This window comes from Phodopus roborovskii, unplaced genomic scaffold (genome assembly GCF_943737965.1).
Source record: "Phodopus roborovskii unplaced genomic scaffold, PHOROB, whole genome shotgun sequence".
Lineage (NCBI taxonomy): Eukaryota > Metazoa > Chordata > Mammalia > Rodentia > Cricetidae > Phodopus > Phodopus roborovskii.
Window position 1 is genome coordinate 10,287,358 of NW_026126424.1, and position 144,179 is coordinate 10,431,536.

At 41.8% G+C, this 144,179-nt stretch overlaps 2 protein-coding genes and 1 pseudogene across 4 annotated transcripts; 1 reads left to right on the top strand and 2 right to left on the bottom strand.

Annotated features, from left to right (window-relative positions):
• Positions 1-8,936: 8,936 nt before the first annotated feature.
• On the top strand, positions 8,937-64,715 carry Abcd3 (ATP binding cassette subfamily D member 3). 3 transcript variants are annotated; one of them, XM_051185579.1, is made up of 23 exons: positions 8,937-9,144; positions 24,892-24,928; positions 32,971-33,069; positions 33,935-34,023; positions 37,065-37,134; positions 40,011-40,108; positions 40,456-40,579; positions 42,161-42,217; positions 44,024-44,166; positions 47,374-47,443; positions 48,685-48,754; positions 48,839-48,936; positions 49,033-49,124; positions 50,502-50,593; positions 50,677-50,749; positions 52,278-52,341; positions 55,406-55,483; positions 55,581-55,646; positions 55,747-55,836; positions 56,263-56,382; positions 60,074-60,178; positions 63,050-63,106; positions 64,034-64,715. In XM_051185579.1, the coding sequence occupies exons 1-23, from the start codon at positions 9,035-9,037 to the stop codon at positions 64,109-64,111; spliced, it is 1,980 nt and encodes a 659-aa protein (XP_051041536.1). In that variant the 5' UTR covers positions 8,937-9,034; the 3' UTR covers positions 64,112-64,715. The 3 variants fall into 3 exon arrangements, with proteins under 3 accessions (XP_051041536.1, XP_051041535.1, XP_051041537.1); XM_051185578.1 differs by lacking the exon at positions 37,065-37,134 and adding an exon at positions 38,530-38,599 and having other exon boundaries at positions 8,940-9,144; XM_051185580.1 differs by lacking the exons at positions 8,937-9,144; positions 37,065-37,134 and adding exons at positions 9,353-9,375; positions 38,530-38,599.
• A 9,440-nt stretch (positions 64,716-74,155) lies between these two features.
• On the bottom strand, positions 74,156-75,151 carry LOC127222999 (heterogeneous nuclear ribonucleoprotein A3-like; annotated as a pseudogene).
• A 2,641-nt stretch (positions 75,152-77,792) lies between these two features.
• F3 (coagulation factor III, tissue factor) lies at positions 77,793-89,236 on the bottom strand. The gene is made up of 6 exons (XM_051185586.1): positions 89,016-89,236; positions 87,822-87,927; positions 83,205-83,392; positions 81,335-81,513; positions 80,311-80,470; positions 77,793-78,689 (listed from the first exon to the last, which is right to left on the bottom strand). The coding sequence occupies exons 1-6, from the start codon at positions 89,101-89,103 to the stop codon at positions 78,553-78,555; spliced, it is 858 nt and encodes a 285-aa protein (XP_051041543.1). The 5' UTR covers positions 89,104-89,236; the 3' UTR covers positions 77,793-78,552.
• Between the last annotated feature and the right edge of the window lie 54,943 nt (positions 89,237-144,179).

Sequence of the window (144,179 nt, forward strand, 5' to 3'; positions counted from 1 at the left end):
GGGTTGGCCTGGAACCAGCTCTAGAGATCAGGCTGGCCTTAAACTTGTGGAGTTCTTCTTGTCTCCTGAGTGCTAAGATTACAGGCACATGCTATCATGGCTGGCTTGAGTTTTTAGCCAAGGTTTGAAAGTATTTTCTGGCATCTGGGTCATAGAGTAATTCACTCATGTATTCTTGCAGATCTCATATAGTTTTATTTTTACTTTTAAATTTTAGGTTTGTATGGAGTTTATCACGTGGGTAGTAAATAATTGATTTTTTTCTTTTTCTTTTCAAATGGTTACCCAGCTGCCTCAACACAATAAACAGACAACAAATGAGCAATTATCTTTGCTACCATTATAAGATATACATACTCTCTTTATATACACGAAATTTTTATATGAATTTTACTTGACTTCTAGTCTTTCTATTCTAGTCCATTGGGCTGTGTATTCTATACCAGGTACAAGGCTTTTCACTGTGTTTTGTTCTGTGATAGAACTAGATCCTTCCTTTGTGAGTATTCTGGAATGCTCTTTTCCTATATGGACTTTAAGATTGACTTTTTTTTTTAACCTATATAAAAAAGGCTCGTTGAAGTGTGTGTGTGTGTGTGTGTGTGTGTGTGTGTGTGTGTGTGTGTGTGTGCGCACACAGGGGTTGGGTATGGATGAGTCAGGGTCTCAGGTAGCCCAGTCTGGTCTCAGACTCACTAGAGAGTGAAGGGATAACTTTGAACTTATGACCTTCCTGCTTGGAAATTATCAAAATCTAAGATTCTGGGTATGTGCCACCATATCCAGCAGCTCACTGGAGTTCTTCTAAAAATGCTTTAGCTTTGTAAATCAACCGTGGGAGAGCTGAGATGTGGGTGATAATGAAGCATCCTAGCTAGGGACAAGAACGGCCTTCTGTTTGTTGAGTCTCCTTTTGTGTTTCTCAGGCATGTCCTCGGGTTTCTATTGCTGTGACCATATGACCATAGCAACTCTTATAAAGGAAAACACGTTTCAGAGGTTTAGGCTATTATCAACATGGTGCCACATGGTGGCATAGGCAGACATGGTGCTGGACCGGTAGCTGAGAGGTCTACATCTGGATCTGTAGGCAGCAGAAAGAGACTTCCACACTGGGCCTGGCTTAAGCATCGAAAACCTCAAAGCCTACCCCCTAGTAACATACATCCTCCAACAAGGCCACGCCTACCCTGACAAGGCCACACCCAATAGTGCCACTCCCTATGGGCCTATGGGGCCATTTTCTTTCAAATCACCACACGGAATATTTTATAATTTTCTTCAGCTAGATTTTGAACATTTGTTGTCAATTTAAAAAAAAAACGGGGCTTTATCATCTGTTATAGTTTTACTTGTTATTTGTATATATATAAATATAGCTTTTTTGCACATTAATTTTGTATCCTACTACTTTTCACAGACCTTTTATTATTTTAGATAATTTTGTCTAGAAAATTGCTTTTCTAGAGCAGAGGTTAGCAAATGTTTTATATAAAGGATTTATATTAGTCAGTAATCCCCAGACAAACAAAAATCAAGAAAGTATATATATATATAAATCTATATCTATCTATCTGTAAATGTACATATATTTTATTTTACCTCATTTTCAAATTACCAAAATTAGGGAACATTTACCATGTGTTAAGCTCTCTTTTAAACACTTTACAGATATTCTAACCGATTCCATCCTTAAAACACGAGCAGATATAATGCATTTGAACAAGTAGGAGGCTAATGCAAACCAATAAGGATAGCCATCGAGGGTTGCCTGGCTTGGACCAGAAAAGCTCTTGTAGCCATGGCAAGGAGTTGGACTTGTCTAGTAGCATGGAAAACCATAAAAAGTTTTAAGTAGAAAATATGTGATCTGATTTGTGCTTTGAGAATCTCACCCTTATCCAATAGTAAGATTTAGACAGTAGAGGCCTGAGAGTTGTGAGTATGGCCTTTTCAGAGCACTGTTAGGAAGTCTGTTAGGAACAGAGAGTATCCACTGAGATGCAGTGGTAAGAAGTCTGGTCAGGTGACATCACTGGGCTGGAAAAGACAGGAAATCCAGGATAACATTGGCAAACAATGTTAGGAAAAGGAAGAAACTGGTATTTTAAGAACTAATATAAAATCAGGTTGCCATAAAGATTATTTTCCCTGACTCTAAATGTATTCTTATTTGACTACTTATTTTTAGGCGTATGAATGAGTATTCTACTCATGTTTGTATGTGCACCACATGTGTGCAATACTGACCAAGGCCAGAAGAGGGCACCGGATCTCCCTAGCATTGGTGTTACAGTTGATTCTGGGAACTGAATCTTGGCCCTTTGTAAGAACAGCAAGTGCTTTTAACCACTAAGCCTCTTCTTCAACCATGTCATATTTTATGCCTTATAGTGTGTGTGTGTTCTTTTAAGCAATTGCTTATTGGACAATTCCTCTCAATACTTTCTAATACATTATGTAGAAATACATTGAGTGTCTATCCTGGGGCAAAATATTATCAAAGCATTAGCAACAATTGCTATTATTTATAGGTTTTGCTATGTGCTAATCACTGCTCAACTGTCATACAAACTAAAGCACTTAATCCTAATAACTCTTTGATGTAGGTAATGTTTTACTGATGAGGAAACAATACAAAGGTATATCTTGCCCAAAATTATACAGTTCATAAAAGTAACAGGTAGCTCGGGTGGAAACAAAAGACATCTAGGTCAATACTTGTTCCTGACAGCAAATTACTGCTGTTCAGCCAAATCTGGCCCCAGCTCCTGCCAGCTAAGACTCACTTTAGAGTTCTCCCTTACTCCTCCCTCTTTCCTCCTCCCTCCTTCCCCTGTCTCCTCTTTGTGAAAAATGGTCCCATATCCCGGGTTGAACTAGCTATATATGTAGCTGAGGATGGCTTTGAACTTGTTAGTGTTATATAGCTGAGGATGGTCTTGAACTCTTGATCCTCCTGAGTACTGTACCACATCTAACTTTTACATTTTGCATTTTCCAATCAACTTAAAAGAGCAGCGGCTGAAAAACCGTATTTTATCATACATGATAACCACATTGAATTCAAGTGTTTGTTGTAATCAAATTTTATTGTAACACAGCCTGTTCATGGCCACAACTGTATTTCTTCTTCCTTTTTAAAACCTTTATGTGTGTCCATGTGTGTGAGCATTTGCTTGTCATGGCATGTACACAGAGGACAAACTTGGGCCTTCTGGATATTCTCCTGTCTCTGCCTCCTAACCTGTAGTAGCAGATTACAGGCATGCTACTGTGTCCTGCTTTACATGGGTCTGGGGATTCAAACTCAGGCTCTCATACTTGTTCAGCAAGCACTTTACCCACTTTTCAGGCCCATGTTTTATTCCTAACTTGATGGAAAGTAGCTGAAGGATTTTAGATGCCAGCCTGACATGTTCAGGTTCTGTGTATGACAGAAAAGTACCAGGTGCAAGGAACTTAAGCCTAGGACAAATTGAGATGGATGGAAGACTTTCTTCCTGACTCAAAAGGTAACAAGACCCTGAGCTTCCACCATACTCATCCCAGATGCTCCTTGTCCTCTTCAGCTGCTGTGCAGTTCTGTTTTTTCCCCCTTGAGCCATTAGCCACTAATAGGTCTTCACCACATTTTATAACCTAGATAAAGCAGATTGTTCAGTATGAGCTAATGTATAATATACATAATGAAATATGTATATACATATTTCATTGTAAGACACTTTATATGTTTCTTATCTATAACATGTAATTTTATTGGGGAAACTATGGTTTTATATTTTTAACAAATTATAAAAGTGAAAATAATAAAGAGTCCGTTGGACTTTGTATAGACTTTACTTTAAAACTACCTTGTATTATTATTTATTTTGTCTAGGCTGGGGATGGAGCTCAGCGCTTACCTAACATTCAGAAAGCCCCCATCTGATCCTCAGCATTACATACATTGAACATGGTGGTACAAGCCTGTAATCCCAGGATCAGAGGTTCAAGGCTATCCCCAGTTACAGTGAGTTAAAGCCAGCCTAGACTATATGAGACTCTGTGTTCAGTTATGCAGTTTTCCATTCTGGGAGTAGTGGTAGAGATTGTGGGAATCAGATAGTGGGAGCCTGTGCTTTGTGAAGACAGTAGAGCAGGATTTCAGCCTGAGGAGGGTTCTGTTCCTAGAAAGGAGACCTGCCATAGTTCAGGGAAGAATCCAATCACAGGAGAGTTCACGGTAGCAATTTGGGCCCTCAAAGGAGGATGGTGATATTGAACTGAACAGCCAGTCAAGCTGAGCATTGTCTACCTATGAGGAGTGTTTGTTTGGATCACACAGATGGATGGCTGGGCATTGAGCTGCTGGACAGAACATGAAGACTACAATTTGCTCTGTACCTGACGGAGTTCACAAACGAAAGGAACAGAACAAGCAAGTGCAAGCATGGGGATGTGGAATGAACATGATTGCAGGAAATGTCTGGCAACATGAACTTGTTTCCTTACAAGGCCCCTAGCCTGCATTAGTCTCTCCTTCCTGCAGATTCCCATGTAATTTTGATTATATACCCAGCACAGCTTTTATTACATTTCCCTTTTGATTATCATCTAGTTCGAATTGTTAATCACAAGAGGGCAAGGCTGCTTTATTTACTCTTAGGTGTGTTCTTGATGCATGACTCACAAGATAATGTCTTGAGATTATCAACTGAACACTTTCTTCTTCCCTTTCTCCTATTTGGAGAACAGGCCCAATCTAGGCATGACTGCCTTCACTGCTGGAGGACTTCATGACATTTTGTCAAAACTTTAAGTTTGAGATGACTCAAAGGGTCCTCCCAGAGGGCTGGAAAAGAGAGCTTCATCTTAAGATGAGCTGAGTTGGAAACAGGGCTATCAGGGTAGAAAGTATCTGGTATCTAAGGAGGAAAGAAGAGTATGTTCCCGGGAGGAAGTGACTGGAGTGTCCATGTACTTCCTGCTGGGGTGGGAGATCTGGAAAGGTAGGCAGACCTTCTCTTGCTACTGGCTTCCTGTGGGTGTTGAGGATCCTGGAGTTTATCCTGGTGATGAGACAGTAAGGGGTTTGCTCATTTGCATCTCATTGTCCTTCATGACAAGTGTGCTCTGATTCTGTGCGTTTGACACGGAACATTATCCTCTCAACCAGAGATATCACAGTCAGTTAAAACGCTTTCTTCCTACTTACAATATCACCCACTCCATATCCGAATTAAAGCCACGGAATCCGTCTCTTTCTATTTGCACAATGCTGCCTCGACTCAGTTCTCATTTCCCTTTACCTAGATATTTTACACAAGTGTGTAAACTTGTCTCTCAGCTTGGCATTTCCTCCTTCAGTATACCCTTCATGCTCCACAAGCATGTTCTCTACCCTGACCCAAAGCCAAAGAACTCCCTCTCTCCCCCTTCACTTCCACATGATGTTCATAATATTTATCCTTGCATGCATAATAAATCACACCTTGTTAACTTGGCATTATGCCTTCTACAACTTTATACTAAACATCTCAACCTTTTCATTTCACAACCCTCCTTCAACCTCTGCCTTCGCTGTCTTCCCCAATCTGCTTTATTTTTGTTTCTGTGACTTTGATCCCATTATTTATTCTAAATGTCCCAGTTTTTTTTTTTTTAAGGTTGACCCAAATCAATTGGTTGTAAAAAGATCACTCTCCAAATTTAGTGTCTTAACACAGGAAACATGTATCATATTCCACAGCTTCTGTGAATCAGGAGTTTAGGGACATCTTAGTTGATTTGCATGATGTGATCATTCATGAGATTGTAGTTTTCTGGAGGTTTGACTGCAGAGAAAAGTCTGTGTCTCAAGTGACTGTAAGGCTGGTGCTGGCTTCTCTGGGGCTTCCAGAAAGTTCTCCATGGTAGTTGGCTCCCTCTGTAACAGTGGTTTCAACTGTCCTAATGTTGTAACCCTTTAATCCACAGTTCCTCATGTTGTGTCGACCCCCAACCATAGAATTATTTCATTGTTACTTCATAACTGTAATTTTGTTACTGGCGATCAAGGCAGAAGTCATGACACTTGCTGGGATCTCAGACAAGAGTCATATACCATCAGGTTAGTCTGAAGTAAAGGAAAGACACAAAGGCAAGGATACCACGAGGCGCAGCCCAGGAGAACAAGCATGAGAGTTGGCTGCCACATATTTTTCAGGACACTTTCTTGATTTTCCAGCTCCATATGTTCCCCCCTCCCACTTCTCGGTAGCTCAAATTCTGCAAAGGCTAGGTCTCTGGAGATTGCTTAATGTAATCCCATCTTCTCTTTTGTATAATTATTTGGTATGATAAAATGTGAATCTGAAAAAAATCGTAAATAAATAATATGGTGCTAAAGAATTTTTCTCCCTCTAAAATCCTATTGTATCACTAAGAGGGGGAAAGCGCTAAGAGCTACCTGAGACTGACTTAGAGAAAAAGCCTTGTGCTGGATAGTCTTAGGTCAGTTTGATACAAGCTAAAGTCATCTGAGAGGCTGGAACCTTAATTATCAAAACACCTCCATAAGAAACAAAGGGGCAGTCCTGTAAAGCATTTTCTTAATTAGTGGTTGATTCGGGATGGCCCAGCCCATTGTGAGTGCACCAAGCCCTGTCTGGTGACCTGGGTTCTATAAGAAAGCAGCCTGAACAAGCCACGAAGAACAAGCCAGTAAGCAGCACCCCTCCAGGTTACTGCTGTTAGACTTCCAGTCCTGACTTTCTTCCGTGAAGGACTAGTGCAGATGGACGATGGATGGATAATCAAATAAGCCCTTTCCTCCTCAACTTGCTTTTTGGTCAAGTGTTTCATCAAAGCTACTGAAACCCAAACTAAGGCAGGGCAAATTTCAGAGACAAGGAGTTTATAGACGATACTCTGCACTGATTTAAACTTTGTATTTTCCAAAGGAATAGAACCTGAAGTCTACTTTGCAGCTCAGGTTAATACTGGAAGTAGATCTGATTTGCTTTGAGTCTCCCAAGCACTACTTCATTTAGATTTTATACTTCTCTGAGTGTAGAAATTTCCTCATCCTTTTTGGGATCAGGACCACAAATCCATCCTTCTGCTGTGTGGTATCCCTTTCTGCATCAGCTTGGTAAAGCTAACTTTGTTGGACTAACCCTGAGTGGTTTTTATCAGATGGGCATATCAACAACTAGAAAACAATGCAGCTTTATAATTCCCCTCCCTCCCTCCTTCCTTCCCTCCCTCCCTCCCTTCTTCTGCCCCTTAGAATCTTTTATGCTTTTTGGCAAGGGTATTTTGCAGAATATCTTGTCTGTGGATTATTCTTACCATTTCCCCCCGAATATCTGAAATCTATTTCTTCATTTCAGTTTCAGAAACACTTCTTTTATTATTACAAACTCATTTTCTCCTCAGGTTCCCAACACTTTTACACTATACTGCGATTCAATAAGACCCCCTCCCATTTGCAAGTAGACTCCTTTGACCTTAGGGTATAGTTTTGAAATCATATTTGTCAAGACTTAACTAGAAGCTTTAGAAATATTCTGAACTTTCTTATTGATATTCTCATAGCACCTAATTCATTTCTCTAACACGACACAACTCATCCATATTTTTCTTCCTGTTTTTCTTCTGTACCAGTCTCTGGAGAATAAGGGATTGATTGTCCATACTTGAATTCTCTGTGCCAGGCATACCTAATTACCTAAATGACTCCCAGGGTAATGGGAAACACACGAATGGCATATGGAGAATTTGATGGAGGTTCTACTTTTTCGTAATTTAGACTTTTGACTGATTGAGCACCTGTGCACGGCACACGCTGCTGTGTTTGGTCTTTGCCATTCTCATAACCTTTTAAACAACCACCCATTCACAGAGAAAACACCTAGGGCACCACTCTGTTTTCATTGGTTACTTTAACGCGTAGGCAACTTGTATATAAGTATTGTGAGAGGTTTTATTCGCTTCCTTTCCGAGGGACACTTGCTTGTCTACAGTTGCCTCGACTGAAACAGCCATTCATTAAGTTATTGTGCATGGGCTAGACTAAATGCTCGGGATAACAATTCCTTCATGACAGGGGAGGGACAGGAGAAGAATGCTGTAATCTGTAAAGCCCTTTTGCTTCTGGGAGTAAGGCCAGCATCAAGACAACACACGATTGTTATTCCTGAATGTCCCTTTGCAAAGAACAGTGTCTCTCAAACTTTCTTTGACCAAACCTAACATAAAGAAATACATCGTTTTTTTAAATCGCCATTCCTGACACATATCTACTGTGTGTGTGTGTGTGTTTGTGTATTCATTCCCCGTAAGACTACTTTTTGCCATGCACTCTGAGCTTTTTCCTACTACAGATTCTTATTTAAAAACTGACTGATGGGCCGGTTCTCCTAAACCGATATTTACAGAACTCCAGAGATAAGAATCCACGACGACTTGGAATAAGGTATCTGGTCGGTAGTCTTTCTTCCCAAGTCTGCCTTCATTCTTTAAGATGCAGACGATGCCCGTGCCTCCAGCCTGGCTAGGGCTCGGTGATGGGGCCGTTTCCTCCTTCCCCGGCTTCTTTAAGAGGGTGGCACCGACTCATCCAGGGGATGGCGGAGGGGCCGGGCTCACTGAGTCCGCGGCGCAGGCCTGGCTCGCTCTTCCAGGTCTTGTGAAAGCCAGGGTGTGTGCACGCGGAGCTCACAAGGCCGAAGCGGGGGCAGCGCGGGACCTGAGCCGAGCACCCGGTGCGGCTGCCGGCAGTTTCCGGCGAGTCCGCGGGGGTCCGCGCGTGCGCACAGCGTCCCCGCGGTGTGCGTGTGTGTGCGCGCCGGGGGAACCTTCCCGCCCGCGCGCGCGCCCGCCTGCCCGAGCAGCCGAAGTCCGCGGGGGGCTCGGCGCGGCGGCGCGCGCCAGGGGGCGTTCCCGCGCGGCCGGCCCCGCCCTCGCTCGGCGCCGAGCTCGCCTCCCAGTTTGCCCCGCGCTTCCTGCACCGAGGCAGTCGCCGGCGCGTCCCCTACCCCGCGGCTGGCTCGCTCGCCCTGCCGGTGCCATGGCGGCCTTCAGCAAGTACTTGACGGCGCGGAACTCCTCGCTGGCGGGGGCCGCGTTCCTGCTGCTCTGCCTGCTCCACAAGCGGCGCCGCGCCCTCGGCCTGCACGGGTGAGGCTCGCGGCCGCGCCGCCTTCCCGGCCCCGAGCGGGTGCGCCGGGCGCGCGCCTTGCCCTTTCCTCCCGGGGCCCGAGCTGCGCGGGTGCCCGCGGAGCGAGGCCGGCGGTGGCCGAGCTCCGAGGTCCCCGGCCGGGTGGCGCCCGCGCTGTCCCCGGCCCGTGGGAGGGAGGAGGGTGCGCCGCGTCCCCTCTCCACCTCCCTGCTGTGTGCCAACTTTTCTGGGTGCGTTCTGCTTTTGCCATCTCATCTCCACCGAGAGCCCCTCGGGATGCGTTCGGGCTCAGGGTGGGCATTTTTCTCGCCAGGCTGGACGCTCTTGGCTAAGTCCCTGGGACCAGCTGGGGCTGGACTCCGGGGTAGTGGCGGCGCACAGTCGCCAGGGCGTCCCCGGGGTGGGGTGGGTGGGTGGGTGTTCTGGGTCCACTTGGCACGACTTTCTTCCAAAGTGGTGCCTTCCTCTCCGGAGCTGGTCAGCGAACGTCCTGACATTTCGTTTGGAAAGGCTGAATTGGCTCCGCGGTGTGGAGGACAAAGTTTCCTCCCCGGCCGGGCTTTATAGGTGAAAGGTGAAAGTGTGTTTTAGGTGAGGATCACTTGTCACTTGTCCCTCCTGCCTGGAGAGAACGTTAACGTTGACTTTGAACTTTTGGGACATGAGAAAAGGGAGTTGGGTTCTGGTAGTAGGGTTACAGGTACAATTTTATTTCTTGTCGTGTGCATTTATTTGATTTCAGCGAGTGAATGAGAAAAGGTTACTTCTTAAGCGTTCTTGCTCGTCTTTGAATATTTAATATTCCGTCTTAGAACAATGCTTCCATACATTTTATTTCATCAACCCTCTGGGCAGGTACCGTTGTCTCCTGCTTTTGATTTGCCTGAACTGTTTAGAATTTGGCCCGAAATACTAGCACGGGGTTCCTATTACTCGGTTCCTATTACCCTTCCCATAAAGTATTTTCTGTCTTTCTGTCTGCTTTGACTTGCCTGTTGCCTGCAACATTATACTTTTTCTTCCTAAATCAGCTTTGCAAAATAATGTTCTGCATCACTGTCATACACTAAGGGTTCGCCTATGAAAAAAATTTCTTTTGGAAGGGGGAGGAAAAGATTAAATTAAAGTATTTTTTTTCTGTTTGATTGTGTTCTTTTTGAACTCCCCTTTTGTAACTAGCAGTTATCAGTTATTTGAGAATCTGCCGATAGAAAATATTACATGCTTTATCTTGAATTATTTTGTTCTTTTCGGTTTTTTCCTTTTTTTTTTTTTTTTTTTTTTTTTTTGCAGAGAAGCATTTCAGTGCATAAAACAGGCATTTTAATGGGGGGGGGAGAAGGTTAGGGGGGAACTTGACTGTTAACAGCTCTGACAATTTAAAAACAGTTCTCTTTACTAGGACATTACATTCATACAGAAAACAACATACGCATAAATGCCGGGCTTGTAAGACCTTGAAAAGCAGAACACACCTGTGTAATCAGTGCCCAGGTCAAGAAGCAGCATATTCAGCACCCTAGAAATCTCTTCATGTCCCTGTCCAGTTACGGTTCAAGCCAACAGCTCTACTCATTATTTATGATACTGTAGATTATTGAGTACAAGGAGTTTTAGACATAATTGAATGGGAAATAGTAGCAATAGAGGTGACATAATATAATTCACCTTCTTCAATAATTGAAACTGTTCATCTACCATTCCAAAAGTCCTGTTGAGAAACTTTGTGAACTTCCTGGAGATAGAATTATGCAACAGGTAATTTAGTGAACAAAATAGTTGCTAATCGTTCATGTTGGAATAAGTAGCAAAATCTTTGTTTTAGCATTAAATATTTTGAGGGCTGAGAATGCAGATTATGCACAGATAATTGTGAGACATGAATTCCTGTGATAAAATGATTGAACTTACAAAAATCACTAAGAATGATATATACATCTACCATTCCAAAAGTCCTATTGAGAAACTTTGTGAACTTCCTGGAGAGAGAATTATGCAACAGGTAATTTAGTGAACAAAATAGTTGCTAATCTTTCATGTTGGAATAAGTAGCAAAATCTTTGTTTTAGCATTAAATATTTTGAGGGCTGAGAATGCAGATTATGCACAGATAATTGTGAGACATGAATTCCTGTGATAAAATGATTGAACTTACAAAAATCACTAAGAATGATATATACATATGAGTGGCACATATGTATCATTCTTAGTGATATATGTATCTAATACTTAGATTAGATACTGTGTGCTTCCATGATGTTATGTTTATCTTTCAGTCCTCACCTTTGGTTTCACAGTTTGGAGGTTAGAAATTTCTGACCTTCTATTTTACTGGCTTTTGGAAGTTGTTTGGTAACAGAACTAATTATTTTAAGGTCTTGTGCTGAACTAAGGGATAAGTGGTTGCTAGTCCTTATTTTGTCCATCTTGTGAATAGTAGGTTTTTCTTAGAATATATATTCTTTTGGAATTGGATAGGTAACAGCACTAGTAAAACCACTTCAGGAGTTATATTGCAGCATTAATCTAAATATTAGAGTGGATAACATTCTGTTACTTTAAAATTCTGTTCATGTTGTTTTTATCACCCTATTAAATCACACACACACATACTCCTTTACTATGGAAAGTTTTACATATATGCATTTAACATAAAGCTAATCTCTCATTAAATTTACCCATATTGTTTTGTCTATATTTATTTGTTCCCTTCTTCTTTTGTTTAAATTATAGATTTTTAGTTAAAACTTATATTCATCGAAATGTGTAATTCTTAGTTACCCTTTTTTCAAACAAGTAGACACATTTGTATTGCATTCCTATCTTACAAATATCCATCTTCATCTCTCCAGAAAGTTCCTTTGTATTTCCTTTTAATCGTTTTCTACCACTGTTTTGCTAACTTTTCCCACTTCATTCTTCCTTAAACAGTTGACTCTTTTTTTAACTTACAGGCAAGAGTCACTTAATCACTAAGAAGGAATTGTGTAGTATGTTGTATTTCTGTGCCACATGCTGTGGGAGACTGTATGTGTAACATTTAACAATATGTAAGCTGTCTTAAGGAGCTTATATTCTTGTTGGGGAAAGGAGATTGGAATGTGCAGTGTTAAAAGTATAAGATGATACAGTGGTGTGTACCTTACTGTCCTAGCTTCTCCGGGTTAGATTTGGTCTTTGCTTTCTTTTTGTATTTATCCAGCCATGTGCGATTAACTTGTAGTTGATTGTAATAGGCTTTGTTTGGGAGTCTAATTGTGATCTGTGCAGTCTCAACCACTTCTCTGTGTTATTTTCCTTCAAAATTTAGCTCAGGAAAAAGCTTTCTGCTAGGGGTTTTCTGTTCTTCCTTCCACTGACTGCTGTATGTGTCCTTTGTTTTTGTGACACTGTAAGATTCCTCTTCTCTAGCACTTAGTTTTGTACTGGTCCCTTTTCTTGGCTTCTGCTTATACCTTACTGAATTTCTTGAGACTTTGGACTGAGTCATGCTTATTTTTCCAATTTACTTAACTTTTATTTTTTTGCTGTGCTGGGGATCATACCTAGGCCTTGTGCATGCTAGGCAAGTGAGCTAGGGAGACTTTTGAGTCATATTTAAATCCCTCATTTGGATATGTCCCAGGATAGACTCTCAATAAGTGTTACAGAAGGAATAAGCGATGCAGAGCTGTAGAACTTTTAAGAACAGTTGGCAGGTGTTGGAGAAACAAATAGAGGTCTTATCTTCATAGAAGTCGTGTAATTGAGAGTCTGTAATATGATCTGAATAGTGGGAAGTCAGTAGGCTAGTCCTAATGCAGGGAAAGGGACCAGTCTATATTGCCACAATATTTTACTATGCTAAATAAATAAACCACCAAAACAGAAGAAAGCAGTTTCCCTTCCCACCAGTGCTTGTGAAATAAAGTTCAGATTTCTTATCCTAGGTTTCAGAACTTTCCTCCATTTAGTCTCATCTTACCTGACTAATCTTACTGTGGTCTTGCCTGCCAGTTGGTACTCTGTGTTCCAGATAGGCCAGTTGCCACACTTCTCGAGCAGGCTACCCTTCTTTCTGGCTTTGGCCCTTTTTCTATGTGACCAGTCTTGCTGTAATTTCTCTGTGTCCTTTGTTCTCCACTTTTTTAACATACTTACAGGGTTAGAGAAGGGTCACTCTGACCTGAAGTATTAGCTGTTTTTGATGATGTCAGTGATGATCACCCTGCTTTTAACCTCTCATTCAAGTACCTTGCCTGTTGTGTTCTGCTGATCTAGCTGGGTGTGTCAAGTGCACCTTCACCTTTTGTCCCTTTAAAGTCAGTGTGTAAGTGGTGGGACACGACTTCCTCCCCTGATAGTTCCACAGTTGCAGGTGTAATGGGTCCCTCTTACTTTTCCTTTGCTTCTGCTCTGTTTTAGATCCCACTCACTTGTTTTTTGAGTCTGTCTCTTCTATACTCTACATGCTTTCTCTAAGTATGCTTCCCAAAGCAGCTATTTATAGAAGAGTTCTGTTAGAAAATTGGAATTAGTAGCAAAGGTTGTACCTCAGCTTAGCTAACATCTTAAGATTCTTTTATTTTAGATATTTGCGCATTCCCACTACTGGAAATTTCTTTGCCATTTCCCCAATTCGAGAGTCTTGTCTCTACTTTAGCATAGGATGTGCTCCTGTCTTCTTGCATTCCTTTCTCTAACCTCTGGTGACGTTCCTGAAAACTTAATTCGTCTTTTCCTTATACCTGTCTGTTGTTTTCCAATCAAGCTAGGGATGGCTTCGTGCTTCTTAGTTTTATAAGTTCACTGAAGGTTTTGTATAAGCATGAACCACGGGAGGGGCTGGCCCCTTTGGGTTTCTAGACTAAAAGGAACTGCTTAAGGAAACACATTAAATAAAAGGGTATTTCATCAAAAGCAGCTGTGTGCTGAACCCAGTTGGGGCAGTTAAGGCCGGAGCACAGTTGTGAGAAGTGGGTCTGTGGTCTGTGGAGCCACTAGGTCAGGGCTGTCCAGTTCATTACAGTTCTCAGGTTTGGTGCGTCATCCACCTTGGCAGCCTCTGTGTCAGGGCTCTTGCCCTTGGTCTTCCCCCTGCCTGAAATGTTGTTTCACCAATGTCACATCGTTTATTTCTTCCCCTCTTTTAGTCATTGATCAGGTAGATCACATTTAGACCTGTTGCTGTACGATCCAAATAACATCCTTTGTGTACATGTTCTGTGTCCCTTCCTAGCTATACTTTTCTCCTTAGCACTTGCTGTTCTTAGATGCCGTTTACTGTACCCTGCATATGTCTGTGCTGCTGGGATGGAATTAAGCTCCACAAAGGAAGAACTTTTTGTCTGTTTTGTTCATTGGGATAGCCCTAGTGTGTAGAACTGTACCTGGCATGGTGTACTCAGAAAATACTGTTCAGTGATTTTACCCGTGATTAGGGCACAGCTACTGCTAATTTAAGTAACAGTTTTCTTGTTATAAATGTGCATTTTATTTTAAGCATTTTATCTCTTTAGGAACTAGACCTATTATGACTTCTATTTGTAGGTTCAGAAACTTAACATAAATGATAGCATTAATTTACAGTTTTTTAACACCAACTTTTGACAGTTAAGGAGTGGAAATATTAAAAATAATTGAACTAAAATTACTCATATCACCATAAATATCAAAAACATTTTATTTTTGCTTACTCTGTATGTATATGCCTTTTACAGTTATAACTACATGTTTTACAGTTTCCATTTAAGGCATAAATCCTGTTTTTCCTTAAAGCCTTTATGACTATAGTTTGCATGACTTTACTCTGCTTTATTTTACCCTTACATGTTGTGTATTTTGACTGTCTGTGAAAGATTTTGTTTTTTCTTGTAGTGCTGGAAATGGAATCTAGAGCCTTGCTTGTACTAACAGGGGTTCTAACACTGATCCATGCCTATGAATTTTTATGGGTAGTATATGGATTTTTGTCAGTAAATATGTATATTTCTGGTGGATAATTTCTTTGGACTAAATTGTAGAAATAGGATTAATAAATGGAAGTCTATGGATGTCTTTATCGTGATGGAAGGGCTGTGAACATTCTGAACTATGCAAATTGACATGCCTTTTTTAAATGAGTCATGCAAATATGTAATGCTATGAATGAGTGTTGGTATAATTTACCATTATTGAGGGATTTTTTTTTCTCTTTTAGGGACTCAAAACAGTATTGAAAAGTTAGTTTATATGTGTTTTATAGATTGGCAAGAATGAGTATTACTTGTTTTCATTCGGTAGCAGCATGTTGGTCATGAGGTAGTTTGGTATAGTTAAAGGACACGGTCTTTGAGGTCAGGTAAGGGTTCAGAGGTTTAGCTAGCCGTGCTTTAGATCTATGGCTTCTCATCAGTTTCCTCACCCTCTCTGAGCCTCAGAAGAATAAGGATAATAGTATTTATTTAAGCCATCAGTTATGTGAAGATTGAATAGGAAAACATCTTAATCCAGTGCTCAACTCAGAAGCCATCATTATGCCTGCCAAAAGAAAACTAAAAAGACAAAAGTACCTCAGAAATTATTGAGGCTCCTGAAAATGCTGTCAAACGTGTCAATGAAAATGTTGTTAAATAGCTTTTTAGTTGGTAAAATCCATTTACTTTTAGAGTATTTCATTGGTTTCAGAGACATAGTTTCAGGTCTTACATGTTTCCAGCTGCCATCTCCTAAAAAAGGATACTCTGTATTTCTCCACCTGATAAAGAGGTGGTCTAAACTTATCTTATTCAAAGGTGATTTTATAAGTGCCGAACAGAACTATTGATGGGAGATGCAATTATGTATATATGTTTCTCATACTGGTTAATAATAAAGCACTGTTGGCCAATAGGAAAGGAAGATAGGAGGGACTAGCAGACAAGGAGGAAATAGGAAGTAGTGGGGAGGAGTCAAGATGGAGAGTCTGAAGAAAGCAGTCTGGGTGGCAGCGCAGACCAAGGCGGTGAGCACAGCTTTCCGTGCTGGCGGGTCAAAGTACCTGCCACCATCTTTGGTAAACCGTGGCTGACACAGCTATGACTTTCATTTTAGCAATGTTGTTGTTTACCGGATAAAAGACTTGTGGCCAGACGAAGATAAAGATTTACAGTAAAGACAGATTCATATTAAGAAGAACCTCTAAAGGTTTACAGTGTGTTTTAAAATATACGTAGACATAAAAAAAATGGTTTTAAAGAGACAAAGAGGAACTGGGTGTTGTAGCACACGCCTTTAATCCCAGCACTCAGGAGACAGAGGCAAGCAGATCTCTGTGATTTCAAAGTAAACCTGGTATGCAGAGTGAATTCCAGGACAGATAAGAGTTACACAGAGAAACCCTGTCTCAAAAAATAAAAAGTAAAAAAAAAAACAGAGTAATAATAAAGCCACATAAAGATAAAAAGATCAGAGAGAATCTGGTTACTGTATGCTATTGTGTTGTCTTTACATTCTTTGACTGCTGAAAAAATAACAACAATTGATAAAGGAAATGTTGCTGGATTAAGTCAATTTATATATTTTAAAAATGCTTTAACTCCAACATTTAAGTTCAAGGACAAGTTACTGGGAAAAAGAATTTCTATTTTTGTTTCCACAAAAAATGAAAAGCTGTGGATTCCTGCCAGACTAATGTGGTTTGATCAAGCCAGGCCCCCTAAAACAGTCATTGGTGATCCAACATTCAAAACAGCTTGGACAAAACAGCCTTGCAGACTACAACCAGGATTTCTAAATCTTCTTAGGATTCCCCCATGACAGCACCCCCTATCAACAAAAAGTAGTTTAAAAAAAAAACGACGCCCAAATTCCCAAATATTGTTTATAAATGTTTGTTTTCATTTAAATGGACTTGGTTATAAATGGTTAATGATCACAACCAATATCTTTTTAAAGGTAAAAAGGGAATTATGGTATAGATATGAATACTTTGTTTTGGAATGGATTTTCATTTATTGATACAATTTAAGGTCAATTTTGTGATATATATATATATATTTCTCCTCTTGTTTAAGTATTGTTTAGAAATGTAATGTATAATTCAATACAGATTATAGATAGTATCTATGATAGTCAGATATAGTTAAGTTAGTTAAGTTTTCTAGATATACAGAGATGTATTTGAGATGAATAGTCATTCTTCAAACATTTCAAAGACCTACAGAATATGGCATTTAAAATGGTTTAGGGTTTTCGTGACAATGAGACATAATTGCTCTTGGCAATACCACCTGCACCAGAAAAGAAGATGGTCATTGAAGAAACTCGTTTTGGAGTTTGCTTCCAATATGTCAAGACTAGCCATTTGGACAAAATACTGCTCTTGTCTGGACTGTTTGACTTTGTGCTATATAAACTGGACATGCAGGGCCCACAGAAAAGTGACTTCTGATTCAAGATGGACATTGCTACAGAGATCCTGCTTCATGGAAGAGTCTTCGAGACAGTATGCAGGACACGGAGAAAAGTGACTGACAAACTGCCAATACAAAAGGACAGTTTAAAGTTTCCTGCTTTACTGGAGAGTCTGTCAGACACACTATGGCCTATGGCTGAAGATGGAAGATTACAGAAGAACTTCGGGTGACTAAAAAGACAAGATGACTCTGTCATTTATAGAGTTTATATATTATCCTTCTGTGGTCTTTAAGACAGATAGTTATGGTTATAGTTTTCATTAGTTAGGATTAATGATAAGTTACTTAGACTTTAGTCACACAAAGATAAAATAGATGATGGAATATTTTCTTAAATCTTACTAAATGTTAATGGACTAAATATTGTTAACTGTGATTCTTATTTGATAACTGATGTTTTATATATTTTGCTATGTTAAGGTTAAAACACTTCTTTTTATTTAAACAGAAAAGAGGAGATGATGGGAGATGCAATTATGTATATATGTTTCTCATACTGGTTAATAATAAAGCACTGTTGGCCAATAGGAAAGGAAGATAGGAGGGACTAGCAGACAAGGAGGAAATAGGAAGTAGTGGGGAGGAGTCAAGATGGAGAGTCTGAAGAAAGCAGTATACGACAGCCAGCTCCCGGTAAGAACACGTGGACATACATAGATTAACACAAATGGGTTAATAACTAAGGCAGAGCTAGCCGATAAGAAACTAGTACCTGGCCAATAGTATAATATCTAATACAGAGTCTCTGTGCATTATTTGGGGCTGGTGTGGCAACGGGACAAGACCGGGAGGCGGCAGGCGGAAAAACCGTACTCGTTACAAACTATGACCTATTTTTGTAGACTATAAGCTTTTGTTGAAATAGCATGAAGTTGCATGTGTTTTTTAATGACAACCACATATTCTTTGATGACTTTCTCTCTTCAAATTGTTCTTTTGTTGTTATTTTTGAACCTTGGGTATTGGTTGGTGCAGGTCCTTGTGTATCTCTAAAACTGTTGATTATTTTTTATTCTTAGTATTCTTTCTGTATATCTTCCTAGTAAATCCAAAGAATCGGATTAGAGTAATTATAGGTAAGAGAATCTTTTTGATAATAGATACCCTTTGAGAGTAGTTTTTGTTTTTATCTGTCTAGCTAAATTCTAGAGTTTACTATACACTTCTAAGTTCTCAGGCCATACTGTACCTTTAAAGAAGTATGTCATACTTTCTCTGGGTTCACTTGTCTAGGACCTGGTGATTTTCCTCCACTTCTGATCTATCTTTTGGAATAGAATACACACTGGGATCGTAGGGAAGAAAAGATTGTATTTCCTTTGAAGTTTTATATGGCAAATTATATTCAAATTTATTCAAAATGTTACCTATCTATTCCATCTATCTGCCTATGTATTTGTTTATGGCTTTCTGAGGCAGGGTTTCTCTTTGTAGCTTTGGAGCCTGTCTTGGAGCTCACTCTGTAGGCCTTGAACTCACAGAAATCCACCTACTGATCCTGTTGGCATTAACAAATAGATGCACTATGTGGAATGGAGTAGTCTCTTAGGTATATAATAGCTTAGATAGTGTATTGTGCTTATATGCCGCCCACTGTATGTTCTCATTTTAAAAATATTTATGAAACTTGTATCTCTGAAGGAAGTGATTCTTTATTTTAATGTAGTGAATAGCACTAGACCCAAGAAATAGTTTAAAAATTATTCTTTATTTCAAATGTTAAACACTTTTGAATAACAAAAATATTTAATACACCTTAATTTGAATATTAAACAAGAAAAGGAGAATGTGCTTATTATCATTTGGCACTGTTACATTGTATTTCATTGATTCTAAAATCTACTTTTTTCACATTATAGCATCCATTTTCACATTTTAACTTCTGAAATTAAGTTGCAAAAGATAACTGATGTATCTTAGTTTTGACTAGAACAGTATTTAGGTTGTTGCATTTCCTCTTTCTTATGCATGTTTTTATCTTGTTTGTAAAAATACTGTATATCAGCTTATGTGGAGGACTCTAAATTCAGTTACTACTGTTCTTCAGTATATTGTAAGCTTAGGAAAACAAGAAATTGTAATAGAATCATGTATTTTCCTCATTCTAGACCAAGAGTTAGAAGAAGCAGGCTGACCTGAGATCATCAGTGGGTAGATACAAAGCCAATTTCTCAAAGGATGCTGAGGTTTTAGCCTGTTAGTAGATGATTAAAGGTTCCTCTTCTTGAGATTAAGGGGTTTGGGCCAACTCTGAACCTTAATATATGAGAATGTAGTTATCAAGGAAGACACTGGCATTGATCTCTGGCCCCCCACATGCACCAGCATATTCACTGCACCTACACACTAAAACATGCATGTGTATTACACACAAGTACACATGCAGAAAGAAAATAGACCATTAAAAGAGAACCGTGCAATATAACATTTCAGGACTACTTTTCTAATTCAGTCTCTACTAAATCCTCCAGTAAAGTTATATTTAGAATACCATTCTCTGTTTACCTGTGAATACGATTTTATTGCTTTAAGAAATAGATTTAAGGTATTTTCAACTTTAGGGTTCCTTTGACTTTTTCTATTAGTAATACCCACGTATGGTGTTTTCTCAGAGGCAGTGTGTCCCTGAGAAGAGTGGAGGGCAGCGATTCCTTAACCACAATAAAGAATCACAGTGAGCATTATTAAGCATTCTATAAAAATGCTTCTTCACAATGAGATAAAAACAGCTTAATTCCTAGGGAGAATGCTAGGTGGTGGGAGGAAGTGAGTATGGCAATTACTGTAGATGGCTGAGCTTCATTTTGAAGTGGTGCTTTTAAAAAGCAGTCCTGTCCTGTGTATCTCATGAAGAGCCAGTGTCCTAGTCCATGCAGATGTCTTGGTGAGGGACGCTTCTTACTCATTCACTTGTTCCTGCTGAGTTGCTGCCCTACTGTGTTTCCTGGAGTTTTCCCAGAGTTAGCCATTTATGTATCTGGTCACTTAGATTTTTATTCTTTTCTTCTTAGACAGATTCCAGAAGTCTTGGTCTGAAATTAAATTTAAAGGAGAAAACAAAATATAAGTTTCAAAGTATCTACCATATGTCAGGCATAGTGTTAGGCTTCAGTGATATGGAGATGAGCAAGACATGGCCCTGAGCTTGTGCTGGAGGGCGGCAAATGCACTGTAAGATTATGGATGAGTTTAGCCGATACCTGATACTGTCTGCATGAGAGGAAAAAACGGACAGAGAAGACTTCCAAGACAGAGTTGGTAGACCATTTGTTATCCTGACTGGCACCATTTAAAACTGAAGGGAGGTAAATCAATCACTTTGTTAGCACAGTAGGTGTGAGAAAGGACCAGTCTGACCTTCATTCCAATAAGTCAAATTACGGATGGTTGTGAGTGTCCTTGTGGGTGCCAGTCCTCCCTGAGAGCAGCAAGTTCTCTTAACAGCTGAGCTTTCTCTCTGGCCCTGATTGTCTTTTGAAAAAGATTCTCATTATGTAATCCAGGTTGGCCTAGAAGTCCTCATCATCCTGCCTCAGCCTGGGATTATAGGTGCCTAAGAGGACTCAGGGGAATTTAACACTGTTTGAGATGGAGATGGTCAAATCCTTGTAATTTCAGTTTACCCTGACTAATGTTAGAGTACCTTGAGTGTGTAGAGTTTATGCTTAGTGGCAAATCAGCCTGACTGGGCGGGGACAAGCCCTGAGCTGCTTTAGTACTGTGCCATAGGGTTTGGACTTTGTTCTGAAAACTCTGTTTATTTTAAAGTTTAATTGCAAATTATACATTCTCATGGTGTGAAAAACAAACAAACAAACAAAAACACCCAGAACTACTGATAGGAGTGGAACAATCCGTTTTTGTTAGTTTTAGTAGTGATGACTTACATGAAGCAAGCACCACTTCAAATGTTTCATGCTCAGTAGCTTCAAATTTATCTGTTCTTTTCAACATTCTTAGTCATCAGGGAGATGCAGCTCAGAATGACTCTGAGATACCATCTTATACCTGTCAGAGTGGCCAAAATAAAAAATACTGATGACAGCTTATGCTGGAGAGGATGTGGAGAGAGGGGAACACTCCTTCACTGCTGGTGGAAATCAGTATGGTGGTTCCTTAGAAAATTGGGAGTCAATCTGCCTCAAGACCCAACAATACCACTTTTGGTATACCCAAAAGTATATTCACATCACAAGGGCATTTGCTCAACTGTGTTCATTGCAGCATTATTCCTAGGAGCCAGAACCTGTATGCAACCTAGATGCTCATTAGCCATTTGTACAAGTTTTGATTAATGACTAATGGGTTATATCTGTTGATAATTTTTTAATTGTTTTCTTTGTTTTTTTTCTTTTTTCTGTTTTTCTTTTCTTTCTTTCTTTTTTTTTTTTTTTTTTTTTTTCATGTTTATTTTTTGAGACAGAGTTTCTGGCTGTCCTGGAACTCGCTCTGTAACCCAGGCTGGCCTCAAACTCATAGAGATCCACATGCCTCTGCCTCCCAGGTGCTGGGATTAAAAGTGTGCACCACTACTGCCCTGCATTTTTTTGCTTTTTATAAAAGTTCTTTATGTTTTGAATGCTAACGTCTTACTACATTAATGTTTGCAGATATTTTTATCTCATTTTTATGCTGCCATTTATCCGTTATTACCTCTGCTGTGCTGAAAGGCACTTTGAGACAACTCTATAATTTGTAGTGTTTTAAACAGTTCTATAATATACTAAATTAAGAACAATAATAACCTTAGGCGCTATTTTTTAAAGAAATTATGTATTTTTGTTTTATCTGTATAAATGTTTTGCTTCCATGTATAGTAAGTGCACTGCATGTGTGCCTTGTGCCCATGGAGGTCAGAAGAGGGCACCAGAGCCCCTGGAATTGGAGTTACAGTTTTGAGCCACCACGTGGGAATTGGGAACCAAACCTGGGTCTTCTGCAAGAGTAGCCAGTGCTCTTAACTGCTGATCTATCTCTCCAGTTCCAATTCAAGCTGGAAACATCCTTTTACTTGTTGTTAGGTTTGTCTTTCTAGCTTTGCTAGTCTTGTGTATCTTAATGCTGAAAATGAAGTCTATAGATTGGATGAGCTCATGAGGCATTGACAGTAGAAGGTTGAGTGTACATACATGGCCCTGTAAAAGACTTGGAGATGTGCAACAAAGATTCCCCTTTAAAGAATGATTTACAGCCTACCTCTGAGGAGTGTGTAAGCCAGGCAGCCCCTCTGCCCTTGCTTTAGAGTCAGTCTACTCCAGGCACATAGAGTCTCAGGTTATGACTTAAGAGCAGCATGCATTTGGACAAGTCTAAGCAAAGCAGAGGTATGAAGACATTTCAGTTTATGACAGAGCGTTCATGACAATACTTACTGAGAACATGTCTTATTTTGTTCTCTATTTCTGTGTTAAAAACCAAGAGAACGTATAGAAGAGCTTACTTAGGCTTATGATTCTAGAGGGGAGCATGACAGCAAGTGGCAGGCATGATAGTACAGGAGGAGGGAGCTGAGTGCTCACAGAGAGTGCATGGTTAACAAGGTGAGGCCTTCAGTTCTCAAAGCCTGCCCCCAGTAACATACTTCCTCCAGCAAGCTTGCCTTTTCCAGTAGTGCCACAACTGGGGACTAAGTGTTCAAATGCCTGAAAATACAGGGGACGTTTCTCAATCAAAGCCTTTTAGACCATCTATCTGACCTGCTGAAATTTTGCTGGGTCTGTTTGAGTTATGCCTAAACTTGCTTCCCCCCTTTTATCCACTGGTACAGATTTCTTATTCCAAATATGCTTTACCCTTAACTTGAGAGAAACCAAACCAATCTGCATTAACTTCTCATCTCTTCTGACTACTTGCCTAGGAGGAAGCGAGCACACAGAAACAGGGTTTAAAACATGGTTCATGTTTCATTGAAGAAGCTCAAGGATAGTGTGTTATAACAGGTTGTAAACCAGGCTATGATGCTGTACGACATGGACAAGTAATCAGATGGTGAACCCGAGCTACTGTTTCCAGGCCACTCTCCTCACTTGTAATATGAACATGACAGATTCTGTTCCTTGAGACATCTAGTTTAGATTAGGTTACTCATGTGATTGAGGGGTACAGATTCTGAGCAGTGTACAGGAGGACCCAAAGTTGAAAGGTTTTGTAGTGTGATGGCTAATCTCAATTGTCAGTGTGACTGGGAAAGAAACCTCATAGAATCCAGTATCCAGAACTATCTATGATGAGGGCATTTCTGGAGGAGATTCTCTAAGTGGGTGGACCTGTCCTGAATGTAAAAGGCACTATCCAGCAGACTGGGAACTTAGATGGGGTGACACTCACTGTAACAGGCCCTCTCTTAGCTTCATGTGTGTGCTGCTCTGCTGTCAGGCCTCTCAGGTGATGGGAGATGTCATTCTGTATATATGTTTCTCATACTGGTTAATGAATAAAGCACTGTTGGCCAATAGGAAAGCAAGATAGGCGGGACGAGGAGACTAGGAGGAGAGAGGAAGTAGTAGGGAGGAGATTCAAGATGGAGGACGGAGAAGAATGCCAGCCCCTCTCTCCTGTAAGATGAGACCATGTAGAAATACTTAGATTAATAGAAATGGGTTAATATTTAAGACAGAGCTAGCCAATAAGAAACAAGTAACTGGCCAACAGCTTTATATCTAATACAGTGTCTCTGTGTGTTAATTGGGGCTGTGGGCCCAGACTGGCAGAGAAAAAACTACTCCTAACACCCAGGCTCTGAAATCTTCCCTTGTGCTTTTAAGTCTCAGTGCATGCTCAGCGCATGTCCCTTTGTGTCAACTTGTTAAAGTCCCATTGGTTATAACAGTTAAGGTGGCCAAGCTTTTATTCAAGAATGGAGAGGTAAATTGTCATCTTTCTGTGGGAAGATTTATAAGAAGTATACATAGTATGTGGGAGTTTATACACACACACACACAATTTGTTTATAATATTAGTAAGCTAATATTTATTGATTACTTTATCTAGACAATACTTAGTACAGATTAAACATGTCTGCCCTGAAATTATCTGAAACAATAAAACTTCAAGCACCCTTGGTTTTTGCATCTAGTGAATATATGAAACAGATACTCCAAATTTTGAAACACTATGAAACCTGGGACACTTCTGGGCCCAAGCATTTCATGCAGCAGATACCTGTAAAGAGGCAACTGAGCTATTATTAATAAACAAATTTTGACTCTCGAGGTTATAAATAAAAGAAAACAACCATTTGTAGAATTTGATATATGTTTGATATCTTAGAAAAATTTTAATTATGGAAGCATATAGCAAATAAAGTAAAGCTCTTTTATTTTTCCTTTGCAGTAAGAAAAGTGGAAAACCACCATTACAGAACAATGAGGTAAAAGTTTTAAATCTACTTTCGGGGATGATTAGCATTATTTAGTTAATTTTGTTGGGTAATTTTGAATTAGGAAGAAGTCAGAATTTTAGAATGCAGGTTTTTTGTTTGTTTGTTTGTTTGTTTGTTTTAAGGAATTCTCTTTTAAGAGTCCCACCTGGTGTCTTCTAGTATTACTCCATTCTGTTCATGGCAAGCAGTTTGCCGAGAGGAAGCAGTCAGAACTGTTAGATATGATGAGATTTACTGCCCATGTAGCTCTGATTTTCTTTTTATTGAGACAAATATCTCACTATATGCATAGTCTTGGATGGCTTTAAACCCTTTGTCCTCCTGCCTCAGCGTCCTTAGTGCAGGATTTAACATATGTATAACATTTTGTTAAACTATTTCTTTAAATATTTATCATATCATTTTTATCTTTTTAAGATTCATGCTTCTGGACTTATACTAGAATTTTCTTAGACATTGTGCTTAAAATAGTAGTTACCCAAAGGAGGTTTAACTAGCATGAAATACACCAACACTGTTAAATTACTTGATGTGAACACCATATTGCTAATATTTAGCCTTACATTGATATTATTTATACATTTAAAACTTTTCACCTTAAGTTATTGGTAAATTATAATCTCTAGGTATCTTTTGGCGATCTCTCTGATAATAGATCTTCTATTTCTGTACTCACACTAATCGATTTTTTAAATAGCTTTATACTCCTTATTTTAACAGTCATAATTTAAGTGTGCAAGTCAGTTCTTAGAATATTCATCACAGAGCTGAATGATTGTTACCACTCTCTTAAAATTATTGGTGGTTCCAAGTGGGCCCTGAGGTTATGTCTTACCCAGATGGGTCTCTATAGTCCCCATTGCCCTTCTGAGTGGTCTTGCCACACCTTCCTGCTGTTCCCACCATGTGTCTCAGCTCCAACTCAGCTGTGCCAGTTGAGTGGATTGCAGCTGCTACATTTACTGTGGGGACAGCCATACTTGGTTACCTGGCCTATAAAAAGTTCATGTTAAACATCATCACACTGACGCTATGGTGAACCCCAGTTGTACTTGCCTTTGACATGGAGAATCTGGGAATTAAGGCCAGATACTGTTGCTGCTGGAGATCCAAAAAGTTCCTTTCCTGTCATGGGGCTCACATAAAACACAGAGAAGAAACTGGAGACAATGTGGGACCTCTGATCATCAAGAACAAAAACTTAATGGAGCCTTGATGCTGCATCCCACTGTGTTGTGATGTCACCTGGCCATTTAATTAGAATGGCACCCACTCTATCTGATTGGCTTCCCCAGTTCTAGATGTAGAACCTTGCAAATGGCAGCTTTCATATTCATGGCATCAGCCTTGCTACTGAAACATCATGTTGAACATTTTTTGAAAGAAGAGGGGGAAGGAAGGAAGGAAGGAAGGAAGGAAGGAAGGAAGGAAGGAAGGAAGGAAGGAAGTTAGTTAAACCAACCTCAAGGTATATGAGGTATTTTGGTCCTGTAAGGATTCATTCCTTTAAAATAATGGCCTTAGAATTTAGTTGTATATTGTACTTAACATAGTAGATTATTTTCAAAGTCATGTACCATGTCCATTGACTTGTAAATTTAAAGAAAAATAAATATTCATATTAGTTAACCTGCAAAAGTAAAGAGTGTGATGAAGTTGCAGTGGCTTATTATAGCTTAGGAGAAACATGCTGTTACCTTGACTGCCCTTGAGGCTGAGGTGATGACATGAATTTGGCTTGAGTGTTTTAATGTTTTCAATCAGAATTAATTGAATGTTATTCTTTTTAAAGCCAGCCAGATCAGATCAACAGTGAAGGAGCAACAACTTAAAAAGAATTCTTTTTGTTAACTTCCACCCCTAAATCTCATGCTTAGTACCACTCACTCCTTATTATCATCCCCTCCCAGCCCTTAGCAACTTACTGATCTACTGTTTGTCTATTGGTCTACCTGCTTTGTGGCGTTTCATATTAATAGACTCATGCAGTGTGTGTGGTCCTTTAGGCCTTTCATTTAGCATGAGGTTTCTTCATGTTGTTGCTGTATCCATATTCTATTCCTTTAATGCTGAGTAGTATTCTGTTGTATAGGTTATAGCACTAGGTGAGGGACTTTTACATTGTTATTACATTGTTAACATAAGCATAAGTGTTGATGAGTAATGCAACTGTGGACATTCATGTACCAGTTTTGAGGTGGATACATGTTTTTATTTCTCTTGGATGGTCTCTAACAGACCGTAATATATCCCTGTGTCAGTTTATTGGCTTTAACTGTCTGTACTATTAGTATTGTTTTGTATGTAATTCTTATACCTACTATGTTAATACAGGCTATTATGTACAAGTTTAATTTGCCTTTTTTTCCTTAAAATATTGATAGAATTGATTAAGTACTAAATCCCTCCCCACCCTTTGTCTCTCTCAGTTTGTCTTTCTTGCCACTGTGATTGAATTTAACTGTAGCAAAGCTTGTATTTCTCCATTAAGGTCACTCTTTGTCACCACCTTTTTTCTTTTGAAACAAGGTCTCACTTTGTAGCCTTGGCTGGCCTGGAACTTTCTGTGTAGACCAGGTTGGCCTTGAACTCATATAGATCTGTCTGCCTCTACCACCTGGGTGTTGGAATTAGAGCTAGGTTCCACTATGCCTGACCTTTAAGTGTTTTAAGAGAAGGATGGAGTTAGGAGGACAACTTGAGGGAGATGGTTCTCTTTTTCTACTATATGGGACATGTGGGTTGAATCTTTACCTATTGAACTGTCTTGCTTCCCTTCTTTTACTTTTTTGTTGTTTGTTTTTGAGATATAGTCTCATTATATGCCTAAGTCTGGTTTTCTGATACTCTGGCCCCATAATCTCTCACATCTAAATTATCTATCTGAAATGTATCTTAAGATCTAGGACAGCTAATTTGATTTCACTTATTTTGTATCCACCCATCCCAACCCTTTATTATTTATTTATTTATTTATTTATTTTTTTACAATTTTGTGTTAACATACATAAAATAAATTGTAGGTTGTATCGTGTAATCAAGGTAGATTTAAGTTAGGTAAGTGATTGGTAATGGAAATACTTACACTTGTATCAGTTACTTTTTATTTTCTTTGCAGTGATAAAAAGCCATGACCAAGATAATTTTAGAAGGAAAAGTTTATTTAGGCTTACAGTTCCAGAGGGAGTTTATAATGGCCAAAAGGCATAGCAGCAGGCTATGATAATGTTTTTGTCAAATAGGAAGCCAAGAGAGAGCAAATTGGAAGTGGGTTGAGGGCATAAACTTTCAAAGCCTGCTTCCAATGACTACTTCCTCCAACAATACTCCACCTTCTGCAGACTTAATAGCTTTCCCCAAACAGCACTACCAGCTAGTTACCAATATTCAGATGCCTTAGTTTATGGGAGACAGTTTTCAAACCATCACAACACTGCATTGAGATTGTTAGGAAGTGCACAGATACGCTAAAATGAAATGTGATAGGAAACACCCCAAATATTAACAGTTGAGAACTACAGATGGTAGGTACAGATTTCTAACTTTGCTGATCAGAATTTAAATTTTTTCCTACAGTGACTGTTACTTAGGAGAGAAAACAACTCAGAATATATATATATATATATATATATATATATTCATATCCTACCCTTAAGATGAGGATAACTAAGACAGTTTTTATAAGATGAAATTTAAGGTGTGAAACTGTTAATTAGGGAGTTAGACTTCAAACAATGTACATAAAATTATTTTACATATTTAGGAGTTTTATGAATTTACTTTTAAAGTGAAAAACACATCATTCTAGAGCCACCCATGCTGAAAACTGTAGAGCCACCCATGCTGAAAACTGTAGAACCTAGTTAATTTTTTGTTCAGTTTTTGAGTAAAGTCTTTTTCTGAGGCCCAGGCTGTTCTGAAACTTAGTGTGTTGCTGAGGCTGGCCCTGAATTTGTGGTAGTCCTCCTCGGTTCTCAGAGTATCGGGATCACAGGTGTGCATCATCATGAGCAATGTAGGATCTCCTTTAACTGTCAGGTAGTTCTCTGTTCTGTGAATGTCACTGCCCTGTAACTTCGTGTTCTGTTGTAAGAATGTGAGCTGCTTCCCCTTCTTATAGTAAAGTCACCACAACTTATGTAGTAATGATGTACATCTAGTTTTTAATTTTATAATATAAACCATGCTGTTTTCCTCATTAATGTTGCTGAATATATGTATAGGGGTATCTGGAAGTTAAATCTCTAGGAATCTGTCCCACCAGCCAGCTCCCAAATAATCACACAGAGACTTATTAATTATGAAAGCTTGTCCGGTATCTCAGGCTTGTTTCTAAATAGCTCTTAAACTTAAATTAACCCATATTTTTGTTAATCTATATTCTACCACTCTGAGTGACAACTCTTCACAGTGTACAAAATGATTATTCCATAGCATAAATTCCTAAAAATAAATTTGCTGGATTATTTTATATTTTGATAAATGATGCATAATTGTTACATTTACATGTTTACAACAATGTGCAGGAATACTTTAGTCATTACCAATGCCTCTTAGCTCAGTGTTTCAAACACCCTTTGCAGTTTTATAGTTCACTTTTCTATGTTGTTCTATGGCTGTGAGTAGGACTTCTCATTGCTCCCTGACTTTGTTGCCATCTGAATGTTACTTTTATTTTCCTAGTTGTATGAAATGTATTACTTCAACTTCTTAAATAATCTTTATCCAATATTTTGTTTTCTTTTTTATGATCCTCATGCTAAATATATTACCAAAGTGTTTAATTTTTTTAAAAAAAATGAAAAATAGGCTAAGGTATATATTATAGTTATAGAATACTGAGGCTTCACAGTGAGACTCAATTAGCCACTACTTTTAGTTTTTTATTTATTTAGTACTGCCGGCAAACTTCCTGAGTGCTGGGAGCAGGCACCACCACACCTGGCATAATCTCGAGTCTGCCTGGCTTTGTCTTTCCCTCTCTTGGTTTTGCAAAGTAATTAGTTTAGCTACCAATACTCATCAAGTGCTTTGTTACTACTCTTATCATATATATATACATATACATATACGTGTGTATATGTATATATTTACATATATATATATATTTATTTATTTAGCTCCTTCATTGTACAGATTATTTCTTGGGGACAGCTAGAAATAGGTATTCCTAAGTTTCTCTAGGTAGATGGTTATTTTAACTGGAAGTTCTGCTGAAAGTTCAAGGTAGAATTGAAGAGGGTTATTGAGAGCTCTGTAAGCACACATTGGCTATAGGTGAGGAGCAGAAGCGTGTCTGGAAAGTAGTCATTTCACTTACTGTGGCTGTGGAATGCTTACTCTGTTCTATTCCTGTTTCTTCTTAGTTTGGGGAAATAAAGAGATTTAGGTTGAAGTTACAAAGTTTGGCTGCAAGAGAATGCCCTAGCTCAACTCGTAGACTGAGTAGGGTTTTGTTTGTCCTTTTTACTAATAGGTCATCATCGTTTGGATTAGTGCCTGAAGAAAATGTTGAGGGGATGAATGCAGCTGTGTGTGAATGAAGTAGACTGGGCCTGTAATTCACTGGGAGGTGGTTTGAGATTGAATTAGTTACTTTCCTTGCTATGGCAAAATATCCAACAAAGCAACTTAAGTACAGGTTTAGTTTGGCTCACAGTCTGAGGGTAAGTCAGTCTATCTAGAAAGAGAAAGGGGGGTTGTGTGGCATGACTTTGAGGCACTGGTCACACTGCACTTGCTCAGGAACAGACAAGTGGGTGCTAGCCCTCAGCTCACTTTCTCCTTTTTCTTCAATTGAGGGACTCAGTCCATGTAATGGTGCCACCCACAGTTAACCTGATCTGGAGACTCCTTCACAGATGTACCCAGAGGCTTGTCTCCTTACTGATTCTAGACCTTAGCATGTTGACAGTATTAAGGATAACCACAACTTCCTCTGAAAGACAAAAAAATCTGAATCTGAATCTGAATTCCCTGGTCCAGACATCCTTTTTAGAATAACTATTGGTGTATATCTGTGTGTCTGTGTCTGTAGATGCCATGACAGCTTCAGAGTTGATTGATTTTTTTTTTTTTTCCCCACCTTTATGTGGGTTTGGGAGCTTAAATTCAGGTTGCTAACTTGGACAGTAAGTGCCTTTACCCTTTGCTGGCCTGAGATTCCCTTTCCTGTTCTACCATTCTGAACTGTACTAGCTGCCTAATAGGGGTGTGTGTGCATGTGCAAGCATAGGAGTGTGTATGTAAGTGTGCTCAGCACAGTATGCATGCCTCCTGGGAAGGTAGTTTATGGTTTTTTAAAACTAATTTTAATTTATTATTTACTTATTTTATGTGTATGAGTGTTTAGCCTTCATGTATGTGTTTGTATCACATACATGAGCTACGGTGTGGGTTCTAGGAACCAAACCCAGGTCCTCTGCAAGTACAATGAGTGCTTTTTATTTAATTCATTGTTAAAGCTATTCATTTAACAGTCATTTAGGTATTAGTTTCATTTAAACATTTACATAGATGCTCTATCATGGGCATTTGTTTGTTGAGAACATAGTAGTTGAACAAGTGAATTGTGGATGCGCATCTGGAAAGGGCTGGGTGGAATGTGTTCTGGAGTAGCTTGTAGTTTTCAGGGTCTCACCAATTCTCCTAGTCTAAGGGTAGTAAAGTAGATAATCCCTACCAAAAGCTGTAGATCCATTTTCTCCTTAGCTTTATAAATGATTTGCATTTATGTTTTCTTGCACTGTTGGAAACAAATCTCTAAGAGAAAAGCCATTATCTTATCTTAAATCTCTATACTGACAACACATTCTCATCCTTTAGGCTCTGTTCTTTGTAGGCACTCCTATCTTCTTCTGTCATTCCTGTTTTCTTTATTCCAGCATCTTGCTGCTAAGTGTGCCCACCTTTGTCCTCCCCAGCACCGTGTGTGTGAGCACACTCAAGCCTGCTGCTCCTTGCTCTTTAATACCTTCTTTGTCCACATTATCTATTTAAATGTTGATACCTATCTGTCTCCCTGCCCAAATTATTCTTTTTCTCTTGACTCTGGCTAGTTGATCTGTAATTACCTACTTCTTAATTTACTTTTGTCTGTATCCCTTTTATAGACATGAATTGCATGTGGTAAGGAGCTTAGGAATTTATGAGTAAGAATTGGCAGATTTCATTTTGGAAATGTTGTGATAAATCTAGTAATCCAGACATATTCTCTCTCTCTCTCTCCCCCTCCTTCCATCCCTCCCTGACCCCACTCTGTTCTTTTTGTTTGTTTGTTTGAATTGGTTATTGTTTGTCTTGTTTTTCTAAACAGGGTTTCTCTGTATAGTCCTGGTTGTCCTGGAACTTGTATGTAGATCAGGCTGGCCTCAAACTCAAAGATCTAGCCCTGAAGTGCTGGGATTAAAGCTGTGCACCATCACTGCCCAGCAGATGTTTCTTTAAATTAGGGAAAACCATGTTCAGGATTTTTAAAAAAATTTTATTTATCAAGAAGTGGAGGCTAGGTTATAAGACCATGGTGGGAGGTATGTGCTTACCATGAAGTCCTTGTCTCAGTACCTATTGCTACAAAAAATAAGTCAGTAAATACTTGACTGCATACTTTGCACTTCTCAAAGCTTCATCCCCACTGACCACTTTGTTGTCCCTGGAGTACTTGACATGCTTGTTTCCACTTGCTTTTTATTCAGTTACGCTCTTCTCTCGGAGAGCACACCTCATTTCTCTTTTCACCTTTTAGGTAATTCTGTTTTCTTGGAATTTGTTTGACTATGGAGAGCTGCTCAAGTGTGCACTCTGAATTCTTCTGACTGCATATGTTGCCGCTTTCTTAAAAGTGCTTCTATAATCACTGCATTTCTTGTAGCTAAGTGTGGCTCTGTAATTGTTTGCACTTGTTGCAGCTATCTGAATGTGCCTCTGTAACCACTGTGCATTTGTTGCAGCTGTCTTAAATGTGGCTCTGCAATCATTGTATATATGTTGCAGCTATCATCCTAAAGTGGTCTTTTTCATCTTTAATGTAGAAAGAAGGAAAGAAAGAGCGAGCTGTGGTGGACAAAGTGTTTTTGTCAAGGCTCTCACGGATCCTGAAAATCATGGTCCCTAGAACGTTTTGTAAAGAGGTAAATATTCTGAAATTATAATACCATCTGTTCAACTTTTCATATTCATAAGTATTTAGAACAATAAGTCATGGCAATTCAGGTAAGATATTTTCTGTGTAAGTAAAGAAGACTATTAAATTTGTCTCTAAATTAGCACCTGTGTTGCTGATGTAACTATTCCCTGATCATCACTTTTTAACGCCATTTACCTAGTAGAAGTTTATGGTAATTTATAATATTTGGATGCTAGATCAGCACACCTTCATGCTCTATGTGGTTTTAATTTTTTTTCCTGCCCTTGCCTTCATCCTCTCCTGTTTCCTGTGGTATGTTTAATGTATATCTCATGCCACAGATACTTTTGATAGTCTAGGCTTTCCCATCCTCTCACTTCCACAAAGTTATACAACTCTGACTAATTTTGTTGCTTTTTATGTAGAGCTCTTGCCTTAAACACTCAAGTTGAAAGCCCTAAGAAAACCTGGACCGTGTTAGAGACTTTTTGTTTTACAAGTTGAATTTCTTTTAGTCAACTTATACAAAATTTTAAGCTTTAGTACTTGTTAGTTTTTTAGTTAACACAGTAACCATTACCAGTATTCTTTATTAAAGCAATATATTAAAAATAAATAAGAAAATCACAAATTATAAAGCCAGATAATTGTGTTACCAGTCTAGTTTTCTGCCATTGATTTTTTTGTGGGGTATAATTTTAAGTTCCTTTTAAACTTTATTTAAAATTTATTATAGATAAAATACACACGAAATATAAATGAATGTTGTTAGACTAAAACTCGGAAATTTGAAACCAAAACTTCGCCGAGTTTTTGTTTCTTTTCACATTTTGAAATGCATTTAGTTTATTCTACATGGCTTATTTTAGACAGGCTACTTGATACTTATTGCTGTTATGCTGGTATCTCGAACATACTGTGATGTCTGGATGATTCAAAATGGAACACTCATTGAAAGGTACTTGTTCATTCATGTTTTTCTTGTGTGTGTGAAATAGTTTGCCTTGAACTTAAGCATTGCCTTTATAAGCAAAATAAAAAAAATAGGACAAAATATACTGACGTCTAGTTGTATGTTTGCTCATTTACTATGAACAGTTTTTGGGGTGCTTCCTGTGCATCAGGCACTATGGTACATGATGGCAGGGGTGTGTACCAGCGAATAGGAGAATTCTATATCAAGCCTTTCTGAGCTGACAATGTGTAAAGGAGCAATACAAATAAGCCAGAGATTAAAATGCAGCATAGCAGGTGCTGTTTGGAAGCTTAAAAGAGCAAGCAAGTATTGAGTGTCTAAAATTAGTAAGATAGAGTGGAAGTGTCAAATTGCTGAATCATGGAGAATACCTTTTTCTTTTCAATGGGAAAAATCCAGACTTTTCTGATTTTAAACCTATTGTTTTTCATGGTTTTTATTATATTTCTGACAATCACTGCAATTGAAAATTTTGGATTTAATATTGAACATGGCAGTTGGGATCTCTCAAGCTGTTGCAGCATTCATTTGTCTATTAAAGAATTTACTACTATAATATGAATGACAATGTGAAATTTTTTATTGGAATTCTTTTTAGTATTATGCAGTATGTATTAGACATGTATTAAAATACATATTCTAGGTAGCTTTTTGGATAATGTACCCAAAGTTTTGAAATCTTTTAAAATAATGGTTTTCGTTTATACCCTTGATCTGTAGGAAGCATGCTTTATGCCCATGTTTTCCTACTCATTATGAAGGAAAGTGAAGAAATGATTGCTTAGGATAAAATCCCATTTTTGTAAATATGTATGACTAGATTATTTAGGCTTTCAAATTCACCAGGGATCTCCCTGAATGTGTATGCAGTTGTTTTTGTAGACAGTGTGCATTTAGAGTATTTGTTCCCATTGAAAGGAGAGAAGTCACTTTCAATTATCTCCTTGCTTATCTCCTTGGTGTCATTATCTGGTGTTTGGTTGTCTGGATTTATTGGTTACATGATACTGTGTATTGCTGGGAGCTAAGCTGCAGGCTGTGCTTTGGTATTGCTCTTTCTGTAAAGCATCTTGTTACAGGTTTTTGTTTGACTCAGTACAATGGCTGTCACAGTACTGTAAAATCTCTACAGTACACATACATATTGGCCAGCACACTAGGCAATCTAGTTTTACATCAGTTTTCACCCTCACCCCATGCCTCTATACTTTTCTGTGTGCCTGAATCTTTTATTGCTATTTTCCCTCTTTTCTTTCTCACTTTGGTAGACACGGTCTCTTTCTGAGAAAGGGCCAAGGAAAGTAAAATTTTGAGACCTTGCGGTTCTGAAAATGTCTTCTATGCTCACCCTAAGTCAATGGTTGAGTTGTATTTATGCATTCCAATTTGAAAATTATTTGTCATCAGACTTTGAAAAGTGTCACTCTGTGGCTTCTAGTACTCAGCTTGGCTGCAGATGTAGAATCATCAGTACCATCTTGAGTTGTTAGGCCTCACTCAAGTTTAATTAGCTGTCATTGTTTGATACAGCCCAGGTGGTTGTAATTTGCATAGGTTTAAAAATTACCTATCATATCTGACACTTTAATTCTATTAGCTAGAAACTTCTCCACACTTATTTTCCAGAGAGTCTTTGATATAATTTTATTTCCGAGAACCATCTTCTGTAGTGATTTTTATAGTAGTCATACTTTTTATTTCTGAAGTTACCACTTTTTTTCCTTAGTTGTCTTGTTTGCTTTGTCATTTAGTTCCCAGTATTGCTTCTGTGTCCTTAATAGTCCCTGTTTATGTTAGAGGATTTTCTCAAGCAGCTTTTGACTCTTGACTGAATTCACAATTAAGAATGAAAGCTTTAAAAAATAGGGCTTATTGGTCATGTGGTTCCCATTGAAGGGTGTTTGTAGGAGTCTTGAGTGTATGCATATGTGTGCACAAGCAATAATACTTTTGGTCATACTCTCTTTATAAGCTATAAGCCCAAGTAGTTTGAGGCCTTAGTATGATAAATACACAGAAGACATTTCTAACCTTCCATATGATTTGTAAAATTTCATATTTTTCTCTGATAATTTTATCTGTAATTTTAAGTTTCTCCAATTATTAACAGTTTTCACAAATGATATTGAATTGATTTTCTTACATACTTAGTAACATGGAAAATGCATTTCTGAGAGTAGGTAGTAATTGATGATGATGGATGTGAGCCACTTTATAAGTCTATTAGTTAGCCCGTGGGTAGTAAGTTTTACATTTTAATTGTGAAACTAAAAAGAATGCTTTTCTACAAGTTTTCTTGAGTTTTATTTTATTGAAAACAATTCTTTATGAGTTCAGGGTAGTGGGATACACTTGTAATCCCAGTTCTAAGTTGACTGAGGCAGGTGGACTGCAAATTGGGGCCAATTTGCATTCTATTACAAGACCCCATCTAAAATAAAATGAACATTTTAATAACTTTTCACTGAGAGTGGGCTTTGAGGTTTCAGTAGCCTTCACTATGCTTGCACTGTCTCTCTGGTCATGACATCTCCTCACAGGAGGAAGTAACTAAGACAACTTCCTCTGCAGTACACTTCTTAATATATGGGACTTTGACACTTGGTTAAATACAAATATTTATTAGTTGTTTAGTTTAAAATAGTTTAAATATTGCAGGACCGTGTTCTTTGAAAAATTAACACTCTTGTCTTTTCCATTTTGGCTCTTCTAATGGTTTAGAGTTTCCAGGAGCTTTGTTAGTATTTCTAATGTGCTACATTTTATCCTCTTTCATATTTAAGACTTATTTGTTAGTAATGGCAAAAAGTGTGTAGAATGGGCAGATTGTAATAGACCAAACATTTGTAAGGTGTAAACTAGAAGATCTTTCTTAACTGCTTTATCCTGCCATAAAGATGTATTTTATTTTCATTTATTTGGTTGTAAGCATTATTTTAAAAGTACCAAGTAATTTTTCATAAATGTCCTTAAATCTCTGGAAGTGACTAGATTACTCATTGTTAATTATTTTTCTTTTTCAGTGGAATAATAAGCAGAAGTGTGGCTTTATTCAAGGATCCATTTTTTAAATTTATAGCAGCTACTCCATTGGTAAACAGTGCTCAATGACGGATGGCATGCCCTGTACCAAAATGTTAGATATGGTTTCACGCACTTTGCAGCTTGGGCAGCACTAAAAAGCACTTTGGTTTTCTGTAGTTTGATTCAATTTTAACTGGAACTTAGAAGCTTTTTGCATTGTCCTAATTGCTTCATATTTCAAGTAGATTTATTGCTATAAACTGTATCTTGGTACTGTTCCATTTTTTTCTTCTAGTTCATCTTTTTATTAAAAAGACCAATATTTCTTTCTCTTCAAGAACTATAGAAAAATTGCATGCTTTATTTTTTCCGTTAGTATAAAGTAACATTTCCTAAAAGTTTTGTCAAGAAATAAAGCCCCTTTAGATTTTTATGTATTAAAATATTTGAGAAGATCTTTTATAAAGATATTTCATAGCTTTGTTTAATCCAAATTTCCCTAGATTTATTTACCTACTCCTTCATAAAAAATAAATTATTTTGTTATCATATACCAGTCAGGTATTTGGGAGAGCTAGGCAAATTATTTGCTGTCATGTTTTTCCAAAAAATGAAGAATACACACACACACACACACACACATCTGCCCGCCTCTGCCTCCCCAGTGCTAGGATTAAAGTTGTCGCCACCAATGCCCAACCTTATTTTAGATTCTTAATATGCATTTTAAAAGCAGATAAATACATAAATCAGACCATTAAGTAGGTAAAAGAGGAGCTGACTTTGTTAACTGTGTTACTGTCTTAAGGGACCTGAAACTTTTACAGACTGATTCTGATGCTTCTCTTAAGTGTCAGCCAGTCCCAGGATTGGCCAAAAAGAGACAGGGTAAAACTCACAAGAAAGAGATCTGCCTGTTTCTGTGTGTGGGATTAAAGGTGTGAGCCACACACTCAGCCTCAGTCTTAGGTTACTTATACTCCATTAGTGGAAGCATTGAGCAACAAGAACTTGGACCGACAAAGCCTACACTGCTTACCTCTACCCTTTCAAGCTAGCTGAGGTAGACCTTCTTAGGCTTTGTACTGTCATTAGTTCATTCCATTGAGAATCAAGGGTGCTAAAATACCTAAAACAAGCAAATACTACTTTGGTTTATCTAATATCCCAGAATTCTGGGGTGCTGTAGCCTAGAACCTTGTACATGCACAGGTTCTACAGTTCTTCCCTTGAGTACATCTGTAGCCCTTTACCATTCTACTTCATTTTATCATCTGAGAAGTCAAGTTCAAGCAGGCTGTTAAAATGTTTCAAAACTTGCAAACAAGTTTCTAAGATTTCTTTTTTTTTTCTTATAGCTTAATGATTCAGTAGAAATTCCCAAGAAGATTTTAGAGCTCTAGATTTTCTAGTGTTATAGTTGGCTTCTTTTTCAACTAATACATTGCATGTGGTGGTTTGCAGTGGCATCATTGGTCGTAGCAGTAAAGATTTCAAGAGATACTTATTCAACTTCATCGCTGCCATGCCTCTTGTAAGTGCACTTCTTCAGAATTCTTATTTGGGAGAATGCTACACCTCATTAAATCTTGGATTTGTACTTACTAACTCAAAAGATTTGTGATACTACATTCTAATTTTGTGTTAAATTTTGTAGTTTATGGCCTAGTTTTTTCAGTGTAAGTCTTTACACTTAAATTTTTATTTGGTTTGATTTTATTTATATTAGTGTGTGTGTAACACACACACACACACACACATATATATATATATATATATACATATACATGTATATATACATCTATGTTGTTTTTCTTTCTCTGTTTTCTGGTCTCTCTCTCTCTCTTTCTCTCTTTCCCTCTCTCTCTTTCTCTCTGACTTTCTCCCACTTGAGACAACTGAAAACATTTCCAGGTTGTGAAATTGGGAGTAAGATGGGCAAACCACCCAGGAACTATTGATTGAAAACAAACAGTTGCTACTTCAAACCGCTGTTAAACTGGAGTCTATTATCTGAATTTACTTAGGAATTAGTTTAGCCTTTTCCAAATGATTTTCTTACCTTGATTTTTAGTTTTATTTTCTTGTCCCTGTAAGACTTTTAATGTCCAGATTTGGGAGGAGAAAGAGAAGTTTGCTTTTGAAATCTAATTCAATTCTAGTTTAGTACTCGAGGAAGGCATGCATAATTTTTAGACTTTTTCAACTAAAAAAGTTAGGGTAGATAACAGGTATCAAAGGTTGGAAGCACTAAATGGGACCATTTTTAATAAGGTAAGTTTAAACAGCTGTGGAAGGATTGATTTAATGGTGGGATACATTAGTGAAGTGGTTCTAGAATAATCTGGAAAGTAGCATATAAAACTCACACTTTAGCTGGGTAGTGGTGGCTCATGCCTTTAGTCCCAGCACTTGGGAGGCAGAGGCAGTTGGACCTTAGTGAGTTCAAGGGCAGCCTAGTCTACAAAGTGAGTTCTAGGATAGTCAGAATGGTTACACAGAGAAACCCTGTCTTTAAAAACCAAAGCAAACCAAACAAAAAAAACTCACACTTTAAAAAACAAAGTCATGGAGTGTGACTAAAATCTACTGACTAGGTTATAGTGTTGCTCGTGGGGCAGAGTGTAGAAACACAAGTTTAAACTTGTAACATTTTTATCAGGTAGAAATTGGGAAGATTTACATGCTTTATTATCCAGGAAAGATCTCATAATAATATTTTAAAATTAAGCTCCCAATAAGAGTCCACATAGGGTAATTAAGTATATGCATGTGGCTTAGCTTGTTATTTTTGCATTTTATAAAACCTAAACAAAACAGAACTGAATTATAGTATGGTCTGTGAAAATCAGAACTTGTAGATACAGAAATTGATAGAGAAGTAAATTGCAATTTAGTAAGTAGATGTTGAAGCAAAACCACTAATGCTTGCTTGCTTGTTTTAGATCTCTCTGGTTAATAACTTCTTGAAGTATGGGTTGAATGAGCTCAAACTGTGCTTCCGAGTAAGGCTCACTAGATACCTCTATGAGGAGTATCTCCAGTAAGTAAAACACAAAGTATTTTTAAATATTTAAATTGGACAGTAATGTTTATGATAGCAGATGTTTTTCTTGTTTATCAGATTGTTTTTCAAGAAAATATTACTTAGACTAGGAGCCCATTGGGAGGAGTGACTGGTCAGTGATGGGGTTCTAGTACTAGTTCTCCTGTTAGTCACTGAATCACCCTTCTCTGGACTTGCTTCTCCGTGGCTGATGTAAATTAGGGCAATTTTTAGGGTGTGTAGACTGGTCTGTTTGTGTGTTTATGCAGTGGGTGTTATTATGATATAAATGTGTAGTTTCTGCAATCACTTGTTTTGAAATCACTTTTTAATTGCTATTTCAGAGCTTTCACCTATTATAAAATGGGCAACCTGGATAATAGAATAGCAAATCCAGACCAGCTGCTGACACAAGATGTAGAAAAATTTTGTAACAGTGTAGTTGATCTTTATTCAAATCTTAGTAAGGTAAGTTTACCTACTTAAAACAATTTGTTAGATATGTTGAATTTTGAATCTGGGCAAATTTATATAGAATTGATTGTGTGGATGGGAGCATATAAATAAGTCTTTTAAAAGAAAATTAGGATAACTGTAATTGTTTTAATTATATAATTTAAGAATCATATTTCTGTGACATATTGACTTAGAATTAAAATTACTGTCTTACAAAAGTTTTATAAGAATTTTGTGGATTGATTTCCACCAAGGGCTCTCCTTGTCTATTTCCATTACCTGTTACAGATTGAGTTTTCAGTTTATATTTCAAATTACACATCCATAAAATGAGATGAGACTTCCCGCTTCTCTTTTTCAATATCATCCTATGTGAAGAAAGCGTGTGTGTGTGTGTGTGTGTGTGTGTGTGTGTAATGTGTTCCATGTGTGTGCAGGTGCTATGACATGCACATGCAGAGTCAAAGGACAACTTTGGGTGTCAGTTCTTGCCTTCCACCTGTGTTGGAAATAGTGTCTCTCTTGCTGTTCACTGTTGTGTTTAGGCTAGCTAGTCCACAAGCTTCTGGTGAGTCTCCTGTTTCAGTTTCTCATCTCCAGAGAGAGCATCCTGGAATTATAGATGCTTGTGCTATGGTGTCCTGGAGATCAGGACTTAGATGTCAGGTTTTCATAGCCAACAATTTATCCAGTCATTTCCCTAGCGACTCTCTTCAGGGTTATAAATAGATCTGTGAGACTGATTTTGTGGAGAACTATTACATATTCTTTCCTCTTGGCACTTGAGCAAATCTGCAGCTCATAGTGTCATACTTGCAATAGAGAAATGTTCTGAAACTAATTATACTGTTTCTATGCACTATAGTGCATTCTCTGTTTTAAACATCAATTTAATTCCTGACTTAAATTATGAATATTTATTTTTTTGGTCAGTAACCTTTACATATGTTTGAGTTGATTTTTTAAAATATTTTAAGTTTCTTGGGCTGTAGGGATAGCTCAGCCATTAAAGGATAGGCTGACAAGCAAAATATTTTAAGTTTCTTAATGATGCATAAGAGAAAGGGAAAGGCACATCTTTGTATGAGCTAATTCACAATGCAGGCCATTTGTATTAGTACTCATGTATTAGATTTCAAATAAATGTAGACAATTTGGGTTCCTTGGAAAAGGTTAAAGTGTATACTACTGTCAGAACACTAGTTTAATTGGTTCTCAGGGAGTAGTAGTACTTTAACATATAGAAACTGGAGCATTGTGTCATCAAATAAGCTCCATAGACTCTCTTGATTATTTCACTTACATAATTGTTGTAATAAAATAATAGACTCAAACAGTATGACAGAAGAAAGACCCTCTCGTTTTACAGATGAAATTGTACCAAAGCCAAAAAAAGGCATAACAGATTTGGAATTATAACTCAAGTAATTTTGTTTAAAGTCTTTATATTACTGTTACTAATAGGTAATTTTCCTAATAGAGCTATCTTAGTGATGAAAATAAGCTCTCCCACTTGATGGTCAGTAGCCATTATTTTGAGATATCTCCATTTCAAGAGATCTAATTCTGTATATTCTAATGTTTATTTTACAGCCATTTTTAGATATAGTTTTGTATATTTTCAAGTTAACAAGTGCAATTGGAGCTCAGGTAAGTCTGCTTTTATTCTTCTTTCATTTGTATTCATGTACACACACACACACACACACACACACACACACACACACACACGTCACAGGACAACTTGTAGGAGTTTTATTCTCTTTCTACCATGTAGGGTTCCAGGGATTGAACTCAGACTTGGCAGAAAGTGTCTTTGCCCACTGAGCTATCTTGCTACCCTGTTCTACATTTAAAATCTACAGTAATGTGTTGTAGTCATCATGAAGGTCCAAGAAAAAAATTCAGCTTGGGAACATCTTCACATTATACATAATATGAACTAGTTGTAAAGTAATACTATAGTGGAGGCTTTAAAGTATCATAATTTGGCTTTTTAACATTTTTAAAATTAGTTACTTAATTTTTTTCTGGCAATAACAGCTAGAAATATTTAACACACATTACGTATGTTGATTTCACGTGTACTTATTGTTCCAAAGTAATGTCTAAAAAGAGATTTGGCAAGTCATTTTGATAAAATGTTAGAATAAGATCAGTAATATATTCAGAATGAAATGCTCACTTCAGAAGTGTTTTATAATGACAAATTGCTGACTAATCCATGAGCCTTATCCTCTTGTCTCTGATATTTGTGGTGACAAGAATTTTTCTGAGTTTCATTGATGTCTAACTTGAATAATTATTTTAATATTTGTTACGAATTTGTAGCAAACCATGTAACTGTGTTAGTTTATGGATCAATGAATATATGTCTTTTTATTCATTTTTGTGGCTGATTAATAATTTTCCTGGTTGTTTTTATTGCTTTCCTGTTGTTTGATAGACTGACTGCCCCATAAGAGTGATCAGACCTAATGTGTCTAGTCTCTATACTGTAATTTATATTTTCTTGTACTTTTTCATATTGATATGTACAAGTCTGCATCAGCACTCATTTGCTGTGTTTATTGAAGTGTGTTGAATCAGGTACAGTTTTGAAAAATCTTGGTACATACATTCGTATACATTGTACTAGCCATAAAAGGTGAGTTACTTCCTGCAGAAGGGAAATTGCAGTGTTTAAAGAAGTAGTTATTCAGGCAATTATAATGAAGTGAGAAATATCCACTACTGGAAGTTTCAGGGAAGTGTTTAGTTTCTGGAAGAATTGGAGGTGATGTTTAACTGTTTTGATATCCATTAGATATGTTAAACTTAGAAGGAAAAACAGCCCCACTGAATGATATGTTCAGGAAAACAGTTTTTATTGGCACAAATCTGACTTGAATATGAGAGATATGTAGAAATATAGAGTGGTCTGGGAACTGGTTGAATCTTCCTAAGATGGACAGTGGGCTTGAGGTCATCTACAGAGTTGTAAAGTGTATGAGACAAAAGATTAGTGTATGAAGCAGGGGAAGGCAGATGTCTTGTTTAAGGAGTTGTCTTGAGGCACCTGTACACTGTTGGGGTGAGGATATATGGCACATACTTGGCAATAATATCTTGTGCCCTAAAATGATGGACTAGAGGTATGAACTTAGGATGAGATTGGAGCTAAGGAAGGAGCCTAGGGAAATATTAACATTCAGATAGGATGCAATACAGAGCTCTGAGAATTCTGTTGGCTTGGGAGAACATTAAGATGGTTCCAGTGGAATAGTGTTAGTTAACAGAGAAGGTACATCCCATGAGAGGTTTTAAGTGAACAGGTGTTGGAGAGGGGAGCTACAGGAGAAAGAAAAATAAGCAAAGTCTCAGCTTCTCTCAGGGTCTGTTACTCACAGACCTTCCATAGTGGATTTTATTACCATGCCATTGAGCTTTATGCTTCGTTTTCTTTCATTAACCCAGGGCCCAGCAAGCATGATGGCCTACTTGCTTGTTTCTGGGCTGTTCCTAACTCGACTAAGAAGACCCATCGGCAAGATGACAATAACAGAGCAGAAGTATGAAGGAGAATATAGATATGTTAATTCTCGACTTATCACAAATAGGTAATGAGAAACATTCTAGAACTATAATGAAAATTTTGTGGGCTGGGGGCATTGATGTCATTTATACTGACTTGAAAGCCTAACAGTATAGTTACTGAACTAGTGTAGTATTTACTTGTTTTGAAAATAAGCATTATGAAGAATCTTAGTTTTATAAAGAAGAAATCCTGTATGTTTCAAGCACTCTTTCTCTTAGCCTGTAGTTTCCTTGATTTACCTCTTCATGTCTTCTATTGACTGATTTTCTATGATTTTCATTTTAAAATTTAATCATGATATACTTCAAATTTGTATTTATTCAAAGAAACTTTTGCCTTAACTTATCCATAAAGTTGCAACTGTTTTGCAGTGCTCAGCAGTTCTGTTTTCCAGATGTTTTTTTTTTTTTGGGGGGGGGGGAAGGGGTGCTGGGAATTGGGCTTCAGGGTGTCTTGAATGCAGGCAGCTGTTCTTCCACTGACGCGATGCCTTAGACCTCTGGACAGTTTGTAGATCTAAAACAGGAAGAAACAAATGTAGGCATTGAAGCCATCCATCATAGAGTCAGAATCTTCCCTTTCAACAAATCAATTCTGTTATTACATGATTTTAGCAAGTAGTCATAGCTTCACTCTTTTGTAGATACATAATGGAGTTGTTATGAGGACATACATGCTTCTGACTCTGGTTTTGATCAGGAGCTAGAATGCTCTGTAAATTTTCTTGTGTCATCTGCCAACTTGAAGTCAATTTTGAGGGTCCTAGTATTTATATAACACTATGTAGGGTACTCTATAGAAAGTTACAGAATTACTTGGGAGATTGTGCTCTCAAATGTTTCCTCTTCCAGCCAGTGGTGTTGTCATACACCTTTAATTCCAGTACTCGGGAGGCAGAGGCAGGTGAATCTCTATGAGTTTGAGACCAGCCTGGTCTAGAGCAAGTTCCAAGACAGCCAGAGCAGTTACACAGAGAAATCCTGTCTTGGAAAATAATAATAATAATAATAATAATAATAATAATAATAATAATAATAATAAATAAAATAAAAGAAAGAAAACAAAAAATAGTGTCTTCTTTCCTTGCTAAAATCATACTAGTTTTATATGTGGCATTTCACACTCTAGGAAGGCAGGGGAATGGTGGGCTTAATTAGTGAAAAGCTGTTTATGGGATGCTTTTACTAGAAAACAAGCGTGCTCCCATAGTAGAGACACATAAGAATCCGTAGGGCAGAGCAGTTGAGGGCACAGCAGGATTGGAGTTGAGGCTCTTGCTGGCTCTTCCCTCCACTCTGTCCTGCCTTGTATACCACCCTGTCTTAGGTAGGGTTTCTGTTGCTGTGGAGAGACACCATGACCACGACAGCTCTTTTAAAGGAAAACATTTCATTGGGACTGGCTTATAATTCAGAAGTTTTCTCATGGCAGAAAGCAAAGCATCATACAGGCAGACATGGTGCTGGAATGTTAACTGAGAAGCCTGCATTTGGAACCGTGGGCAGCAGGAAGTAACTAACAGTCATAGGCCTGGTTTGAGCCTCTGAGACCTCAAAGCCCACCGCTAGTGTCATACTTTCTCCAACAAACCCACACCTACTCCAATAAGGCCACGCCTCCTAATAGTGCCACTCTCTATGGACCTAAGGCAGCCATTTTCATTCAGATCACCACACATCCCTTTCCAGTGGTTAACTCGTGACCACAGGATGGCAAAAGCAGCTCCAGGCTTCACTGCCAGAAATGGAAAGGAGAAACTGCTTCCTATTTCTTTCGGAGATTCTTCCCTCTCCCTTCCCCTCCTCTTCCCTCTTCTCCGTTTCCCTCATTTTACTCTTTCTTTGGCCTTATTTTTCTTTCTTTGTCTTACAGGCTGCCTTTGAACTCCCAGTTCTCCTGCCTAAGTGTTCTGAGTACTGAGGCTTTGAGTGTGCACTGTGATTAAATCATGTGTGCAGGCTCCGAGAGCCCACGTGGAGGCCTCCATTCTCTCCTGCCACCTTGAGTTCAGAAGTGGCATCCAAGTGCTGCCTGGCCATCTCACCAGCCCCACGCACAGTCCCAGTGTGTCTAAGCTGTGGTATCTGGATTTCCATGTAGTTAGTTACTTTCTGCTGCCGTAAGAAGTACTTTGTGGGGCTGGAGAGATGGCTCTGCAGTTAAGAGCACTTGTTACTTTTGCAGAGAGGACTTAGGTTTGATTCCCAGTACCCACATGGTGGCTCCCAGCCATCTGTAACTCCAGAAGTGCTTTGCTTGGGTAGTTTACATCATACTTACAAGATAGAAAGACTGTAAGCTTGGAAGCTTTAGTGTCGACAAGAATGTCAGCTGCTGGTTACATGACTGTAAAGAGTGAACCTTTCTTCATCTGTAAGGTACTGGCTTCTAAAGAATGTATCTAGGTACCGAGCCTCTCTCATCTGTACGGAACTGGGTTTTCCTGCTGAAGAGCTTTGTGACCCTTGTGGACCCCTTCAGTCTCAGGAAGTTGTTATGAGGAATAAAGTGGTGAAAGAGTAAGAACAGCTGTGGTGCAGCTAGCCTTGAGGGCACCGCAGCGCTGTCAGTAAGGACTTGGCTCTTCTCGGTTTTCCAAAGGCTGTATATGAAAACTTCACTACTTTTAGTTTTCTATTTTTGTCCTCTCTCTCGTTTAGGTCTGCAACTCAACTTGTGGTCTATAATGTCTGTCCCAGCTTAATCTTTCTTTATGTCAAAGTGTCTTCCTTTTCTGTCTCATTTACAATTGGTGAGTGTTTGCTCACTGCATCTTTAACAGCCGGTTGCATACAGGTGGCTTACAGTCCAGTCTGGTCAGTCAGGTGTGTGCTCATGTACTCCTAACACTTTGCTAGGAACTGGATCTCAAGTACAGTCCCTGATTTGGCTTGTGCCAAATATTTGCTTAGGGACAAGTGTCAATTTATCTTTATTTTTATTTATTTTATTATTACTATTATTATTGAGGAGGGGGCCTGCTGCTGAATGCTCTTGGAGGTCAGAGGACAGTTTTGTGGAGTTTGTTCTCTCCTTCTACCTATGTTTAGGTTTAGGGGATGAAACTCAGGTTGACATGCTTGCACAGCAAGCATTTTACCCCTGAGCCATCACACTGGACCAGGATATCCATGCAAATATAAATACTAACCCATTGAACACTGCATTTCAGTTACATTTTAGAGTGAGATAATATTGACATTAATTGCTGAATTATTTTCTTTAATAGTGAAGAAATTGCCTTTTACAATGGAAATAAACGAGAAAAGCAGACAATCCACTCAGTCTTCCGAAAACTGGTAAGATAAACACTTGCGGGTCATCAGGTGGTGGTGGCTCACCCCTTTAATCCAGTACTTGGGAGGCAGTGGTAGGGGAGTCTCTGAGTTCAAGGTCAGCCTGGTCTACAGAGTGAGTTCCAGGACAGCCAGGACTGCAGAGAAACTGAAAAACCAAACCAAACAAAACACTTGAGGGTCACATGTGTTTTTTTCTGTGCATTTATATATGTATAAATACATAGTTAAAGATGTATTTTATCAAGTCTTTATACTGTGTTTTAAACTAAATATGAGTTTAAAAACTATTATATCAACAATCGGATTAATTCACTAAAATACTCTTGTATGCTTTTGCAGTAGTTGTTAAAGAAGTCTCATTGGATGATTAAGTTCATGGCTCTCACAGACTAGTGGAGAATATCTTTTAGACAAGATAGTATGCACATTTTAGGTTTCCTGCCCATATAGTCTATGTTGGAACCTAATGTATGTTTGGGTGGCTGTGGCTATGCTAATAAAACTTCATTACAGCACAAGTGACCTTTGATTTAGAATATAAAGGTTTTTTTTTTTTTTTTTTTTTTTTAAAAAAAAAAACAGTTTTTCTGTATTTGCTGCTTGGAAATTTGAATTCAAATAGCTTTACTTGCAGATGTTAAGTACCAGGTAGAGTGCTTGGTAGGTGCCATCATTAGATGCAGATGGCAGTTAGGTAGTGAGCGTGACAGATGAAAACTTGCCTCCAGGGAGCTAATGTTTTAGTGGAAGTTGTCGTAGGCTGTATCAAATCTTGGACTTTTGCCATTTACCATATTTGATGGTTTAGAGGGCTCACTGACAAGAAGGTCTAAAGCTCTTTCCACTCACTAGCTTTTCACATTGCTTCTCTCAGCCTGGGAGTTTCAGCCTAGATGCTAACAACTAATTACAGCTTTACCTTCTCTGACAAGCCTATTTGAAGGCTTCTCATCCTTCCTTTTAGCTCTGGTGACTTACGAGTTTGGGGATGTGCGTGTCTAGCAGTTTTGTGAACAGCATTGTGCTGTTATGTGTAATATGTTGTTGAGTAATGGTTTGATGGTGTGTGTGTGTTGGGAGCCCTGCTTTCTTAGTGTTGTGCTCATTGTATGATGTATAAACAGAGTCAGGAGTCACAGCTGCTCAGTGCCTATCTATGAATTAACTGTGCCTTATCCTTAGCAAAAATTAGTTTTTACATTTGCAAAGAAAAAATATATTTGTCTTTTGTTTTCTGTCAGGTGGAACACCTACATAATTTCATTTTCTTTCGGTTTTCTATGGGTTTCATTGACAGCATCATTGCCAAATGTAAGTATGTTTAAAGGGATGGTGTGACATGACTTGTGGAAGAAGTGAAGTAATGATACTAAAATCGTAACTGTTTTGTTGCAGATGTTGCCACTGTAGTCGGGTACCTGGTTGTCAGTCGGCCTTTCCTAGATTTGTCACATCCTCGACATCTTCATAGTACACATTCAGAGCTCCTAGAGGTAAAACAGTAATACTAATGAAGTGAAAATTCAAAATTAAGGCTTTGTATTTATTTTAGAACTGTGAGCAAAATCTAATACTTTTTTCGCTTTAAGGACTACTACCAAAGTGGAAGAATGCTTTTGAGGATGTCTCAGGCTCTGGGTCGTATAGTTTTGGCTGGGCGTGAAATGACTAGATTGGCTGGGTAAGATTTGTAATAATGCGTGCGTAATTGCATAGAACAGTTTTAAGCATATATTCTTATAATGCTGGCATCCAATTGAGATTAAGATGAGGGAGTCACTGACTCTTCCTACTCTAGGAAGCTGGTTTGGGTAGAAAATTAAGGAAGACTTCTTAGCGAACTTTTCGTGCTTCCTGAAGACAACTATTTTGAGTCTTAACTAGAGAAGTGTGATGTTTGCTGTGTTTCACAGACATTGGCCTTGGATAGGTTGGAAAATGATCATTTTTGGCAGCCCATTCTTATAGAAACTTAAGTTAGTGAGTAGAAGGTTTACATTTGAGCATTTTTGTTCTCAGCAATAGATTTTTCCCTCTTAAGGGTTTGTCCTGACAACTTAGGTAAATAAATGAGTCAAACTTGATTTTAATGGACTAAACCAATTACTTTCTGGCATCTATAGATAGTTGTAGATATATTACCCAGTAGCAAAGTTGTCTTGGGTCACAGGATGATTAAATACCTCCGAAGCTGAACCAGAAGGCAGAAACCTCAAACAATACCAGGGTGTGAAAAGTGCCACAGACTTTGGATTGCCTAAAGGAATTTGCTGCCCTCCTTCTGGTCTTTCATAGGCCTGTTCCAGTGTTCTCTCTGCTGTCATAGCTGATAGGCTCTTCATAACAAGATAGCATCAACACTGTGAGGACTTGTCCTTGAGAAGCTGCTGTGTGCTGTACTTATTAGTAACTTCCTCAGACTTGTCTAAGTTTATGCAGGCCGGCTTTCCTTCCCCAGCAAAATATATATATATATTTGTATATATATATATATATATATATATATATATATATATATATATATTAAGGAGTTATTGGTATACTAAAAACATCATATTTAATGCACACAAAATTCATGAATATAGGGACTACTTCCCAACTGCTTGTCACTGGATTGATTTCTATTGTCCCATTGTTTCCATCATATATTAAGAATTCTTCATCTTTTCTCTTCTTCAGAATATGAGAGCAGAAATATCCTTCTCTCTGATAGAAAGTATTAATTGTGACAGCAGGTTCACTCCAGCAGCTCAGGACCCAACCTCCTTGTGTCTGCAGAGTGTATTAACAAGAATACTTGACAAAGTGAAACACCATTGTCTTGCCTCTTAATGGGGTGTTGTTGAGATGAGGATCCTGTGAAACCTCTTCCCTTATTTTCTTGTTCTTTCTCTTTTACTGTAGCAAAATAGGACACATGTGTTATCATTAATATTTTATGCTGATGAGACTTCTTTTATGTCCCTTAAGCTGTTATAATTTTAGACACTTCAGTTAAGGTTATATAAAAGATGTAACAGTAGCCTGATTTTTGATTATGGTTTCTGTTAAATTTTAGTTTTACGGCTCGGATTACAGAATTAATGCAAGTACTAAAGGATTTAAATCATGGCAAATATGAACGCACAATGGTGTCACAGCAGGAAAAGGGTAAGTATAAACATCATAGTTTGCAATCACAGTTTTAAGGTTTTCCTAATATATGATGTTTTAATAATTGTTTTCCACTTAAGGTACTGAAGGAGCACAAGTTGGTCCCTTGATACCTGGTGCTGGAGAAATCATCAATGTAGACAACATTATAAAGTATGTACAGAAAAGGTTGTGTCGTACTGTATGCATTTGTTACACTTCATGGCAGCCTTTCTTACATGTGTAACTTAAAATGGACTTTTAAAAAATTTTAAATAGCTTTGGCATATCATTGACATAAAAGTTATATATATTTAAAGTATATGATTTGATATTTTGATATTATATAGACACTGAAAATAATGTCTATATTCTAAGAAATTATTTTATCTGTCTCTTCATCTGAATGTGTGTATGAATGCACATGCCATTTTATGTGTGTAGAACATATTTTTAACTATTGTCCCTGTGGTTAGACCTCTAGAACTTATTCATCTTCCTTCATGATCAAAGCCTTTACATGTTTTGATGGCACCGATTCCATTTTCCCTTCCCCTTAGCCCCTACAACTGCTACCAGCCTCTCTTGTATGAATTAAGCTATTTAGCTTTTGTATGTAAGTTATATAAGAATGATGTTTCTTTTTCTGTCTCAGTTTGCTTATTGTGATGCTCTCTACCATCAAAAATGACTGATTCAGTCCTTTTAAAAATATGTTTGTGGTTTTCTGGAGTTTAGAAAGGATTTTTACTTTTGTGCTTGTGGGCATTCCTACATGTCCATCTGTCTGAGTACCATGTTTGTGTAGGTGTATGTGGAAGTGGAGCAAGGCATTGAGTCCCCTGGAACTGGAGTCGCAAAAAGGTTGTGAGCCACCTGATATGATTGCTGAGAACCAGACTTGACCCTTTGAAAGAGCAGCAAGTGTTCTTACCCATGGAGCCTTCTCTTCATTTATAGTTTATGTGCATTGGTGTTTTGCCATTGATGTCGGGTCCCCTGCAACTGTAATAACAGTTGTGAGCTGCCATGTGGGTGCTGGGGCTTGAACCCTGGTTCTCTGGAGGAGCAGTCAATGCTCTTTACCACTGAGCCATCTCTCCAGCCCCAGGTTTTGTTGTTGTTTGTTTTTTTCTTTTAAAGGTTGAATAATGCTCCTTTGTATATGCTTATACATATGATATATTCTTTATCCTTTTAACACTTGAAAGACATTAAGGGAATTCCCCATTTGGTTTGTTGAATAAATAGTGCAGTGAGTATTTGAGTGCAGATAATACTCTGTGAAGTATTTTGTTTCCTTTGAATATCCCTCTGGAATAGGGTTGTCTCTTTTAAGTAGAAATTATATCAGTAAAATCTTTGGTTTTTTGAGGGACCCTCATACTGTTTCCTCTCATTGCTGTTTACATTCTTACCAAGTAGTTAAGGATTCCCTTTCCTTTGAATCTCAACAGCACTTTGTCTTTTGTGATAATTATGTCTTTAACGGGTGATGCGCATTGCAGTTTTTACTTGCATTTCTCTGGTTGTTAGAGATCTTGAGAACCTTTTCAGTTGTATTTTGTCTTCTTAATCTGTTCTTTTATGAAGTATTTGGTCTTTCACTCTGTTTGGCTTATTTCTATTTAGAGTATTGAGTTATTTGAATTCCTTGTTTTCAATTTTTAAATTTCTCTCTTTTTTATTAATGCCCTTTTAGGTTTGATCATGTACCTTTAGCAACACCAAATGGAGATATCTTGATCAGAGATCTTAGTTTTGAAGTAAGTTTTAAAATGTGAATATAAGAGTTTCAATTATCTTCAAAATATGAACTAAAAAAATGAATATGTAAGGTTTGAATTGTCTCTATCTAAACCCATACTGTTACATTTGAAACTATTTGACCATATAAAACCTCGTTTTTCTTAAAATTGACTGGGCTTTAAAAATCTCAGAGATTACTGATGCATCAAATTTGTTCTGTTGGAGAGATGGCTCAGCAGTTAGAATTTATGCTCTTAAAGAGGATCCAGCTTTTGTTCTCAGCACCCAGATGGCAGTTGACAACTGTCTGTATCTCCAGTTCTAAGGGATCTGGCATCCTCCTCTGGTCTCTGCAGGCTTCTGCACACACATAGTGTGCATAAACTTATGCACATACACAAATGAAAAGATAATCTTTAATTTTTTTTTTTTGCAAATAAAGTCCATGACAAGAAGGTGCATCTAATTAGAATTTCCAAGTATAATGAAAATTTAAACATGCAAATACAACTTTAATGTTCTTAAATAAAAACTCTTAATCAAAATCTCTCTCTTTGATTTTTGGTTGTTCAGGAAGATTTATATCCACACAAACAATACAAAGTCATTTTCTCTTTCTCTTTACATATTATTTACATATGTTGTGTGTTGGGGGTGGAACACATGTCATATTGAATATGTTGAGATCAGAACACAATTTGAGTGAATGGGGTTTCTTCATCTGCTATATGAGTTCCAGGGGTTGAATTCAGGTCATCAGGCTTGGCAGGAAGTGTCTTTATCTACTGATCCGTCTTGGTAGCCCCTGCAAACCTAGCAGCACAGTTGCATCTCATGTAGCTAGTAGGATGTCAGTCAGTGATTTTGATTCAGTATGATTTCCCAATTAAACTGGTGATACGATGGGCCAAGGTAAAATGAAAAGGCAGTCCATGACTGTTTTTGTGTATCTGGAATTTTGTGAATTACTGTTTTAGTCTATTTGTTGAGTTTTTCTGAGCTAGAAGTTAAAAATTAGTAACACCTTTTTATCCTACAAATGGTCTCTTAAGTTCCGGGTGCCATCCTATAACAGCACTGTCTGGGAGAGCTCTGCTGCTCTGTGGCCAGTGGTGTTGAGCACTGAAAGTGTAGCAGGAGCAGGGATGACTCAGCTGTAGAGTGCATTCAGTTTACTTAGCTTGATTTAAATAGCCATGCATGACAGTATTGGACAGTCTTGCTCTGTGTGTGCCCATTGTGCTTGTGTATTTTATGTAAAGATTGTTTTTTAGCTGCTTTCACTGAAATGCTTTCCAGTAGTTTATAAGAAATGTTAGATTTGTTTTTAAACTCTTACAGTCTTAATTCTTTAGTTTTCTCCTCTTACTAATTTGTAGTTACTAAATGTATATACTGTCTTAAGTAACTAAGAGAACTAGGAAATATTAGTTATGCAAAGTGAGTATTATATCATCATACTTCTTTTAAAGCCAGGGACTATAACAGGAAGTAGAAACTGTACTGTGGTTGGCAAATATTGACAGGCCTAGGCAGCTGCTCCTCCTTACCAGCCACTCCTCCTTACCAGCCGCTCTGGCCAGCCCAGAGCTCCACTCAGTCTATGCTCACCCTGCTTCTTTTGTTTAGTTTCATTGGCCAAGTCTTTCTGAGCCCCGAGTTTTCCCAGATTTGTCATGGCTTCCTTTTTCCCCTCTTAGCTGTGTTCCTGACTTGCCTGGTATCTACCTTTGGTCCCTGCTTCTCTTTCATTGGAAACTGTATAACTTCCTGTCCTCTTGGTCTGCTTGTTCTGCTTGTTAAGAACCCTTTTCTGCCTCTTTCTGAGTTACCTCTAGGTTAGATCTGGCTTTTCTTGTTTCTCTTCCCAAAATTTTCCTTAACTAGAGTTTCTTTCTGGAACAAACATCCTTCATTTCTTTATCATTTCATTAGTTGTGTCCACCTGGATCACTTTTGAAAATCAGGATTCCTTTCTTTTGGAAAGTCGTTGTAAGGCAGACTTGGCCATCAAAGAGCACACGCTTCCTATGTGCTTGCATGTTGTGCTACATTATAGCTAAATAAGCGGCTTCCTGCAGGCAGAGACTGTAACCCTTATCCTTTATGAGCTCTCAGTACAGGCATAATTCATTCCTTTTTCAGCTGAATAGTAGTCATTGTGTACATATACTACATTCTGTTTACCCTTTCAGCTGCTTGGGCTGTTTCTACCTTTTGGCTACTTTGAATAATGCTGGCACTATTTTATCCAAGTAGGAGCCTTTAGTTGGCTTGTGCTACGTTTTAGAATTTGCGGACTACTATCTGCAATTCCTACTTCTCACCTCTCTGAGCCTAGCCTACTGTTCTCTTTGCTGTCTGTCTGTCTGTCTATGAGGTGAGGCTCATTCCTGTCCTCATGCCTGCTTGCTGTGGGTGAACAGGAGTGGTTTTCTTATGATAAGCTTCTAAGACGTCTTTGGAAGTTTTCTGAACTGTTACTTGCAGTGAGGTGTACTTTGACCTCTGTGGCTTTTCTCCAGAATTCTTAGTCTGTAGTATATAATTTAATTTACTTACTATACATATTCTTTCTGACACAGAAATTCCCTAAAAGAGCAAAAGAAAAGATGACCTGCATATCTAATCATTGAGGAATTTGTAGGTGAATTATGGTACACTCAGTATGTATTACAGGCATTAAAAGAGTGGGCAAAAGGGACATAATTACAGTGACCTGGAAGGATACTTGTGATATACTGTTAAGTAAATATAGGTCTCTAAATAAAAGAATCTACTCTATACTTCAATTAAAAATAATGTTAATAAACAAATATAAAGCTTTCAAATTTTGCATTCTGACTAAGATTACATTGAACAGTCTAGGTCAATAATGGTTTTAAAGGAAAAAAGGAAACAATAAAAATTGAACGTAAGAAGTAAGACATTTTTCCCTACATTACTCCATAATTGTACCTGACACCACATTTACAGATAAAATTAGACACTAATAATTAGCAAAGACCCCTTGACTCTAAAGAAATATACATGGTTAATTTAGTTAGTTGGTTAATTCAAAGGCTTATTATTGTTTTTCAGGTTCGGTCTGGGGCCAATGTTCTCATTTGTGGTCCAAATGGCTGTGGAAAGAGTTCCCTCTTCCGTGTTCTTGGTGAAGTATGTACATACTGGTCTCCAGAGCTTGCCATCTTATTTTGTAATCTGTTAAGTTATGAATCTCACAGTCACTTCTGTCTTCTCTTTGTGTTTATAGTTATGGCCTCTTTTTGGAGGACGACTTACTAAACCTGAGAGAGGAAAGTTATTTTATGTTCCCCAGGTAAGACTTTGTTTGAACTATTTTGTAACCTTTAAGATCTTTGGTTTAAGGTTTTAAAATGTACTTTTAGTGACTCATGCTCTATCATTATGACTGCCAGCGACCCTATATGACCTTGGGAACACTGAGAGACCAAGTGATCTATCCAGACGGAAAAGAGGATCAGAAGAAGAAGGGGATATCTGACCAAGTAAGGGATGATTACATCCTACATTCACCGAGCATGCCCCACTTCAGATTCTTTGTCATTTTAAATGTCAGACGGTGTGGCCTAATGTAAGCCTTCCAAACCATTGTAAACAACTTTGCAGGCAGTGGTAAGAAGGTGGCTGCTTTGTTTACGTATTACTCATGGGGTGTTTTAACCATGGTGACAGTGGTATACCCTCACTGCCCTCACCCTTTGGTTTATGACACTGTTACTGTCTTTATGCTACCAGACATTTTCTCAAGGGTAGTATGGCTAGAGACTGGCGGGCAGGTCAGCTTTGTGCATTTTTCTGAAGAGCACCTGTCCAAGAGGTTGGCCATGAAGTTACTGAACTAGTCTAAAAAATAAGGTAAGACAGGACGTTAGCTTCTAAACCACTGTTTTGTCTTTCATCTTTACATAAAGGTGCTGAAAGACTACTTGGATAACGTGCAGTTGGGTCATATCCTTGAACGGGAAGGAGGCTGGGACAGTGTTCAGGACTGGATGGATGTACTCAGCGGAGGAGAGAAACAAAGGATGGCGGTCAGTATCCTCAGAAGACTGGTTCCAAACACTTGCCTAGAGTATTAGTTAGTTTAAATTGTAATAAAAGAGCTAGGAAATGTTTAACTTCATATAAATTTGGAATTCTGAAAAAGGTATTAGTAATTCTTGTGAAAGGGAAAGTTGTAGGTCTGTTGTACCCTCCAGTTCATTATTTCAGAAGTTAGGGAGGACCTTTCTAGCCACTGGCCCTGTAAGTAAGGATGATGATCTGGGCTACAACATCATTCAGTGGCTTTTCCCCATAGATAGCACTTCATCTCTCCAGGTTGCTCTCCCTGAACACTTGGAAGCAGTAGAAACATTAGTTCTTCATTCTGCCCCTTGGCCTTCTTCTTCCCTTCACTGTTACATGTAACTTTGTTTCCCCACTCACTACCCCTTAATGTTACTTAGAACTTTAAAGCTCTCCTGGTATAAACAGAATTGGAAAGACAGTTTGATTTTTTTTTTTATATAATAACCAAGTTATCTTGAAAAAACAGATTTTCCCCCTGCTTCCAGCACTTACTCTTCCGGTACACTGTCCCCTCGTTACTTATTTTTGTTCAAGCTCCCTCAGAACAACCCATTAAGTGCTGAGTAACAAATGGGTTACTGCAAGTTCCCAATGCTTCCACTACCCTTCCAAAAAACAGGATGGTCAGGCCCTTTGTATCAAAACCCCACTGTGTGGTACCAGCTTCTGCTCCAATATGCTTTTGGTTGTTGTGATAAACAGGACCAAAACTAATATGGATAATTGGCTTATTTTAGTTTACATGTTACAGATCATCAGATTCAGGGCAGGAACTCAAGGTGGGAGCTTGAAGCAGAAACCACAAAGGAGTGCTGACTGTCTCTCTTCCAGGCTCACATTGAGCTACTGTTTTTATTCGGCACAGGCCTGCTTGCCCAAGAATGGTACTGCCTCAGTGGGCTAGAGGGACAGCTTAGTAGTTAAGAGCACTGCTTGCTCTTCTAGAGGCTGCAGGTACGATGCCTACTACTTACATGGCAGCTCACAAGTAGCAGTGACCCCAGAGGTCTACATCAGATGTCTTGTGCTTTTACTTTTGTAGGTAACGGCCTGTCATTGAATCGGGAATTCATCAGTTGTCTAGGCTGGCTGGCCAGTAAGGCCACAGGATCAGTTTTTTTTTTTGCTTTCTAGCACTGGATTACGGGTGGATGCCACCATGCCCATTCCTCCCCCCTCCCCCCTTTTTACACAGGTGCTGGGGACTTGCTCAGGTCCTCATGCTTATCCAACTAGCACTTTACCCACAGAGCCATCTTCCAAACCCCAGTCTTCAGTTTTCTAACATACTACTTCACCTCTGGGTAGAAAAACTCATTTTATACTTGAGAAAAAGAAGCTATTACTCAGATCAATGACAGCTAATTTTTTAGTGCTTAGTAGATGTTAGCCAATGTAGCAAACAGATTACAAAGGCTGACACATTGCATCTTTAAAACGGTCCTTGGTGACCATCCTGCTCACCAAGGAAACTGCTTGCTTGGGTTAGGGCTTGCCAAGCCGACAGTTGGTGTTAGAACTGGTGAAAGGTGGCTTATCAAGCTTAGCTCAGGCAGTACATTGGTTTGAATGCTTGCTTTACAACTTTCTTGTTTTGTGGAGACAAGTAGCTGACAGCAGCAAGGAGGGAGACACCCCTACACACACTCAGTGAGAAAAAGAGGACTTGTGAAATGCCCTCAGTGTGTGTTTATGTGAGAGTGTGTGTTTGCGGCTTCCTCTTCCTCACCTCATGCACGTAGGAGTAAACCCCAAGAAAGCAGCTTGTTTTAGTTATCCACTTGGCACATATTTGAATGGCACACAGTGTAAGCTTTGAGTATATTATAGTGCTTTAACCGTGGAGTCTATTTTAGTGAATCTTACAGTGTAGGCAAGCACACAAAGAAAGATGAAACTCAAGTGTGCCGTGTACAGACAGTTGCAATTCCATAGAGGGTCCACTTGGACTGAGAGAGTGACATTGAGAAGACACTTGAAAGATGTCTGGACCAGAGTCAGGCATTGGGACCTAAGGAAAAAAAGCTTGATGTGACAGCACAGGGATGGTTCCAGCATTCCGGAGGTAGAGGCAGGAGGATTGCCATGAGTTTAGGCCAGCCTTGGCTACATAGTGAGTTCTGGCCCACCAGAGGCACAGAATGAGAGCCTCTGTTAACAGAAAGAAGAAGACACAACAGCAAAAGCAGAAGGAAGAAAGGAAAGAGTGACTTGCTGGTCTAAAGCGGAGGACGCCTTCCTCCAGAAGGGAAGAGTGACATATGGATGCTTTTTCCTAGTAGTTGAGCGATTGGGAAGAGAATGCTGGCTGGGATGTGGAGATCAGAGCAGGCAGGAGGAAGACTCTACAGAACCTTGGAGATGAGACAGGGGAAGTTGTGGGGAAGGTTTAAGTCGAGTGGAGTTCTTTGATTTACATATGTGATAGATTCTCCCTGGTTACACTGAGAATGGAGAAAAGCTGAGTGGGAGCTGGAGGCTGTGTAACCCAGGCAGAAAGTGAGTGTTCCTGGGATAAGTCACAGCAGAGGTGAGGGGCAGTGAGTGGACTTTAAACTCCCAATTAGGAGTGGCTGAGAGGGGGCATTAGGACAGGGCTAGGCCAGGACGATTCAGCTTCAAGCTGATGGAAAAGGAAGAGGATCTGAGATTTAGTTCTGAGGAGCCCACGTACACACACTATGGCCGAGTGGGAAAGCACTAAAGGGAATGAGAAGCAACAGAGGGGGAGGACTCCAGGGGCTTCCTGTTACTTCCAGGAGGGAGTGGTTCCAGTAGAATGTTTCCCAGAAGGAAAGTTGATTGGGCTTAGGAACATGTCTGTTGGTTTTGCAACATGACCATCTCTGTTGGGGGCAAGTGACAAATTAGAATAACTGTCCAAGACAAGGACAGACCATTTCTAGAAAACAGAATACACTTGGAATGTAAGTAAGGGAAAATCTTACACATTCCTGCTAATGAAAGAAATGTAAGGGTTAGCGCTCCCAAGTCCTTTTTACAAGATCAGCAGAAGCTTTCAAAAGGTGTGCACACCCAGGACCACCAGCAGGTGCACTGGGAGATACTTGGTGGGAACTCTAACAGGTGCCATTATTTAAGCACTATCCGAGGCATCTATAATCTGAATTTAAGGTCTAGTTAAAACACAAAACCAAGCTGGGCGTTGGTGGCGCATGACTATAGTCCCAGCACTCAAGAGGCAGAGGCAGGTCTACAAGAGCTAGTTCTAGAACAGCCTCCAAAGCCACAGAGAAACCCTGTCTCAAAAAACAAAAACAAAAAACAAAACAAAACAAAAACCAACTAAACAAAACCATACCAAACAAAAACACCCCACAAAACTTGTTTGCATAGTGAACTTTCATTATTTTAAAACTCAATCCCATTTCAAACCAGTTTTTGTTTTTCTCTTGGCAATAAATGTTTCCCACACACTATATTTCTCCCTTTAAGATGAAAGTAAAACAGTTTGTTTTATTCACATTATTTTTATCTCTTAGAATGATGCTTTTAGTTAGAATAATTTTCATAGTTGAGCTTTATAAGACTCCAGAAAGCATATTTAACTGAAGTAGAATTATCTTTCCTTGTTAGTTACATATTTAGGCCTGCCTCCATTTACACAGACTGTGTCCTTTTGTGCTTTAGATGGCAAGATTGTTTTATCATAAACCCCAGTTTGCCATTCTGGATGAATGCACGAGTGCAGTCAGTGTCGATGTGGAAGACTACATTTATAGCCACTGTCGGAAGGTAAGTGCCCGCCGCAGGGGCTCTGGGGACTTCTGCGTGCCGTGTCCAACCACAGACCCGTACCAGAAGGAAATCACAAGCAGTGACGGGGCTGCCAAAAGATAATGCCCTGTGTTGTCTTTAACTGATAGGTGTGAACAGTACAACAAATTATCAGTGCATTCTAAATATGGTACAGATACGAAGAGAATACAAGGAATTATCCATGTTTTAAATATAACTCTTTAGCAGTTTCTTAGACATGGCACAGTGTTTAAATATTCACCTTTTATCTTATTACTTACACTCAGACTTAGCAAAAAAAAATTATCATTCCTTTGACCCATTAACTTTACTTATATATCACTTTTTAATCAAGAAAAATCAATAGTAACCATTTGGCAATCTAAATTTTTTTCGATCTGTGTGTATATGTGTTGGTGGCATATGTACCTGTGTTTCTGTGTATTTTCATGTGTGGTGTGCATGCATAGGGTGCATGTGGATGAAACAGGTTGATTTTTGGTACCCTTAATAGTACTTTGATTCATTTACTGAGGCAAGTTTCTTGTTGCACCTGGGGTTGTTGATTCAGTTTAGCCCTGTTTCTGCATCAGGAACACTGGGATTCCAGTGCAGCATTAGCAGTCCCTGGGAGTTTGACAGGAATACAGAGTCTCTAACTTTGCCAAGTAGAACAGCATAGTCACAGCATTCCCACGTGACCCAAATGCATATGAAAGGTTGAAAAGGATGGTGTGATAATAAAAGCGTCTTCAGTAGTCTTTTCCATAGGAAGCTTTAAACATTGTCTCTGGGTTTTGTTTGTTTGCTTTTTCCATTTTTTGAATCCCCTTTAGTAATTTGTATGTGGTTTCCATTTGTACAGGTATTAGAGATGCTTGTGATGTTTTCATGCATAAGGCTGTTTTTGACTTAAAGGCTTTCCCCTGTCAATTCTATGTTGTTGCCTGTTTTGTTTTTAAGATTGTCTAAATCTATAAAACACATTGCAATTTAGGGAAGAAAAGTCACTTGAGTTTTCGATTTCAATGTTAACAACATTGCCATTTTAGCACTGAATACAAAGAAGCAGAGAGTGAGGGAATGAGTCCTGAAGTTTAGATCCTTTTGGAACCTTTATTGTAGATTTAGTATATGTGTTTGCTGTGCTGCTCCTGGTGTAGGTCAGAGGGCAGTTGTGGGGATCAGTTCTCTTCCACCATGGCAGTCCAGGAATTAAACTGTACCTTGGTGGCAAGTGTCTTTACCCACTAAGGGGTCTTGCCAGCCAGAGAACTTTTTTTCTGACTGCAAAACAGTATAAATTTACAAATGAAATAAAGCAACACTTCAGCTCAATTCAGAATGTTTAACAGTAAAGAGAACAGTGATGCTTCTTGGCCAAAACTAAGCCACAAGCATGAAATTTAATTATGGAAAGGTAGCATCTGGTGTTCAGATCTCAGAATTCAAACTTTGCTTTTGTGTTTTGGCTTAAGTGATTGTAATATACCATATGCCTACTCTGATTAAGGTCTAATCTAATTATAAAATCAGGAACAGAAAAATATGTGTCATTGGGCTTTTGATGCAGTATGAATGTATGTTTAACAAAGCTGATAATGTGCACATCTTCTTGTGCAGGTCCTCACTAATTTACACATGGCAACCAAGCTCATGAAACAGTCTCAGTGACACCACTTGGTGCCAGCAGAATAATTTACTCATAACATTTCATGGTAGAAATTACCCAGAAATTACTTAGGTTAATCTTTTAAAATTAATATGAAATAAAAATAAAATTAGGGTCTGGAGAGATGACTCTGTGGTTAAGAACACTTGCTGCTCTGCAAGAGGACCTGTGCTCAGTTCCCAGCAATCACATGGTGTCTCACAACACCTATAACTCCAGTTCCGAAGAATATGACACCCTCTTCTGGCCTCTGAGGGCACTTTGTGCAGTGGTAGATTTACATACATGTAGTCCAAACACTCATACACATCAAAATAAATAAGTCCTTTTAAAAAATAAAATGAATTTGAAAAATCATGGTGGAAATTTGCAGAATCTCCCAAGCATGAGAGGCATGTGTTGAGGATCTGACTTAAGGTCGTGTTTCTCACCCTTACATGTATGGGCTGGATAACTGCTAGGCAGCTGTACAGGAGCAGTCCTGGGCATTACACTGGGTTTAGCAGCAATTCTGGTGACTACTCATTAGATGGCAGCATTGTTCTCAGTATACCAAAAAAAAAAAAAAAAAAAAAAAAAAAAAAAGTAGTTCAGATATAACCAAGATGTCCACCAGAGAGAACCCACCCCTCAGTGGAGAACCATTAATCTCACTGATCCAGAGGGACTGCAGCTCTTGTCTGTTGATCCTTCTCTGAGAATCCTGAAGTGCAGTCCATCCTGAAAGCTGGATCAAGAGAGAACATTTTATAATTTTATAGCAAGTTTATTGGGTAGCACTACCCTATCCAAACTTAAAAGGTATTTAAACTGTTTTGTCTCAGGGTCAGTATTTGTATATGTTACTGCAGACACATGCAGAATTCTGCCTTAGGACCTTCTAGAAGAGATGGAATAATCACACTTCAGAATGTGTCTGAATTCCAAGATGCATTCCAAAATAAGACTCTACAATAGGGAATTATAACCCTGTATTTGAAAGCAAATTGACTGTAGACCATGTAAAGCATTTTGTCCTGATTTTAGCCCTTTGCTATTTTTATCTTACTGATTTTCATAATAAGTCAAATGTAAGGGTGTGTATTTTGACATTAATTCTTAACTGTAGCCACTGGACGTGATAGCTAACAACTTAAATATGTATAATTTGTAGCTTGCTGTTACTAATGTAAATGTAAACCTTCTCTTTGCATTAGGTTGGCATCACCCTCTTTACTGTTTCGCACAGAAAATCTCTTTGGAAGCACCATGAGGTTTGTATTTCTTTCCTTGTGTGGGGTGATGAATGTTTATCTTACATAAAAATGTGAGTTTTGGTGGCTGATTTTGGATTTCATGGTGATTTTGAGTTTTATCGCATACAGTAGGACTTTGTTCAGTATTGTTGTCATCAGTTTTGAAAGCTATAATGTACATAAACTCTAGCTCTGCTGAGATTAGAGAGCAGTTCTCTAGAGTTGTAAGGTAATGAGCTGTGTCCTTATCACTCAGGTTTGACAGAAGAGAAAATCTGAAGTTAGATGGCAAAATTTTAGGAGCATTTTCAGCAGAGGTCAGGACTATAATGCCAGCTGTGTTTGGAATGTAGTAAAATAGGATCTGTTTTATAGTCATGGTAATTTACAAAGCTACTGTGCTGAGGTTTGATAGCATGGAAGTGCTATCTATATATTCTGGGTGTATCCATAAGGTTGGTTGTGAACAGAGTTCTCCCATTCCCTCCACTTCTCTCATCCTGCCCTTCTCCTCTATTTTCCCTTCTTCCTCTCTTTCTCCCTCCTTCCCTGTGCTGGGATCTTGTGTTTGTGAAGGAGGGGAACACAAAGGACAGCTAAGAAATAGTAATACAAAAACTAAAGAGAAAAAACACTTTATATATAAAAGTTCACTAATAAAACCAGGAGGCTTTGTTCTGTGTCTTCAGAAGGCACATGAATAGCTCCTTTTCCTCCCTGCTGAATCTAAACAAGAGACTTTAGAAATCGGTATCTGGTCAGTGAAGCAGTCAGTGCTGCCTTGGTGAGCCGTCCAGGCCCTGGCACAGGGCATCCTGGTAGCTCGGAGCTACAGTCAGAACTGTGGGGGCATCCTCATTTATGGGATGCCTGTGCATTGGGTATGAAGAGTGCAATGTACCTACCTACCTGTTCTTAGGTATGACTTTCCCTTCTCTCCCATAGTACTACCTGCATATGGATGGCAGAGGCAATTATGAATTCAAAAAGATCACAGAAGATACAGTTGAGTTCGGATCATAGAGACCATCTCAAGAACTTCACCTGCTTTGATGAAACAAGAATGCATTAGTTAATGCAAAGTGCATTGTAAAATAAAGTTAAGCTTGTTTTTTTAAAAAAACAAAGCAACAAATTGACTAGATACAAGATAATTGAAACATGTTAAAACACTTAATATTGTATAGGATATTGCTAATTGTGTATATGTTGGTTTAATTATTAATTATGTACTAAGAATGTCCTTATTCTTGTGGTTAAAAAACCTGCCTGAATTAAATTGGGCTTAAATCAGTGTAACCTGATTCATCCTGGGATGTAAACCATTTGAAGTCAGCTAATTTGACTTTTATGGCTCTATCTTTCCTTTTAACGAAGAACCCTATTTAAAACTGGGGTCATTAGCTGTTCTAGTCTAACAAAGTAGTCTTGAGTTTCATTCTACGCGCCCATGGTAATGGGAACCAGCCAATCACAATGTATTATTAAAATGTGTACCATCGATACAGGATAGCATTTATTACACAGTGGCAGATTTCTTTAGCTGCTACATTTATACTCATTCCTCATATATGCCTTGAGGTACATTTGACTCCAAGAGAGTCATTTGGATTTTCTTTAGCTGAATTGCTTTGAAGGTTCTTTGTGGTAGTGTACGGCAGTGTGCAGTTGTGCTTACAGCTGTGGTTTCTACACACTACGCTCAGCAGGGTTTGGGATGTCTAGGCATGATCCTCTTGTGTCGATCTCAAGGTCGTACAAGAAATTTAGACTTTTGTGATGAGACTTGGACAGGTTCATCAGAAATGTGCTTGTGTAATGGTAAATGCTGTATGACTGTAGAGGCACGACATGAAGTAATACACTGAGCACACAATGTTATAGTGTCCTTGACTGTGGTTTTATGTTTTTAAAAATGCTAAACATTATCATGCACTTGGGCGAACGACATTTCCTCGGAACCATCTCTGACTCCTGTACAACTGCATTTGTGTCTGGGTTACCATGTTGAGAAATCATCTCTGGCGGCCAAGCACTATTAATGGCTACGTGTAGGGTTTGCACAAGGGAGAGCCAAGACTGAACGTGATCGATAAGAGGTTGTGAAATTAGTTTTGCCAAACGGGTTCAGAAAGGGGCATTTGATAGTCTTGTTTCTGCATAACTCAGAATCACTGGCTACCCGAATAATCTTGATGTATTGATTCCATAAATACATCATATTCAGTTTTACCATGTCTCCTTAACAAATTTGTATACTTATTTTCTGTTCAGATTAAAAAAAAAAAATGGATAACCTACACAACCTTTGCCTGATTTTCTTGTCTCTTGTGGCTAAATGTTGACATTCAGAAAGTGCTTTTAGCACCCAGGTGGTCTTTTTACAAAGCCTTATTAAATGAACTTTAAATTTTTTTGTTTTCTAGTTTTAGACAGGGTCTGGCTCTGGCTGGCCTGGGACTCACTATGTTAAGCAGGCTGGTCTTGAACTCAGAGATCATTTGTCTTTGTTTCCTGAGTGCTGGGATTAAAGGCATGCTCCTCCCCGCCCAACTAATTATACTTTTTAATATGTATTTTTTAGAAAAGAAAATCCTTACCAAATGTTTATACCTCACAAATGCTACCAGTTGCTAGGAGACCTTAAATGGTGGTCTATCCTGGGAAAGGCTTTAAGGCATAGGAAAGTTACAAGTTTTCAGATTTCTAGGCTACCACAAGGCTGCCTGCAGAAGTATTCGTCTTGTGGTCTGCCTCCAGAGTCCTTCCTTATTTTAGTCTAATAACAGCAGAGAGGAAAGTCTTCCAGGAGAATCCCAGTGTATTCTAATATAATGATGATTTCCTTAAGGCTGACTATAGCAGTGTTTCCAAAACATGCAGTCATTCTCTGCGTAATTATCACACACTACACTGAAAAATGCTAGTTTAACCTGAACAGTAAATCAGAAAGTGAATAGAAGAACTTTATGGATTGTGTTCTGCAAATCAAGTATGTTGTTTGTGTCTGGAAGCTTTTTATCTGATAAGAACGTGTGTAAACAGTGTTGCTAAGCATCACTGGTGTGAAGTGTGTGTCTCCAGGTGAGTGACAGTTGCCTTATAACTATGGGGTCAACACTGTGGATCCATTTTCTTAACATGATTTTAAGCCTTTAAGCTTGGTTATTAAAACCTTGACCTGTGCCTAGTAACTGGGTTCTGTGGCAGATTTTGACATTATGAATTTTAAGAAGCTGTTCACAGTGTTTTAAACATGTATCATTCATTATTCATTTATTAAGGATCAAAATGTTTTTACCTTCTCTATAAATATTCTATATATGCCACATTGGAAAGAATGGTAGTACCAGAAAACTGAAACACACCAACACCAACCCAGCCAATTCACTCTGCCCCATGGGGACCATTTTTCTCCCTTATTTTTTAAACAGTGTGTTTGGTTGGTTGGCTGCTTGGCTGGCTGGCTGGCTGGCTGGCTGGCTGGTTGGTTGGTTTTTGAGACATGGCCCTACTGCATAGCCCTGGTGGATCTCAAACTTGTAGCCATCCTCCTGTCTCTGCCTCCCAAGTACTGGGATTACAGGTGTATCATATAGGCTTTGGATAGTCCCTGCCACTCATCTCCCTGCTACATCCTCCTTCCCATATAGTTAACTTACTTTTAAAACCTTATAAACACTTTTACAGCAAATGTATAATAAAGTCTTTAAATTGAAGCACGGTGACTTTTTTCATGTCCACAATTACAGTCACTTGAAATCAGGAAATAGAAACTTAACCATAGTTCAAAAGCCTCATTTACATCTTTCCCCAATTATTAGCCCTCTACTTGTATCCTATAGTCCAACTTTACTCATTCTAAAACCTTTTTACATACAGGGTACCTTTTGTGCATGACTCTGAGATTGATGGGAGGTGTGGCAGCATTTCTTGCTCTTATGGCTATATGTAAATATCTGAATGTGCTTTTATATTTAGCCATTACTGTGTTGGGTTGTCGTCTGTTTGAATCCACCATGAATAAATGTTATAGGTATTTCTGCTTGTCTTTTGGTGCATTTTTGGAGTGGGGCTTAGGCTCTGCTCAAATTATCTATAGTATGCTTCCATGGTAGAATCACATTCCCCAGTCCTTGAGAGTGGTCAGTTTTTTGTTGTTTTGTTTTCTCACTTGTGTGTCTTTAGCCATGGACAGAAAGTCGTCATTGTCTTCATTTCACATTTCCACGGTCACCAGTAAAGTTGAACTCTTCATGGTTACTTGTAGCAAGAAAAGTAAATGACCCAGAGACTGATATTGTGGCTAAAGCTTCCAGCTGAAGATCAGAAAAGCAAAGCAGCTTGCCACTAGCTCTTACTGATACCTCAGGCAGAATGCGCTGACCCTGTCTCCATGAGCTCTCACCAAACTTCAGACTGCTGCCTCTCCTCAGTGTGCCTGAGAATCAATGCCTTCCTACCTTCAAATGTGGCTGGAGAATGAATGCCAGCTCTGAAACCCTGTTCCTGTGTTAAATACCTCTCATGAGTTCTGGAATTAAAGCCATGAGTTCTGTTACTCTTTTAGACTGATTTAATCTCATGTAGCCCTGGGTAGCCTTGAACTCAGAGAGATCCATCTACCTCTGTCTCCTGAGTCCTGGGATTAAAGCTGTATGCCACCACTGTTCTCTATAGCTTGAGGTTGACTTTGCTTTCTGAATCCTCAGGCAAGCTTTAATAAATCATAAATAATATATCACCACAGTTACTGGCTGTGTCTATGTCCTCAAGGGGAGAGTTCACTTAGTCTTCAAGCCTCTTCAAGAAGTAACGTCCTGTTGATCTTTCAGAGCTTCTGTGGGCCATCCCCGACCCACTCATTCACTTCTATGTAGACTGCAGTAGAAGTTGTATTTGAGTGGTTAAACCCCTTTCCAGCCTTTGAGGGGACATGCAGAGCCAAATAGAGCACACTTTCTTGCTGACCTCCTTCTAGAGTCTGATCCACCATTGTGTTAGCCTTGTCCTACCAGCTGTCATTGCAGCAGGTACTAATTCTTTTTTTTAGTATGATAGCTACATTTATGTCAACTTGACACAAGCTAGAGTCATTCTGGGTTCTACATGAAAGCAGGCTGAGCAAGCCATGGAGAGTAAACCAAAAAGCAGCACTCCTCCATGCCCCCTCATCAACTCCTGCCTCCAGGTTCCTGCACTGTTTAAGATCCTGTCCTTTCTTTCTTCAATGATGGACTACGATGTGGAACTATGCACTAAATAAGCCTTTCCCTCCCTTGCATTTGGTCCTGGTCATCACAATAATGGTAACCCTAACTGAGACAATTTCTAACGCATCTGTGGCCCTCTAGAGATGTACTTTTAGGCTGCCCATCCATACTCCAAGGCTGGTAGTGCTGTAGGCCAATCCCATAAAGTTACACACTTATCTTTTTTTTTTTTTTTTTTTTTTTTTTGGTTTTTCTCCCTCACTTAGCAAAACACGTCCTAACTATAGTGGCTTCTTGGAAGGAGAGCAGGGACAGTAAAAGTTTTATATATCTAAAAATAATCTGTTCCATCATACGTGTGCAAAGCTCAGCTGGGATAAATTTAGTAAGGCTTTACTTTAAGCTGGGCAGTGGTGGTGCACACCTTTGATCTCAGCACTCAGGAGGCAGAGGCAGGCTGGTCTCTGTTAATTCAAAACCAGCCTGGTCTACAGAGTGAGTTCCAGGACAGCGAAAGCTACATAGAAATTCCATCTTGAAAAACAAAAGTGCATGTGCTTGCACACAAGTGAGAGAGAGAGAGAGTGTGTGTGCTTGAGTGTGCACTGTCAACCTTGGATATCATTCGTCACAAGCTATGCACCTTATTTTTTATTTGTAATGCATTTATGTGTCTACACTTATGAGCAGATACTTGTGTATTGTAAGCTAGAAGACAGCAATGGTGTCATCCTCAAATACCTCCTTTGAGACAGGATCTCTTGTTGGCTTGCAGACCATTAATTAAGCTGAATTGGCTGGCTAGCAAACTACAGAGATCCTGTCTCTGCCTCCCTCCCCAGTGTGAGATTACATGTGTGCACTGTCCTCACAGTTATTTTCATGTGAATTTAGGGACGCAAGTCCTTGTTCTTGCAAGGCAATCACTTTACTGACTAAGCCATACACCCATCCCCAAACCTGTTTTTTTTTTTTTTTTTTTTTTTTTTTTGTGGTGATTTTAGCTGTTTTTGTGGTGTTTTTGTTGTTGTTGTTTGTTTGGTTGGTTTGGTTTGGTTTTTTGTTGTTTTGTTTTGAGAACCTGGAGCTCATCAATTAGGCTAGCCTGGCTGGCCATGATTCCCTAGGTATCCTTCCATCTCAGCTCCACCCCTTCCGCCACACCCCATGCTGGATTAACATTCGAATGCCACCACTCCCAGCTGCTTACTTTTATGTTGAATATCAAACTGAGGTCCTCATGCTTAACCCGTGGAGCCTTCTTCCCTTAATACATTTTTGTGTGGGTATGCATATGTACCACCTTTGGGCAGGGGCCGGTGGAGGCCAGTCAGAAGGGTTCTGGGTGCCTCGGGCTGAAGTTAACAGGTGGTTGTGAGCCACCTGAAGTGGAGGGATGCTCTTAACTGCTGAGCCAGCTCTCCAGCCTGTCCTTTACATTGTTGTGGCCATTGCTGTCTTGAGTGTGCTGTTGAGAGGAGCTGATGTTTTGATTTCTTCATGTGGCAGTGACTACCACTTTTTCTCATCTTGTAACCCCACTTCTGTGTCCCCATCCCCCTAACTCCTTGCTCCAAGAGTGTTCTCTGCTCCATCTGGCAAGTCTTGGTGTCTCAGCCGCTTGTAGGCTCTGTGGTGGCAAATTTTTCTCCCGTCTTCCATGTATGCTATGGACAGGCAGGCCTTTTCCCTCTGTTTCCCCTGCAGATTCAAGCCTTTTTAATACTGCCCAGTGTCCTTTTTGTAGGGTTTTGGAAGAAAAGGAAAGCACAAATGTCAGTTTTAGCTGGAAGTACTTGGCAGTCCCTATATTCCTATTTTTCATAAATTGGTGCTTATATAGCATAAGAGCTTCATATATTTAAGAAAACTCAAAATATGGAGCCATGACACTGGACTGTCCTTAAGAGCATCATAGATTTGGGATGCTCATGTAGCTTCTTAGACTGGAACAGCCTGCTCTGTGGTCTCATGTCATTATGATCCTCTTTCTAAAAAATCAACAGTCGTCCTAAATTTTAAACATTATCAACACTTAAATTTTTTTCCTAATTTTGTTGTTTGTTTCCCATTTTTGACATATTAGTTGGACCCACTTGGTTTTTTTAGCCAGAGGCGCTTAGGACTAGGAATTCTGACTGGGAATGTGCCAAGTAACACAGAAGCCCAGATCTGACGAGACATGTTTACATGTGTGTTATCTGTGCCCAAGGTGCCATTTGGGTGCTTCAGGTCCCCTTCCTGGAACACTGGTACCCTCTTCCCTTTCTCCTGGTGAACTCTGTCTTCAAACTGAGATATTAAAACACCCTTACAAGTTCGAGCTGAATGCCTCATGCAAGCTCCGTTACTCTGCCCTAACATTCACACACTATTATGATGGCTTGTTTGACATTTTACCCTACACTTATGCAAGCTCTGTAAGAACGGAGATGACACCTGTCATGGTTCAATAAAATCCGGCACATAGAGGTTAGTCTGAGAATAATGAATGAGCGAGTGAATCTGAGCATGTAAGCATGGCTCTTGCCAAGGGGATTAGGGTCTATAAAGGGGTTGCAACAGCTGGCCAGCTATCTTCACAACAGTGAGAGCTGTGTGAGCACAGTGAGGCTGCAGGGACACGGGAATAGGGACACAGCAGAGGAAAGCACTCAGATTAAACAAGCAGGCAGAGGCAGGGCACGCACGCTGGGACTGAAGCAGGGAAGCCTGCCTTTTACACAGCTGTGGGTTAGGGCAGAGGTCTTCAGTGTGTCTGGGAAAACAGCCAGTGACAGAGTCATAGCTTTGCTCGAAGCACGCATGAACCACTTGCTTGGAGTTTGATATATGGCCCCTCTCATTAAGTCTGTAGCTCTGTCCTTTTCCATCCCATGTCCCTCGCCCAACCCTTGTGAATGACATCGGGAATGATGAGTTAATTGAGGCCTCAAACCTGAGCTATTAGAATCGTTTTCAGAGCTTCTTGTCAGAACAGACCACTAATTATTTCTTGGGTGACACCAGAGCTGGTCGTCTTGGAGCGGTACTTGGAGCACAGCTGGGTTGGCTGACATTGGAAGGAGGTGATTGATGACTTGGAAGCATGCTGGAAACCCGGACAGGATTGATCCAGGCAGTCAGGTTAGGTACACAAGATTCATCATGGCCAGCATGCAGTTTTCCTTTAAAAAGAAATGGCATGGTGTATCTGATGCAGGGGAATGAGGTAAAATTAGGGACAAGTGGATATCTGGGCTCAGAGCAAAGGACAGAAAGACAAAAGCCTGCAACATATAGTCAGGTACAGGAAAAAGAAGTCTCCTGCCTTTCCCTCTAAGGCTTCGAGCTGGGGATGAAATACCATCATTTAAACTCTTTTAAAACTCCAATTATTTCAGGAGCACAGATTTGATAAAATCTTATGTGTCATCAGCACTTTGATGTGAATGATTTTTAAACCTTCCCTTGGTAAATGGTAGAATGATGGGTGCCCTCTGAGATCTGAGACTCATGTGACTTCTCACCCAGTCAGCTCAGCAGTTCCGTGACCCTTGTCCCAGAAAGGGATGTGGCACCTACAGGTGAAATGTCCTTTGGCAGGGTAATCAGGACAGACAAGAACTGGAAAGAGGGTGGCATCAAACACTGCCCCGCCTCCACCCACCCACCCTGGGACTAGGGAAGGATCGCCTGAGCAGAGCAAGAAGTAAAGGAGGGGAGGGAGTTGGGCAGGAGTGGCGGGGTCATGGCGGAACTCTGCCCTCTGCCCATGCTGTCACTGTTGCCATCAGATTAGCACAGTTGCAGCTGTGGTGATCTTCAGGGGATCTTAACAAGGCTGAGCCCACTGGCACTCTCTTGTGGAAGAGAGGGAGTGTGCACCAGGTTCCCCCTCCCTAATGACACATTGTTGGATGGGCACTCTTTATCGGTGAGGAACTCCCGCCAAATTGGCCATGTTTCTGTGAGTAGCCGCTCACCCACACTGTCACCCACTTGAATTCTTTGGTTCAGCAAATTATATTCAGGAGTCTTAATTGGGGTTAATACTGCTGTAAGGAAACACTATGACCAAAAGTAGCTAGGGAGGAAAGGGTTTATTGATTCACATATCCTGAATCATAGTTCAGTGAAAGAAGGCAAGACTAGAGTTCAAACCAGGTGGACCAGGGCAGGAGCTGATGCAGAAGCCATGGAGGGATGGTGCTTACTGGCTTGCTTGCTATGGCTCACTCGGCCTGCTTTCTTACAGAACCCAGGACCACCTGCCCAGGGATACCCCCCACACACAATGGGCTGGGCTCTCCCCCCATCAATCACTTATTAAGAAAATGCCACGCAGGCATGTCTGTCTTCAGCCTAATCTTATGGAGATGTTTTCTCACCTGAGGGCGGGGGGGGGGGGGGGGGGCTTCTTCCCACAGGTCTCCAGCTTCTGTCAAGCTAGCTAGCACAAGGTGGAATTGTCCCTTTGGTCTGTCACTGGTATCCTATGTACAGTGAATAGATGTTTGCTCACAGTCTCCAGGAAAAACACACACAGCAGTGGGCATCTTCAGGTTCCTGGGATGATTGCTGTCGCCCAGTAGGAAAAAAAAAAAAAAAGGAGGGGGGGATGTTAAATTTAAAATGAAGTCATAGAAAAAAAAATCAGCATGCTATGGTAATTGGGTTCTGGGGCCTTGTGACCCTGCTGTGCTGTTGAGATTGCATGTGGTAGTTGTGAAGATAATGGCTGGAGCAGAGGGTGAGGAGATGAGTCATGAAGAAAGGATGGCTTGACAGTAGCTTTCAATGCCAAAGTGGCTTGGAGTGGGGTCAGGGGAGGTGACGGTGTGGCTGGGATCTAGTTTAACCAACATGCTTGAAGAGTGCATAGGTAAGGGAAAGAAAAGCTAATGATTACACCAGGGTTGGGGGCTGAACCACTGGTGGTATCATTTCCTGAAATGGGAAAGACGGGAGAGAAATAGATTTGCGGGGGTAGGGGATTAGTTTCTCTTTGGATGGTTTGAATAAACTTCCTGTAAGATATCAAGCATGTTGTCTAAGTACTGTATCCGCTCTGAAAAATGCCGGGGCTTCAGAATCTGTTTGGAAGGCATCACAGTTAGGTGCTGTGGGTATACAGCATGTGTGCAGGATCCGAGACCACAGGCTTGGACATAATGCCAGAGTAGCTAACGGCCCACAGAGACAGGTTCAAGGCTAGGACAACTCAGCACTTCTAAGCTGGAGGACAGAGGGCAGTGTCCCAGGATAGGGCTTGTATTTTATTTATTTATTTATTCATTTAATTTTGTTTTTTGTTTTTTCAAGACAGGGTTTCTCTGTAGTTTTTGGAGGCTGTCCTGGAACTAGCTCTTGTAGACCAGGCTGGTCTCGAATTCACAGAGATCTGCCTTCCTCTGCCTCCTGAGTTCTGGGATTAAAGGCCTGCGTTTTTGTTAAAGTTTCTGTACTAAACTGTAGAAAAACTGAACTACACAAATATTGAAAAGTTAAAAATTCCTTAATTTTTTATTCCTGGTACCACCACCACAATTTACAGGCCAGAATGCCTGATGTAATGAAAAGAAAAAGAAAAAGCTACAACAGATGAAAGACCTCAGGGATGTACATCTAATTGACATACATTGCATTAATCACTTTTTGCAAACTGTGGCTATGCCAGTCCTGAACAAAAAGGTTTTCCTGTTTCAGCTGCAGTAACTTTTCTGACTCTGGATCATCGTTCCTCCTGTGGCAGATTTTTACAGTTCCTCTAATGCATTTAGGACAACTGTCTCAGGGTAACCTGCAGCTTTCCTGACAACTCCTCACTCTCTCTCTGCTAAGAACAGTAACCCTTTTCTGCTGTATTTCTTTTTTAAAACCTTCTGCTACCATATCCACCACCAGATCCACAACCACCACCACAGGGACTGCCTGAGCTTCTTCCACCAAAACTGCCCCCTTTCGTGGGTCTATAATTTGATTGCTGTTGTCCACATAATTTCCAAAGTCATTATAGTTCCCACCACCACCATAGTTACCTCCACCAAAACTTCCTCCTTCATTGTAACCATCATACCCTTCTCTACCACCATATCCCCCACCTTGGTTTCCATATCCTGTCCACCACCAGGACACCACCATAGTTGCCACCGTCTCCCCCAAATTCATCCTACCCACCATCACCACCTCCATAACTACCTCTGCTGACACCACCTCCTCGACCAGAGCCTCCTCTTCCACCAAAATTTCCTCCACGACCCATAACGCTGCCAGATCTACCTCCCCGACCTCTCTGTGATCCAGCAGACTGCATCTCCTGTTTAGGAAGGGCCCTTTCTGCTTCACAATTATGCCCATTAATAGTGTGGTATTTCTGAACAACAATTTTGCCAATGGTGCCACAATCATCAAAAATTACAAAAGCAAGTCCTCTCTTTTGTCCACTCTGCCTGTCTTCCGTCACTTCTATGGTTTCAATCTTTTGGTTTCAATCCTTTTCAAAGCAGTCTCTCGGATTATATTCATCTGTATCTTCTTTGATCCCACCAACAAAAATTTTCTTTACAGTTAAATGGGCACTGGGCTTTACAGAATCCTCTCTAGAAACAGCTCTCTTTGGTTCCAGCACACGCCCATCAACCTTGTGTGGTCTAGCACACATTGCAGCTTCCACCTCTTCAACACAAGAGTAGGTCACAAAACCAAAGGTCCTGGAACATTCTGTTTGGGGGTCTCTCATTACCACTCAGTCTGTATGTGCGTCCCATTTCTCAAAATGTTCTCTTAAGCTATCATCTGTCAAAGCTCAGACCACCAATAAACAGCTTCCTCAACTGTTCTGGTTCCTTTGGATCATGGCCCTCCATTTTGAGACTCACCTCTTCCAACAGGAGTTCAATATAGGACCTAGAGGAAGAGGTGAGACATGGGCTTTTTAAGCCTCAGAGCCCACCCCAAGTGACACCCTACTCAGGCAGGGCCACGTCTCCTAACCCTTAAGCTGTTCCACCCACTGGGACCCATACATTTGAACACAGGAGCTTATGGGAGCATTCTCATTTAGAACACTCAGGTGGCTTCTTCCTTTATGCTTAACTGCCACAGCAGTGATTACAGAGTGCTTACTACAAGAAACAGAAAACCCGATCACAGACAACAGAAAATGATTAGTTCCAGTGAAAAGTCCATGGTGGGGTAAAGCATATTCTAGAAATCTGTCACATCCCAAAACTTGTCTTCTCATTTTGCTACCCAGGTCATCTGTGTCCACCACTCAGTTAGATCATCCTTTTGTGTACAATTAAGCAAGGGTTCCTGCTGTGTTCAATTTACATGATAGTGATTTGAGATTGATCTTTAAATGGGATTGATCTGATGGTATTAAATCCATGATTAAAGGAAAAGAAAAAAAAGGAAGCCAGCAGTTGGAGGAATGTAGCATAGTTGTCTTAGAACATGTATGAAGGGCATTTGGGAAGGAGTATTTCCTGATGCAATAGTATCATTGTTTATTTAAGAGGGAGGTACTCAAACTAAGAGCTGATGGCTGTCACTGTCCTCGGAGAAACAAATTCTAGTTTCTTATGTATATGCAAAACAGTAATTTACGATGGAAAAGATATCTGTAGAAAGCACTCAAGTTCTGTTTAGTAATTAGTAGTAAGCTTTATCAATATGCAGCTAAGGGCCAGCCCAGGGAAGGAGGCTTTCAGTTTGGCCCACTAGAGGGCAGCAAGTCCTGGTGTCTGGTTTCAACTGTAGAGCCCAGTGTTGATTTAGGGGCAGCTGTTTAGTGTCCGCAAAAAGGAGAGGTGTGACTGTGTGTGGTAGGTAACGTTTGGAGTGGGCCCATCTGATCCTTGCCTTTCTCCCTCTGCGAACAACTAGGCACCTTATTTATACCCAGACCTGCTTTCAGTCTGCAGATAATTCAAATTCCTTAGATTATGAAGGCAAGGAATTACATAACGCTAGAATTATTCCTGGCAGAGAAAACTCAGGGCCAGGCACGAGCTCCAGCTTTGCCCTTCATGTGGTGCATGGAGCTTTTTGTCCTCGGCAAGACATGTGAGCAGGAACTCAAGATAAGGGCAAAGGCGCTCTTCTCCGAGGACGTGAACCCATGCCTGGCTCATCCCTTCCTGCTCTGCCACACACGCCCTTTGCTGCTCTACCAAAAGCTGCACCGGCTTGAGCAGGCTCAGCCCCGAGCCTGAGTATGCTTGTTACTGGGTAAACGAAATTTACGAGATTAAGTGGGCTGCTGGTAACTCCCCAGCCTTCCACAGAGGGAGGCTGAAGCAGGTCTGTGGTTCAGCCGGCTCACAACTTCATCTTCATCCCGTCTGAATATTTTCTGTACTTTTGCTGCATCTGAAAGACTCACCCAGTTTCTCCATTTTAGAAGTCATCAAGTCAGCTTAGTACTTGTGCTTAGTTTCCTCAAATGAGGTCTAAACCAAGAGCTAAACTCAGTGGTCGCCCATAAAGAGCTCTGCTCCCAATCTAGACACTTCGTTCCATCTATCCGCTTTGATCCTTCTAATTTTTATTTTATTTATTTATTTATTTATTTATCTTTGAGACAGGGTTTCTACACAGCTCTGGACGACCTGTAACTCACTACATAGTTCAGGCTAGCCTTGAACTCAGAGATCCACTTGTCTCTACCTCCTGAGTGCTGGGATTAAAGGTGTGCACCACTACCCTGGCCTAAGGCTTTAAGCCTTTCTTCCTTCCTTTCTTTCTTTCTTTCTTTCTTTCCTTCTTTCTTTCTAAGATTTATTTATTCATTATACAGTGTCCTGTCTGCGTGTACACCTGCAGGCCAGAAGAGGGCTCCAGATCTCATTACAGAAGGTTATGAGCCATCATGTGGTTGCTGGGAATTGAACTCAGGACTTCTAGAGGAGCAGCCCGTGCTCTTAACCTCTGAGCCATCTCTCTGATCCTTCTAATTTTTATCAACATAATCAAATGCAGTTTTCTTTCTCTTTTAGCCTCATCCACAATGCAAGTGAGTGGCTATGGGAAGAATCCTCTAAGTCTGTACTAGATTCTCCTTTCTCTATAAAATTATATCCCTGCCATCAATTTGTGACCTGTCCTTCTCAGACAAGAGTTTGAATGAGACCAAGGGTCAAGGGACAAGGTCACATGGAAGGGGCTGGAGGGAGGAAAGGGAAGGGAGGAGATGATATAATTATATTATAACCCAAAAAGTCCCTTTTAAAAAGTGGCTTAAACATTAAAGGTGCAGGTTTTTTGGTTTTGTGTGTGTGTGTGTTCACCTTTGCTCTGATCCAAATGAAGGCCTCTGCTTTGTTTTAGGCCTTGCAACGAGAAGATACTACAAGAGGTTACCACCTACCAAGGCTTAACAAATGCAGTATAAGTGAAAACTATACATTGTTGTGAACCATTAAGATCTTTAGGGCCATATGTTACTACAGCAAAGTCACCTAATGCAAATACCAAGTAGTAAATGGGAGATAATAAATGTGATAGTCTCAATTCCCAATCACCTTTATTTATAGAAAAGTATATTAAATAAATTACCTCAAGATATACAAATAGAAGCTGTATACATAGAAAATCCCATATACAAAACATTTAAAATTTATATAAATATAGACACTTTTAAGTACCTTAAATCATAAAACTCGATGTAGTTTTTTTTGTATAGTAGTCTTATAAAAATAGACTTAATTATCAAATACTTAATCTCCACCATTGTAGTTAAAGTGCTAAGTTGTAATACATATCAGAAAGATGCCCCACGCAGAAATATCCTGCATTTAACACATTAATATGAAAGTTTGCCAATTGCTTTGAACTTTCAAGAGTACCTAGGAAGGGGGGGGGGGTAAAACAAGAAACCAAATACCACTTTACAAAAGGACAGCTGTCAGAAAAGTCAACCCAATTTCTGCTTCTCAAAGGCTCTCCCAAAAGTCCACCCTGGGTATATGGAAGGCATCTGTCTCCTGATGACCTAGTGTCTTCCTGAGTGTAGAATACACAATCTAAAGCATTTGTGCAAAAGATGCTGTAGTGTTAACTGGTCTGTACCGTTCAGTACATTCTAAAGTGACAAATGCTAGTGTTGGAATCAGAGCGTTGGCTGGGATATCAGGTCACAAAGGTAACCTTCCTGTACCAGGATGGTCAAGCTCTATGCTCCACATCCTCTGCTCCCATTAGAGGTCTTGGTAACAGTGGTCATGCGGGTAGTGAAGTATTGAGTGGCTTCAGCCTCCTTCCTCTCCTCTATGCTGAGCGAAGTGGAGGACTCTCCTTCCTTTTCTGCCCTGCTCTGCCCTTTCTGCGCTTGCACAGATATATGGACAGGAGGATGATAAAGATGATGACCACGAACACCACTGCTCCCACGATGATGAGTGTTTCTGAAAAAAAAATAAAAATCAAAGACACCAAGTCAACTTGGAGCTCAAATCCCACTCAGGTGTGCATGACCCCAAATGACACCATCCTGCTTATTTGAAACTGGGAGTCTATTTCTTTTACCCTTTCTACTATTCTTAGATTAAGCAAGAATTTACCTGACCTCTTATGCTAGACAGTGGCAGCACTATTAAAGGAACCAACCAATCCTAGGCACTTGCAATGGGTCAAATTCTAAGAGGTATGCAGAGCACAGTTCAGACTTGAGTATCGAGTCACAGCCATCTCTGCCTGTTTTTCCTGACATTATGATCAGGGAGGAGTGGTTCCTGGACATGGCAGATATTTCAGTGCACCTATGATGGACTGTTGCTCCAGGGAATGTGTGCGTGCGAGCACACGTGAACACACACCCAGCCAGAGCAGACCCACTGGAGTTGAATGTAAGAACAGGCATTGGAAATGTGGCCTAAAGGGACCCGAGTTTGGTGGCAGAGATGATCATAAAAGGTGAATGAGAAAAGCCTAGAGGAGAGCCAGTGTGATGCGGGAGATGAAGAGATGTAGCTGGCTGCTGTAGTAAAGAGGCTCCCTGGAGGGACCCTTGGCAATACCTCAGAGGTTAGACAGGGAAACGGGCCGAGGTGGCGGCAGCAGGATTAGTGTAGGGCTTAGGAAAGGGAATCTGGAGGCTTGTGGTTCAGGAGCTGGCCCAGGGGTGTGTGGGCCCAATGGAAGGAGGACTTTCTGTCAGTAGCAGTAAAAAGGTAGAATACTAAAATGTATTCTTGCATTTAGAAAGTTATTTTTAGGTTAGCGTATAAAGCAAGGGGTTTACTTGTGGCATTTTCATAACTACACGTAGTTCGCTTTGTGCTCATTCATCCCTTCCACCCATGCTCCGTTGTCTCTCTCCAGTCCCTCCCCGCAGATAGGTCACACCTCGACTTTCTTATATTTATTTCATTGTATCTCACCCTTCTCTCTCGTGGCCCCCTTTCTAGTCACATGACCTACACACACACACACACACACACACACACACACACACACACAATTTTAAATCTAGGTTTCCACATATAAGAGAAAAATGTAGTATTCATCTTTGTGAGTCTGGCTTACGTGGCTTAACATAATGACTTGAAACTTTAACAGGGGCCAGGCCTGTCCCCTGCCTCTGCTCCCATGACATCATGCAGAGCCCCTTCTCTATGGGGCCCAGAAGGATATCTGCAGGCTTTCGGACATGATATTGAACACCCAGAGTGTGTGTTCACGTGTGCTCGCACGCATACATTCCCAGGAGCAACAGTCCATCATAGGTGCACTGAAATATCTGCCATGTCCAGGAACCACTCCTCCCTGATCATAATGTCAGGAAAAACAGGCAGAGATGGCTGTGACTCGATACTCAAGTCTGAACTGTGCTATGCATACCTCTTAGAATTTGACCCATTGCAAGTGCCTAGGAAAGTGCTTGCTAACTAAGGGAACCATGTGGAATCATTTCTAAATTCTCCCAAAGAGAACCCCCCCACCAAAAAAACACCCTAAGGTGGTTTCTCCCTGCATGTTATCTCTGTTGTGGGCAGCCAATCCTCCCAGACAGCCATGGATACTCACCTCCCATTATACTCTCCCATTCATCTGAGCACTCCATGTTGCTTTCTGGGCTCCTCTTGTTATCTTTCCTGGAGCGAATTACAGCTTGTACAGTGAAGCAGTAGCTTCTTGCTTGATCCACTTTAATGGAGAAATCATTAGTGTCTGTACTGGCTGTTTTCTGTGAAAAGATAAAGAGTTTTTACTCCATCTAGACTCAGAGTGAAGTTTTTCCCTTTATTTAGTCACCTAGGAGGGCGGATCCTGGGCTCTAAGCAAAGTCTATGTGGACTTCATTGACACAGGAGGATTAGAAGTTACTTGGCTCCAGGTGACTTTAATCCCAGCACTCAGGAGGTAGAGGCAGGCGGATCTCTGTGAGTTAGAGGCCAGCCTGGTCTACAGAGTGAGTTCCAGGACAGTCTCCAAAAGCAATACAGAGAAACCTTGTCTTGAAAAACAAAAACCAAACCAAACCAGACAAAAAAAAAAAAAAAAAAAAGACACTTGGCTAATTAGTAACTCCTGATCTTGCTAAGGATGCCTTTACTAAGGCTTTGGAAAAATACAACTTAGGTACATCTGACTCAGTTCAGCCCTTTTTTTCCTGTAGGAAAAAAAAAGAATCACTGGAGATAGGACATTCGGGGGCCAGGGATGCAACTCAGTGATAGAGAACTTGTCTAGAGTACAAGGCCCTGGGTACCAACCGCCAGCATCACAAAGGAGCATGAGTGCTCGAATGCAAGTGTGTCACACACACAGATTAAGTAATAAGTCATTTTTCCCCTCTGGGAACCCCAGTGAGGATGTGGGAGAGGACAGGACCCTTGGAGATGATCTGGTCCAGCTCCTGGTCGAGAAATTGGGGTCTCTGAAAGGACCTGCTCAAGGGCACAAGGCAACTAACTCAAAAGTGACAGGAGAATGGGGACCTGTCATCCGTATCACCACGACAACCCCGACTCCTCCGTATTTGAACTAGGGCTGTGGAGAATCAAGGCTCTATAAAACAAGGAGTAAAAATGAATGAAAAATTTCTCACCTTTCCTGTGCTCGACTCTCTCCGAAAAAATAGTGAATAACTCAAGTCCTTGCCAAAGACATCCCGAAGGGTGAGGAACGTGCCATTCCTTCTGACCACCGTTCGTGTGTCTTCTACTGTCACATTCAGTTCTGTACCAACTTGTTTAAAGTGCTGAATTACTGGCTGTCCGAGTTTTGCTGGAATGGAAAAAAAAAATCAATTAAATTGGTTGGAAGTTAAAATCAATACAAAGAAAAGATCACTTAGTTATCGTAAATGACAACTCCTCCATTGCTCACATAGAACATCTGTACCAAGTCAGCTCTGGTAGCAGGAGTGGTGGGACCCTAGAGCCGAGTCCCAAGGCAGCACACGGCGATGCCATCCTCTGGAAACACAAGGAAGCTTTCCTAACAGTCAGTAGAAAATGTGAAAAGGGGCTGGTGGAATGAATCTTAATAATAAACTTTAACAGGCCCATTGGTAGTCTAGCGTTTTAACACGCAATCAATATAAATACTTCATGTATAGTTTACATTAAAAAAAAAAAACTGGCATATATTTCATCTTGGCAGCATTTGCAATATTTCTAGAGTTTGGTCGCCATGTGTGGATGATCGATACCAGGCTGTACAATGCAGTTTTGCAAGCTTCCATATTTTAGCTACACTAAATTAGGGTCTGGGAAGCCCAAGAAGTGTCTATCCACCATAGAATCCATTTTAAGCTAATCCTGGTTCAGTTCCCTCATGTGCTCTGGTTATGTGATGGTCAAATAAATCCTCCCTCTATACAAGTCACAGGACAGTGTGTGTGTGTGGTGGTGTTGGGGGGGTGGGGAGGCGTATATGTTCTGTCATGTACCACAAAGGATTTGGTCTGGTTTACTGAAAGCTCAGGAACTGTAAAGAATAATCATGGCTGTGGGAGAAAGATCGTCAGTGAGCCTGCATGAGATGAAGGTGTCGTGTAGAAACACACAGGTAAAAACAAAGAAGAGTATGAAGAGAGAGGGGCGTGTTAATGGGGACCCCAGGAAGATGGCCACATTCACCTGGGTAATTAGACCATGAGAGCAAATATCAGACATAAAATTCTAGTCAATTGTCGATCACACTTCTCACCATCCGTGTCCCAGAGCTGTAACAGGGATACAGATGGGAACATAAAAATACAACACTTTTGTTTGAACCAGCAGGGCCTGCAGGAGTGGAGTTCGGTCTTCCTAACATGCTGCATGTGTTCATGAAATGTCAGCTTCTGAACCCCAGTTCTACACCCTCCCCTGCCTTCCCCGCAAAAATCTACTTGTCAGGAATTCTCTGTGTTTCCTTATTAGATGGCAGGCTAACACCCTAGGACAAAGGTAGGGAAGAAAGTATGCCACACGTTCAAACCCAGATCGAGGGAGGCTGACTCAGAGCTGGCACATACTGGCTCCTCTTGGGATCAAATGAAGCTCAGCTGGTTGAGGAACCAACATGCCTAATTACAGGCACAAGCAAGCTTCCCTGAGGATCTGAGCTTGTCTGGGGGAAAATCCTCAACTAGGACTGCTAATCTGAAGGGATAGAAAATCCACTGTGTGACATGTATCCTGACAGGGTACCCCAAGGAAAAGCCACAGCCATAGCCTTGGTGCAGCCTCCAGCTGGTTACTGGTAGGAACTGGGAGTAGACTGGAGGGGAAAGTAGATGACACAGTTCACATTCTGAGAATCCCCCACCACATCAGCAGAGAATGGGAGATCTATTTATTAGATGCCTGTCTAGCTTTCTCAGTGTACAGCGATATATGTTTAGTCTAATGGCCAGTAGGGGTCACAAAACACAAGAGTACACAGACGACTAGACCAAGAATGAAAGTATTACACACCAAGCTACTTACTGTCTTGGTAAGGTAAAAAATCTGGGGCATTTGTAAATGGCGGTTCCCCCAAATAAGTGTTATTCCGTGGGACAGATAGGACCCTTGCTTGATAAGTCCGGTGCACGTCTTGCATGATCTCATCTGTGAGGTCACACTCAGTGTCTGAGGTTAAGAAGCATTTGATTTTCCAGTCTCTAGTTCCAGAGCTAAAGGGAAGGGAAAGAAAGGGATGTTAGGGTCTGTGTCCAGCAGAATGGATGACTCTGTGATGCCAACTGGCAGTCATAGGGAAACCTAAAGAGGCATTTCTCACCCTGAGCATATGACACATGGATGCAAGCTCACTAAGCAACAAGCTGGCTCTGCCAGATTTTTTTCTTAATTTTTAATTAACTAATTTTTATTTTATGTGCATTGGTGTTTGGTCTATATGTGTATCTGTGTATCTGTGTGAGGGCTTCAGATCCCCTGGAACTGGAATTACACACAGTTGTGAGCTGCCATGTGGGTGCTGGGAATTGAACTCGGGTCCTCTGAAAGGGCAGCCAGTGCTCTTAACCACTGAGCCATCTCTCCAGTCCCCCTTTTTAAAATGCATGTATAAATAGAAGGTCAGAGACACTAAGCAACTTTCAAAGTCTCCCAGTACCCAGAGGTTTGCTTAATTACACCACACGTTAGCTGTGACTACAAGAATGAGAACACACCTCCCCAAAGATCAGAGAAAACCAATGCAGGTAACATCCATTTTACAAAGTCTGAACATCCTCCTAGGACAGAAGACAGAGCTTTCTTTTTTGTTAGGCACCGTGGAAGAGAATATAATTTGAAGAACTTCTGCTGAAAATGAAATTCTTTGAAAAGACTAAAATGAGCATTAGTCGAGCTCCGCCATACCTTGTTCCAAGCACTCCTACCAAATGAGTGGCAGGAGTCACTGATCTGTGGTTCACACCATCCTTCCAGACAGACCCCAGCACTCAAGCCAGTTCCAGATCCCCATATCGCCTTGCTCAGCACTCCTCTCTCTCTCTCTCTCTCTCTCTCTCTCTCTCTCTCTCTCTCTCTCTCTGTCTCTCTCTCTCTGTCTGGTCCCCAGCCTACTGCCACAAAAGCTCTGAACATGTAGGCTCTCTTTTTTTTCATCTCTCTACCAAGCAGTAGGGCTGCGTTGTGTGCTGAGTATGCGACTGCTACCCTCCCAGGGCGCACACACACTTCCCATGACCACACACATTAAAAAGGACCAGCCTCTCCTTAGAGACATTATATCAAATGAGGCAACATGTGCAAAGGGACAGTATGATATCTGGCATACAGGAGAGTCGTGGTTGACTAACTATGCATGATGATCATAACAGAATGTAATTATGTAGGCAATCTATTATTGATAGACCTTATTATTCAACATAGATGTAGACTATTAACACAACAATGAGCAGGGGACTCACATATAGATTCATTTATCTCAATCCACAAACGGGAGGCACAAATGGGGATTCTTCAAAAATATAACCAGACTGAAAGTTTGAACCTGGGCACATATATCCTTTATCCTCAAAGTCACAAACTAACATTAAGACTGAAACATTTTAGCTTCGTGTGCGTGTGTGTGTGTGTGTGTGTGTGTGTGTGTGTGTGTGTGTGTGTCCATGCAAGGATGGAGAGGCTACTTGGATCCAGAATGGCCAAAACACATCTTGATTACATCTTTTCCATATCAAAAGCCAATGGTGGCTTAATGGTTTCTTTCCACCAGTAAGACAAACAAGTCACTCAGGGGCTAGGCTCTGGGTGAGGACATACAGCCTAGAGATACAGCGTTTTGTTCCACCCAGTTCACAAGTAGGAACATGTGCTCTCTGAAAAAAAAAAAAAAAAAAATTAGGACAGGGGCCTACATCATCCCGTGACAACAGGGTCAAGGCAAGGACAGTTCTCCAGTGAGGCCTCAGGGCGCTGCCAAGAGCACAGCCACGTTAGAAGTCTTCAAGGTCCCTCTAGGTTAGTGAACAACTCCCCAGATTTGGAAACAAAAGTCTGTCCTAGTTTACTGAGGAGTTCCAAAACGAAACGGACATTCGCTAACCAAGTTAGAGGCTCTGTCTGGGTGCTTCTAAATTCAGCTTCAGAATTCAGCGCACACTATGGACTGGACGGCGCAAGTCACGGATAGTGATGAGGCGCCCAGCTACTACTGAGCCTGTTTTCAGAGAAATTGCTTATGGAGACTCAGCCCAGTTAGCAAAGAGCTCCGCTTGCACCAGGACCACAGAGCCAAGCTTCCGCAGTATGGGTGGGGGTGGGAAACAGGGTTCCCTGGTTAAGGTGAGAAAATAAAGGAGATTCAGGAGAAGCAGTGATAAGCAAGGCTTTCCTGCCCGCCTTGCACCAGCCTGACAGAGTCTCCTGAAGATGTGGCACGCCTCAGTTTCTGGTCACCCTGGGCATTCACCAGGAGCAGTCAGGACAGGTCCCTGGCTTCCCAGAGCAACAGCTTCATCTAGAAAAAATGATTGCTATGATTCCATTAGCCCTGGAATTCCCTTCCCCCTTGGGAAGAGTGAAGGCTAGCTCAGGTCTGAGGCACTGACTGATGAAAGAGCTTCCAGGATCAGCCTGCTGAGCAGCAAGGGCCTGAAGAGAGTGACCCGGCTCATCTTTGAGTTTCCCTAAGCAGTGCCCTGTGATGTTTGCAGTTCATGAGAGCTACTCATCTAAATAACGACCTCCTTAAAAAAAAAAAAAAAAAAAAAAAAAAACCAAAAAACTTGCCAGGCGTTGGTGGCACAAGCCTTTAATCCTAGCAGTCTGGAGGCAGAGGCAGGTGGATCTCTGTGAGTTCAAGGCCAGCCTGGTCTACAGAGCTAGTTCTAGGACAGGCTCCAAAGCTATACAGAGAAACCCTGTCTCGAAAAACCAAAAACCAAAAACAAACAAACAAACAAACAAAAACCAAAAAAACCCACAAAACTTACAGTTAATAAAGATTTCTATCTCAAAAATCAAGTCAATCCAAGATACATTTCCAATGTTGTTCCAATTAAGATGATGTATTTAGAAGATAATTCCTCCCACAATCTAATATTCATATCTAGGAGAAAACTTTTCTAAGATAAATGTCAGATCTGTATAAAGGAAACTAATTACTTTAATAACTTTCAATTGTTAGAATATGAAATGGCAAGGTTTGAATTTGTTTCAAGTCAGGGTCTCACTATGTAGCTCCAGTTGGCCTGGAGCATACCTTGAACTAATAATCCTCAAAGTGTCCACTATTACCAACTCAACTAAATTGAGGGATTATGGATAAAACCCAAGGCTTTGTATGTGGCAGGAAAGTATTTCACTAAACTATAGCACCAGAATTTGACCTGATAAGTGTGACTACAATGGTAATTATAGATTATGAAATTTCTTTATGCACAGCTATGCATGCATTTGTACTCACACTCAAATTCTCTTCCCTTTTGGTTTGGCAATAGTTATTGTTCAGTTTATTTTGAAAAATAAGAAAGTCATTTAAAAGACTCACACCTAAGAGTTGCATCCTAGTACTATATAAAAGGTTTAGCATAAGCTGAAACAGCAAAACAAAGAGACAAAAATGTGCTTAACTTTGGCAAATATGGATACTCTTGTTTCTTTACATCATCATTATTAAAATAATTTCTCCACCAGGCAGTCACGATTTCTCCAGTTCCTTGCACATCTCCTAGAACCTATCAGAAACCAAAGGCTTGCCAAGAATATGTGGAAACTACCAAAGGAAAATGTGGCATACCCTGATACTTAGTTTTAAAGTGTTGAATTACTTGTTCCTGAGAGCTATCAATCAGTGAACAGGTTTGAATGAGCCTAACAGCCCCCATACAGCAAAGGATATAGTGTTTTCTAAGTAGCTTGGTGAGTCAGAAATTTGGCCTACACTAAGATCATGCGTACAACCAAAATTTGATTCACAGAGTCCATAGATGAATGGATCAAACGCTGCTTCGGGGGCAGTGTAGACATTGGAATTCCTCCTACCTCTCCCTGACATGCCAGAAGCAGCTCAGTCTAGACAGCTAGCAACCAGGAAAGTATATTGGTGCTTTTAGGAGATTAGCTGCCACTGATCCCAAAGCACAGTATAGATACCTGCATGAGCAGGGTCACCCCTGTACAGCTTATAAGCACTTAGCAGTTTTCCTGTAATTTCCATCAACTAACTAGACATTAGATAATTTTATTTATTTGGTTTTCATTATTTATTTATTTTGATACAGAGTCCCATGTATTGCAGGATGACCTATATACAGCTAAGAGTGACTGTGAATTGTTAATCTTAACTTCCTCCACCTCCTGAGTGACACCATGCCAATTCTATGCATTGCTGGGGATCAAAACCAGGGCTTTAAGTGTGCTAAGTAAGCACTCACTGAACTGGTATATCCCCAGCTCCTGTCATAACAGTTTCAAGTATGGAACTGTTTCCTCCTTGAAGGGATGTGACAATGGCAGGCAAATCACCACGAAAACTCTATTACTTGCCGAATAGCCTCCCTCGACTAACATCAGCTTCAAAGAGTCGATGTTAGCTCACAAGAACCGGAAGAGCAAAAACATTATCTTTCGGTTTTTAACCTACCTTACCTTATCTCGACATTGTAGACATAATCGGTGGGTTTGGGTTTCCACTCCAAAATTGTCTTGAAATTGGTTGATTCCCAAGTTAAATTAAACGGCTTCTGTGGAGTACCTACGAACAACACAAAAGCACTCTAATTGCCCGCACTTCAGTGTTCATGAAACACTTTGCCAGCTTCCACCAAAGGAGCACATTTTAAATGTCAATTACAAAAACGTTGTCGACCTATAGAGAACAGAGGGTGTGTGTCCGTGTCCATTTTTCCCCCCTAGATTCATATCACACTCCAGGCAACATCCACATCACAGTCCGTGGAAATGGCTAAAGACCCTGATGTCCTTGTTTAAACTATCCACGGGAAAGCACACTTTATAACGATGTGAAAGGAGGTCCACTCACATGCCAGAGAGTCCCAGACCCTTCTAATGCAGTCAGGCTCAAAGTAGAGGCAGCAAAGAAGGGTTTGAAGAAGTTCAAAGGAGGGAACATCCTACACACGTCCTACACACGTGAGACGAGTCAGGAATGCATAAAACAGAAAAAAAAAAAAAAAAAAAAGAAAAAAAAAAAGAAAAGAAAAAAGCCAAACTTGACCTTTCCTACTGTAATCTAAAATATCTCTACACTGAAACTCCCGCGGAGAGCAAGGTAGACCAGGCAGCCCACGTGGCACCTGTCACATGGTGGGATACCATTCCATTAAAATACTGTTATTAACATCTCATTTTTTGCAAGTTCTCGTTTCAGTCTCTGTCTCACCCCAGATATTGGGCAGATGTGGGGTATGCACTCCGTCTTGCCTCAGTTTATCAAATCTAAACCAAAGGCCACAATAACAGCTATTACGGGAAGGCGCGCACCTTGTCAAAGATAAATGCAAGCCACGGAAAGCACGCCGACTTGGACAGAGGCGCCCGCCACCTTCAGAGAAGCAACTTCTTAGGAAACTCCTCAAAGTAAAGTGGGAAACCCAGATCATTGTGCAACCACGGCGGACGCACAGAGCTAGACAAAAGCCGGGTCCGGCATCAACTACCCATCCCCGCGCGAGCACCCTGCGTTCATTCAAACCCTCAGGGCAATCCACAGGTGCGGCGGGACACGTTAGGGTCCCCAATGAACCACAGCAGTCCCCGGCCACTCAGGTTCATCCTCTGTCTCCCCTGCGCTCCAGGCTCCCCATGACCAGTGCCACTCACCTGCAGCCGGGACCACCTGGACAAGGAGGCAGCCGAGAAAAGTGGGCGCGAGAGCCGCCAGGAGGCGCGGGCGCACGGGGATCGCCATGTCCAAGGGCTGGTGGCGGGAGGTCGCAAGGCTTCGGCGGCGGCGCGGAGGCTGCGCTACGGAAGCAATCGGAGGGAGCGGGTGATGGGCACCGGCTGTACCCAGGCTGCCGGGGTCCGCGCGGGGCGCGTTATAAAGGGCCGCGCGGCCACCGGCGCCTCTCCACCCCGCGCCGCCTCCGCCGAGGCCCGCGACTCCCCGCCCCCCAGCCAGGGTCACTCGCCTTGGCGGTAGGCGGATCCCGGCCAATCCACACCCCTGCCCCGCCTCCTCCCTTAGGAAACTCCGAGACCCCGAAAGGAGTGACTCACCAGTGATTCAACAACGCCGCCAAGCACCGAGCTGCCCCTTCGGCGCAGGCGGATCCAGGTGCCGCGGAGACCCAGGCTGCCCGGTTGATCCCTGGATGACCAGCCTGGGTGGCTTGCGAGGGAGAAAGGAGTCGTGTTGGAGAGACCTTAGTTGCAAGTCAAGGGAGCCTTACTTTCTCTTCCCTTTCCATGTAGGCTTCGTCCCTAACAGAGGTTGTATCGGGGTCCCTGGACCATCCCAAGTAGACAAGGCCGATTCCAAGGCTCTGCCCGCGAAACCAAGCGGAACAGTCTGTCAATCCCTTGGTACAATGTGCAGGACGGTGCAGTAAATGCACGTGTTTGCCATGGACAAGTGCCCTGGATTAGGTCTAAAGGCCACTTGGCACCCCCACCCCGGTCCTGGTTTTCGTTCCCAACTTCAGAGAGAGACTGAGGAACTGCAGCCTGCAGCCTGGGAGAATCTGAGCTTGACTTCTGTGACCAGGGGCTTCCAAGAAGGACAGTTCTCACGCTGAAGAAGATGGCTGTGGGTTTGAGCGAATTCTTCCAAAATGCAGAAAAACAAAAAATGAAACTGAAAAATAAATGACATTCGGACTTCCAGTTTTGTTTGTTTTCCTTTCTAGATGCTGGGAATGGACTCTGGAGCCCACCCATTCCAAGCACATCTCTGTCACTGAGGCTAGCCACAGCCAGGTGTCACTGTGCAAGCTTTGATTTTCCTCACTGGATTCCTTTTCTAGGTTTAAAACTGTGAAGTTGTTCGGGTCTGAGAATGTCACTTATCATATTGATAGTATTTGTCCAACGTCTTGTCAAAAGATTTCCTGTCATTCCTTGTTGACTATTCAAACTTAATCCTTTCCGTACACAAGTGGTTCTCAACCTTCCTAATTCTGCGACCCTTTAATACAGTTCCTCATGTTACAGGCCTCCCCCAGCCACAAAATTATTTTCATTGCAACTTTAATAAATGTAATTTTGCTACTGTAAAGTAAGCATCTGTGTTTTCCTATGGTTTTAGGCAGCCCTTCAATCACCACCTACAGGTTGAGAAACACTGCTTCATAGAGTGTTTTGGTTTTATTTTGTGTTTTGTTTTTTCTTTTTTGGTCACTTCCTTCAGAAAAGTCAAGCTTAGGTCCACCTTGTAGGCTTTGAGAACTGTAAAAAGTTACTGAACGGTTGTCACACTCACAGTGTAGCTTTGATTAGGTTTCCTGATTATGTCTGACAACAGGCAGGGCAGAACCTATTAGATATCATTTACAATACCAGTCTTGAGGTCAGTCAGTGGCTGTGAACTCACTGACCTACCTGCACAGTGTAGTCCTTGACGAGGGACTTTCCCTCTTGACCTTGCCTTCATCTACTCCTGAGCAAAGGAAGATTGCATCAAGCAAACGGTTCAAAGCATGATCAGTGTTTCCATTCATATACACTTGCAGTTTGGGTAACTTATTGTTCATAGGCGGAAAGATCCTGTTGGCTATTCCTCAAAACACACATGCATGAAGACACGTAGAAACCTCGACTTCGATTTCCTTTTGCATAACCAATAGTGAAGTGTGGCTGATGAGGAATCTGCAAATGACCAGGACACTCTTTCAGCCTTTCCTGTGCACATATATAGAGCATGCTAACAGCTTTACCAACTCATCCAGTGCTTACATAACTTCCATTGTGCACTCACACGTCAATCTTCCCAATTCAAGCTTTTTTGGGGGGGCGGGGGAAGGGTGCAGGGTGTCACGTTTTCCTCCCAGCCCTTTGCCAGCACTTAGGAGGAGTTTCATATGTTTGAATCAATGAAGATTAGTATGCACACATGCATGTAGCTGAAAGTTTCAATTAACATTCAAGAGATGGTCTCTGTCACTGAAGTTTTTCTGTCTAGGAGCCAGGCAGTGAGATGGTTGGACTGATGAGAAAATACGAATGTGATTCAAAAGGCAGGGACCGCTCTGCAGCTCGCCCCAGCTGTCACAAGGTGGTTGAGACTCTGTGGCTTCCAGGACTTCTAACCGGAGGAGAGGCAGTTTCAGAGCAGAATGAAGAGTTTTGGGAGCTGTTCATTTTTTCAACAGACTGCATTCTAGGGTGATTCAGAATCTGCTCAGTCATGGGATGTGATGAGATTGTTGATAGCCAGGCTGAATGGCTGTTTAGCATAACTTCCTCAAAAATGTCTGTCTTCTTATGAAAAGAACAGGTAAAGAATTATGACAAAAGGTTAAATTGAGAGTAATATTTAAAAAAAAAGCAAAAACAAAAAACCGTGTTATTTGCATTAGAGATGGAAAAAGGAGCAATTTAACCATTTCCCCTCCCCAAAGGAAGGTAAAAGGCAAAATATGAGAAAAAGCCAGAGGGAATTCAGAGTTAATAAGAACACAGAGTTCTGAGTGGGGGAGAAAAAGTGACTCAGCAAAACCAAAGAAACATCTGGCAGGGTTAGTCATGGAGAAATTGGCAGTTGCGATTATGGAGTTTGTGAAAGTAATTTTGTACTATCCAACAGTTTATATTTCAACTAAAATTAGTTGAAGCCCCACACAATAAGAATCTGCCACCTCCACCATTTAACACTATTCCTCTTACCAGCTTGGCCACTCAGTCAGTCAGCCATCACACAGCACTGAGATTTGGAAAAGCACTGTTCACATTTATTTCGTTATTTGTTTGACTGTTTGTTAGTGAGCTTTGAGACAAGTTCTCATTAGATAGTCTGCAACTAATATAGACCAGCTTGGCTCCAACTCACAGAGATCTACCTGCCTTTACTTCCTAAGCCCTAGGATTAAAGGTATGTGCCACCACACCCAGCTTTAAAAACTCCATAATTTTAGAGAAAAACTTCTAGTCTAAGTCTTGGGATTTTTTTTCAAACTCAAGCTTAGTACACTGCCTGATAAACATACTTTCGTAGTGATCAACAGTTGCCATTTTATTATGTACATGCAATGATGATAGATAAATTACAAATGTAGCACAGTTATGATCTTAGTGACAAAATCCACTTAAAAGAAACTTTAACCCATACTTTTATTAATACAACACAGGTAGCTTAAGATTTTGTAGGATAGCACTTTCTGCAAGAATGCCATAGTTTTTAATTTCTGAGACTTCTAACTGAATTTGATATACAGAAATCTATTCAACCCAAATACCTAGTAGTGGCTGGATTCTGTGCTAGACTAAAGATGTGAGAAATAAAACAAAAAGTTCCTTTCCTACTTGGGTTAAGATTTTAATGATTTGAGTGCTTTTCTGTCAGATTGGTTAGAGAGAAAACAATGTTAGTAGTGTTGTTTATTGATGAATTTTCTCCTACTCCCTCCCAAGCAAAAATGTTAGTCATGGTCAGTCCTTCTAAGAGGCATTTTAAAAATATTTGTTTTATTTTTTGAGAGAAGGATATATGTGTGTGTGTGTGTGGAGAGAGAGAGGGAGGGAGGGAGGGAGGGAGAGAGAGAGAGAGAGAGAGAGAGAGAGAGAGAGAGAGAGAGAGAGAGAGAAGGTGCCTTTGGAGGCCAGGAAGACTAAGCTGGGTGCCCTGGAAATAGAGTTGCAAATGGTTGTGAGTTTCACAAATTGAGGGATGAAACCAAATTCAAGTCCTCTGCAAGAACATCACATATTCTTAACTACTGAGCCATCTTACCAGCTCCAAACAGGTATCATTCACGCAGAAACTTGCCTATGAGTTTGAAAGAAAAAATTAATGAAATAACCAACTTGAAAGCACGTGTGCAGGACATTTCAGTCTTGTTTGTATATTTACTTGTTGACAATTTTCAATAGCCTAGTTCAACAATGTTCTAAGTTTTGAAGTGTATCCAGTCACTTTTGCCTCTCAAGGCAGAGAGTAAGTCTCTAATAAGTGATAAATATACATATCACTTATATATGTACAGTACCATTTGTAATGTTTAATTGGTTGCTGTAACTATCCTCTTAAACCATTATCATTTAACTTAGCATATTGTAACAGCACACAGAGTGGCTACTATTCTCTACCATTAGGGGAATAATGGTAGAGAAGCTATAAACTGTATGTATCATCTCTTGCTTCCTCACAAGGTCCTAGGTAGAAATCCTAATCCCATGTGTTATGATTAGGAAGGGATACTGCTGATAGGCAATTGGGTCAACTGTGGAGCCCTCATGAATGGTATTAGTGCTCTATTAAAGGATTCTGTAGTACTCCCCTTTCCCTTCCTCCATGTGACCATAACAAAACAAGGAAAAGGTGGCGATGAGTAAACCAGGCAACTGATTCAGGAAGCAAGTCTATCAGAATCTTAATCATGGACTTAAGAATATGCAGGACCACCATAGTTTCTGTTGTAAAGTCATTCAAGATATATCGCTATTGTTACTGAGTCAGAGATGACTGAAAAGGTGCAGGACACATGCTTTAGAGGGTGTTGGTGCTAGCTTGGCTGTGAATGGTTTCTCGGAATTTGGTAAAGTTTATTATGGACAGCCATTCAACAGCACATGTGACAAGTCTTAAGCTTGAACCTATATCTTAAGAAAAGCGATTATTCGTTTTCCCCGACACTAGGGATTAACTAAGATCCTGGTTTACATAACTTAATAAATATTTATTGAGGGATTACTATGTATGGGACAATATACCAGGAACCATGTCTGAGATGTTTTTGTAAAATAGCCTATAAGCTTGTCAGGGAGAAAAGGCCAACACACAACTTTTACAAGGGAATAGCGGAACTGAGGTATAAGCTCCATTGCCATGTTCACTAGTAGATTGAGAATGTGCTGGAAGACTGCTTTGGCTTTGGTAACACACAGGCTTCCTAGCAGGTTCCCATGTCCCTCAAGCTTTATTTACACCTTAAAAGCTGCTCAGGACCAGCTGGAGAGCGCTCTTCTGCCCAAGTCTTCGGAGGAAAGCAGAGTTTGAACTATGTCTTCGTCCATTCGGGCCACTCTAGCAAAACACCTTAGTGCTCACTTGGCAGCCCATACACAAGAAGGAGAGGAGGGGCAGGAGGGACAGGAGGGGCAGGAGGGGCAGGAGGATGAAGGGAAAGCACCCTTAGACTGGGAGATTTACAATAACAGAAACCCCAGTGTCATAGGGTGAGAAGGCCAGATCAAGTGCCAGCAGATTCAAGGGTTTTTCAAAGGCTCATTCTGGCTATGTAGCTGGTGACTTGTGTTCTCACATAGCAGGGGGGGGGGGGACAAGTAACTCCTCCCCTCCTTGGCCTTTTCTTAAAGGCACTGGTACTTTAGATAAGAAGACAAGACCTTTTGACTTTAATCACATCCAGAAAACCCTTACCACCTCCTATTGATACTACTGTACCCTGCACAAGGTTCCAATACATGAATTTTTCAGGGCACACCAGCATTCAGATCATGGTAAGCTGGAGAAGAGAGGAACTGGGGAGCCTGAGAAGGAGGGCTGTGGGCGGAGGGACGTGTCAGGCTTTGGAATACAGGAGTCCTGTAGGTGACAGATGTGTTGTCACCTAAAAGCCCCAGTGCAAAGCCCGAGACTGGTGTCACCAGACTATCCCAGAGGACGTTCACTCTTATAAAATGTCAGCAGAATTGAGAACTGAAGAATTGAGTTGAGGTTACATAAAAACAAACAAACAATCAAACAAAGAGAACAGAACCTCAGGCCTACACAGTGGCAGGGATGTAAGCCGAAGGGACAGCTGTAAGAAACCATGAGAGAAAGCAGTGGCAGGGTTCAGTGATGGACATGGGTGGAGCAGGAAGAGCAGAGGGAAGGTCTGGGGATACCGGAAGTCAGCGCCACAGGCCAAGACCACGAACAGGTGGGCAGTTTAGATGGGCTTAGAGATGTTGAAGCTGAGAACCCTCGGGACTGCTGGCACAGAGTAGAGAGTGGGGTCTAGTTTACAGGGAAAATGAGGCTGGAGGGAGAAACTGGGAACCATGCTGGACAAAGTCTCCAGGAATATCTATGGTGTTAGGGACCCTAACGCAATTAGCAGGAGCTGCTCAGCCTGATGTAAAGAAACACACTACAGCTGGCGAGTCCAGAAAGCTCCTAGAACCAATGAAATCCCCCATGTCTCCTTTCAGTCAGTTTCTGAGTTGCAGCCCCAGACACACGTCTTCTTGACTTGGTCGTACTGGGATACAGTCACCAGTACTCCTGGAGGAGTCCAGTTGTCCCCGACTGAGGCAGGAACAGCTCCTCCAGCAATCTCTATTTCCAGGGGAATCACCCAAGTCTGCGACATGTGACCTATCTTGGAGGCAGAGAGTGTGTCTGAGGTTAGAGAAACAGGTTGCGAAAGCTACGGGACAGATGACACCTTAGTCGCTTTCCTAAAGTTGTGCTAAAAGAACCTGACAAGAAGAGGGAGAAGAATTCTTACCCCACTCCCAAGAAGAATAAGCATCAGAGAAAGAAGGTTAAATTTGCTATGCTGAAGTACTATAAGGTGGATAAAAATGGCAAAATTAGTCGCCTTCTATGAGAGTGTCCATGTGATGAATGTGGTGCTGGAATTTTCATGGCTAGCCATTCTGACAGACATTACTGTGGCAAGTGTTGTCTGACTTACTGCTTCAACAAACCAGAAGACAAGTAGTTGTGTATGAATAAATAAAAAGACAGGAACTGAAGAAAATAAATAAATAAATAAATAAATAAATAAATAAATAAGAACCTGACGAAAAGCAAATTAAAGGTAAAGGATATATATTTGTTTATAGTTCCAGACAGAGAGAGCTCATTGTGGTGGGGAAAATCACAGAAGCAGGAATCTGAGGCTGGACTAACAGTTAGGAATCAGAGATCAAATTTCACCCACAGCAAGCAGACAGCTGGAACTGGAAGTGGGGTGAGTCTACAAGTCCTCAAAGCCCGGCCTCAGTGATGTACTTCCTCCAGCAAGGCTCTTAGGGATTCCATAACCCCTCAAACAGCACTGCTAACCCAAGACCAAATGTTCTAATATGTGAGCCTAGGGGACACTTCTCACTCAAACCCTCATAGACAGGAACAAGAGCTGCCGCTGGACCTTGGTGGATGGCTGGAGGAGGAGGAGACCTGGGAGAATGTGGAGAACTATCCAGAGATATGGAAAAGGACAGGAGATTAAAGATTGCAGAAAGAGAAGATTATGAAATTTGAAGTGACAAAAATCCAGTTATATGTGTAGTTATAGCCACTACTAAAAAACACAACCACTAAAAATCAGTTTACATGGACCTGGTCAAGTTTCTCACTTCCTTGGCCTGTAAAGGAAGTTAGTGTAGACTTGAAAGAGACATATCAATGATTCAGATCATTTTCCCAAACTTTTTTGATTTCTCTATCACCAAGGTTACTCATGGTATCAGTCTATCTTACCCTGACATCAGCATTGTTCACCTAGGAATTTGTCTTTATCAGTGCTCTAAGGTCTAGAAACTTGGTGTGGTGTGAAACTATTTCTGGAGACATATGAACAAAAGTCTACTCACCCCAGATAAGGAACTGGCAACAGATCAAAGTAACAATACCACCAGAGTAACAAATGAGCTTATTGGGGTTTCTTATGACAGTATGGGTATATGGGTGAAGGTTTACTCATAGAAAGATAGAAAGGCAGCTTTATCACCAAACCTCACCCCAGCCTAAATGAAGACTCACACACACACACACACACACAAAAACTAAAACAAAACAAAAAACAAACAAAAAAAACCTCAACTAACCAAACAAACAAAAAAGTTGTGCTCTCTGCACAACTTGTAGCCAGCTTGACAGGTAGTAGGGTCTCTTTTCCTCAGCAGTCCCTACTGCTTCTCTACCCATGGGGAGGAGCCTTGTGAATCTGATAAGTTTCAGGGACTTCCTGACGCTTCTGAGTTGTTTATTTCCAAAGTCTTAAATAGCTTCTTTAGGGCAGGCAGATCTTTGTGAGTTTGAAGCCAGACTGGTCTACATTGTAAGTTCCAAGACAGCTAGGGCTACACAGTAAATGCTTTCACAAAACAAACAAAAACAAAAAACCTCTAAGTTTTGGGGACTAGAAAGATGGCTCGATGGTTAAGAGCACTTGTTAATCTTGCAAAGGAGTTCAGTTCCTAGTGTCCACACCAGGCAGCTCATCTTGTGACCTCCACCATCATTGTCTGTGAGTAGAAAACACATGCTCATGAACACACACACACACACACACACACACACACACACACACACACACTTCCTGAGTATCAATGAGCTTCTTCTATGATAGAGTTTTTCAGTTCAGAGGAAATTGCTATACAACACTCAAATGCTCAGATTCTTACAGCAGGCCTCAGACAATAATGAATGGACAGTTCAGACATATTTACAATGGTTTCTGTTATGGGTAGGATCCTCTCATAATCCAGGAACTCTACAAATAACTTTGTTCCCTCTTTTATTTCTTCTTAGCTGACATCATGTCATCAGTGGAAAAGCAGATGATCATTTGGAAACTCAGAGTGGATTTGAGGGCCAACCTAAGATCTTCCTGCCATTGAAAATAGCCAGAAAACACCATTTATTAGCCACTAACTCATTTAGTCTTTATAATAATCCCATTTGGGATAGATGGAAATTTGCATTTCATAGATGAGTTAACTGAAGGCAAAGGGGGCTGATGAAGCTGTTTAGAAGTTACAGAACTGGAAAGTGATGGGCTTGAATTGCATCTAACCACCGGTGCCCCTGGATACAACTTCATAACCACAACACTGCCAGTCTTACTGAGTGTGCTACAACACACACTTCCCATGGAAGCACTGTAAAAATTGCAGCATGGATGCAAATCCCTTTCTCTTATGCACTCAATGTCCCCAGCCTTGTGAAACTGAGCCTCTCTGGAGTTTCAGAATATGGGGATTTTCCAAAAGAAAACCAAGCCAAACCTGCCCTTAGTCAAGAAGAAAGGGTTCTTTCTTTCGCTTTGTTTCCAGCTTATTTTGTTCTTGTGTTTGCACATTCAAGTTGTATTCCTCCCCAGAACAGAGAAGAAAAGAGAAATTGTACCTAAAAATGGCTCATTTGACCTGAGAACATTGACATCAATGCTACCCCCCAAGGTGTGTCTGTTAATCATTGAGAAATATAGGTCACGATTCCAACTAATAACATGGGGTGGAGAAGGCCCTTTCAGGCTTGCTAATTGAATTTATGAGTGTGTTTGATTCTACTCCTCACTTCCACATATCATCCTGCCATTCCACATCACTTCTCTTACCCATCATTCTGTCTGTCATCATGATGCCAGCACCCTGGCTCAAGATAGGACTTGTAAAGCAGTCACCTGGGTTTGCTTTGCTCTATTTGTACAGTGGTCCCTCCTTACCCAAGAGCTTTGGAGGAAGTCCCCCCCCCCAGGTCTGTAGCTTTCTCCCGTGAGATGTCCAGTGACCCCACTACTGACCGCAGGGTCTGCCTCTGGGACAAGTTAAAAATTGATTTCTAACCCCTCCCACCGTGTGTGTGTGTGTGTGTGTGTGTGTGTGTGTGTGTGTGTGTGTGTGTGTGTGTGTGTGTGTGTGTGTGTGTGTGTGTGTGTGTGTGTGTGTGTGTGTGTGTGTAGGGGGTAGGCACAGTCTCTCTCACATGTGTGGGGAGTAATATGGTTGTGAGCCACCGGATGGGAATTGAACCCTTGGAAGATCAGTGCTCACTCTTACACAGTCAGCTATTCTCTGCCCCATGGGGCAGGTTAGACAACACTACTTCCTGGGTGTCAGGCTACCTGCTCTAGGGTCATTCTCATGTCATTTTTGGAGCAGCCTAAGAAGAAAAATGTCACTGGTGTCTGCAGAGCCCACAGCTAAGGCAGGAAAAATTACATGCTCTTTTCCTCCCCCCCCCCCCGCCCCCAATTAGAGGCACTTGGGTGTTTTGGTAGGCAGGTTCCTGTCATCATTAAGGGTAATGGCAGGAGAACAAACCCACTGGAAAGCCATTGTTATGGAGGCAGAGTGTGTCTATGAGAGAATTTAGGGGGAGTGTGGAGTCTGGAGTGAAACAAACCATAAACAACTATAGTAAGTCTCCAAATACCCCAAGAAGAGATGAACAGGAAACCGGATCGCTGATGGGAGGAAGTCATCTGTTTCCATAGGTGGTATGCTATACCACAGACACTTGAATCCCCGTGCTTTTGAGCCTAGTGAGGTAAGGACAGTTGATCACAGCCTCCACCATGATGGGTATGATGACAGCAGGTGTATCTAAGAGCACTACACAAGTGGTTCTTTCACTGATAAACCCACACACTCTAAAACACCCAAGAGAATGGCTTGCTCCAATCTGGGTCAGCTCCTGCCTCTGCTTCTTTTTTCCTAATACGTGATAGCCTCGGTAGCATAGGCTTGCTCCTGGCCACTTTTAATGTCTGAAATGACTTGCTATCTTCCCATGTGGGCACATAAAGATGTGGTTCCAGGATTTGGTTGTTGTTATTGTGGAAGAATGTTCTGGTCTTGGCCTCCTTCTGTGCCTGTGACCTGTTGGGCAGGATACTAAAATGCTCTTTAGTCGGCATTTCAAAGAAATGATTACAAAGAGTTAGACATTCACTTCAAAAGGTTCAGTTCATCTGGGAGCAAAGAGCACTGAGTTATGAGGTCATGTTAAGTAGCTTGGTTGTCAAGGCTGAGTGCAGATATGGAAAGGCACACCTGCTCTTGACACTAAGAGGGAGAAGACTGTGTGTGTGTGTGTGGGTGTGTGTGTATGTGTGTGTGTACACATGGACACATGCACATGTGTGTCTGTTCGATTTCTCAGTGTTTAAGCTTCTGCGTCTGTAACAAGGAGCATGGGACCGGGGCTTTGATCTTGGACTCTGTTCTCTGGTGCTTAAAGTCTTGATTCTCTGGGTCAGCACTTAGTCTCACGGCTGACCTGTGCCAATTGTATCAAATAATGACTAAGTCCAAGCTTATCTTCACATTTTAATCCTTGTAATTATGCTTAATGATTCTAATCAATAGTTGCTCTGAACATACCTTCTCAAGTGACTTGTTCAAAGCATCCAGGTGCAAATTGGTTATGAGAATTGACACCCAGCTCAGCCTCCTCTTTTCTTTTCACTACAATTAACTCCGGCATGAGGACCATTTGCTTGTGGGTCTGGTTGTTTTACTTCAGCGTTAGTACATGTGGTAATTGTGTTTATGTGCTCTCACTGAGACTTGGCGCTGTCACCAACCCCGTGAGGTCTACACCAGTCAGCTCTTGGCAGACCACTTAAGTGGGCATGCTAGCAGGACACACCACACATAAAGAGGCTGGAGGCTCGTCAACACCATCGCTTTCCACTGTAAGCAGTGAGGTGCTGTTCTGAGAAGGGCTTTGGGGATGAGAGAACTTGAGAGTGGGGGCCAGAGAGTGAGATGGGAAGCATCTGTCCCGGATTCCCCTTGCACTGGATCCCTGCAGGCAAATGCATTGGATTCTCCCTTCCATTGCCGGCTCCTGACCTTGCAATCCTTCCGTTTTCTTGCTGACTGTACACACACTGATGAAATTTCCTCAGCACCCATGCATGAGCACCTAGTATTCCCACTTTCATGATGAATCTGTGGAAACCCGCAGGGTGCCCTTTCACCGGAACAGTTCATAAACAAGTCACTCTTCTTATCAGCATTGGTAAGTTCTGTCTGGGCTCATGTTCAGTCATTAACAACTCTCTCAACGTCTGATTTATCTCTCATGTAAACCCTGGGAAGTAGATATTCCAGCTACCCTCTCTTTCCCCTTGAGAAAACTGTGGATTGCCAAACCATCTGCCCAGGATCAGGTGCCAGGTGGACAAATTGCAGCTCAGGGCAGTGCGGCGCCAGAGTGTGTGTGCCGGCTAGCATCTATGCCTAAGCTCCCACAAAAGCCCATCACAGAAGGAAGTTCAGCAGGGCACGCCTAGGCCCCACAGAGCCTAGAGGGCTGAGGACAGAAGCATGGCTCTAGAGAGCTGTGTCATGCCCATGACACATGTTGAACAAGAGCGTTACTGAGGCCTGGGAAAGCCTTCAGCTTCGTGGGGAAACATTTTTCTTTTCAATCTCATCAGGTTAAGAAGATTTACACATTACAGTGATGACTCAGACTTAGAAAACTAGTAAAAGTACCTTTGTTGCGCGCGCGCGCGCGCACACACACACACACACACACACACACACACACACACACTAGACCAGCTTCAAGAAAATCGGCAGAGCCCATTTAGTCATAGCCCATGGGAGACAGGGAAATTTTAAATTCCCTTTTTTATTTTATTCTGTTTTTTTTTTTTTTTTTTTCCTAATTGTCCATTCCCTCCAAAGGTGAATTCGGCTTTGGTTGTTTTATTAATTCTAAAGGCATTGATGTTGACATAGTGTTCAATTAGCAGTGAGGGAGGGCAGCGGAGGAGGAAAACTCCCGTAAGTTGATCCACCCTTTCCCACACCTGTTCAACTGCTCCAGCTACTTCAGTCAACAAAGAAGCAAACAAGCCCCCGTCTACCCAGCCCTCCAGTTCATTTCCCAGACACTTCATTTGAGTGATGCGTGATATTTTTGACTTGGCTGTATGAGCCAATGACAGTAGTTGGTTTTATTATGCAACACCTAAAACTTCACTGATGGCTTCAGGTGTTGAAAGCAACAAAAATCCTCAAGGAAGATTATAATTATAAAGCAGCTTAGGACTCAATCCAGGCATGGTTTTTGGTTTTTTTTTTTTTTTTTTTTTTTTTTTTTTACCTAAACAAATTCCCTCAGAATAAGTCAGCAGGACTCGGGTGCCAGGGTGCCACGGGTTAGGGAGTCAGCCCTGGATAGGCATGAAGGAGACCCAGAGAGCCAGATGGGCCCCTCAGGGTTTCTTGTTGCAAATCCCCATGAGGCAGAGGGTTGGGGAGATCTCAACAGGACTACAGCAGTCTACTATGCTTTCTTGAGCTCTATACAAAATGGCACTTGATATCCCACATCCTGGAGCTAAGTGGAGACCCCCAGCCAGTTACATTTTTGTTTATGCTTTGAGAATATATATTTTTTCTTTGTGTGTGAAAAAAATAATTCAACTTTTCAAAGCAAACTGGTACTGCCGCCAAGAAGCAAATTTTCTACACCAAAATATGGCTAGATTTGGATGTGACTCATTCCTTCTTACAAAACAGAGTATATCTGTGTCCTAAGGTCCAGCGGTATCACCCTAGGAATGCAGTTTTGTACAGAAAAAGTAAGTATCATGCATAGGATGAATGGAGTCCTTTATCAACCACGTGAACACTTTTTTTTTTATTATTTTTTAAGAAAAAGGGTTGGCAGAGAGTTTATCAAGTCTATATTTTAAAATTATTAGTAGGTCATAAATAGATTATAGTACTGGGTTAAATTACACAGATACTTTTGTATAAAGCATTGATGTAACAGGAGAAAATCAGACATTAAGGCAAAGAAAATATCCTAGTCTCTGTTCTCTGCCTTATTCCAGATGGGGAGAGATGGACAGTGAGGCCTTTGTAGCTGAGACCCAGAAGGAAGCTCTTCAGGGCCCCTGTTTTGCACTGTCTGGTTGTTCTGACTTCTGAAGGCATGCTATGAGGAAAAGGTTTTCCCATGTTCCCAGTAGCGGCTGGAGGACTGAGGAGGTGGCTCAATCCATCGGTGGCTTCCCATGGCCTTGATCAGTGTCACCATTTCTTTGTCTTGGGGGAAAAACACCTTCCTACTTCCCATCTACAACGGACCTCAGGTCTCTGGTAAAAGCGTCTGGATTTAAAGTTGCCTAGAAGTGCGGCTTCTGCTTTGTTGAGGGAAGGGAGACCATTTCTAAAGAAGATGCTTATGTTTATGGCTTGAACACCAGATACCCAGTTGGTACATCATAGATGTTTGGTGACTTGAGTAGAATAAACTAGAATCTAGAAGAAAACACAATTAGTTTTGTGGTACTATCCTTATTAATGAAGCAGCTGTGCCCTCATGGCATAGATTCGCGCACCAGAACTAAGGGTGACAAGAAAGGAGGTGTACATCGGTGCTTCTCTTCCGCTAAACCCTGTCCCCACAATACCCTCCCCTCTGCTCCAGATGGGTTGGACAGCGTCACTCTGACTCATAGAGATGCTGGAATATTCCCATGACTTGACTGTTTTCTGTGGTTCTTAGGGTGTTGTGGGGGTTCCATGAGTTTCTGTGGAATGAATGAACACACTCTTGGTTATTACCTCAGGGACATCCGAGCCTCATGAACTGCAGCCTGGGCAGCACACTCAGCAACCTTTGATGTGGGTGCGGGGAGACAAGGACGGTCAGGGTGTTCACCTTCCACCCTCAGCCCTCCCTGGGTGGGGCTGACTAGGTTTGGCAGATCCTCCTCCGACTGCTGTCAACCTCTTCCTTTGTCAACCAGCTTCATCACAATGAATTATGGGTACAAGGATGTAATGTGGCTTCTAAACCTATTTTCAGATCAAGAGTGCATCCACTGTTCTTCGATATTTCCTTGGGATCATACTTATCTCATTCTTGTGCCTCTTCCTCATTCTCCTAAGAGGAAACACACACACACACACACACACACACACACACACACACACACCACTTTAAACTGCTTGACACTAAATGTGTTAGTCAGCTTGGCACTGCAATAAATACCGGAGACAATCAACTGAAAGAAAAAAAAAAAAAAAGAAAAGGTTTATTTCTTTTGGCCCATGGTTTCCAGTATTAACCTATGGTTGCATGGCCCTGTTGCTTTGGGACTATGGTGCGTCAGAGCATGGGGCAATGCGGGACCTTCTCTTCCCCAGTCCCACACCCTCTGCCATAGTTGCAGCCTACTCCTTACCTCATTGCTGATTTCAGGATAAGGCTAATCACTTGCATTTGAGGCTTTAGATTTGAGACTGGTCTTTTAAGACAGGGAAGGACATTTCCCAGGATTCCTTGCCCTCTAGCTTCAGGGCATTACAACTGTTGAGAGGAACAAAGAGGGTTGGATGTTGAGGGGACAGTAGGAAGCCATTCCTCCCTACCCTAAGCCCTTGCTTTGGTGAACAGAGGGGTCTTCCTTGGACCCCTCTGGGAAATCTGCTCCTGGGATTTGGCAGAACCATCTCTTCCTGTTATCCTTGAGCCCAGGGATGGAACCATGTTCTTTCTCCTCTTGAGATTGTGCTTCCTCTATCTTCTCAACTAATCCCTGCACCAAATCTGTTCTGTTTAAGGAACCTAGAGGAGCTTCTTTATAGCTCTATCCTTTTCTCCTTTTCTTCCTCTCTTTTCTCCTTGCTCTTTCCTTCCTTCCTTCCTCCCTCCCTCCCTCCCTCCTTTCCCTCTCCCTGCCTCTCTCCATCCCTCCCTCCTTTCTTCTCTCCCTGTCTCCCTCCCTCCCTTCCTCGAGCAAATGCAATGGCCCTGTGTCTTTGCAACTGTGGTGAGACAGATCCCACAGCAGACAGAGGGACCTGTTGACCTCATGATACTCAATCCACTCTCACAATGCCACATACTACATCTGACCTCATGGGAGCCAGCCCTCCCTTTCCTTCCAACCACCCTGAGGAATGAAGCTTCCTCACTAAAGGATAGGCATCTCTCAAAATAATTGTGATAACTGGTTGTTTGTGGACAATCTCTGAAGTGTTGGGAAGACTGGTATGTTGTGAGTACTGTATATGTCAGTAACTAGCATCCAGATACAACTGTCCTTTGGTATGTTCAAAGGACGGTTTCAGAATCCAGTAAACATCAAAATCTGCCCATTCCTCCTACAAAGCACTTGCTTATAAACTGTGTGCTTACTCACACATACTTTAAAATAGTCTTTAATTACTTACAATACCTAATACAATACACATGCTATCTGCACTGGTGCTATAGTGTAATTGACTAGGGAATTGCAAGGAAAATACCTATATGTGTTCAATGTAAATGCAATTTGTTTGTAATATTTTTGATTTGAAGTTGTTTGGATCCATGCAGAATGCACAGATGTGGAGTGAGTCATACTCTGCACACTGAACATTTAATTTCTATTTCCTTTGGAGCAGTCACACGGAAGATTCTAGGCTTGCAGTGGAGATCTCCTTTGCTGATCACTTTGCTTTCCTTCTAACCCTGGAGGCAGTTATTGGTATCTGACTGTCACTCACTCAGTGCCGGGACATCCAAGTCATTTGCTCCTCAGCCATGGATGCCAGTGTGAACTCAAATCTAGACACAGGACAGACATCTCAAAGGACCTTGCAGATGATAATTTCATGGCTGCAGATTTCAGTTGACAAGACTCAGTGGGAAAGTTATGGTCTTTGGAGCCAGACATCCCAAAATTCAAATCCTAGCTTTGCATGTCCTGAGAAAACTTTGAGGAAATTGCTTCTTTAAATAAATCTTAGGGTTTTTTTTTTTTTTTTTATACAGCAAATAGAGAGAGAGAGAAAGAAGCCTACTTTGCATTATGCTAAGTGTAATAGATGATGGGAAGCTAGTACCTCACAGATGATAATAGCTGTTGTTACATGTGCTGACCCAGCATGCCCTCAGCATGAGAATGTTAGGTCCTTTTCTTAGTTGTAGGAAGTATGGCTTTGACCATCAGCTTGTTGATATGAGATAACTCAAAAAAGGGAAGAATCACTTTTGCTTTGTAAAATAAATCATTACTGGCTCATCCTACCCTCATCTGTACTGGTAGCAATTATAAACCTTTCATTCTGACATTCTTTTTTTTTTTTCTCCAAAAAAATTCTTTTGCAAAGTAGTTGTGTTTCTTTTCTTGCCTAGTTCATTTTATAAAATTTTCAAAATTCTAAATCAGAGCAGTTACTGCTATACATAAGATAAAGTATGATTTTAAAAATAAAAAAATAAACCAGAACAGCATCTAACAGACCACACATGAATATGAACTAACTAACTCTGGCATCTTGTGACATTACAAAGTCATATTACACTGTCTAGAAATTAAATGAGAGAATACATGTCTTAATCTTTTTAGTAATGTGTAATGCCTTCCTTTGTATAGTAACTGAATAAAACAACACCTCTAAAATGTCTTACAAGCTTTGTTTTTAAGTGAAAATACTTTTTGGTTAGGCATCTGGGACAGGTGAAACTAGATAATAATCTGTAAAATTTTATTAGTCTCAAGACTTTGACCCAATAGCTATATGAATATACTGTGACTTTAAAATAATAAATAATCCCCATCATACCATTTGAATGAAATGGGAAAGTGTATGGAAGATTGGAAATCCCCTTCTTTCTCCCCTAATTCTCTCCATAGCTGTCAGTCATTCTCAAACCTCCCAGATCATTCATATTCATACACACCTGGGACCTGCTTGGGTATTAGCGCTATTTGTTAGATAATCACATAAATGAGACTGAAGAATATATTCTGAAGATAGGGGTTTTTGTTTTTTTCTCAGAAGGTGCTGTGTTATACATTGACTGGTACTTCCTTCATCCTTTAAAGAAACTCAAGAGGCCCCTACTGTGGGTTTTGAGTGGCTCCAGGAGTCCTGGGTACAGAGCTTAGGGCTCCGAGGCACCCTGGCTTGACTGCTGGAGAGTCCACAGGGTTCTTAAGGTAGCTGTCCCCTAGGAAACCCCAGGGCATGAACGATGTCCTGAGACCCCATCTTCCCCTCTGCCATTTCCCCCTATGTGACCTCATGCTTAAGGTGGCCTTTCAAGACCACGAGAGTGACTCATTTATTTCTAGACATGCTTAGAAATAGCTTCAAGGCTCCTTTAAGAAACCAGATAAATTTGATTCTACAAAAATCTGCTTCCTTGAGTGTGTTCTTTTCAGGCCTGGCTATCACATGTTAATTGCTTAGGCTTTACAGAGAGGATGCAAAACGAAAAAGGTCAAGATATGAAATGTTTGACTTTCACAGTGCAGAGGACTAGGTAAATATTGGGTGGTGCTGATGGAAACACATAACCTTGAGGGATTCAACAGGTGTTCTTTCCATTATGGATTGTAGACTAAATTCCAGCTTGAGGGTGCGGCCTCAAGTTTGTGCTCCAGCTTGAGCTCTGTTGGAAGGAGCTGATTTAAGATAAGAAATAGCACTGTTGATTTTTAATTTAATAATTTTGTTGGATTTTTTTTTTTTTTTTTAGCATTTTTAAACTGGAAGAAAAGAAAGTCAATGACAACTTGAATTGAAATTTTACGAGGTCTAACATTCAGAAACATGGCTGGAAAATGTGAAGAGAGACCCCGCATCCGAAGCTACTTCTCAGGCAGCCTGTTTGTACCCATGTAAAAGACTCAGGTGGGAGCAGCCCCGAGTGGAGGGTTTGCAAAGAGCAGCCCTGAGAGGAAACCTCTGCCCTCACCAAAAAAGAGAGACATCTGCTAAGGAGGGTGATTGATGGCCTGCATAGCAGTTGGGGAGGGCTCCCTCTCTTCCTGCCCATTGAGAGCAGGTGGCAGAAGCTGGTGAGTCTCCATGTAGGGGCACTGCTGGGTTATCAGAACACAAACTGGCAAATAGCCAATGTTTTTCAAAGCCCTAGCAGTTGAACAGATAGTATGCAGGGTGATGGGAGATGCCATTCTGTATATATGTTTCTCATACTGGTTAATGAATAAAGCACTGTTGGCCAATAGGAAAGGAAGATAGGAGGGACTAGGAGACAAGGAAGAAAGAGGAAGTAGTAAGGAGGAGTCAAGATGGAGAGACTGGGGAGACGAGACGCTGGCCCCTTTCCCCGGTAAGAAGACCACGTGGAAATAATTAGATTAACAGAAATAGGTTAATACTTAAGACAGAGCTAGCCGATAAGAAACAAGTAACTGGCCAACAGGATTATATCTAATACAGAGTCTCAGTGTGTTAATTGGGGCTGGTGCAGCGGCGGGACCAGACCTGCGGCGGGTGGAAAAACCATACTCCTTACAGTAGGGCAATTCATTATGAAGCAATGAGGACAGAGTGACGGCTCAGGAACTGTCATTTCTTCTCCTCCTCCTTCTTCTAAATTCATTTATTTTTATTTTTTGTGCATTGGTGTTTGGACATGGGTGTCAGGTTCCCTGGAACTGGCAAGCACATGTGAGCTGTCATGTGGGTGCTGGGAATTGAACCCAGGTTCTCTGAAAGAACAGTCAGTGAGTCATCTCTCCAGCCTCGGGACCCATCATTTCTTACAGCTGATAATGTAAGTCTGCTAATCATTCCTGCTTTCCTCCCTGGTGTGCAAGTCTTTTCAGATTAGGCCCTCAAAAGTGTCTGTAGTCACCTAGGTACTCCCAGGGTCCATGCTGAAGGCGGAAGTAACCCTGTCAGCGGTCAGAGATGCCTTAGTTCCCTAGTGTACATCCCAAATTATCCTTGTGTTCTCTTTTTACTTTTTAAAACACTCTTCTTTTCTTGAGTCAAGGATTCATGTATCTCAGGCTGGTTTCTAACTCACCATGTAACTAAGGCTGGCCTTCAACTCCTGGGTCTCCTGTCTCCACCTTTTAAGTGCTGGAATTTCAAGTATGCACCATCACATCCAGCTTTATTTATTTTTAAAACCTTAAATAAACCTCTCCTTAACATAATTATTCCTTTAAAAAAAGAAAGAAAAGAAAAAAGATGCTAACTGATGTCCTGTGCCTCCCTCTTTCCCTCCCTGAGCAAATTCCTTGAACATAGATATCCATGTATGTTCATCACTAATGTCTACCTCCATCAGTTAGAACAGAGCTTGATATACAGCAGATGCTCAGTATGTACTTGTTGCGTATGCATGAATACAGAGATGACAATCCTGGTTTTATATTTTATGCAGAAAAAAAACTGCATAAAAGAACTACAGTTTTTAAAGCCCGAAGAGCAGATCTGGGTGGTGGTTTGCACTCTACCCCTTTACACCTGCTGTCTTCAGAGTTGTTAAAGCTCAGGGCAGTGTTCAGCCAGCTCAGCTTGCAGACTTCAAGCTGGGTGCCTTTGCTAGACTGGACCATGGCTGCCCTACTGCTGCAGATTGAAAGGCAGTGGGATTCACTGACACAGAGGGGTCATGCTAACAGAGACACAATAAGTGTTTAGTGTCGAGGCTTTGCTTTGCTTGTGTAGACTGGAAAAGACCATTTAACCCTAACCCTAACTCTAACCCTAACCCTTTGTACTGCATTTCATTGTGTGGATGAGCTCCATCCATACCTGATAGTTGTCTCCAACAGTAAAGCCAATTAATGTTCCAGGGTGGAAAATATAACTTTCAGATGCATAAGCAAAGCAAACTCTTGCTTTGCCTCCTGCCACCGAAAAGTTGAACAGAGGGCCAGACTGTCATCTTAGTGGTGCTGGAATCGGAAGCAAGGGTCATATTCCTAGGACTCCCCATCTCAGCTGGATGTGTCCTTCCCAGGGACACCCCTGTGTCCTTATGGGCCCAAGGAGACTGTGCTGACAGCAACCTCCAGTCCACCAACTCTAGTCTCTCAGAATGGGGGAACTGAGCCAAAGCTTACTTCTAAACCTTCCTTTTGTGTGAGTCTACAGGATAAATGCATTGCTCTATGAAACATGTGACTACCTCAGTCAAGTCTTGCTACAGACTGAGAATCATTGTGTCTCCCCCACAAGTTAGACATGCACTCACCTCCAGTGCTTGTTCAAGTTAAGGAGTGGACATGGCTCCTGTCTGATCTACTGGATGACTGACTCAGTAGTTTAGGTCTTCAGAGGGTACCCATTTATCCCTCCTCCAAATAATACTTTAATGTCCTATTTCCCACATCTGCCACCTCCTCACATAAGCAACCTCCTCAGATCATGGATTCACTATTCCAAGCAGTATCCTTCAAGGAAAGAAGGATGAAGTGACTTTCTGACCCAAACATCCTGCTCCCTGGCAATTTATTGCTGCCTATAAACTGATGAATTGCCTTCTAAGCCTGACATGAAGCCATGCATGGTGCAGAGATGAGGCTCAAGGCCAGTTCACATTCCATTTCTGTGAGGGGTCCTCACTCTATACTCAATGCCATGTCCTCTCTGTGTGAAGTTACTGCCTTTAAAAACTCTTGGCTCCTTGTACAGTGTGCCTACCCCATACATTTCATTGTCCCTCGGTTTGGGGCCCAGCCCATGATTTATCTATGGATTAGTTCTGCCTTTGTAAGTTGAACAGATGAATTAACCAGATAGAAAAGCTGGTCTCCCTGGAGAGTCGGAACTCCCTCATCAGCTCTTGAGAAATGAACCTATAAGATCCCAGCCAGGGAGCCTGTAAAGGCCATGGTGTGAGTCCACAAAGTAGAGGTCACAGCTAGAGGTTCCTCAAAGGGCAGAATCCATGCTTAACCATTTTCAGGATGGTGAGGTCCCTGAAAAATGTCCAGAAATACAGAGTTGCTCACATATTTGAGGCATTGATTAGAGTTGGCCCTGTTACAGTAACTACACTTTGCATGACTTTGTTCACAAACCTTGGAATCCTGAAATAACAATAGGTTTCTTTATATGACTCGGCGTATGATATACACTCAGAAATAAAATGTCATCTGTGACTTAAAATGTTCTATTATCAGGGAGAGCTCATGGACCCCAGACTGACAGCTGTAGAGCCAGCATAGGACTGACCCAGACCCCCGGAATGTGGGTCTCAGTTAGGGGGCCTGGGCAGTCTATGGGGCCTCTGGTATTTCTCCCTAGTATATGAATGGAATTTGGAAGCCCATTCCACATAAATTGATACTTTCTCAGCCTAGACACATGGGTGAGGGCCTAGACCCTGCTCCAAATGATGTGACAGACTTTGATGGTCCGCCATGAAAGACCTCACCCTCCCTGGGGAGCAGAAAGGGGATAGGATGGACATTTGGAGGGGTCAGGGGAGGAGGGGAGGGAACAGGGATTGACATGTAAAAAAAGCTTGTTTCTAATTTAAATTTAAAAAAAAAATCAATAAAAAATTTCCTGTTATCCACATTTTAAAAAGTAAAAAGAAAATAATGAAACGACTTTTGAGTACATGTTTGACTAATCCAGTATTTCTCAAATATTGATTTTTCAATATGGGACTGATCTAAAGTTATTAATGAGATGCTTAGCATTGGTATTTTGCTTTTGGTGGTAAGTCTTCACACTCAGTACATGATCTATACTGGCAGAACATCTGGGTTTGAGGTAGCTGCGTTCCATGTTCTTCGTAGCCATGCAGTGCTAGTATAAGATGTCATACCCCACCATCTTCCCAATGAGATGAAATCCTACAGTTCTGAATTACGACTGAAGGAGCTCACCAGTCCTGTCCTGTGACTGTAGGCTGTCTTTGTTTCCATTCCCCTAACTCAGGAGAGAAGCCCTCGCCTTTGTTTTTTTAGGTCACTGGAATTCACAGTGACTTGTCCAGTCCAGACTGGGTGTGCAAAGCCTTAAATAGCCCTTAAACAGCTATCTGTTCTCAGTAGGGTCTTCTAAATTCAGGGGCAGCATCAGCTTCTGCCTCACACTCCTCCTGTTTCTTCTGTTTAAAACCTTTAATATGACCCCCAGCTGCCTTCCTGTGTCACCACCGTGAGATTGTAAAATATATGATGATCCTAACTCCATGACAGCCTTCCGTAGCACCTACAGCTCAAAGTTATGCGTTTGCTAGACAAAGCGAGACTGAAACCTTTGGTCATGGGACTGACCTGTCACGAGGCTCCAACTTGAATGTCCTGGAGGTGACGAACAATACCATGCTGAACTAGACAGACTTCATGGTTCCTGGGACAAGGGACCAGTGACCTGTGGCTATGCATCTGGACTTGTGTGAATGCACAGGAGTCAATGTGTATTTAGAACTGACCGGATGAGTTGCTGCCTTTAGGAAACAAACAAACATACACACACAGAAATCTTGAATGAAAAGAAACATGGATCTGAGGGACAGAGTTATTGTTTTGGTAAATATTCTTATTTTAAATGACCTCATATACTATAGTGAATTCTGACTAGGCATACATGAAGCTGAGACTTATTTTTAAGACTATAGAATAGTATTGTAACTATTGTAAACTACCTCTTAGAAATAAATGAATTACTTAAAATTTATCAAAGGCCGTGTATTAGTTACTTCTCTCTTGCTATGATAAAATACCACAACCAGAAGCAACTTACAGAAGACAGAGATTGTTTCGACGTATGGTTCCAGAAGGGGGGTGGTCTGTAATGGCGGGGAAGGCATGACAGCACACATCTAGGGCTGTGAGAGATCACATCATCCACCACAGAGAAACAGAGAGTGTCATACACTCTCAAAGACAATCCCAGTGATGCGTTTCCTCCAGCAAGGCTTTAGTTCCTGAAGGTTCTGTAACCTCCCAAACATCTCTAAACCCAGCACCCTCACCTCTGGTTTCCTGAGAGGACAGCACTAGACGGAGTTTCTGGATTTGGAATCTTCACACTAGAGTTCAAGTTCCCCACCTAGTACCAAACGTGTGTGTGTGTGTGTGTGTGTGTGTGTGTGTGTGTGTGTGTGACCTTGGGAAGTCAGCACAATGATTTCCCCAGGTTTTGCATTAATGGGTACACTGGCCCAATTCTTTCGCTGTCTTCTACCCACAGGCCCTGGCTTTGTTATGAATCTTTGCTTCATTCTGTGTCACAAGTCTGAGAGTCCCCCTAGCAAATGCATTGACACATAGTTCTGAATAGTCTTCATCTCTACTCAGATATCTTCTGGAGTTGTTGTCGCTGCTGATGCGGGACTGGCATTTGCAATGGTGGATAGTTTAGTTCAAGAAGGATGGCAACATGCAACGAGAGAGGGAGGAGTCCATGGGAGGAGCAGGAGCTGAGAGCTCCTTCCTGGATGTTTACTCAATTGACCATTGGTGCGAATCCAGTCCCTGCCCCAAGCATTGTGCAAATGGTGGCTGGGACTCACATCACGGGAGTCTTTGACCACAGGACTTGGACTGAGCATAAAGGGCAGACTTGGAGCAAAGAAAGTACTATGTTCGAGTCATAAAAGAGTCACTCCTCTGTGACCATGGGCATGGTGTTTATCTACTCAGAGTTTCTATTCTATCCACTTTAGAAGGAAATGATGGTTAATGCAGATATTAACGGCCATCATTTGCCCAGAGAACAGACATTAGACTCACTGATGTGTTTTTTTAGCATTCCTATTTCTAGCAGCTCTGAGTATTCAATGGATGTCATGGCTCTTGATCTCTGAATGAAACCTTCCTTGTGTCACCTACTTTAACAGAGTGCCAAAACCCAACCCAAATTTGATACTGTCTTTCTCCCCTTAATTGTTAGAGAGCTACAGTTCAGTACTTTAACTGAGTTCAATAGAAGCTATCCACTCATTGGAGGTAGCAACTTAAGCCTTCAGCTCTTTAGGCCCTCATGGCATCCCTGTGTCCAGTTGGTATCAGTCCCGTGAACACTTGCACGTATAAGGAAGCTAGTACGTTACTGTGGCGAAGCCTTGGGCTTTTGGCAAGAGCTTGATTTCAAATTCTGGTTCTGTTACTCACAGCCATGTCATTTTGCCAAGTGCTAACCTCTTCAAGTCTACTTTCCAAATCTGTAAAAGGAAGATGACACCACTACTTACCTCATATGGTCATGTGAAAATGTCTAATTTTTCAAATGTATTGAAGTATAAAGTGATTGGCCCTAAAGTTAAACTACAGAAAGTATTAGCTCGAATTGTTGGTAGTGATGAACTAGAAAGAGAATATTCCATTTCTTTTCTTTTCCTGCCACAGACACAGAAGAGCTGATCCCTTTTAGTGTTCTTTAAGCCTGTATACTAGGAGCAAGGATGCTTCTGGACCATGGACCTCAGCATGGGTACTTGTTCACCCTGAGATGCTGTTAATCATTTTCCCGATGTCCTTTTAGCAATACGCTAAATAGACTGCTATTTCATCTCATTGCAATGCTTACAAAGCCAGGAAGAAACAGTGAGAAGAAATATGCAGCCAAAGAGAGACAAGAGCAATTTCAAAAATTAAATTCCCAGCCTTAAGTCTTTTTTTAAAAATTGCTGTAGACTCATATATTTGTTTGTACAGACAGTAGCATATTTTTAGTGAAATGTTTAAAATCTTTGAGAATACACTTACAACTTCTTCAAAGCCTTGCCGAGAAGCTAAGCATAAACAAATCCTCAACATGGACATGTTTTCAGTCTTTTCAAACCAGTTAATACAAACACTGCTCTATCTTCTATTTCATATACTGGCAATCAGAGAGAAAAACAAGTCTTTCTGTCTCTCTCTGTCTGTGTCTCTCTGTCTGTCTGTCTGTCTGTCTGTCTCTCTCTCTCTCTCTCTCTCTCTCTCTCTCTCTCACACACACACACACACACACTTATTCCATTACTGGAGACTGAACCTAGAGCCTTGTCCATGCTAGTCAAGTGCTCTACTGTGAGCGGCACCCACCAGCCTCCTTTTACTTTTGCACTGAGATACTAAATTATTTGGGCTGGCTTTGAGCTTCCTCTGTAGCCTAAGCAGGCCTTGAATGTGCAATCCTACCATGTCAGCCTCTGAAGTAGCTGGGACTACAAGGCAACACCATCAGGCTTGGCTTAAATTGTAACTCATTATACCAGGAGAAACATAGACTAGCAGTAAGCTAGCTTTGCCTCAAGTTATTGGAAACTTATTTATATTTTAGGATTCCAAGGGCAGTTTTAAGCAGAATAATTATTATATTCTTGGAAGAAGGAATAAAAATGAGCTAAGCAGCAAAGAAAGGTTTGACCTAAATTATGCCTAAGATAGGAAGACAAATCTTCTAGGACCCAAAATTCCTGGGATCTAATCTCTAGCCACAGTCTTTTTCTTAAGGATTTTGGAGATAAGAAGTAGCCAGGCATCCTTGCTGGCTGAGTCTCTAGATTGGAGCGATGGGTACCAGGGGCTGAATGAGGGTCTTAGCCACTTTGAAGTATTTACAGGGAATCCCAAGAGAACACTGATGTTTACACGCAGTCAGCTTTCTGTCACTACCCTTTCCAGAGACTTCCACAGACACACATGGGTTCTCCTTAACTCTCCAAGACTCTAGACCTCATCTCCATTTCAGTTCTGTTCTCGCAAGCATCTTTCCCAGGCACCAAAGAGGTCTGGACAAAAGAAGCAACCCATTTATTCTCTTCTTCCATCTCAGAGTACAACTCCCAATGAAACTATTTTTGACTTTCCAAAATCAGAGACTTTCCAAAAATTTTGCTTCATAACATGTAAGCCAAAATGTGCAGCAGCAGTAGAATATTCCAGGGGCAAACTCGCCACAGTGGAATGCGTTATGGTGAGTAGAGTGAAGAGCATTCTGGTAATAGGACAATGAGGGTGACTCTCATAAACATGGCTGAGTAAAAGAAACCAGGCAGAGCTGGGCCGTGGTGGCACACACCTTTAATCCCAGTACTCTGCAGGCAGAGGTAGGCGAGTCTCTGTGAGGGTTTGAAGCCAGCCTGGTCTACAGAGTGAGCTCCAGGATATCCAGGGCCACAAAGAAAAACCCTGTCTGAAAAAATAAAAACAAAAAAGAAACTAAAGAAGACAGGCAGAGAAGGATGATCACTATATTATTTTTGTTATATAAAAACCAGAGAAAAGAAAAGGAATCTAGACTCCCATCTGGGGATCTTCTGGAGTGCTGGTAGCTTTATGATCTTTTATTCTGGGTGCTGAATAGACAACTGTGTTCTCTGTTAAAAAAAAAAAAGTTAACTAATTATATATATCTATCACTTCACCCAAAACCGTTTAAAAAATGATTTGTAGAAAGCCAGTGACCCACTGGCCCAAGATCCTTCAGACGGTTGCTTGATATCGCCTGCTTATCACTTTGTCCTTTCTGCATTTAGTGATTGATGTCAGGCAATAGTCACACAAGACTCTTAGAAATGTTCCGTAACGATATCCCTGATAAGCATAATCAAGGGCTTGCCATTTTTTAAGCCTGGTGACTTCCAGATGTCTGTTCTATTAATTTAGTTGCTGGTAACAGCTTGTTGTTATGGACTTCTCAAGAAATGGACTGTTCTTTCTGGGATCCTGTGAGCCAACAGCTAAACCATGCCCTTCATGTGAATGAATCAGAGAAGGCCATGTTCTTCTACAGCAAGACCGCTGAGGTAGGCATGGGCCGGCATGGGCCGGCATGGGCGTTGTGTACCTTAGTTAGTGATATGAGATTCCTCACGGTTGCCTGATGTTACAGGGAAGGGGGAGCAGGAGTATGACACCGCAAGGCTACACGAAGACCTTCTAAGCCCCTCCATGCCAGCAGTTTTTGAAGGTTGTTTTTTATTTTTTTTGCAGGTTGGTTGACTTCTGAATTCTAGGGATTATTAAAGAAGAAAAGAAAGCAATCGAGTGCCTTCGTTCATCTTTATGTTTGTTTAGTGAGGGGACAAAACTGGGTTTAAAAGTTGCTTTATGTTAGTGATGATGGAACCTGGACCTCTCCCAAGATCATCAAAAAGACAATTAAGATAGTTTTCAAATGCTTGGATCTTTAAAAATACACATTGTGAGGCCGAGGAGATGCTCAGTCAGGAAAATGTTTGCCTCAAAATCACAAGGATTTGAGACGGATTCCTGGGCCCCAGCGGAAAGACAGGTTGTATGATGTGCTCTTGTCGTTCTGGAAGGATGAGATAGATATGCCTGGAAGCTTATTGGCCAGAAAGCATAGCTTGTTTGTCAACGTTTCAAACAAAGTGGAAGGCACCTGTGAATAGTGCAAGAGGTTGGCCCCTGACTTCTGTCTGTACACACATGCACGTGCAGGCCTGCACACTTTTTGAGCACGCACACAATGTATATGTATTCTTAATTAAAAGCCATGGTTAGAGGGAAGTCAAATCCAGTTTTTATTACTACTATTGAAAGTTACTAGGACACAATGTGAAGATGCTCAAAGTGCTTTAAACAATTTGTAGTCAGGCTTCACATCCCAAATAATGACATGAAGATTTCTTTTTAATTATGAAAGCTTGGCCTTAGCTTAGGCTTATTTCCAGCTAGCTCTTAAAACTTAAATTAACCTGTTTCTATTAATCTATGTTCTGCCACATGATTCGTTACCTCTCCTGCATACTTTATGCCCAAGTCCCTCCATTTCTTGTTGGCCAAATCTGGCACCTCATATTCTTTCCAAGTTCCTCTCTTCTCTCCCCTCCCCTAAAGTCCCACCCATCCTTTCCTGTCTACCTATTGGCCATTCGGCTCTTTATTAAACCAATCAGAACATGCCTTAGGCAGAGACATATCTTCACAGTGTACAAAAAGATCATCCCATAACAATAATTCTTTTGCAAAATTCCTTCAAGTAAAAAACTGTATTTTGCCAAGAATGTAGTTTCAACTTAACTCTTTAAACAGATGACTCTGAAATAAATATATTATAATAATAGGTTTCAGATTCCAAACCACCAGGGATAAGAAACTGCTTTATACAGTGTTTCTCTCTAACTTCATTTAATGACAGATTAGCAGGCAAATGAAGTAATCCATTCTTCTATATTTTAGTGAAACTATTTTGGTTCTGCCTTCAACTTCAGCTTATGTAATGTCCTAGCAGAAATCCTATAAAATGGGAATAGAAGAGTATAGCCATGCAAAGACCTGGCAGATGGATTTAAGTCCTTGTGGATTTCTGCTGTGCACTAGAAACACCTTCTAGTTTCTCTTGGCCTCAGTTTCCACATTTGAAGATGGTATCAATAATTTTCATTCTGGCTAAATTTTGGCATTGTCTGTAGATGTGTTGTGAATGTTATTTATTTATTATTTAAAAAAAATTGAGACAAGTTTCTCTGGGTAGCCTTGGCTGTTCTGGAACTTCCTCTATAGACCAGGTTGGCCTTGAACTCATAGAGATCCTCCTGCTTCTGCCTCCTGCACACTGGGATTGAAGGTGTGCACCACTACCACCACCCCTGTTCTGCTGTGAATGTCATTTTTAAAGCCAGTTTTAAAAATTGTTCTTAGTTAATTCAAGTATAAGGAGAGGGGATGGAAAGGGTGTAAGAGTCAGAGGTCCAGGAGAACTGGATGGGAACCAGTCTTCCAGACAGGACAGAATTGCAGCAATCATGAGCTCAGCAGGTGTGGTAGCCTGCACAAGACCTTCACAAGAGCAAGCCAGTCACTATTCCAGCAGGAGTGGAAGGGACTCACACTCCCCATGCCTAATTAATGGCTTCAGAGGGATGGAGAGTCAGTTTTCTTTAATAGTATAGGACTTAGCGAGTGACCACATTCAGTAGATAGCCCACACCCAGGAGCATAAAGAATGTGCAAACTGGAAATGATGGGTTATTTAATTTTTTAAAAAAAGAGGACAGAAAGTTAGATTGGGAGGAGGTGAGGCTGGATCTCAGAGGAGGAAAGAAGGAATGAGGGCTAAAAATGATTAAAAAAAAATACACATCCATGAAGTTCTCAAAGTATTGATAAAATATTTAAAGAAAAAATACCCCCTTTACTCCACCTTCCTTTCCTCCCAAATACTGTTCCCCAGGGGCAGTCCCTTTGGACTCTTGGCTGCCCTCATGGCTAGTACATCTGCGCTTCTCATATATGTGTATATTTTACATTTCTAAAAATGCATACATTAAAAGTGCCAAAATAATAGCAAAGCCATAAAATGGAAAGAATTTATAAATGAAGAAGCCGTCTGTTTTTTAATTTTTAATTTTTATATATATATTTATTATCTTATTTTACTTATCTATCCCAGTTCCCGCTTCCTCCCTCCCTTCCATGCCCTCAGACTCCTCCTCCCGTCCCATTCCCCACCCCCACTCCACCGGCAGGGTGATGCTTTCCAGGAGGGATCATCAAAATCTGTCAAGTCATTTGGAGTAGGGACTAGGCCCTCCCTCCTGTCTCTAGGCTAAGGGAGTATCCCTTCACAAGGTATGTGCTCCCAAAGTCCTTTTGTGCACCAGGGATACATCCTGGTTCCACTCTCTGAGGTCCCTTAGACTTCCCAGGCCTAACTCAGACCCTCAGGGGGGTCTGAGTCAGTCCAATGCTGGATTCTCAGCTATCAGTCTGGGGGCCCATTAGATCCTCCTTGGTCAGGTCAGCTGTCTCTGTGGGTTTCTGTAACCTGGTCTTGTCCTCCCTCTCTGCATCTGGATTCCAGTTCAGCTCAGTGTTAGCTGTGGGTGTCTGCTTCTGTTTCCATCAGCTACTAGATGAGGCCTCATGATGGCATGTAAGTTAGTTATCAATCTCATTATCAGGGAAGGGCATTTAAGGTAGCCTTTCCACTGTTGTTCAGATTGTTACTTGGGGTAATCCTTGTAGGTCTTTGGACATTTCTCTAGAGTCAGTTTTCTATGATGGCTCCCTCTATTATGGTATCTATTTTTTGCTCTTGTCTTCGTCCCCTGATTCAATCTTCCTGGTCCCACATGCTCTTCTGGCTGTCCGTTTTTAAAGTTGATGTACAAAGCAGCAGGACTTGTGGTTAACCAGTGTTCTGCACAAAAGCACACTTCCCTTCTAAAGCTGGCTTGGGCCAGCTCCAGGGCCAGCAAGCATCCCAAGGACAGTCACTGGCTTTAGGGACTTCAGCAGTAATGGTCTTACAGTCTCCCCCTCCCCTGCCCCCCCCGCCCCCCCCCCCGCCCCTCTCTCACACATCCTCCAAGAAGCACAAAACATCTTAGTCATGGTACAATTTACAAGAGTGTAACTGTTACAAAGAGTCTGAGCATTAAAGTCCTCAAATGTGACTTTTCTAGAACCTGCCACCCCCTACCCCCTTTCAGGAGCAGATACCATGTCTAATGAAGGCACATGAGTGAATAGGAGTTGAGAGGCTGGGAGCCTCAAGCCACTACTCAACTAGCTCACAGCTCTCCATCCCAGCAGGGCGGTGAGACTCCTGGCTTTGAGGGAACAACCCCTCTTCATTAACTTTGAGTAATTTTCTAGCAAACATAAAGGCTCCTTCTTGTATAGCCAGGATTTCTGGCTCAAACGCTGAGAGTCTGTGAAGCCCGTTTATTTTCCCCAAACCAGCTCTCTGTCCTTCACAAAATCCTAAAGCTCACTGAATACTGAAAACACTTCACAGTTTGTCTGTGTTTATTTCATTGGAACATGGAACAATTTCATGCAAAGTGAAATAACAACACATCAGATTGAGAAGACTGTCTTGCTTAGCCAGAGCCAAGGCTTTACATATTTTAAACATTGCATCTTCAAGGGTTCTGCTGAAAGGACCACTCTGAGCCATATCTGGTGTACAAGATCTGTTCTCCCTGCCTCCAACCAGAGAAAGTGCCCTGCAGTGCCCTGCTGACCTCAGATGATGTGATGGCTTAGAGGTTAAGGGCCTCCCTGCTCTTCCAGAGGACACATGTTCAGTTCCCAGCAGCCACATGGCATCTCACAACTGTCCGTAACTGCAGCTCCAGGAGGTTTGATATCCTCTCCTGGCCTGCAAGGCTCTGCATGGTGCACAGACATACATGCAAGCCAAACACTCATACATGTATGATAAAAGTACAAGCAATATTTTTTTTAAAGAAGGAGAAGGAGTCTGGTATCTGACTAGCAAAAAAAAAAAAAAAAAAAAAAAAAAAAAGGAAGGAAGGAAGGAAGAAAGATAGAAAGAAAACCCTGTAGACTTTGGTTCTGCTGACTGGCTACTAGGTATTAGAACCAAGAAAAGCAGGCCAGCAAGATGACACAGTGGGTAAAGGTGCTTGTCACCAAACCTGATGGCCTGAGTCCAGTCTTCGGGACCCAGAGTAGAAGAGAAGTGATTTCTGCAAGTTGTCCTCTGGCCTCCTCTCATCCTGCAGGGATGGGAACAATCCTCCAAGAAATAAATGTAGTAAAAATTAAAAGAAAAATGTCTCAACAAATAACCCAGAACTCCAGGGCAGTTGTAGCTTGCCTGGTATATCATTCGAGAATGGAAGTTCTACCCTGTGTGGAATGTGACAAAAGTGTGTGCTCATGCTTGCTGAGGGCACAGTCCAGGGTCAGAGCCATCAACCCCAACAATGCCTCAGGGGCTTTTGCTCTGTCTTCCTTGCACAGTTGAATGCTTTATGGTTGGTTGAGGTTTTTTCCATATAGAATTCATAGAAAGTTGATTTCCTTCATCTTCTCATTTTAAAAAGAATTCTCTTATGGAAAACCTGCTTTGTGAGTCAATTTTAAGACAAGCAGGCGGAACCCGATGGCTGTTTTGTTCCACCTTGAAAAGTATTTGAAGCTGCTTGCTAAGGAAATCGTATTTTCTTAAGACGTCACGGCTCATTTCTTCCAGTCTCTTTTGTGGAAAAACTGACTGTGAAGGCCCGCAGAAGCCGTTGGGATCCAGGCAGTGGGCCGCTGAAGGATAGCAATAATCGATAACGTTCTTCTGGAGCATTGAGTGGGCCACAGCCATGGAAGCAGTTCAGAAACTCCAACCCACAGGGCCCTGTGGTACCCTCGTAATCAGAGATGCTGTGGTTCATCTTTCGTACCCAGTGCCACTCTTGGAACTCAGGAGCCTAGTTCCTGTTGCTGTGGTAGGATAAGGGCTGCTACTTAAAATAGTAAAAGGACCGATCACGTGCTCTCCCTGCCAAGCGTGAAACAGAAGCTCACTTGTGCAGCTCCCTTTTGGTCATCCTGGTTCTGTTCCGGAATAATCGGCTTTAGGAAATGAGTGGGCACGAGCCCCTGCAATGCAGTTCCCATCCCCCACCCCCAACCTCACATCTCTTTGTTCCCCTTTCATCCTAGAGACAGTCCCCAGGAGAGACACGTCCCCAGTTTACCTCAGAATAGCTCCCCTCCCGGCTTTGGGTAAGGCATCCAAGTAATCCTAGGAACCAGAGTTCTGATTGACAGGATGGCATTCCTCCCTAATGAGAAGGGGGAACTTTGGGCTTGTTGTTCGGCTGGTGAATTAATACTGTCACTAAGCAACCACTTCTAACTGCAGTCCAGATCTAGCAAGATGAGAAAAAACGAGGCCACTAATGTCTCAGTCTTTGCTCGTTACTGGCTCATGGCTTTGTCTGAGCAGACTGTGGGTATACAAAAGTGTCCCCAAATATACTGAAATGGTTGTGATGTATCTCAAGACAGAGGGAGAAGATAGCAATGGCCTTAAAGTAGGCTGCGTCCACTTCCTGTAGCTCAAATTGTTGAAGAAGGCGAGCAAATGGGTGCGAGGGCGCCATTATACACAGCATGGCTTCATTCCGTTTAAATTGTATAACAGTCCTAGACAGTAGATTAGTTTTGTTTACGGATATCAGACACAGAACTCAGAGAGGTGAAGAGACTGGCCCGAAATCACAGCGAAAATAAGCAGCTGAATCAAGGCTGGGTCCTGGCGCTGCATGGTGTACAGCCCTCAGCCTCCCTTCCTACTGCAGAAGCTGCCAGATTTCTGTGGGATAAAGGAAGTGAGCTGGCCAGCTACACAGGCGACAGTGTCTGTGAATAACTAAATATTTGCTAATTTAAAACTCCAGTCGAATTGCTCACCGGGTGATCACGATTTGATTTCTTCCTGGACAAAGTAACTTAGTGTGAATGCTATGCTCTTATTGTGCTTGTGGTACACCTGGCCCAATACAGAAAGGATGAAGAGAGAATGAAGTCATATCTTCCTAGCAGCTGCAGAACTACATTCTCCTGATTCCTCTAATACCACCTCCCATCCCCAAGTCCACCAGACAATGGTCTATATGCAGCATTTGGACCTCCGTTGCTGCCTAGAAACCACTTCACTTCCTCCATGATGCTTCTCAGAAATGCCATGATTCTTCGCAGCGGTTACTGCTCCCTCTCAGAGTACTCTGTGCACCATAGCGTCCACCACTCAGACACTCATTTAATGGTAGAAACTGTGTGGGTAGAACACCATTAACCAGAAAAGGATTGTACCAGTTACCCAAGTCAAATAGTACAGAGTGTAAAGTCTGTCTTGGACCAACTTGGGGCAACTTTGTAGGGCTAGAGTTTCCATTGATGTTCCTGAGGCCATCGTTAGGCCTGCGCCACAATTTAACATCTCTGTTTGCCCTGCTTCTTCCTACCTCCCATAGCATTGATCTCAAGGACAGCCTGGGTGCTCACCAATTCTTTCTCAGAGTCTGCTTCCTAAGGAGCCCAAAGTGCTACATTGTCCCATAGATCTTGCCTGTTAGAATGTGAACTCCATCAGGGAAGAAATTTTTTATTTGTTCAGTAACCTGAGCTTGACATGTCGAGAGTCAGTCATCTTTATATCTGTAAATAGGATGCCTCAGTATCTTTTGGCTATTACCATAATATTGCATTCCCTGGAGAAGTGGCTTTCCTGTTATCCCCCTTGAGAAACTTCCGTTACCCAACTAAGGGTAGCATGAACTCCTTCTTCCTCCCTTACATCTGCTCTCACTCATACAAAGTCAAGCTGTGTAGTGTTGGTTCTTAGAAACTAGTGGAATGCAGTGGGAAGCTAGGGGCAGAGCCTGTGCCAGCAGCACCCCCAATGTGTTGCCTGAAAGAATGATTCCAGAATACGAGGACCCTGTATGCCGAAACTCCTTCCAAATATAGATTACGTTTCTTTTAGTTTATTTAGGTATTAACCCAATTTTAAAAAATACTGTATCGGGTTTGAGAGTGTGTCACTCAAATACCTAGCTAGGTGAGCCCCAGGGACAACCTGTCAGCAGCCATATTGTTTTCCTTGAGGCAGAGAGCTAACAAGCTGCGAAACCTGGCAAGTCCAAAATTCATTCCCTGAAGTCATTTCAGAGGCATTGGGTTCTTTTCTCCAAGGAAGGGATAAAGTTGAATTCACAGAAAATGAAGAAATGAGCAGCTATCTGTGGGATCCCATATCTCTTGGTACCTGTGGGTCTCATATCATTGCCTAAACTGCTTTGACATTATTATACCAATGTCTGTTACATTATTGGCCAGAGTTACACTTTTGATCCAGCCTAGGTCCAGTGAGAAGTGTGGCCAGAGCTTGTTGGTAGCCTTCTTTGTGGATTGGAACCCTTAATCCAAAGAAACCCTGAAAACAAGGCTCCTCTCCACACAGAGTGTATGCCTCCCCTATTGGCTCATGTCATATCAAGCTCAGAGTGGGGGTCCCCTCTCATGTGATCCAGGGGACCTCCCTGTGTGGTGCAGCCAGCTGTGTTTGTATGAACACCACCGTCTAAACAGTCACAAGAGATCACAAGCCAGCTCTTAAACAGAATGCATACTAGTTTGGAGATTCTCAATGTCCCTCTATCTTCTGCTTACTAGTTTTGATCCTTCCCCGCTTGTGGGTAAGACCACCAGAAACCACATGGCACCATGGTTTGCTTACTTTTGTGTAATGGGCAGTTCTGGGATCTTTTTAAACAGCAAAAGCTGACTTAATCAGCAATCAGAATATCCAGTCCAAGAGCGAAACCCAACCTCTGAACTTGGAAAGGTGTAGAAAGCATCCTCATTCCAGCTGGCTGCTAGCCCTGGAGAGCTGGGCAGTGGCCTGGCTCTCTTCTTAGCAGTGCATGAAGAAGGAAGGTAAAAGGAAGAAGAGTCCCACTTCAGCTGGAAGTCATACCCTAGTGCCACCTAAAGCTGGCTCTTGATGTCTTGGGCTGCTTTTATAGGCTCCTAACTGGCTAGTACCCACAATGGTTTCAGTTACAGGGTAGGGCAGCTCTGTTTGGAGGTAGCTGTCATTTCTTCTTTGGTCACCAGGCATGTGTACCCAACTTCTTGCTGCTAGGATCCCTTAGACACACCCAGTGACGTTTAGAACATAACCCATGATAATCCAACACTTCTCTGTTCCCACGGTCCATTGAAACAATGGTACTTAGCCCTCATGCCCAACAAGCTTGCGGTGCTGGGCAGCCCAGCCACACAACAGCAGCTTCCAAAACAAGTGGTTGGCCAAGCTCTCCCTCTGTGTACCCTGGAGGGAAATAACAAGAAAATGGCCACAGGACACCTCAGAAAAAGAACAAAAATCATGAAAGAGTAGAGAAGGCATAAAGAAAGGTCATTTGGGTTAGACACAGATCCCCAAATGTAAGACTCATAAACAGCAACCTTTGGAGTGTGAGGATGCATACAGCACAGGTGGACACCACGAGGCACTATCCACCTAAGGCTGCCCCAGGTAATTTTCTTTCCTCCTCAGTCTCTAGGCTCTCTTTAGATTCCTGTGTGGTGAGCAGGCTCAAGAGTCCTGAGACTCGGTCTCTGAAGTTGCCTTTGAAACATACCTGGGAATGTTACTTCTCTGAGGAGTCACAGACAGACTGAGTCAGACGCCTAGTCAGAGTGTCGCTGCAGTGCCTGTTACAGTTTATGGATACTGTTTATAGCTCCGTTGCTGATATGCACACCCCAATAACTTCCAGTTACTTAAGACAAACCACACAGCTCAGTGTGTGTTTACCTGAAGATAAGAATCAGAAAGATGGCAGACTCCCAGCCTCACCTGGGGGCGGGAAGCATCTTTTCCATGCTGCATACACAACTTGAGAAGAAGTTCATGACCACTCCTCTCTCTTCCGGGGGGGGGGGGGGTGAAGAGGGGAAGGGTCCTTATGCTGCTTTGGAGGACAGCAGGGGCAAACATGGATGAATAGCCGAGGAATTTTCCCTTCTCCTTCCTTCTCTGTCTCCACCCCGCCTCCATCTTTCCCACTTCCTGTGTACAGGTACATGTGTTTCATGCACACATGCATGTGGAGGCGGAAGGACAAGCTGTGGCGGTGTGCTTTAGTGCTCTCCATGCTGGATGGCCAGTGAGCCCCAGGAATCAGCTCCCCAGTTCTGAGAGCTTGCCACCACAGCCAGTTTTGTTTTCTGGTGGTTTATTTTCATTGTTCTTTGTCTTTTAGTCTGTGTTCTGGGGCTTAAAATCTGTCACTATGCTTGAGATGGGAGTATTTACTGATTGAGCCATCTTCTCTGCCTTTAAAAAGGTTTTGTTTTTGTTTTTCAAAAGTTTATTTGGCCAAGTGGTGGTGGCACACGCCTTTAATCCCAGCACTGGGGAGGCAGAGGCAGGAGGATCTCTGTAAGTTTGAGGCCAGCCTGGTCTACAAAAGTGCACCCTGTCTTGAAAAATAAAAATAAGTTGATTTGATGTGTGTGTATGTGTATGTAATATATATGTATGTGCATACGTATGTGTATGTGTGCATGACAAATTGTATGTGTGTGCATGAGTATGTGCTGTATATATGTGCATGTGTGTATGAGTATGTGATGTAGTATGTGTGTATATGTGTATGTGAAGTATGTATGTGCATGTGTGTTTATGTGTGCATGATGCATGTGTGTGCATGAGTATGTGATGTATGTATGTGTATGAGTATCTGATGTAGCATGTGTTTACATGTGTATGTGAAGTATGTATGTGCATGTGTGCATGATATATGTGAGAGCATGAATGTGTGGTATATGTGTATGTGCATGTGTTTGTGGGAGTATGTGCGGTGAATGCATGTGGAGGTCAGGGGACAGCTTCCTTCAGTCTGTTCTTGCCTTCCACCTGTTCAGGGAGGGTTTGCCTTGTTTCTACCTGTTGCATAGTCCAGGCTGGGGAGCCTTCAGTAATTCCCCTGTCTCCATCCCTCATCTCCTGAAGGGACAGCTGAGATTCCAGACAGGAATGCTGGGGATGGGACTCAGGTCATTAGGCTTGCACAGGAAGCATTTTTACCCACTGAGTCATCTTTCGGGGTTTGTTTTTGAGACACTTTCACTATACAGCTCAGGCTGGTCTCAAGCTCATGAAAATTCTCCTGCCTTAGATTTCCAAGTCTTGGGATTACAAAGGTGTGAACCAGGCATTTCACACTCCCTTCCCTCCCCCTCCATCCTTCCCCTTCCTGCCTCCCACCCTCCCTCTCTCCTTCTTTCCTTGCATTGGCTAGGGGGACCCTTTTACTACTCAGTTTCATTTCCACCCTTTGCAGAGACATGCTTCTGTAACCCGGCTTGTGCTCTTTCATTGGTGACCAAGGGCACGGACTCCAGAGCCAGGCGAACCTGGGTGTGGATCCAGCATTATGACTGAGAAGCTGTGTCACCTTGGGCAAGCATGTTACTCGCTTGAACACCAGGCTTCTTTCAGCACAGCACAGAGGCCATGACCTTACATTGTACACCCGTTACAATGAGATGGGGCCTTGGGCATAAAGGAGCTATGTGCAGTGACCGGCATTTAGCAAATTCTCCATCAGAAATAGAACTTTTCATCTCAACCCCACTAGCTATTTGTCTTCCAGGGGCGAGAACTTGGAAGGGAACACACACACTAAAGGACCCGGGTCACAATTCCAGCCAAACCTCTCGAGCTGAACTGCAAGAGAGGTAGTCGAGGGGTAGATACTGATACATCCAGTGTTTCTATGTTTTAAGGTGAGGACTTCAGAGTCTTTCTAAAGAATGCTATGACGTCAGTGGTTTCATAGAAAGAACTTGGGTGAGAAGTGTCTCTCTCTGGCTTCGATATGGATGTCTGTGACAGAAATTATAGTTCTCTGTCATAAGAAAGAAGTGTGGCCACAAAAACTCCAGAGCTTAGAGGGTATTGCATGATGACAGCTCCACACATGCGCACACAGTCTGTCTTTCTCCACACATGCGCACACAGTCTCCCTGAGCTGCAAGGGCTCTAAGCAGATGACTTTGTCTCACATTCTCTCTGCCCTTTCTTGCACACGCGCTTGGGCTCTCTTTGGGGCGGCCTTTGGCCATTTCCTCAAGTTACTCAAATCATTATTCTAACCACTCCTCAAAACCAAGCTCAAATGCTTCCTCTTTCCCAACTGTCTTACTTTACCCTCACCTCACTTTACCTCTCCTGGGCCAGTCCTCAGAGTGACCCGTGTGACCTTCTGTGATCCTGAAAGACAGGACCATGTTCACTCCACTCTGCATCCTCCAAGCTCTGTCTGGGGCTGCCTGGGACAAAAGGTCACTAAATATTAGCTGAACTCAAGTGAGACCACACGTGTCCTGCATTCTTAAAGAAACCATGAGGCGGGAAGCTGGAAGGAAATGGAAATTGCACAGCTAGCCATTTCAACACCAACTTGGACGGTTTTCTTGTCTGCTCTGCCCTGCAGGCATCCATGCCAGTGTCCATCCACAAAAGCCAGGGAGCAGCAAAAATTTGGCATGTTGGCTGGTCTGTCAGGCTCCGGGTAAAGCAAACAAAACTGCAATAAAGCAAGCTGGAGACTCAGAGCCAGCTCCCATATCTCAACGTGGACAATATACGAGGCTTCCAGCCCACCTCCCAGCCCTTACTTTTCCCTCTGGGGTAGGCAGTGTCTGCTGCAGACACTATGTGGAATCTCTGGGGTTGTTACTGAACACCTAAGGCAGAGGTTGCCAGTTGTTTAGGCCAGTAGCCATCTTCCACTCCCTCGGTAGTAGAGATCCCAGTGGGGTAATGGCCACTCAGAATAAAGACTGTGCCGCCCATTTTCCCTTGCAGCTAGGTCTAGCTCAATGTCTTTTAGACTACAAGCATTGGTCCATGGACTGTGAATGGAAGCTTAGGGCCTTTGAAACTCAGGGAGACTGTGTGTGCATGAGCAGGTAACAAGGACTTTGTTGGCCTCTGATTGGCTTAGCTGTGGTTAAAGCGGCTCGGGAGGAGGCCCTAGAGACCTGTTCAGCAAAGCCTGCTAACCTTCTGGCTATCCTGGAGCAGGGCAGCTCTGGCTGGCTGGTCAGGAGGCCACCTGGGGCGAGGCAGAATCATCTTTGTCCCAAGCTCACTCAGCTGACCTCTTCTGCAGGGATGAAGTGGGACGAGGCCGGCAGATGGCCAACATCGCTCAGGCCACTTTTCTTGCCGTCATTAGTATTTAACCAGCTGAATCAGGGACGCAGAATACACCGGGGACCCACTTCATTTTACTACAGAAAACGTATCTTCCTTGGTGTTCACTGAAAACCTGATTTATGGAAAACTGAAAAAGAATAAAATGGTGCCGTGTGTGTGTGTGTGTGTGTGTGTGTGTGTGTGTGTGTGTGTGTGTGTGAACACGGTAAGTCACACAAGGTTTCATCTGCTACCAATGATTTGAGAATTTTAGAACTCACTGAGTAAAGATATTTTCATTTCATAGACTGCAACAATATACTTCTGACTAAATTTTACTCTGAAGTCTCTTGCTGTCTGAAGCAACAGTTTTAGAGGTCTTCCCTCACCCTTTGTGAAGACTCTTTTTATGTAGCCCAGGCTGGCCTCGAACTGAACATGTTTCCTGCCTCAATCTTCCAAGCACTATATTTAGAAGTGTGTGCCACCACACCCCACTTAAAGCAGCTGTACTAAATCAGTAACTTTGAACACTGCTCTAGAACCTCAGTTTGAAAGAATACATACATACATACATACATACATACATATCCTGGAGCAAAAGGTCACTAAACACTAAATATGGTCTGTGGGCCGCTGCTTGAAATCTAAAAGTCATAAAGTCATGGAGCTAGACCTAGCTACAAGGGGAATGGGCAGCACTGTCTTTATTCTGAGTGACCATTCCCCACTAGCATCTCTAATACTGAAGGAGTGCAAGATGGCTACTGTCCCAAACATCTGGCAACCTCAGCCTTAGGTGTTTCCATTCACATATAGAATATATATATATATATATTATATATATATATATTCCATTTGCCTGGGACCATGGTGGGGGTGAGTCATTTCAGACGAGACACCGCTCAGTGGCAAAATTATAGTTATGAAGTAGCAACAAAAATAAAGTTCTGGTTGTGGGTTCCTAAGACCATTGGAAATACGTGTTTTCTGAATGTCATGGCACACGAGCTGAGAACTGCTGATCTAACTCATCTTCACTGAGGGACTCAAAACTGTTGGAAACACTTTAGATGGAAGATTTGCCCAGACCTCTTGGGTGCCCATGCCTCATGAAACACAAGGGCAGTGACTGTCAGGTCCCAGTGGCTGTGCTGATTCAAGGCATCATTGTGAAGACCAGTTATCAGGTCACCTGAGCTCAGCCTTGCTCTCTGAGGCTGTCATTTCCTCATCCCTTCCCTGGGTGATCCAGGGGCTGTGTTAGTTCTACCAGCATAGTTTGGTTTTTAACTTTTTTAAATAATTTTTTAAATTTAAATTTGAAATAAGCTTGTTTTACATGTCAATCCCTGCACCCTCCCATCCTCCCTTGTTACCCCCACCAACCCCCATCCCATCCCCTTTCTGCTCCCCAGAGAGGGCGAGGCCTTTCCTGGGAAATCTTCAAAGTCTGTCACATCATTTGGAGCAGGGCCCAGGCCCTCCCCGTGTGTCTAGGCTGAGGGAGTATCCCTCTGTGTGGGATGGGCTCCCAAAGTCCATTCGTATACTAGGGATAAACACTGATCCACTACCAGAGGCTCCATAGACTGCCCAGTCCTCCCAACTAGCAGCACATTCAGGGGGTCTGGGTGGGTCCTATGCTGGTTTCCCAGCTATCAGGCTGGAGTCCCTGAGCTCCCTCTTGTTCAGGTCAGCTGTTTCTGTGGGTTTCTCCAGCTTGGTCTTGACCCCTTTGCTCATCCCTCTCTGCAACTGGATTCCAGGAGTTCATCTCAGTGTTTAGCTGTGGGTGTCTGCTTCTGCTTCCATCAGTTACTAGATGAAGGCTCTAGGATGGCATGTAAGGTAGTCATTAATCTCATTATCAGGGAAGGGCATTTCTTCACTATTGCTTAGATTGTTAGTTGGGGTCATCCTTGTAGATCTCTGCACATTTCCTTAGTGCCAGATTTCTCTTAAAACCCATAGTGGCTCCCTCTATTATGGTGTCTCTTTTCTTGCTCTCCTCTATTCTTTTCCTGACTCAATCTTCCTGCTCCCTCATGCCCACCTCTCCCCTCCTCTTCCTCCTAACTCCCTCTCCCCTCCCCCCATGCTCCCTATTTGCTTGGGAAATCTTGTCCCTTTCCCCTTCTCCAGGGGACCATGTATGTCTCTCTTAGGGTCCTCTTTGTTTCCTAGCTTTTCTGGCAGTGTGGATTGTAGGCTGGTAATCCTTTGTTCTACGCCTAAAAACCATTTATGAGTGAGTACATACCGTGTTTGTCTTTTTGCAACTGGGTTACCTCACTCAGGATGTTCTATCCATTTGCCTGCAAATTTCAAGATTCCATTTTTTGACACCCCCCCCCCCCGCTGAGTAGTACTCCATTGTGTAAATGTACCACATTTTCTCCATCTATTCTTCAACTGAGGGGCATTTAGATTGCTTCCAGGTTCTGGCTATTACAAATAATGCTGCTATAAACATAGTTGAACAGATGTCCTTGTTGTATGAATGTACACATATACTTTTGGGTATATGCCTACGAGTGAAATTGCTGGATCTTGTGGTAGACTGATTCCTATTGTCCTGAGGAACCACCATGCTGATTTCCAAAGTGTCTGTAAGAGTCTGCACTCCCACCAGCAGTGGAGGAGTGTTCCCCTTTCTCCACATCCTCTCCAGCATGAACTGTCATTGGTATTTTTGATGTTAGCCATTCTGAGAGGAGTAAGATGGTATCTCAGAGTTTCCTTGATTTGCATTTTCCTGATGGCCAAAGATGCTAGGTACTTTCTTAAGTCTCTTCCAGCCATTTTAGATTCCTCTATTGAGAATTCTCTATTTCATTCTGTACCCCACTTTGTAATTGGATTATTTGGTGTTTTGCTAATGTGTAACATGTGTGTTTATGGCAGTGTGTGTGTGTGTGTGTGTGTGTGTGTGTGTGTGTGTCTGAGGTGACTAGTGAAGGCATCAGATTCACTGGGGCAGGAGTTAGAGGCAGTTGTAAGCTGTCTGATGTAGATGCTGGGAACCAAATGAGTTCTGTGGGAAAGTGGCAACAAGGACTTTTAACTGCTGAGCCATCCCTCCAGTGCCTCCTAGTCCTTCTCCAATAGTCTCTTGCACAAGCCTGAGGAATCTTGTCCACTGTGATACATCTAGTGCTTATGGTAGAAGTCTGGACCTCAGAAAGGGTAGGCTTTGCTTATTCTTGCCTTGATTAGTCTCGCTCCCTTCTAATGTAAACTCAAGGATTAGACGTCAGATTCTCTCTCCCTTGAGTTCTCTGTGTGACCTTGGACAAGTCAGTCTTTGGGGCCCAAGGGAAAGAATTCTCCCAAGACATTGTGGGGATAAGAACTGGGGCCTAGGAATATGCACAAATTCCCTTCCCTTTTAGGAGAAATAAATGCCCAAAGTATTTTCCAGAAGCGTGGTTGGTTCTAGAAATCAAGTGTCTCTGGCTAGGGCTGTGCTGTTCAGTGTTATTAGCATTTGACGATCTGGATTCTTCTGGTAAATGACCCCCAGGATCCCACAGCACTAAGTGAGTATGACTACTCCACTCAGGCCTCTTTTGAGCAGAATACTTGAGATCAGAGTTGTTTCAGTTGACATTTATTTTCTGTTTCTGACATATTACTTGAGTCCCAATTCTGGACATAAAAGTCATGTTTCATATATCCCTTAAAAACATAATTTATAGATAATTTTATGTAATAAGATTTGTGTGTGTGTGTGTGTGTGTGTGTGTGTGTGTGTGTGAGTGTGGAGGCCAGAGGCCAGCCTTGGGAGTTGTTCCTCGGGCAATGCCCGCCTTGTTTTTTGAGACACTGTCTCTCCCCTGGACCTGGTCTCACAGAACTGGCTGGTTGGCATCCAGCAAGTCAGGAGACCTGTCTGTCTCTGCCTTCCCAATGCTGGGATTACAAGCACGCTCAGCTTTCTTTTTTCCTATCTTTCTTTTCCTTTTTCTTTTGACATTAGTTCTGTGTCTTCATGCTTGCAAGGCAAGCTCTTTACCAACACAGTTCCACCCCCAGCCTTATGCAATATCTTTTTTTAAAAAGTTTTTGTTTCTGTTGTTTTAGATTTGTTTATTTTATGTATGTGAGTGCTTTGCTCACTTGTCTTTCTGTACCACATTCACTCTTGGTGCCTTCAGAGGTTAGATAAAGGTCCTGGTCTCCAACTGAAAGTATGGACAGTTGTGGACTGTCGTGGGGTTGCTGGGAATCAAACCTGGGTCCTCTGTAAGAAGAACAAGGTGCTCCTAACCACTGAGTCCTCTCTTCAGCCCCTCGTATACAGTGTTCAGATTAGAGGCATTCAACTTAAATGCATGACCTAGGGTTCCAGCTGCAGCTTCAAACTGGACTTAGGGGCTTACACTGGAGCAGCAGATGAGAAACAGACCCACCAGGCTCACACTGCCTGTCTGCACAAGTGGAAGTTGTTAGCCTGGAGCTTGTACATAAACTGGTGTCCTGCTCAGTCTAGACTTGGTAAGACTCCCCTGCTAGGCATAAACTTGCAGTGGGAGCCACATCCTCATTGTGTAAATTCAGGTTAACCACAAACCAACCAAATGGCCTGTGTCTTACTGCACAAGGAACCAAGGAAAGTTTTATTCTAGTAAAACATGCATGCTGTTTTTTTTTTTTAAAAAAAAAAAAATTGGGATAAGGAACTTGGGAATTTCTTACTGGCACAAAATGGAGGATTAGTGGGCCGGTGGCTGAAGTGGTGTATGTTGGTGTTACATAATGATTTTCTAGTTTCTAAAGATGTTTTAGAAAACTGTCTTTATAAAAACTCAGGATCCTTCTCAAAAAAAAAAACAGAGCCATTTACAGAGGAAAGCCACAAGGGTTCGGTGAATCATACCAATGCATAAGGAGATTCCTGAATTGAGGAAATGGTGGACAGTAGAAGTAAGCCTTTTATCTTGAAGATACAGCAAAAGCACCACAAATTAAATAGTCCATAGTACAGAGCAGCTGAATCATAAGTGATAAACACAGAAGTCTTGTGGTTCAAGCCACACAGTGATAAGCAATTCCGTTTGTGTCTTTGATAATAAGGTGTACCTGCTACCAAGAGCAAGTCAGGGAGTTGATATGAGTGGGTTCATTGTGTCATTTCTTGGGTCATTACCTGCTTCACAGGATGTGGGAACTGAAGGAGATATGGGCCACGTACCTCATACTCCAAATCACTAAATAAACCTTGTTGGTTGGAAATACGAAGGGTGACCTTCTTCCAAATGCTTTTTCCACACTTCTTCCCTTGTCCTGAGATCTGACCAAGGGCTAAGAACAGGCTGGTGCACATCCATTTACTCAGCTGGTATTTTCTGAGCTCCCACTAAGTGACAGGTGGCATGATCTTCTCACCCTGGAGGCTCTCACCGCTGAGGAGGAAAATGTTCCAGTCTATGGCCAAGAGTTCTATGTACATAAGTGTTAATGAATAGGAATTATAACTTTAAGTGCGACAAGGAAGGACAAAGGAAGATAAAGGAACGAAGTGCAGGTGAGGGTTGGTGGTCATTTATCATGGAAAGTTCACAGAAAAACTCTGTAGAAGGGGGCAGGTTGCTGACACTCTTTAATGAATTGAGGGATGGATTCATGACAGATCCAGGGAAAGTATAGGGGCAGAGGTAACAGCATGGGCAAAGGTCCTGAGATGACAAACTCAGCAAAATCTTAGGAAAACAAAAGGGTCAGGATAGCTGGATCTTATGGGGCTTTCTGTGCCCCCAAGGAGTGCTGGGTTTGATGGGGAGTTGTTGAAGATTTTTCAATCGTGCTATATAAAAAAGATCATTGACTACTGAAGATTCCAGGAGGGCAAGTGGTCAATCTGGAAGCTAAAAAAAGGGGCAAGAGAGGTTAAGGCTCTGGGTGGGGTAACTGCCAGGTTTAAAGCACGCCTCTGCCATTGTTGGGCGATATGAGCTCAAGCAAATTAAATCACTGTTCTGTGCATGGAGGTATACCAGAAGTGTTGCCATAATGAGTAACTCAAGGGATCCCAGTGGCAGTGCTACCACTTGGATCTCTTTATGATTCCTGCCTCTCTGTTTTCCATGTGGAATGGTTTAAACAGTGCTTGGCATTGGGAAATACTCAGTGGCATTCATGATCACTGTGGCTAAGGTGAGAGATGATCGTAGCTTGGTATAAGGGTTAGTGGTGTGGTGGGATGAAAAGCCTAGAAAACCAAAATAAAAGTTGATGAACTATCTGTTCTAGCACTCAAGGGCGGAGCTACTGTGGTGGATGGAACTCAATGCCATAGATTTGTGGGAACTTCTTGGGAGGTTTTCTGTCTTGTTCCATTCTGGAAACGAATTTCTTAGCTTCTTCCCCCACAAAAATATGTATGTTATGAGGTGACAGTGAGGTTAAAGGAGGTCCTATATGTTGGCCCTCTAATTTAGGCCCAAGGCGTTCTAAGTTTTAATAGATGTTAGCTGTCATTGTTGCCATGATCATCAGGGCTGTGCAAACTTCTAGCATTAATGATGCACTTGCCTACAGCCACGTTCAGGAGAGATCCCAGCTGCTCTCCACTCTTGTGAGGATAGCTCCGGTTTCCCAGAGGCTTTTAGGAAATACTATCCTCAGGCTATTATACCCCAAAGCAGTCTGTTCTTGTGCCCTCAGGCACCCTTCAAAGGCTTCCAAAGACTTAAGTAAGAAGTAAACCAACTAGGAAAAGAAACATCAGACTGTAAGTGAGGGCATGATTCAAAAAATGTGGTTCATGATACAGAAGTCAAGTCTACCATTGAAGGTTATAAAATCTGCTTATGTTCATTATTTGGCTCTAATGAACTGCAAACCCAAGGACTAGGGGCAGAGAGAGGCCCTAGAAGGTCCCCAAACTGTGAACATCTAACTGCTCCAGACCCTTTTCAACCTCCTAGACTGTAGGAAGTGTGGGTGACTGATCTGCCCCCCTGAATCTGAGGGTTTGGTCATATTGTTAGAGTTACTCATCCTTCATGGGCTAACCTTCCCATTTTGTTTGTTCTTGGGTGTGTGAGCCATATAATTTCTTCCTCAAAAGCTGTAATGATGAGACTCCACATAAAAAGAGCCTGCCACATTCTCACTCACCAGGTTGGTAATGATCCTGGCTATGAGCCAAGCCCGGAGGTAACTCAACTCTTCTCTCTTGAGTTGAGGGTTTTACTGTCTTCAATCCTGACTCAAAGTAGCTCAGAGCAGAGTGGGGATCCTAGGCGCTGTAGCAGAGTATCACTATGTAATTGTTACATACTCAAATGGTAAACAAACAGGAGCTATTCCAGGAGGCCCACCCTCCTTCCATGCTGGCTGCAACCACAGCCCAGTACATACACTGGACGTGTTTCCCTCTTCCTCATCTGCAGCGTGCTGTGACCAAACTCCTTCCTTCTTTTGAAAGTCTAACCAGGGTCTTTAAGAAACTAGTGGCAGAAATCTAAGTCATTGGCACCATCTCCAAATCTCTGATACTGGCCGCTCCTCTTAGAGGTCCTGATGAGAGACCTGACCCAGGGGAGTGTGTCCAGCAAAACTCTGGAGTTACTGGTAAACTCTCTGTGTAGTTTTCCTTTTTTTTTTTTAGTTGAAATGGCCATTCTGGGCCACACCAAAGATCCTGGCAGTTTAGAAGCTAGCCATAGTCAATTCTTTATTCAACAGACAATTTCTACCAACAACTAAGTGTCAAACTAGGCTTTGAGGACCGAGAGACAGAACACGTAGCTCCTTTTGTTGGACTCTAAGGTGGTATGTTGGGACTGGTAGGACTATGACAGTTGTATGTGTGATGCGTGGCCAGTATTGGGCAGTGCCTTTAGTGAGAGCCTTTAGTGCCTTTAGAGGCATCTAGGGATCACCTCAGAGGGGCCCCAGAGGAAGGTGTGAGAAAGTATATGCTTCCTTCAGATTCACCACCAAAAGAGAGAAACACCTTGGATGGAGAGAGAGTGGCATATGAGATGTTTGTGTAACAAAGGTGGCTTGCTATGGCAACCAACATCATCCACCCTTTTCCTTCTTCCTGGCCACACAGATCTCTCACCCTCCATGGCAGTTAGCTTTGCTTTTAGAACTCTTTATATGTAGCCAAGGATGACCTTGAACTTCAGATCCTCCTGTTTCACCTCCCTAGTACTGGGATCACAGGTCTGCACCACCATGCCTGGCTCACATGGTACTGAGGATGGAATCCAGATATCCAAACATGCTAGGCAAGCACTCTACCAACTGAGGTACTCCTGCAACTTTGTGACAGTTCTGGCCCAAGGAGGGTGTGTAGAGGTGACGGGTGGGCCTGCCCCATGGCAGCCTCTTGGATGTCCTCTTTACCTGCTGCATTATTTTAGCTTGGTGAACCAGGGAGTCAGGTCTCAGAGGAGCCCTGGGGTCACCTGAAGTCATTCCAACTGGGAGAGCAGGTGAAAGCAACTGAGCACAGGAAAGTAACCACCCCCCAATCCCCCACCCCACCCCGCAGGCCACCCGCCCTATCTGCCATGAGATAGTTACCGTCCTTTGGAAGTTCCTCTTGACTGTCTGTCTCCCTTGTTCCAATTCCTCCTGTCTCTGGCTCTAATCCCCAGTGCCTCTGCCTCTTTCTTGTTATCCCCTCCTTCTTTCCCTTTCTCCTCTCTGCAATGTCTAGCCTTCTTGCTCCTTTAGACACGTTGTGGGGCAGAGGGCTCCGCAAGCAGTGGCCAACCAGTCTGTGTTTGGATCTGCCTGGTCAGTACAACCTTCAATAGCTTTGGACGTGTGCTTGGTCCCAGGCGTCTTGAAAGTTAAACATTCACTCACAGTTAGACCTTAGCTGTCAATGTTTCAGTGATAACCAACTAATAAACTTGTTTCTTTCCAGCCAGTTGCTGAGTATAGCAGAGGCAAAAGAAGCCAGGTGAGGACCCTTCCTTCCAGAGGCTTCCAGTTCATTAGCCTAGGACCTCTCAGTGGGTCTGAAAACCAATTCATAAAACCTACAGCCACGTGGCTGCCTTTCCTTGCAGGCTCAGGAAGCTACATGTGACAGGCGCTGTGGGGGGCACGGGAGGCTCGGAGTAGGTGGGTGTGAGGTAGAGGTAGACATCTGGAGCTGAGGGGGGGAAATGGCTCATTTGTGCCAGTTTCGGAAACCCAGGCAGATGGTGAGCCAGCCAGCATGAAACCTGTTTATACTGCGGCAAAGCTGAAGGATCCATGGAATTTCTTCTATGACAGCTTTTATAAATAGGCGGGCCCGAATCTTTTCTGGGAAACGATGGCCGAATCATGGAGCCTCCATGGACAGAACCCTGTGGAGGCAAAGCCGTGAAAAGATGTTTCCCTGAGCTCAGTCATGTATAAATGTGGTTTAGGCACCCATATGGCAGCAAAGAGGACAATGAGTAAATGCTCTTTCAGGAAGCTGATCCTTGCAATAGAAAGGGATTTGAAGTAGGAAAGAAGAGCTCATCAGGAACGGGTGTGGGAGGGCATTTGCTGAGGTACCTCCCAAGCTCCTTAAGGAAGAAAGCTCCTGTATCATCCTGATGCCATCTGTTAGCACAACTCACAGAGGACAAGCGTGCTCTCCTAGTCATTCCTGCTGATGCTCACTCCTCCCAGACTACAGTCTGCAAACCTTGCAAAGACATTTTGTAACAGCAGGAGGGAGCGCTGCCTGGGTCTGCCTGTGCACTGTTTCAGTTGTATGTCCATGGCAACGGGAATTAAGAGATTTGGAGCCAAAGTTCAAAGTTCAGGCTAGTGGGTATTCTAGGGCAAAGGTCCATGTCCGTTTCCAGGTTCCGCTCTTCTAACGATCAGGATATTTACAAAATATCTAAACAGTGACACTAAAGAAGACTGACTGGATTGGTCAGCCATGGCTGTGACTCCACAGTGAACCAGCCTTGATGCACTTGACACCTGATGCCTTAGCCGGTACAGGAACGGGGTGTCAAGGAAAGGGACTCTATCTTTCTGTCTCACTGTGATGAGACAAAAGGTATCAAAAGGTATCTGTAAGCCAGGAAAACAGGCCAATATTGTTAGCATCTTCAACTTGTAGCCCCCAGAATTATGAGAAAATATAATTCTGTCATTTGAGCTGCTGCTGAGGAGGAGGACAACTTCATCTCTTTTCTCGTGTGGAGGAAGTGAGGCTCACAAAATCACGAGCCACATACCAGTTCACACAGTCAAGAAAAGCTGCAGTAGGAGCAGAAATCTGCATCTACATGGAAGGTGAAGGCCAAGGTCTTTCCTGCCATACCAGATGCTCAGCAAAACCTAAACTGACCCCCTCTGCCACTGAGATTCTCATCACCAGTGGTGGCACAGGTGACGGCTCTGGCTTTGGATTATAACATTGGTGCAATCTTCTTGGGTAGAAAAGTAGGTAGCATCATGTGCTCAACAATACAAACAATAGTGAACTATAATTGTTATAGTTTTCGACATTCTTGAATACTTGCCATTTAAGGCTGACCATATTGTTCAGGGTAGGTACCATTTTGTTAGAGATTACAAGGAACAATTCTGTCCAAGACAGTGCCTGATGTGTGATTGGGTTGAGGGGTGAACACATGACTAAGCTGGCCAATCAGAGCGAATGTGCTCCAAAAGGTTTGCCCCAGGGATAAGAACCTGGTGGCTGCTCTCCTGCAAGCACACTTGCCTAACTTGGGGAGAGCTGATCTGAGCGTGGACTGAGGCAGAGGAAAGGGCACTCTAGAGAAGAGGGACTAAGGAGGAGGGGCTCTGGCACATGGTTTGGGCACACAAGTCCAGCAGTGTCAAAATCAGGCTTCCTGGACTTCTCAGTCCATGGAGCTCATAAATCTGACAAGACTTAAGCTAGTTTGAGTTGGGCTTCTATCTCTTTATGTGGTTCAAAGTCCCCATTTCCAAAGAAAGTTGGACTGAAGTTCGTGACTCATCATGGCGAACCTTATTGACCATTTCTTAATTATGGCTTCTGGAGGGATGGGGGGGGGGAACCCAACCCCAGAGCTGTTTAAAACTCTTTAATGGAGTGGTGGAAAGTGATACAGACGATAACGGTAAAAGGCATCATTGTGGACTAAACCGTACCGCCCCCTCCCCTTCACCAGCCTTTCTTGGTGGGAAGGGCAGATGAGCTGTGAGAACTGGACAAGGGAAAGTAGCTGTTCTGAGACTGTTGGGAAGAAGACGGGACCTTTGTGTAAAATTAACATTAAATGTACTGACAGGCATGTGGTGAGAGGTCAGAAGTGAAACTACAGCTGCAGGTGATACACATGTAAGTGAAAGTTGACTTCTCAGGGGGTGGGGGGGGGAGGGAGGAAACCTTTGCCCAAGGCTATAACTGCACCCGGGGATAGGGAGAAAGGGCTGGCAGACTGCTGTGTTGCTTAATTTGCTTAGTCCAGTGCTGTCTGAGGAAAAAAAAATTCTGACAGAATTTTCTGGAATGGAGCATCTTCATAAACATTCATGTTATTTCGAAGTTCATAGTTGCTAGAGAAATTTGCCTTCAGCAAGTCTGATCATAGTAAGTTTCACTTTGAAAACATTTTCGGACTGTCTGAGAAGAGAGTGTTTTTCACACGTCATTCAACAGGCTAAGTTTGGAATCAAAACAACACAACATGTCATCCCAAAGGCTGAAATACCATGTCAGAGCAGAGCCTTGCTGTCAACCTTGTGTGTGTGAATATTTTTGAGAAGTCCATAGGCTGGAAAGCACATCACAGGGGCAGATCCTACACTGATATGTAATGGCTGATGGAAACTTCTATGTAAGAATTGTTTTTTTCTTCCTGGCATGGGCATCACAGTCTAACTTCTATTTATATAGGCAAGAAGAGACAAGCTAGAAGACTTTGTGCATTTCTGAGTTAAACACAAGTGTCTTGGATGATTACAACAGACCAATGGTGGCATTCCTGAGTCCATTTGACTTTAATACATTCCCCTAGGCAGCATCCATCATTCATGTCCCTGGTTCTGTGACATTTGTTGAGAACAGTGGTGATGATGCCACCAGCCTTTGTTAGCCAAGTTCCCCATAGCCCCTACCATATTCCAAACTCCTGCTGTAACCATACCACCCCCTCCATAGCAGACAAGCCACTAGAGGACAGCCCCTTTATGTCTGTCAAGGAAACCTTCTACATCTGAGATCTTCTCAATGTAACTGTCCCTGTGTCTGTCACGGGGCACTATGTTCATGCCTGATTGTTCTCGAAGATAACTGACACTTGGGGATAGGATGCTGATGAACACCTTCTAGCCCAGAATTTCCTACCAAACCCCATGCAGGTATGGTAGAGCTGATGCATTATAGCTAAGGGATGTGGAAATTCAGAAGCATGGGGAGCACTTTGGAGCCGTATGGACACTATAAAGGTAGCTCCTCCTTGAACGCACATGTGGCTTGAGACCTTCAGTGGATGTCAAGCATGGATTGAAAGGTACTCTCTCAGCTCCTGTTCTCATCCTCACACTTGCTATTCTTCTGTTCTCTAGATACAGTTTAGGGGGCTTGATCCGGTAGATGGAGTTTCTGTTCCACCTGGCCCCATAGCTGTTTAGCCCCAAATAAGCACACAGAGACTTATATTAATTATAATCTATTTGGCCAATAGTTTGGGCTTCTTACTGGCTAGCTCTCCTTACTTATTAACCACTTTCTATTAAACTGTGTATTTCCATGTGATTTTGGTTTACTGGAGAATGCTCCAGCATGTAACTCTTTGGTAGGCTACATGTCATCTCTCTGGCAGCTTCTCTCTGCATCCTCTCCCCAGAATTCTCCCCCTCTGCTAGCTCCGCCTATACTTCCTGCCTGGCTGCTGGCCAATCGGTGTTTTATTCATCAACCAATATGAGAACTATATATACAGAAGGACACCCCCCCCCATCATGATCCCGTTTGTTTTCTCTGTCAATTAAAGAATTGAAAGACAGGAAAATTGAGTGTCACATCGGCAATGGAGAAAACCTCAAACACTGCACACAGCAGCAGACTGAGCCAGCAGCTGGAGAAGGGTGTTTATCAGGGGTGAGGAGGCATGTATACTGCAGATAGAGGGAGAGCCCCTTGCAAAGCAGAGGGAAGCAGAAAAATCCAGTCTTTTCTTGAGGGCGGTGCTTTTTAAGACCTTGAACAGGTTCCCTCCCCCAGTTTAGGGGTTGGTAAATATGAGATGGTTGGTTGGCCCACAGCTGCTGTGTAACATGTACTGATTTGGTCTCTAACTTGCAAAGCCCGTCATCAGCAGGACCTCCTGGCAGGAGCAAACAGCATGGGAAAATGTTGTTTTAAGTTGCCAGACTTTTGTCTTCAGTCTGGAGGGTGAGGAAGAGGCCTGCCATCTTTGAAGTTTGCCAACTTTACCACCTAGCCATGGTCTCCCTCTCTATGTGTCTGCCTAGCAGGGAGTTTGTCTAACTCCTGGTCTCCCACATAACCCAGGCTTTCCTGCTCAAACTCTCTTCGCCACCTCTGCTACCTGCAACTGTGTTATTTTATTTCCGGCTGGCTGTGGGTCGGAGCACTGGTCATCTTTCATAACTAGGCTCAGTATTTTTAAGGAAAACAGTATAGGGGTTTTGAGACAGATGACAGAACTTGGTTTGTTTGTGTGTGGGTGTTATGTGTGGGACTCCCTGGCGTAGTTTTCCATCCCAAGCATTAAGCTGTAGTCTTCAAAATGCCCTTGCTATGAAAAGCACAAAGCCACCCGGCCAGCAGCTGACTTTTCCTTTTTAAGTGCTCATAGATCAGAAAGGCAAGGTAGGCTGCTGAGTCTGAGCAGTGACTTCCTGGTGGCTTGTGACTGCCTCCATGTCAGCAGAAGTTGATCTGAAATGCTGTAATTCTCCAGCCCTTGAAAGATAAACATCTGGACTACTACTATGAGAAAAGTGGAACAGCCACGGCATTCTGGAAGGAAGTCCTAGCCACCCTATCGGGCACACAGGAGACTTGTGACAAGTCAGATAATCTCCCACCTTCTGGATGCTCAGCCATAAAGCAGGATACTCCATTACTGACATGGCTTGTCAGTAATGGGGATTGCTGAGAGGGAGAAGTTTGCTCATTCTTGGCATGTAGCAAGTACTTGGTAGATTATAGTTATTACGATGCAGTGATTGTAGAAACCAGAACAGACACTTGTTAAATATCAAAATCTTTCCGGGTAACAGAGTTTCGGGAAGCAGAAACAGTAGAAGCCTGTTCTACTATTACAGATTTATTAACACACTCCACCTTTTAATGTCAAGACTTCAGAAGACAACAGCTTCAGAAAGAAATCGTCCAAAAACTTACATAGGGTGACATGTGGAATAAATAAATGGAATATATTCCAGAAGTAAGAATTCAAAGTATTTAAGATACAGGAGTTCAGAGTGGGTCTCCTTGCCCACCAAGAAGGCCTGCTAATCTGGATTCTTCAGAGATCAAAAAGATGCCTGAAATTCTTCTGGGAGTGGTGGTAACAGGGGCCCTCTCCTGCAGCCCCATTTGAGGGCACCCCTTCAAAGCCTCTCACTTAGCAGAGGAACTCAGCATGCCTGCCATTCTGTCTGCTGGATCCTTACAAAGAAACCTGGGCTTGCCTCTGCAGAGAGCCCATTAGAAGCAGCTCAGATCCTGAGGCTGTGTGCTTTGCAATGAGTGACTAACCTCGATCAAAAAACAAAAACAAACCCACATTTCCAAGGCTTGTATTTCCTGTTCCAGAGCCCCTGGGAAGTGCGTCTGGGGATTCTGCAGAGATCTATAAGTAGCGCACACACACACACACACACACACACACACACACACACACACACACACACACGCCCCATGATGGGTTCTATGTTTCAGTCCTTTTGTGTTCATCTCAGATACATCTGAACACTGGCTAACAGAAGCTAATGATGCTTTTATATTAATAGCTAATAATACTAGTGATGAATTAGTAGTAA

What these genes read in the sequence shown, in the direction of transcription:
- Abcd3 (XM_051185579.1), top strand. Translation starts at nt 9,035, where the DNA reads ATGGCGGCCTTCAGCAAGTACTTGACGGCGCGGAACTCCTCGCTGGCG. An exon ending in TCTCGACTTATCACAAATAG is followed by an intron (nt 44,167 to 47,373) that starts GTAATGAGAAAC and finishes TTTCTTTAATAG; the next exon opens with TGAAGAAATTGCCTTTTACA. An exon ending in TGACAGCATCATTGCCAAAT is followed by an intron (nt 48,755 to 48,838) that starts GTAAGTATGTTT and finishes GTTTTGTTGCAG; the next exon opens with ATGTTGCCACTGTAGTCGGG.
- F3 (XM_051185586.1), bottom strand. Translation starts at nt 89,103, where the DNA reads ATGGCGATCCCCGTGCGCCCGCGCCTCCTGGCGGCTCTCGCGCCCACT. An exon ending in GTCTACAATGTCGAGATAAG is followed by an intron (nt 83,393 to 87,821) that starts GTAAGGTAGGTT and finishes CCTTCCCTTTAG; the next exon opens with CTCTGGAACTAGAGACTGGA. An exon ending in GAGAGTCGAGCACAGGAAAG is followed by an intron (nt 80,471 to 81,334) that starts GTGAGAAATTTT and finishes ATCTTTTCACAG; the next exon opens with AAAACAGCCAGTACAGACAC.